Here is a 144,179-nt window from a genome sequence, read left to right on the forward strand (position 1 = left end):
GTTCCGAAGCCGCACCAACATAATAGAGATACAGAAACACCGTGGCCCCTTTCTTTGAGATAACTCTGCACTATTGCGCGCTGCAAATGCCACTTCCAGCTTAGCTGTGCAGAGGAAGAACAACAAGAAGAAGAAATATCTCGAAATATGTCCGTCAGGCCAGTTCCTTTGAGCTGAATCTGCAAATATCTCGGAAACGAAGCGAGCTATGGCAAAATGTTAAGAGACGTTTTTTGTAGAGAATTATATTTCCTACAATTTATGTTCTATGATATTTTTTGATCAGAAGCGTAGTTCTCGAGATAGATCAAGATACTTAAAAGTTCCGAAGCCGCACCAAACATAATAGAGATACAGAAACACCGTGGCCCCTCTCTTTGAGATAACTCTGCACTATTGCGAGCTGCAAATGCCACTTCCAGCTTAGCTGTGCAGAAGAAGAACAACAAGAAGAAGAAATATCTCGAAATATGTCCGTCAGGCCCCTTCCCTTGAGATAAATCTGCAAATATCTCGGAAACGAAGCGAGCTATGGCAAAATGTTAAGAGACCTTTTTTGTAGATAATTAAGTTTCCTACTTTTTATGTTCTATGATATTTTTCGATCAGAGGCGGAGTTCTCGAGATATATCAAGATATTTAAAAGTTGCGAAGCCGCACCAACATAATAGAGATACAGAAACACCGTGGCCCCTTTCTTTGAGATAACTCTGCACGATTGCGAGCTGCAAATGCCACTTCCAGTTTAGCTGTGCAGAAGAAGAACAACAAGAAGAAGAAATATCTCGAAATATGTCCGTCAGGCCCCTTCCCTTGAGATATATCTGCAAATATCTCGGAAAGGAAGCGAGCTATGGCAAAATGTTAAGAGACCTTTTTTGTAGAGAATTATGTTTCCTACAATTTATGTTGTATGATATTTTTTGATCAGAAGCGTAGTTTTCGAGATATATCGAGATATTTAAAAGTTCCGAAGCCGCACCAACATAATAGAGATACAGAAACACCGTGGCCCCTTTCTTTGAGATAACTCTGCACTAGTGCGAGCCGCAGATGCCACTTCCAGCTTAGCTGTGCAGAAGAAGAACAACAAGAAGAAGAAATATCTCGAAATATGTCCGTCAGGCCCCTTCCCTTGAGATAAATCTGCAAATATCTCGGAAACGAAGCGAGCTATGGCAAAATGTTAAGAGACCTTTTTTGTAGATAATTAAGTTTCCTACTTTTTATGTTCTATGATATTTTTCGATCAGAGGCGTAGTTCTCGAGATATATCAAGATATTTAAAAGTTGCGAAGCCGCACCAACATAATAGAGATACAGAAACACCGTGGCCCCTTTCTTTGAGATAACTCTGCACTATTGCGAGCTGGAAATGCCACTTCCAGTTTAGCTGTGCAGAAGAAGAACAACAAGAAGAAGAAATATCTCGAAATATGTCCGTTAGGCCCCTTCCCTTGAGATAAATCTGCAAATATCTCGGAAACGAAGCGAGCTATGGCAAAATGTTAAGAGACCTTTTTTGTAGAGAATTATGTTTCCTACTTTTTATGTTCTATGAAATTTTTTGATCAGAAGCGTAGTTTTCGAGATATATCGAGATATTTAAAAGTTCCGAAGCCGCACCAACAAAATAGAGATACAGAAACACCGTGGCCCCTTTCTTTGAGATAACTCTGCACTAGTGCGAGCCGCAGATGCCACTTCCAGCTTAGCTGTGCAGAAGAAGAGCAACAAGAAGAAGAAATATCTCGAAATATTTCCGTCAGGCCCCTTCCCTTGAGATAAATCTGCAAATATCTCGGAAACGAAGCGAGCTATGGCAAAATGTTAAGAGACCTTTTTTGTAGAGAATTAAGTTTCCTACTTTTTATGTTCTATGATATTTTTTGATCAGATGCGTAGTTCTCGAGATATATCAAGATATTTAAAAGTTCCGAAGCCGCACCAACATAATAGAGATACAGAAACACCGTGGCCCCTTTCTTTGAGATAACTCTGCACTAGTGCGAGCCGCAAATGCCACTTCCAGCTTAGCTGTGCAGAAGAAGAACAACAAGAAGAAGAAATATCTCGAAATATGTCCGTCAGGCCCCTTCCCTTGAGATAAATCTGCAAATATCTCGGAAACGAAGCGAGCTATGGCAAAATGTTAAGAGACCTTTCTTGTAGAGAATTAAGTTTCCTACTTTTTATGTAGTATGATATTTTTTGATCAGATGCGTAGTTCTCGAGATATATCAAGATATTTAAAAGTTCCGAAGCCGCACCAACATAACAGAGATACAGAAACACCGTGGCCCCTTTCTTTGAGATAACTCTGCACTATTGCGCGCTGCAAATGCCACTTCCAGCTTAGCTGTGCAGAAGAAGAACAACAAGAAGAAGAAATATCTCGAAATATGTCCGTCAGGCCCCTTCCCTTGAGATAAATCTGCAAATATCTCGGAAACGAAGAGAGCTATGGCAAAATGTTAAGAGACCTTTTTTGTAGAGAATTAAGTTTCCTACTTTTTATGTTCTATGATATTTTTTGATCAGATGCGTAGTTCTCGAGATATATCAAGATATTTAAAAGTTCCGAAGCCGCACCAACATAATAGAGATACAGAAACTCCGTGGCCCCTTTCTTTGAGATAACTCTGCACTAGTGCGAGCCGCAAATGCCACTTCCAGCTTAGCTGTGCAGAAGAAGAACAACAAGAAGAAGAAATATCTCGAAATATGTCCGTTAGGCCCCTTCCCTTGAGATAAACCTGCAAATATCTCGGAAACGAAGCGAGCTATGGCAAAATGTTAAGAGACCTTTTTTGTAGAGAATTAAGTTTCCTACTTTTTATGTTCTATGATATTTTTTGATCAGATGCGTAGTTCTCGAGATATATCAAGATATTTAAAAGTTCCGAAGCCGCACAAACAAAATAGAGATACAGAAACACCGTGGCCCCTTTCTTTGAGATAACTCTGCACTATTGCGAGCTGCAAATGCCACTTCCAGCTTAGCTGTGCAGAAGAAGAACAACAAGAAGAAGAAATATCTCGAAATATGTCCGTCAGGCCCCTTCCCTTGAGATAAATCTGCAAATATCTCGGAAACGAAGAGAGCTGTGGCAAAATGTTAAGAGACCTTTTTTGTAGAGAATTAAGTTTCCTACAATTTATGTTCTATGATATTTTTTGATCAGAAGCGTAGTTTTCGAGATATATCGAGATATTTAAAAGTTCCGAAGCCGCACCAACATAATAGAGATACAGAAACACCGTGGCCCCGTTCTTTGAGATAACTTTGCACTATTGCGAGCTGTAAATGCCACTTTCAGCTTAGCTGTGCAGAAGAAGAACAACAAGAAGAAGAAATATCTCGAAATATGTCCGTCAGGCCCCTTCCCTTGAGATATATCTGCAAATATCTCGGAAACGAAGCGAGCTATGGCAAAATGTTAAGAGACCTTTTTTGTAGAGAATTATGTTTCCTACAATTTATGTTCTATGATATTTTTTGATCAGAAGCGTAGTTTTCGAGATATATCGAGATATTTAAAAGTTCCGAAGCCGCACCAACATAATAGAGATACAGAAACACCGTGGCCCCTTTCTTTGAGATAACTCTGCACTAGTGCGAGCCGCAAATGCCACTTCCAGCTTAGCTGTGCAGAAGAAGAACAACAAGAAGAAGAAATATCTCGAAATATGTCCGTCATGCCCCTTCCCTTGAGATAAATCTGCAAATATCTCGGAAACGAAGCGAGCTATGGCAAAATGTTAGGAGACCTTTTTTGTAGAGAATTAAGTTTCCTACTTTTTATGTTCTATGATATTTTTTGATCAGATGCGTAGTTCTCGAGATATATCAAAATATTTAAAAGTTCCGAAGCCGCACCAACATAATAGAGATACAGAAACACCGTGGCCCCTTTCTTTGAGATAACTCTGCACTAGTGCGAGCCGCAAATGCCACTTCCAGCTTAGCTGTGCAGAAGAAGAACAGCAAGAAGAAGATATATCTCGAAATATGTCCGTTAGGCCCCTTCCCTTGAGATAAACCTGCAAATATCTCGGAAACGAAGCGAGCTATGGCAAAATGTTAAGAGACCTTTTTTGTAGAGAATTGAGTTTCCTACTTTTTATGTTCTATGATATTTTTTGATCAGATGCGTAGTTCTCGAGATATATCAAGATATTTAAAAGTTCCGAAGCCGCACAAACATAATAGAGATACAGAAACACCGTGGCCCCTTTCTTTGAGATAACTCTGCACTATTGCGAGCTGCAAATGCCACTTCCAGCTTAGCTGTGCAGAAGAAGAACAACAAGAAGAAGAAATATCTCGAAATATGTCCGTCAGGCCAGTTCCTTTGAGATATATCTGCAAATATCTCGGAAACGAAGCGAGCTATGGCAAAATGTTATGAGACCTTTTTTGTAGAGAATTATGTTTGCTACAATTTATGTTCTATGATATTTTTTGATCAGAAGCGTAGTTTTCGAGATATATCAAGATATTTAAAAGTTCCGAAGCCGCACCAACATAATAGAGATACAGAAACACCGTGGCCCCTCTCTTTGAGATAACTCTGCACTATTGCGAGCTGAAATGCCACTTCCAGCTTAGCTGTGCAGAAGAAGAACAACAAGAAGAAGAAATATCTCGAAATATGTCCGTTAGGCCCTTCCCTTGAGATATATGTGCAAATATCTCGGAAACGAAGCAAGCTATGGCAAAATGTTAAGAAACCTTTTTTGTAGAGAATTAAGTTTCCTACTTTTTATGTTCTATGATATTTTTTGATCAGATGCGTAGTTCTCGAGATATATCAAGATATTTAAAAGTTCCGAAGCCGCACCAACATAATAGAGATACAGAAACACCGCGGCCCCTTTCTTTGAGATAACTCTGCACTATTGCGAGCTGCAAATGCCACTTCCAGCTTAGCTGTGCAGAAGAAGAACAACAAGAAGAAGAAATATCTCGAAATATGTCCGTCAGGCCCCTTCCCTTGAGATAAATCTGCAAATATCTCGGAAACGAAGTGACCTATGGCAAAATGTTAAGAGACCTTTTTTGTAGAGAATTACGTTTCCTACAATTTAGGTTCTATGATATTTTTTGATCAGAAGCGTAGTTTTCGAGATATATCGAGATATTTAAAAGTTCCGAAGCCGCACCAACATAATAGGGATACAGAAACACCGTGGCCCCTTTCTTTGAGATAACTCTGCACTAGTGCGAGCTGTGAATGCCACTTCCAGTTTAGCTGTGCAGAAGAAGAACAACAAGAAGAAGAAATATCTCGAAATATGTCCGTCAGGCCCCTTCCCTTGAGATGTATCTGCAAATATCTCGGAAACGAAGCGAGCTATGGCAAAATGTTAAGAGACCTTTTTTGTAGAGAATTAAGTTTCCTACTTTTTATGTTCTATGATATTTTTCGATCAGAGGCGTAGTTTTCGAGATATATCGAGATATTTAAAAGTTCCGAAGCCGCACCAACATAATAGGGATACAGAAACACCGTGGCCCCTTTCTTTGAGATAACTCTGCACTATTGCGAGCTGTAAATGCCACTTCCAGTTTAGCTGTGCAGAAGAAGAACAACAAGAAGAAGAAATATCTCGAAATATGTCCGTCAGGCCACTTCCCTTGAGATAAATCTGCAAATATCTCGGAAACGAAGCGAGCTATGGCAAAATGTTAGGAGACCTTTTTTGTAGAGAATTAAGTTTCCTACTTTTTATGTTGTATGATATTTTTCGATCAGAGGCGTAGTTCTCGAGATATATCAAGATATTTAAAAGTTCCGAAGCCGCACCAACATAATAGAGATACAGAAACACCGTGGCCCCATTCTTTGAGATTACTCTGCACGATTGCGAGCTGGAAATGCCACTTCCAGTTTAGCTGTGCAGAAGAAGAACAACAAGAAGAAGAAATATCTCGAAATATGTCCATCAGGACCCTTCCCTTGAGATAAATCTGCAAATATCTCGGAAACGAAGCGAGCGATGGCAAAATGTTAAGAGACCTTTTTTGTAGAGAATTATGTTTCCTACAATTTATGTTCTATGATATTTTTTGATCAGAAGCGTAGTTCTCGAGATATATCAAGATATTTAAAAGTTCCGAAGCCGCACCAACATAATAGAGATACAGAAACACCGTGGCCCCTTTCTTTGAGATAACTCTGCACTATTGCGAGCTGGAAATGCCACTTCCAGCATAGCTGTGCGGAAGAAGAACAACAAGAAGAAGAAATATCTCGAAATATGTCCGTCAGGCCCCTTCGCTTGAGATATATCTGCAAATATCTCGGAAATGAAGCGAGCTATGGCAGAATGTTAAGCGACCTTTTTTGTAGAGAATTAAGTTTCCTACTTTTTATGTTCTATGATATTTTTTGATCAGATGCGTAGTTCTCGAGATATATCAAGATATTTAAAAGTTCCGAAGCCGCACCAACATAATAGAGATACAGAAACACCGTGGCCCCTTTCTTTGAGATAACTCTGCACTATTGCCAGCTGCAAATGCCACTTTCAGCTTAGCTGTGCAGAAGAAGAACAACAAGAAGAAGAAATATCTCGAAATATGTCCGTCAGGCCCCTTCCCTTGAGATAAATCTGCAAATATCTCGGAAACGAAGAGAGCTATGGCAAAATGTTAAGCGACCTTTTTTGTAGAGAATTAGGTTTCCTACTTTTTATGTTCTATGATATTTTTTGATCAGATGCGTAGTTCTCGAGATATATCAAGATATTTAAAAGTTCCGAAGCCGCACCAACATAATAGAAATACAGAAACACCGTGGCCCCTTTCTTTGAGATAACTCTGCACTATTGCGAGCTGCAAATGCCACTTCCAGCTTAGCTGTGCAGAGGAAGAACAACAAGAAGAAGAAATATCTCGAAATATGTCCGTCAGGCCAGTTCCTTTGAGCTGAATCTGCAAATATCTCGGAAACGAAGCGAGCTATGGCAAAATGTTAAGAGACCTTTTTTGTAGAGAATTATGTTTCCTACAATTTATGTTCTATGATATTTTTTGATCAGAAGCGTAGTTTTCGAGATATATCGAGATATTAAAAAGTTCCGAAGCCGCACCAACATAATAGAGATACAGAAACACCGTGGCCCCTTTCTTTGAGATAACTCTGCACTAGTGCGAGCCGCAAATGCCACTTCCAGCTTAGCTGTGCAGAAGAAGAACAACAAGAAGAAGAAATATCTCGAAATATGTCCGTCAGGCCCCTTCCCTTGAGATAAATATGCAAATATCTCGGAAATGAAGCGAGCTATGGCAAAATGTTAAGCGACCTTTTTTGTAGAGAATTAAGTTTCCTACTTTTTATGTTCTATGATATTTTTTGATCAGATGCGTAGTTCTCGAGATATATCAAGATATCTAAAAGTTCCGAAGCCGCACCAACATAATAGAGATACAGAAACACCGTGGCCCCTTTCTTTGAGATAACTCTGCACTATTGCGAGCTGCAAATGCCACTTTCAGCTTAGCTGTGCAGAAGAAGAACAACAAGAAGAAGAAATATCTCGAAATATGTCCGTCAGGCCCCTTCCCTTGAGATAAATCTGCAAATATCTCGGAAACGAAGAGAGCTATGGCAAAATGTTAAGCGACCTTTTTTGTAGAGAATTAGGTTTCCTACTTTTTATGTTCTATGATATTTTTTGATCAGATGCGTAGTTCTCGAGATATATCAAGATATTTAAAAGTTCCGAAGCCGCACCAACATAATAGAAATACAGAAACACCGTGGCCCCTTTCTTTGAGATAACTCTGCACTATTGCGAGCTGCAAATGCCACTTCCAGCTTAGCTGTGCAGAGGAAGAACAACAAGAAGAAGAAATATCTCGAAATATGTCCGTCAGGCCAGTTCCTTTGAGCTGAATCTGCAAATATCTCGGAAACGAAGCGAGCTATGGCAAAATGTTAAGAGACCTTTTTTGTAGAGAATTATGTTTCCTACAATTTATGTTCTATGATATTTTTTGATCAGAAGCGTAGTTTTCGAGATATATCGAGATATTAAAAAGTTCCGAAGCCGCACCAACATAATAGAGATACAGAAACACCGTGGCCCCTTTCTTTGAGATAACTCTGCACTAGTGCGAGCCGCAAATGCCACTTCCAGCTTAGCTGTGCAGAAGAAGAACAACAAGAAGAAGAAATATCTCGAAATATGTCCGTCAGGCCCCTTCCCTTGAGATAAATATGCAAATATCTCGGAAATGAAGCGAGCTATGGCAAAATGTTAAGCGACCTTTTTTGTAGAGAATTAAGTTTCCTACTTTTTATGTTCTATGATATTTTTTGATCAGATGCGTAGTTCTCGAGATATATCAAGATATCTAAAAGTTCCGAAGCCGCACCAACATAATAGAGATACAGAAACACCGTGGCCCCTTTCTTTGAGATAACTCTGCACTATTGCGAGCTGCAAATGCCACTTTCAGCTTAGCTGTGCAGAAGAACAACAACAAGAAGAAGAAATATCTCGAAATATGTCCGTCAGGCCCCTTCCCTTGAGATAAATCTGCAAATATCTCGGAAACGAAGAGAGCTATGGCAAAATGTTAAGCGACCTTTTTTGTAGAGAATTAGGTTTCCTACTTTTTATGTTCTATGATATTTTTTGATCAGATGCGTAGTTCTCGAGATATATCAAGATATTTAAAAGTTCCGAAGCCGCACCAACATAATAGAAATACAGAAACACCGTGGCCCCTTTCTTTGAGATCACTCTGCACTATTGCGAGCTGCAAATGCCACTTCCAGCTTAGCTGTGCAGAAGAAGAACAACAAGAAGAAGAAATATCTCGAAATATGTCCGTCAGGCCCCTTCCCTTGAGATAAATATGCAAATATCTCGGAAATGAAGCGAGCTATGGCAAAATGTTAAGCGACCTTTTTTGTAGAGAATTAAGTTTCCTACTTTTTATGTTCTATGATATTTTTTGATCAGATGCGTAGTTCTCGAGATATATCAAGATATCTAAAAGTTCCGAAGCCGCACCAACATAATAGAGATACAGAAACACCGTGGCCCCTCTCGTTGAGATAACTCTGCACTATTGCGAGCTGGAAATGCCACTTCCAGTTTAGCTGTGCAGAAGAAGAACAACAAGAAGAAGAAATATCTCGAAATATGTCCGTTAGGCCCCTTCCCTTGAGATAAATCTGCAAATATCTCGGAAACGAAGCGAGCTATGGCAAAATGTAAAGAGACCTTTTTTGTAGAGAATTATGTTTCCTACTTTTTATGTTCTATGATATTTTTTGATCAGATGCGTAGTTCTCGAGATATATCAAGATATTTAAAAGTTCCGAAGCCGCACCAACATAATAGAGATACAGAAACACCGTGGCCCCTTTCTTTGAGATAACTCTGCACTATTGCGAGCTGTAAATGCCACTTCCAGCTTAGCTGTGCAGAAGAAGAACAACAAGAAGAAGAAATATCTCGAAATATGTCCGTCAGGCCCCTTCCCTTGAGATATATCTGCAAATATCTCGGAAACGAAGCGAGCTATGGCAAAATGTTAAGAGACCTTTTTTGTAGAGAATTATGTTTCCTACAATTTATGTTGTACGATATTTTTTGATCAGAAGCGTAGTTTTCGAGATATATCGAGATATTTAAAAGTTCCGAAGCCGCACCAACATAATAGAGATACAGAAACACCGTGGCCCCTTTCTTTGAGATAACTCTGCACTAGTGCGAGCTGCAAATGCCACTTCCAGCTTAGCTGTGCAGAAGAAGAACAACAAGAAGAAGAAATATCTCGAAATATGTCCGTCAGGCCCCTTCCCTTGAGATATATCTGCAAATATCTCGGAAAGGAAGCGAGCTATGGCAAAATGTTAAGAGACCTTTTTTATAGAGAATTATGTTTCCTACAATTTATGTTCTATGATATTTTTTGATCAGAAGCGTAGTTTTCGAGATATATCGAGATATTTAAAAGTTCCGAAGCCGCACCAACAAAATAGAGATACAGAAACACCGTGGCCCCTTTCTTTGAGATAACTCTGCACTAGTGCGAGCTGCAAATGCCACTTCCAGCTTAGCTGTGCAGAAGAAGAACAACAAGAAGAAGAAATATCTCGAAATATGTCCGTCAGGCCCCTTCCCTTGAGATAAATCTGCAAATATCTCGGAAACGAAGCGAACTATGGCAAAATGTTAAGAGACCTTTTTTGTAGAGAATTAAGTTTCCTACTTTTTATGTTCTATGATATTTTTTGATCAGATGCGTAGTTCTCGAGATATATCAAGATATTTAAAAGTTCCGAAGCCGCACCAACATAATAGAGATACAGAAACACCGTGGCCCCTTTCTTTGAGATAACTCTGCACTATTGCGAGCTGTAAATGCCACTTCCAGCTTAGCTGTGCAGAAGAAGAACAACAAGAAGAAGAAATATCTCGAAATATGTCCGTCAGGCCCCTTCCCTTGAGATATATCTGCAAATATCTCGGAAAGGAAGCGAGCTATGGCAAAATGTTAAGAGACCTTTTTTGTAGAGAATTATGTTTCCTACAATTTATGTTCTACGATATTTTTTGATCAGAAGCGTAGTTTTCGAGATATATCGAGATATTTAAAAGTTCCGAAGCCGCACCAACATAATAGAGATACAGAAACACCGTGGCCCCTTTCTTTGAGATAACTCTGCACTATTGCGAGCTGGAAATGCCACTTCCAGCATAGCTGTGCGGAAGAAGAACAACAAGAAGAAGAAATATCTCGAAATATGTCCGTCAGGCCCCTTCGCTTGAGATATATCTGCAAATATCTCGGAAATGAAGCGAGCTATGGCAGAATGTTAAGCGACCTTTTTTGTAGAGAATTAAGTTTCCTACTTTTTATGTTCTATGATATTTTTTGATCAGATGCGTAGTTCTCGAGATATATCAAGATATTTAAAAGTTCCGAAGCCGCACCAACATAATAGAGATACAGAAACACCGTGGCCCCTTTCTTTGAGATAACTCTGCACTATTGCCAGCTGCAAATGCCACTTTCAGCTTAGCTGTGCAGAAGAAGAACAACAAGAAGAAGAAATATCTCGAAATATGTCCGTCAGGCCCCTTCCCTTGAGATAAATCTGCAAATATCTCGGAAACGAAGAGAGCTATGGCAAAATGTTAAGCGACCTTTTTTGTAGAGAATTAGGTTTCCTACTTTTTATGTTCTATGATATTTTTTGATCAGATGCGTAGTTCTCGAGATATATCAAGATATTTAAAAGTTCCGAAGCCGCACCAACATAATAGAAATACAGAAACACCGTGGCCCCTTTCTTTGAGATAACTCTGCACTATTGCGAGCTGCAAATGCCACTTCCAGCTTAGCTGTGCAGAGGAAGAACAACAAGAAGAAGAAATATCTCGAAATATGTCCGTCAGGCCAGTTCCTTTGAGCTGAATCTGCAAATATCTCGGAAACGAAGCGAGCTATGGCAAAATGTTAAGAGACCTTTTTTGTAGAGAATTATGTTTCCTACAATTTATGTTCTATGATATTTTTTGATCAGAAGCGTAGTTTTCGAGATATATCGAGATATTAAAAAGTTCCGAAGCCGCACCAACATAATAGAGATACAGAAACACCGTGGCCCCTTTCTTTGAGATAACTCTGCACTAGTGCGAGCCGCAAATGCCACTTCCAGCTTAGCTGTGCAGAAGAAGAACAACAAGAAGAAGAAATATCTCGAAATATGTCCGTCAGGCCCCTTCCCTTGAGATAAATATGCAAATATCTCGGAAATGAAGCGAGCTATGGCAAAATGTTAAGCGACCTTTTTTGTAGAGAATTAAGTTTCCTACTTTTTATGTTCTATGATATTTTTTGATCAGATGCGTAGTTCTCGAGATATATCAAGATATCTAAAAGTTCCGAAGCCGCACCAACATAATAGAGATACAGAAACACCGTGGCCCCTTTCTTTGAGATAACTCTGCACTATTGCGAGCTGCAAATGCCACTTTCAGCTTAGCTGTGCAGAAGAAGAACAACAAGAAGAAGAAATATCTCGAAATATGTCCGTCAGGCCCCTTCCCTTGAGATAAATCTGCAAATATCTCGGAAACGAAGAGAGCTATGGCAAAATGTTAAGCGACCTTTTTTGTAGAGAATTAGGTTTCCTACTTTTTATGTTCTATGATATTTTTTGATCAGATGCGTAGTTCTCGAGATATATCAAGATATTTAAAAGTTCCGAAGCCGCACCAACATAATAGAAATACAGAAACACCGTGGCCCCTTTCTTTGAGATAACTCTGCACTATTGCGAGCTGCAAATGCCACTTCCAGCTTAGCTGTGCAGAGGAAGAACAACAAGAAGAAGAAATATCTCGAAATATGTCCGTCAGGCCAGTTCCTTTGAGCTGAATCTGCAAATATCTCGGAAACGAAGCGAGCTATGGCAAAATGTTAAGAGACCTTTTTTGTAGAGAATTATGTTTCCTACAATTTATGTTCTATGATATTTTTTGATCAGAAGCGTAGTTTTCGAGATATATCGAGATATTAAAAAGTTCCGAAGCCGCACCAACATAATAGAGATACAGAAACACCGTGGCCCCTTTCTTTGAGATAACTCTGCACTAGTGCGAGCCGCAAATGCCACTTCCAGCTTAGCTGTGCAGAAGAAGAACAACAAGAAGAAGAAATATCTCGAAATATGTCCGTCAGGCCCCTTCCCTTGAGATAAATATGCAAATATCTCGGAAATGAAGCGAGCTATGGCAAAATGTTAAGCGACCTTTTTTGTAGAGAATTAAGTTTCCTACTTTTTATGTTCTATGATATTTTTTGATCAGATGCGTAGTTCTCGAGATATATCAAGATATCTAAAAGTTCCGAAGCCGCACCAACATAATAGAGATACAGAAACACCGTGGCCCCTTTCTTTGAGATAACTCTGCACTATTGCGAGCTGCAAATGCCACTTTCAGCTTAGCTGTGCAGAAGAACAACAACAAGAAGAAGAAATATCTCGAAATATGTCCGTCAGGCCCCTTCCCTTGAGATAAATCTGCAAATATCTCGGAAACGAAGAGAGCTATGGCAAAATGTTAAGCGACCTTTTTTGTAGAGAATTAGGTTTCCTACTTTTTATGTTCTATGATATTTTTTGATCAGATGCGTAGTTCTCGAGATATATCAAGATATTTAAAAGTTCCGAAGCCGCACCAACATAATAGAAATACAGAAACACCGTGGCCCCTTTCTTTGAGATCACTCTGCACTATTGCGAGCTGCAAATGCCACTTCCAGCTTAGCTGTGCAGAAGAAGAACAACAAGAAGAAGAAATATCTCGAAATATGTCCGTCAGGCCCCTTCCCTTGAGATAAATATGCAAATATCTCGGAAATGAAGCGAGCTATGGCAAAATGTTAAGCGACCTTTTTTGTAGAGAATTAAGTTTCCTACTTTTTATGTTCTATGATATTTTTTGATCAGATGCGTAGTTCTCGAGATATATCAAGATATCTAAAAGTTCCGAAGCCGCACCAACATAATAGAGATACAGAAACACCGTGGCCCCTCTCGTTGAGATAACTCTGCACTATTGCGAGCTGGAAATGCCACTTCCAGTTTAGCTGTGCAGAAGAAGAACAACAAGAAGAAGAAATATCTCGAAATATGTCCGTTAGGCCCCTTCCCTTGAGATAAATCTGCAAATATCTCGGAAACGAAGCGAGCTATGGCAAAATGTAAAGAGACCTTTTTTGTAGAGAATTATGTTTCCTACTTTTTATGTTCTATGATATTTTTTGATCAGATGCGTAGTTCTCGAGATATATCAAGATATTTAAAAGTTCCGAAGCCGCACCAACATAATAGAGATACAGAAACACCGTGGCCCCTTTCTTTGAGATAACTCTGCACTATTGCGAGCTGTAAATGCCACTTCCAGCTTAGCTGTGCAGAAGAAGAACAACAAGAAGAAGAAATATCTCGAAATATGTCCGTCAGGCCCCTTCCCTTGAGATATATCTGCAAATATCTCGGAAACGAAGCGAGCTATGGCAAAATGTTAAGAGACCTTTTTTGTAGAGAATTATGTTTCCTACAATTTATGTTGTACGATATTTTTTGATCAGAAGCGTAGTTTTCGAGATATATCGAGATATTTAAAAGTTCCGAAGCCGCACCAACATAATAGAGATACAGAAACACCGTGGCCCCTTTCTTTGAGATAACTCTGCACTAGTGCGAGCTGCAAATGCCACTTCCAGCTTAGCTGTGCAGAAGAAGAACAACAAGAAGAAGAAATATCTCGAAATATGTCCGTCAGGCCCCTTCCCTTGAGATATATCTGCAAATATCTCGGAAAGGAAGCGAGCTATGGCAAAATGTTAAGAGACCTTTTTTATAGAGAATTATGTTTCCTACAATTTATGTTCTATGATATTTTTTGATCAGAAGCGTAGTTTTCGAGATATATCGAGATATTTAAAAGTTCCGAAGCCGCACCAACAAAATAGAGATACAGAAACACCGTGGCCCCTTTCTTTGAGATAACTCTGCACTAGTGCGAGCTGCAAATGCCACTTCCAGCTTAGCTGTGCAGAAGAAGAACAACAAGAAGAAGAAATATCTCGAAATATGTCCGTCAGGCCCCTTCCCTTGAGATAAATCTGCAAATATCTCGGAAACGAAGCGAACTATGGCAAAATGTTAAGAGACCTTTTTTGTAGAGAATTAAGTTTCCTACTTTTTATGTTCTATGATATTTTTTGATCAGATGCGTAGTTCTCGAGATATATCAAGATATTTAAAAGTTCCGAAGCCGCACCAACATAATAGAGATACAGAAACACCGTGGCCCCTTTCTTTGAGATAACTCTGCACTATTGCGAGCTGTAAATGCCACTTCCAGCTTAGCTGTGCAGAAGAAGAACAACAAGAAGAAGAAATATCTCGAAATATGTCCGTCAGGCCCCTTCCCTTGAGATATATCTGCAAATATCTCGGAAAGGAAGCGAGCTATGGCAAAATGTTAAGAGACCTTTTTTGTAGAGAATTATGTTTCCTACAATTTATGTTCTACGATATTTTTTGATCAGAAGCGTAGTTTTCGAGATATATCGAGATATTTAAAAGTTCCGAAGCCGCACCAACATAATAGAGATACAGAAACACCGTGGCCCCTTTCTTTGAGATAACTCTGCACTAGTGCGAGCTGCAAATGCCACTTCCAGCTTAGCTGTGCAGAAGAAGAACAACAAGAAGAAGAAATATCTCGAAATATGTCCGTCAGGCCCCTTCCCTTGAGATAAATCTGCACATATCTCGGAAACGAAGTGAGCTATGGCAAAATGTTAAGAGACCTTTTTTGTAGAGAATTAAGTTTCCTACTTTTTATGTTCTATGATATTTTTTGATCAGATGCGTAGTTCTCGAGATATATCAAGATATTTAAAAGTTCCGAAGCCGCACCAACATAATAGAGATACAGAAACACCGTGGCCCCTTTCTTTGAGATAACTCTGCACTATTGCGAGCTGCAAATGCCACTTCCAGCTTTGCTGTGCAGAAGAAGAACAACAAGAAGAAGAAATATCTCGAAATATGTCCGTCAGGCCCCTTCCCTTGAGATAAATCTGCAAATATCTCGGAAACGAAGCGAGCTATGGCAAAATGGTAAGAGACCTTTTTTGTAGGGAATTAAGTTTCCTACTTTTTATCTTCTATGATATTTTTCGATCAGAGGCGTAGTTCTCGAGATATATCAAGATATTTAAAAGTTCCGAAGCCGCACCAACATAATAGAGATACAGAAACACCGTGGCCCCTTTCTTTGAGATAACTCTGCACTATTGCGAGCTGGAAATGCCACTTCCAGTTTAGCTGTGCAGAAGAAGAACAACAAGAAGAAGAAATATCTCGAAATATGTCCGTCAGGCCAGTTCCTTTGAGCTGAATCTGCAAATATCTCGGAAACGAAGCGAGCTATGGCAAAATGTTAAGAGACGTTTTTTGTAGAGAATTATGTTTCCTACAATTTATGTTCTATGATATTTTTTGATCAGAAGCGTAGTTTTCGAGATATATCGAGATATTTAAAAGTTCCGAAGCCGCACCAACATAATAGGGATACAGAAACACCGTGGCCCCTTTCTTTGAGATAACTCTGCACTAGTGCGAGCCGCAAATGCCACTTCCAGCTTAGCTGTGCAGAAGAAGAACAACAAGAAGAAGAAATATCTCGAAATATGTCCGTCAGGCCCCTTCCCTTGAGATATATTTGCAAATATCTCGGAAACGAAGCGAGCTATGGCAAAATGATAAGAGACCTTTTTTGTAGAGAATTATGTGTCCTACAATTTATGTTCTATGATCTTTTTTGATCAGAAGCGTAGTTTTCGAGATATATCGAGATATTTAAAAGTTCCGAAGCCGCACCAACATAATAGAGATACAGAAACACCGTGGCCCCTTTCTTTGAGATAACTCTGCACTAGTGCGAGCCGCAAATGCCACTTCCAGCTTAGCTGTGCAGAAGAAGAACAACAAGAAGAAGAAATATCTCGAAATATGTCCGTCAGGCCCCTTCCCTTGAGATATATCTGCAAATATCTCGGAAACGAAGCGAGCTATGGCAAAATGTTAAGAGACCTTTTTTGTAGAGAATTATGTTTCCTACCTTTTATGTAGTATGATATTTTTTGATCAGATGCGTAGTTCTCGAGATATATCAAGATATTTAAAAGTTCCGAAGCCGCACCAACATAATAGAGATACAGAAACACCGTGGCCCCTTTCTTTGAGATAACTCTGCACTATTGCGAGCTGCAAATGCCACTTCCAGCTTTGCTGTGCAGAAGAAGAACAACAAGAAGAAGAAATATCTCGAAATATGTCCGTCAGGCCCCTTCCCTTGAGATAAATCTGCAAATATCTCGGAAACGAAGCGAGCTATGGCAAAATGTTAAGAGACCTTTTTTGTAGGGAATTAAGTTTCCTACTTTTTATCTTCTATGATATTTTTCGATCAGAGGCGTAGTTCTCGAGATATATCAAGATATTTAAAAGTTCCGAAGCCGCACCAACATAATAGAGATACAGAAACACCGTGGCCCCTTTCTTTGAGATAACTCTGCACTATTGCGAGCTGGAAATGCCACTTCCAGTTTAGCTGTGCAGAAGAAGAACAACAAGAAGAAGAAATATCTCGAAATATGTCCGTTAGGCCCCTTCCCTTGAGATAAATCTGCAAATATCTCGGAAACGAAGCGAGCTATGGCAAAATGTTAAGAGACCTTTTTTGTAGAGAATTAAGTTTCCTACTTTTTATGTTCTATGATATTTTTTGATCAGATGCGTAGTTCTCGAGATATATCAAGATATTTAAAAGTTCCGAAGCCGCACCAACATAATAGAGATACAGAAACACCGTGGCCCCTTTCTTTGAGATAACTCTGCACTATTGCGAGCTGTAAATGCCACTTCCAGCTTAGCTGTGCAGAAGAAGAACAACAAGAAGAAGAAATATCTCGAAATATGTCCGTCAGGCCCCTTCCCTTGAGATATATCTGCAAATATCTCGGAAACGAAGCGAGCTATGGCAAAATGTTAAGAGACCTTTTTTGTAGAGAATTATGTTTCCTACAATTTATGTTCTACGATATTTTTTGATCAGAAGCGTAGTTTTCGAGATATATGGAGATATTTAAAAGTTCCGAAGCCGCACCAACATAATAGAGATACAGAAACACCGTGGCCCCTTTCTTTGAGATAACTCTGCACTATTGCGAGCTGGAAATGCCACTTCCAGTTTAGCTGTGCAGAAGAAGAACAACAAGAAGAAGAAATATCTCGAAATATGTCCGTCAGGCCAGTTCCTTTGAGCTGAATCTGCAAATATCTCGGAAACGAAGCGAGCTATGGCAAAATGTTAAGAGACGTTTTTTGTAGAGAATTATGTTTCCTACAATTTATGTTCTATGATATTTTTTGATCAGAAGCGTAGTTTTCGAGATATATCGAGATATTTAAAAGTTCCGAAGCCGCACCAACATAATAGGGATACAGAAACACCGTGGCCCCTTTCTTTGAGATAACTCTGCACTAGTGCGAGCCGCAAATGCCACTTCCAGCTTAGCTGTGCAGAAGAAGAACAACAAGAAGAAGAAATATCTCGAAATATGTCCGTCAGGCCCCTTCCCTTGAGATATATCTGCAAATATCTCGGAAACGAAGCGAGCTATGGCAAAATGATAAGAGACCTTTTTTGTAGAGAATTATGTGTCCTACAATTTATGTTCTATGATCTTTTTTGATCAGAAGCGTAGTTTTCGAGATATATCGAGATATTTAAAAGTTCCGAAGCCGCACCAACATAATAGAGATACAGAAACACCGTGGCCCCTTTCTTTGAGATAACTCTGCACTAGTGCGAGCTGCAAATGCCACTTCCAGCTTAGCTGTGCAGAAGAAGAACAACAAGAAGAAGAAATATCTCGAAATATGTCCGTCAGGCCCCTTCCCTTGAGATAAATCTGCACATATCTCGGAAACGAAGTGAGCTATGGCAAAATGTTAAGAGACCTTTTTTGTAGAGAATTAAGTTTCCTACTTTTTATGTTCTATGATATTTTTTGATCAGATGCGTAGTTCTCGAGATATATCAAGATATTTAAAAGTTCCGAAGCCGCACCAACATAATAGAGATACAGAAACACCGTGGCCCCTTTCTTTGAGATAACTCTGCACTATTGCGAGCTGCAAATGCCACTTCCAGCTTTGCTGTGCAGAAGAAGAACAACAAGAAGAAGAAATATCTCGAAATATGTCCGTCAGGCCCCTTCCCTTGAGATAAATCTGCAAATATCTCGGAAACGAAGCGAGCTATGGCAAAATGGTAAGAGACCTTTTTTGTAGGGAATTAAGTTTCCTACTTTTTATCTTCTATGATATTTTTCGATCAGAGGCGTAGTTCTCGAGATATATCAAGATATTTAAAAGTTCCGAAGCCGCACCAACATAATAGAGATACAGAAACACCGTGGCCCCTTTCTTTGAGATAACTCTGCACTATTGCGAGCTGGAAATGCCACTTCCAGTTTAGCTGTGCAGAAGAAGAACAACAAGAAGAAGAAATATCTCGAAATATGTCCGTCAGGCCAGTTCCTTTGAGCTGAATCTGCAAATATCTCGGAAACGAAGCGAGCTATGGCAAAATGTTAAGAGACGTTTTTTGTAGAGAATTATGTTTCCTACAATTTATGTTCTATGATATTTTTTGATCAGAAGCGTAGTTTTCGAGATATATCGAGATATTTAAAAGTTCCGAAGCCGCACCAACATAATAGGGATACAGAAACACCGTGGCCCCTTTCTTTGAGATAACTCTGCACTAGTGCGAGCCGCAAATGCCACTTCCAGCTTAGCTGTGCAGAAGAAGAACAACAAGAAGAAGAAATATCTCGAAATATGTCCGTCAGGCCCCTTCCCTTGAGATATATCTGCAAATATCTCGGAAACGAAGCGAGCTATGGCAAAATGATAAGAGACCTTTTTTGTAGAGAATTATGTGTCCTACAATTTATGTTCTATGATCTTTTTTGATCAGAAGCGTAGTTTTCGAGATATATCGAGATATTTAAAAGTTCCGAAGCCGCACCAACATAATAGAGATACAGAAACACCGTGGCCCCTTTCTTTGAGATAACTCTGCACTAGTGCGAGCCGCAAATGCCACTTCCAGCTTAGCTGTGCAGAAGAAGAACAACAAGAAGAAGAAATATCTCGAAATATGTCCGTCAGGCCCCTTCCCTTGAGATATATCTGCAAATATCTCGGAAACGAAGCGAGCTATGGCAAAATGATAAGAGACCTTTTTTGTAGAGAATTATGTGTCCTACAATTTATGTTCTATGATCTTTTTTGATCAGAAGCGTAGTTTTCGAGATATATCGAGATATTTAAAAGTTCCGAAGCCGCACCAACATAATAGAGATACAGAAACACCGTGGCCCCTTTCTTTGAGATAACTCTGCACTAGTGCGAGCCGCAAATGCCACTTCCAGCTTAGCTGTGCAGAAGAAGAACAACAAGAAGAAGAAATATCTCGAAATATGTCCGTCAGGCCCCTTCCCTTGAGATATATCTGCAAATATCTCGGAAACGAAGCGAGCTATGGCAAAATGTTAAGAGACCTTTTTTGTAGAGAATTATGTTTCCTACCTTTTATGTAGTATGATATTTTTTGATCAGATGCGTAGTTCTCGAGATATATCAAGATATTTAAAAGTTCCGAAGCCGCACCAACATAATAGAGATACAGAAACACCGTGGCCCCTTTCTTTGAGATAACTCTGCACTATTGCGAGCTGCAAATGCCACTTCCAGCTTTGCTGTGCAGAAGAAGAACAACAAGAAGAAGAAATATCTCGAAATATGTCCGTCAGGCCCCTTCCCTTGAGATAAATCTGCAAATATCTCGGAAACGAAGCGAGCTATGGCAAAATGTTAAGAGACCTTTTTTGTAGGGAATTAAGTTTCCTACTTTTTATCTTCTATGATATTTTTCGATCAGAGGCGTAGTTCTCGAGATATATCAAGATATTTAAAAGTTCCGAAGCCGCACCAACATAATAGAGATACAGAAACACCGTGGCCCCTTTCTTTGAGATAACTCTGCACTATTGCGAGCTGGAAATGCCACTTCCAGTTTAGCTGTGCAGAAGAAGAACAACAAGAAGAAGAAATATCTCGAAATATGTCCGTTAGGCCCCTTCCCTTGAGATAAATCTGCAAATATCTCGGAAACGAAGCGAGCTATGGCAAAATGTTAAGAGACCTTTTTTGTAGAGAATTAAGTTTCCTACTTTTTATGTTCTATGATATTTTTTGATCAGATGCGTAGTTCTCGAGATATATCAAGATATTTAAAAGTTCCGAAGCCGCACCAACATAATAGAGATACAGAAACACCGTGGCCCCTTTCTTTGAGATAACTCTGCACTATTGCGAGCTGTAAATGCCACTTCCAGCTTAGCTGTGCAGAAGAAGAACAACAAGAAGAAGAAATATCTCGAAATATGTCCGTCAGGCCCCTTCCCTTGAGATATATCTGCAAATATCTCGGAAACGAAGCGAGCTATGGCAAAATGTTAAGAGACCTTTTTTGTAGAGAATTATGTTTCCTACAATTTATGTTCTACGATATTTTTTGATCAGAAGCGTAGTTTTCGAGATATATGGAGATATTTAAAAGTTCCGAAGCCGCACCAACATAATAGAGATACAGAAACACCGTGGCCCCTTTCTTTGAGATAACTCTGCACTATTGCGAGCTGCAAATGCCCCTTCCAGCTTAGCTGTGCATAAGAAGAACAACAAGAAGAAGAAATATCTCGAAATATGTCCGTCAGGCCCCTTCCCTTGAGATAAATCTGCAAATATCTCGGAAACGAAGCGAGGTATGGCAAAATGTTTAGAGACCTTTCTTGTAGAGAATTAAGTTTCCTACCTTTTATGTAGTATGATATTTTTTGATCAGATGCGTAGTTCTCGAGATATATCAAGATATTTAAAAGTTCCGAAGCCGCACCAACATAATAGAGATACAGAAACACCGTGGCCCCTTTCTTTGAGATAACTCTGCACTATTGCGCGCTGCAAATGCCACTTCCAGCTTAGCTGTGCAGAGGAAGAACAACAAGAAGAAGAAATATCTCGAAATATGTCCGTCAGGCCAGTTCCTTTGAGCTGAATCTGCAAATATCTCGGAAACGAAGCGAGCTATGGCAAAATGTTAAGAGACGTTTTTTGTAGAGAATTATATTTCCTACAATTTATGTTCTATGATATTTTTTGATCAGAAGCGTAGTTCTCGAGATAGATCAAGATACTTAAAAGTTCCGAAGCCGCACCAAACATAATAGAGATACAGAAACACCGTGGCCCCTCTCTTTGAGATAACTCTGCACTATTGCGAGCTGCAAATGCCACTTCCAGCTTAGCTGTGCAGAAGAAGAACAACAAGAAGAAGAAATATCTCGAAATATGTCCGTCAGGCCCCTTCCCTTGAGATAAATCTGCAAATATCTCGGAAACGAAGCGAGCTATGGCAAAATGTTAAGAGACCTTTTTTGTAGATAATTAAGTTTCCTACTTTTTATGTTCTATGATATTTTTCGATCAGAGGCGGAGTTCTCGAGATATATCAAGATATTTAAAAGTTGCGAAGCCGCACCAACATAATAGAGATACAGAAACACCGTGGCCCCTTTCTTTGAGATAACTCTGCACGATTGCGAGCTGCAAATGCCACTTCCAGTTTAGCTGTGCAGAAGAAGAACAACAAGAAGAAGAAATATCTCGAAATATGTCCGTCAGGCCCCTTCCCTTGAGATATATCTGCAAATATCTCGGAAAGGAAGCGAGCTATGGCAAAATGTTAAGAGACCTTTTTTGTAGAGAATTATGTTTCCTACAATTTATGTTGTATGATATTTTTTGATCAGAAGCGTAGTTTTCGAGATATATCGAGATATTTAAAAGTTCCGAAGCCGCACCAACATAATAGAGATACAGAAACACCGTGGCCCCTTTCTTTGAGATAACTCTGCACTAGTGCGAGCCGCAGATGCCACTTCCAGCTTAGCTGTGCAGAAGAAGAACAACAAGAAGAAGAAATATCTCGAAATATGTCCGTCAGGCCCCTTCCCTTGAGATAAATCTGCAAATATCTCGGAAACGAAGCGAGCTATGGCAAAATGTTAAGAGACCTTTTTTGTAGATAATTAAGTTTCCTACTTTTTATGTTCTATGATATTTTTCGATCAGAGGCGTAGTTCTCGAGATATATCAAGATATTTAAAAGTTGCGAAGCCGCACCAACATAATAGAGATACAGAAACACCGTGGCCCCTTTCTTTGAGATAACTCTGCACTATTGCGAGCTGGAAATGCCACTTCCAGTTTAGCTGTGCAGAAGAAGAACAACAAGAAGAAGAAATATCTCGAAATATGTCCGTTAGGCCCCTTCCCTTGAGATAAATCTGCAAATATCTCGGAAACGAAGCGAGCTATGGCAAAATGTTAAGAGACCTTTTTTGTAGAGAATTATGTTTCCTACTTTTTATGTTCTATGAAATTTTTTGATCAGAAGCGTAGTTTTCGAGATATATCGAGATATTTAAAAGTTCCGAAGCCGCACCAACAAAATAGAGATACAGAAACACCGTGGCCCCTTTCTTTGAGATAACTCTGCACTAGTGCGAGCCGCAAATGCCACTTCCAGCTTAGCTGTGCAGAAGAAGAACAACAAGAAGAAGAAATATCTCGAAATATGTCCGTCATGCCCCTTCCCTTGAGATAAATCTGCAAATATCTCGGAAACGAAGCGAGCTATGGCAAAATGTTAGGAGACCTTTTTTGTAGAGAATTAAGTTTCCTACTTTTTATGTTCTATGATATTTTTTGATCAGATGCGTAGTTCTCGAGATATATCAAAATATTTAAAAGTTCCGAAGCCGCACCAACATAATAGAGATACAGAAACACCGTGGCCCCTTTCTTTGAGATAACTCTGCACTAGTGCGAGCCGCAAATGCCACTTCCAGCTTAGCTGTGCAGAAGAAGAACAACAAGAAGAAGATATATCTCGAAATATGTCCGTTAGGCCCCTTCCCTTGAGATAAACCTGCAAATATCTCGGAAACGAAGCGAGCTATGGCAAAATGTTAAGAGACCTTTTTTGTAGAGAATTGAGTTTCCTACTTTTTATGTTCTATGATATTTTTTGATCAGATGCGTAGTTCTCGAGATATATCAAGATATTTAAAAGTTCCGAAGCCGCACAAACATAATAGAGATACAGAAACACCGTGGCCCCTTTCTTTGAGATAACTCTGCACTATTGCGAGCTGCAAATGCCACTTCCAGCTTAGCTGTGCAGAAGAAGAACAACAAGAAGAAGAAATATCTCGAAATATGTCCGTCAGGCCAGTTCCTTTGAGATATATCTGCAAATATCTCGGAAACGAAGCGAGCTATGGCAAAATGTTATGAGACCTTTTTTGTAGAGAATTATGTTTGCTACAATTTATGTTCTATGATATTTTTTGATCAGAAGCGTAGTTTTCGAGATATATCGAGATATTTAAAAGTTCCGAAGCCGCACCAACATAATAGAGATACAGAAACACCGTGGCCCCTCTCTTTGAGATAACTCTGCACTATTGCGAGCTGAAATGCCACTTCCAGCTTAGCTGTGCAGAAGAAGAACAACAAGAAGAAGAAATATCTCGAAATATGTCCGTTAGGCCCTTCCCTTGAGATATATGTGCAAATATCTCGGAAACGAAGCAAGCTATGGCAAAATGTTAAGAAACCTTTTTTGTAGAGAATTAAGTTTCCTACTTTTTATGTTCTATGATATTTTTTGATCAGATGCGTAGTTCTCGAGATATATCAAGATATTTAAAAGTTCCGAAGCCGCACCAACATAATAGAGATACAGAAACACCGCGGCCCCTTTCTTTGAGATAACTCTGCACTATTGCGAGCTGCAAATGCCACTTCCAGCTTAGCTGTGCAGAAGAAGAACAACAAGAAGAAGAAATATCTCGAAATATGTCCGTCAGGCCCCTTCCCTTGAGATAAATCTGCAAATATCTCGGAAACGAAGTGACCTATGGCAAAATGTTAAGAGACCTTTTTTGTAGAGAATTACGTTTCCTACAATTTAGGTTCTATGATATTTTTTGATCAGAAGCGTAGTTTTCGAGATATATCGAGATATTTAAAAGTTCCGAAGCCGCACCAACATAATAGGGATACAGAAACACCGTGGCCCCTTTCTTTGAGATAACTCTGCACTATTGCGAGCTGTGAATGCCACTTCCAGTTTAGCTGTGCAGAAGAAGAACAACAAGAAGAAGAAATATCTCGAAATATGTCCGTCAGGCCCCTTCCCTTGAGATGTATCTGCAAATATCTCGGAAACGAAGCGAGCTATGGCAAAATGTTAAGAGACCTTTTTTGTAGAGAATTAAGTTTCCTACTTTTTATGTTCTATGATATTTTTCGATCAGAGGCGTAGTTTTCGAGATATATCGAGATATTTAAAAGTTCCGAAGCCGCACCAACATAATAGGGATACAGAAACACCGTGGCCCCTTTCTTTGAGATAACTCTGCACTATTGCGAGCTGTAAATGCCACTTCCAGTTTAGCTGTGCAGAAGAAGAACAACAAGAAGAAGAAATATCTCGAAATATGTCCGTCAGGCCCCTTCCCTTGAGATAAATCTGCAAATATCTCGGAAACGAAGCGAGCTATGGCAAAATCTTAAGAGACGTTTTTTGTAGAGAATTAAGTTTCCTACTTTTTATCTTCTATGATATTTTTTGATCAGATGCGTAGTTCTCGAGATATATCAAGATATTTAAAAGTTCCGAAGCCGCACCAACATAATAGAGATACAGAAACACCGTGGCCCCTCTCTTTGAGATAACTCTGCACTATTGCGAGCTGGAAATGCCACTTCCAGCTTAGCTGTGCAGAAGAAGAACAACAAGAAGAAGAAATAGCTCGAAATATGTCCGACAGGCCCCTTCGCTTGAGATAAATCTGCAAATATCTCGGAAACGAAGCGAGCTATGGCGAAATGTTAAGAGACCTTTTTTGTAGAGAATTAAGTTTCCTACTTTTTATCTTCTATGATATTTTTTGATCAGATGCGTAGTTCTCGAGATATATCAAGATATCTAAAAGTTCCGAAGCCGCACCAACATAATAGAGATACAGAAACACCGTGGCCCCTCTCTTTGAGATAACTCTGCACTATTGCGAGCTGTAAATGCCACTTCCAGTTTAGCTGTGCAGAAGAAGAACAACAAGAAGAAGAAATATCTCGAAATATGTCCGTCAGGCCCCTTCCCTTGAGATGTATCTGCAAATATCTCGGAAACGAAGCGAGCTATGGCAAAATGTTAAGAGACCTTTTTTGTAGAGAACTAAGTTTCCTACTTTTTATGTTCTATGATATTTTTCGATCAGAGGAGTAGTTCTCGAGATATATCAAGATATTTAAAAGTTCCGAAGCCGCACCAACATAATAGAGATACAGAAACACCGTGGCCCCTTTCTTTGAGATAACTCTGCACTATTGCGAGCTGTAAATGCCACTTCCAGTTTAGCTGTGCAGAAGAAGAACAACAAGAAGAAGAAATATCTCGAAATATGTCCGTCAGGCCCCTTCCCTTGAGATAAATCTGCAAATATCTCGGAAACGAAGCGAGCTATGGCAAAATGTTTAGAGACCTCTCTTGTAGAGAATTAAGTTTCCTACTTTTTATGTAGTATGATATTTTTTCATCAGATGCGTAGTTCTCGAGATATATCAAGATATTTAAAAGTTCCGAAGCCGCACCAACATAATAGAGATACAGAAACACCGTGGCCCCTTTCTTTGAGATAACTCTGCACTATTGCGAGCTGTAAATGCCCCTTCCAGTTTAGCTGTGCAGAAGAAGAACAACGAGAAGAAGAAATATCTCGAAATATGTCCGTCAGGCCCCTTCCCTTGAGATAAATCTGCAAATATCTCGGAAACGAAGCGAGCTATGGCAAAATGTTAAGAGACCTTTTTTGTAGAGAATTAAGTTTCCCACTTTTTATGTTCTATGATATTTTTTGATCAGATGCGTAGTTCTCGAGATATATCAAGATATTTAAAAGTTCCGAAGCCGCACCAACATAATAGAGATACAGAAACACCGTGGCCCCTTTCTTTGAGATAACTCTGCACTATTGCGAGCTGTAAATGCCACTTCCAGTTTAGCTGTGCAGAAGAAGAACAACGAGAAGAAGAAATATCTCGAAATATGTCCGTCAGGCCCCTTCCCTTGAGATAAATCTGCAAATATCTCGGAAACGAAGCGAGCTATGGCAAAATGTTAAGAGACCTTTTTTGTAGAGAATTAAGTTTCCCACTTTTTATGTTCTATGATATTTTTTGATCAGATGCGTAGTTCTCGAGATATATCAAGATATTTAAAAGTTCCGAAGCCGCGCCAACATAATAGAGATACAGAAACACCGTGGCCCCTTTCTTTGAGATAACTCTGCACTATTGCGAGCTGTAAATGCCACTTCCAGTTTAGCTGTGCAGAAGAAGAACAACAAGAAGAAGAAATATCTCGAAATATGTCCGTCAGGCCCCTTCCCTTGAGATGTATCTGCAAATATCTCGGAAACGAAGCGAGCTATGGCAAAATGTTAAGAGACCTTTTTTGTAGAGAATTAAGTTTCCTACTTTTTATGTTCTATGATATTTTTCGATCAGAAGCGTAGTTTTCGAGATATATCGAGATATTTAAAAGTTCCGAAGCCGCACCAACATAATAGAGATACAGAAACACCGTGGCCCCTTTCTTCGAGATAACTCTGCACTACTGCGAGCCACAAATGCCACTTCCAGCTTAGCTGTGCAGAAGAAGAACAACAAGAAGAAGAAATATCTCGAAATATGTCCGACAGGCCCCTTCCCTTGAGATAAATCTGCAAATATCTCGGAAACGAAGCGAGCTATGGCGAAATGTTAAGAGACCTTTTTTGTAGAGAATTAAGTTTCCTACTTTTTATCTTCTATGATATTTTTTGATCAGATGCGTAGTTCTCGAGATATATCAAGATATCTAAAAGTTCCGAAGCCGCACCAACATAATAGAGATACAGAAACACCGTGGTCCCTCCCTTTGAGATAACTCTGCACTATTGCGAGCTGCAAATGCCACTTCCAGCTTAGCTGTGCAGAAGAAGAACAACAAGAAGAAGAAATATCTCGAAATATGTCCGTCAGGCCCCTTCCCTTGAGATAAATCTGCAAATATCTCGGAAACGAAGCGAGCTATGGCAAAATGTTTAGAGACCTCTCTTGTAGAGAATTAAGTTTCCTACTTTTTATGTAGTATGATATTTTTTGATCAGATGCGTAGTTCTCGAGATATATCAAGATATTTAAAAGTTCCGAAGCCGCACCAACATAACAGAGATACAGAAACACCGTGGCCCCTTTCTTTGAGATAACTCTGCACTATTGCGAGCTGCAAATGCCACTTCCAGCTTAGCTGTGCAGAAGAAGAACAACAAGAAGAAGAAATATCTCGAAATATGTCCCTCAGGCCCCTTCCCTTGAGATAAATCTGCAAATATCTCGGAAACGAAGCGAGCTATGGCAAAATGTTTAGAGACCTCTCTTGTAGAGAATTAAGTTTCCTACTTTTTATGTAGTATGATATTTTTTGATCAGATGCGTAGTTCTCGAGATATATCAAGATATTTAAAAGTTCCGAAGCCGCACCAACATAATAGAGATACAGAAACACCGTGGCCCCTCTCTTTGAGATAACTCTGCACTATTGCGAGCTGCAAATGCCACTTCCAGCTTAGCTGTGCAGAAGAAGAACAACAAGAAGAAGAAATATCTCGAAATATGTCCGTCAGGCCCCTTCCCTTGAGATAAATCTGCAAATATCTCGGAAACGAAGCGAGCTATGGCAAAATGTTTAGAGACCTTTCTTGTAGAGAATTAAGTTTCCTACTTTTTATGTAGTATGATATTTTTTGATCAGATGCGTAGTTCTCGAGATATATCAAGATATTTAAAAGTTCGGAAGCCGCACCAACATAACAGAGATACAGAAACACCGTGGCCCCTTTCTTTGAGATAACTCTGCACTATTGCGCGCTGCAAATGCCACTTCCAGCTTAGCTGTGCAGAAGAAGAACAACAAGAAGAAGAAATATCTCGAAATATGTCCGTCAGGCCCCTTCCCTTGAGATAAATCTGCAAATATCTCGGAAACGAAGCGAGCTATGGCAAAATGTTAAGAGACCTTTTTTGTAGAGAATTAAGTTTCCTACTTTTTATGTTCTATGATATTTTTCGATCAGAGGCGTAGTTCTCGAGATATATCAAGATATTTAAAAGTTCCGAAGCCGCACCAACATAATAGAGATACAGAAACACCGTGGCCCCTTTCTTTGAGATAACTCTGCACTATTGCGAGCTGTAAATGCCACTTCCAGTTTAGCTGTGCAGAAGAAGAACAACAAGAAGAAGAAATATCTCGAAATATGTCCGTCAGGCCCCTTCCCTTGAGATAAATCTGCAAATATCTCGGAAACGAAGCGAGCTATGGCAAAATGTTTAGAGACCTCTCTTGTAGAGAATTAAGTTTCCTACTTTTTATGTAGTATGATATTTTTTGATCAGATGCGTAGTTCTCGAGATATATCAAGATATTTGAAAGTTCCGAAGCCGCACCAACATAATAGAGATACAGAAACACCGTGGCCCCTCTCTTTGAGATAACTCTGCACTATTGCGAGCTGCAAATGCCACTTCCAGCTTAGCTGTGCAGAAGAAGAACAACAAGAAGAAGAAATATCTCGAAATATGTCCGTCAGGCCCCTTCCCTTGAGATAAATCTGCAAATATCTCGGAAACGAAGCGAGCTATGGCAAAATGTTGAGAGACCTTTTTTGTAGAGAATTAAGTTTCCTACTTTTTATGTTCTATGATATTTTTCGATCAGAGGCGTAGTTCTCGAGATATATCAAGATATTTAAAAGTTCCGAAGCCGCACCAACATAATAGAGATACAGAAACACCGTGGCCCCTTTCTTTGAGATAACTCTGCACTATTGCGACCTGCAAATGCCACTTCCAGCTTAGCTGTGCAGAAGAAGAACAACAAGAAGAAGAAATATCTCGAAATATGTCCGTCAGGCCCCTTCCCTTGGGATATATCTGCAAATATCTCGGAAACGAAGCGAGCTATGGCAAAATGTTAAGAGACGTTTTTTATAGAGAATTATGTTTCCTACAATTTATGTTCTATGATATTCTTTGATCAGAAGCGTAGTTTTCGAGATATATCGAGATATTTAAAAGTTCCGAAGCCGCACCAACATAATAGAGATACAGAAACACCGTGGCCCCTTTCTTTGAGATAACTCTGCACTATTGCGAGCTGTAAATGCCACTTCCAGTTTAGCTGTGCAGAAGAAGAACAACAAGAAGAAGAAATATCTCGAAATATGTCCGACAGGCCCCTTCCCTTGAGATAAATCTGCAAATATCTCGGAAACGAAGCGAGCTATGGCGAAATGTTAAGAGACCTTTTTTGTAGAGAATTAAGTTTCCTACTTTTTATCTTCTATGATAGTTTTTGATCAGATGCGTAGTTCTCGAGATATATCAAGATATCTAAAAGTTCCGAAGCCGCACCAACATAATAGAGATACAGAAACACCGTGGCCCCTCTCTTTGAGATAACTCTGCACTATTGCGAGCTGCAAATGCCACTTCCAGCTTAGCTGTGCAGAAGAAGAACAACAAGAAGAAGAAATATCTCGAAATATGTCCGTCAGGCCCCTTCCCTTGAGATAAATCTGCAAATATCTCGGAAACGAAGCGAGCTATGGCAAAATGTTTAGAGACCTCTCTTGTAGAGAATTAAGTTTCCTACTTTTTATGTAGTATGATATTTTTTGATCAGATGCGTAGTTCTCGAGATATATCAAGATATTTAAAAGTTCCGAAGCCGCACCAACATAATAGAGATACAGAAACACCGTGGCCCCTCTCTTTGAGATAACTCTGCACTATTGCGAGCTGCAAATGCCACTTCCAGCTTAGCTGTGCAGAAGAAGAACAACAAGAAGAAGAAATATCTCGAAATATGTCCGTCAGGCCCCTTCCCTTGAGATAAATCTGCAAATATCTCGGAAACGAAGCGAGCCATGGCAAAATGTTTAGAGACCTTTCTTGTAGAGAATTAAGTTTCCTACTTTTTATGTAGTATGATATTTTTTGATCAGATGCGTAGTTCTCGAGATATATCAAGATATTTAAAAGTTCCGAAGCCGCACCAACATTAACAGAGATACAGAAACACCGTGGCCCCTTTCTTTGAGATAACTCTGCACTATTGCGCGCTGCAAATGCCACTTCCAGCTTAGCTGTGCAGAAGAAGAACAACAAGAAGAAGATATATCTCGAAATATGTCCGTCAGGCCGCTTCCCTTGAGATAAATCTGCAAATATCTCGGAAACGAAGCGAGCTATGGCAAAATGTTAAGAGACCTTTTTTGTAGAGAATTAAGTTTCGTACTTTTTATGTTCTATGATATTTTTCGATCAGAGGCGTAGTTCTCGAGATATATCAAGATATTTAAAAGTTCCGAAGCCGCACCAACATAATAGAGATACAGAAACACCGTGGCCCCTTTCTTTGAGATAACTCTGCACGATTGCGAGCTGGAAATGCCATTTCCAGTTTAGCTGTGCAGAAGAAGAACAACAAGAAGAAGAAATATCTCGAAATATGTCCATCAGGACCCTTCCCTTGAGATAAATCTGCAAATATCTCGGAAACGAAGCGAGCTATGGCAAAATGTTAAGAGACCTTTTTTGTAGAGAATAATGTTTCCTACAATTTACGTTCTATGATATTTTTTGATCAGAAGCGTAGTTTTCGAGATATATCGAGATATTTAAAAGTTCCGAAGCCGCACCAACATAATAGAGATACAGAAACACCGTGGCCCCTTTCTTTGAGATAACTCTGCACTATTGCGACCTGCAAATGCCACTTCCAGCTTAGCTGTGCAGAAGAAGAACAACAAGAAGAAGAAATATCTCGAAATATGTCCGTCAGGCCCCTTCCCTTGGGATATATCTGCAAATATCTCGGAAACGAAGCGAGCTATGGCAAAATGTTAAGAGACGTTTTTCGTAGGGAATTATGTTTCCTACAATTTATCTTCTATGATATTTTTTGATCAGAAGCGTAGTTTTCGAGATATATCGAGATATTTGAAAGTTCCGAAGCCGCACCAACATAATAGAGATACAGAAACACCGTGGTCCCTTTCTTTGAGATAACTGTGTACTAGTGCGAGCCGCAAATGCCACTTCCAGCTTAGCTGTGCAGAAGAAGAACAACAAGAAGAAGAAATATCTCGAAATATGTCCGTCAGGCCCCTTCCCTTGAGATAAATCTGCAAATATCTCGGAAACGAAGCGAGCTATGGCAAAATGTTAAGAGACCTTTTTTGTAGAGAATTAAGTTTCCTACTTTTTATGTTCTATGATATTTTTTGATCAGATGCGTAATTCTCGAGATATATCAAGATATTTAAAAGTTCCGAAGCCGCACCAACATAATAGAGATACAGAAACACCGTGGCCCCTCTCTTTGAGATAACTCTGCACTATTGCGAGCTGCAAATGCCACTTCCAGCTTAGCTGTGCAGAAGAAGAACAACAAGAAGAAGAAATATCTCGAAATATGTCCGTCAGGCCCCTTCCCTTGAGATAAATCTGCAAATATCTCGGAAACGAAGCGAGCTATGGCAAAATGTTTAGAGACCTCTCTTGTAGAGAATTAAGTTTCCTACTTTTTATGTAGTATGATATTTTTTGATCAGATGCGTAGTTCTCGAGATATATCAAGATATTTAAAAGTTCCGAAGCCGCACCAACATAATAGAGATACAGAAACACCGTGGCCCCTCTCTTTGAGATAACTCTGCACTATTGCGAGCTGCAAATGCCACTTCCAGCTTAGCTGTGCAGAAGAAGAACAACAAGAAGAAGAAATATCTCGAAATATGTCCGTCAGGCCCCTTCCCTTGAGATAAATCTGCAAATATCTCGGAAACGAAGCGAGCTATGGCAAAATGATTAGAGACCTTTCTTGTAGAGAATTAAGTTTCCTACTTTTTATGTAGTATGATATTTTTTGATCAGATGCGTAGTTCTCGAGATATATCAAGATATTTAAAAGTTCCGAAGCCGCACCAACATTAACAGAGATACAGAAACACCGTGGCCCCTTTCTTTGAGATAACTCTGCACTATTGCGCGCTGCAAATGCCACTTCCAGCTTAGCTGTGCAGAAGAAGAACAACAAGAAGAAGAAATATCTCGAAATATGTCCGTCAGGCCGCTTCCCTTGAGATAAATCTGCAAATATCTCGGAAACGAAGCGAGCTATGGCAAAATGTTAAGAGACCTTTTTTGTAGAGAATTAAGTTTCGTACTTTTTATGTTCTATGATATTTTTCGATCAGAGGCGTAGTTCTCGAGATATATCAAGATATTTAAAAGTTCCGAAGCCGCACCAACATAATAGAGATACAGAAACACCGTGGCCCCTTTCTTTGAGATAACTCTGCACGATTGCGAGCTGGAAATGCCATTTCCAGTTTAGCTGTGCAGACGAAGAACAACAAGAAGAAGAAATATCTCGAAATATGTCCATCAGGACCCTTCCCTTGAGATAAATCTGCAAATATCTCGGAAACGAAGCGAGCTATGGCAAAATGTTAAGAGACCTTTTTTGTAGAGAATAATGTTTCCTACAATTTACGTTCTATGATATTTTTTGATCAGAAGCGTAGTTTTCGAGATATATCGAGATATTTAAAAGTTCCGAAGCCGCACCAACATAATAGAGATACAGAAACACCGTGGCCCCTTTCTTTGAGATAACTCTGCACTATTGCGACCTGCAAATGCCACTTCCAGCTTAGCTGTGCAGAAGAAGAACAACAAGAAGAAGAAATATCTCGAAATATGTCCGTCAGGCCCCTTCCCTTGGGATATATCTGCAAATATCTCGGAAACGAAGCGAGCTATGGCAAAATGTTAAGAGACGTTTTTCGTAGGGAATTATGTTTCCTACAATTTATCTTCTATGATATTTTTTGATCAGAAGCGTAGTTTTCGAGATATATCGAGATATTTGAAAGTTCCGAAGCCGCACCAACATAATAGAGATACAGAAACACCGTGGTCCCTATCTTTGAGATAACTGTGTACTAGTGCGAGCCGCAAATGCCACTTCCAGCTTAGCTGTGCAGAAGAAGAACAACAAGAAGAAGAAATATCTCGAAATATGTCCGTCAGGCCCCTTCCCTTGAGATAAATCTGCAAATATCTCGGAAACGAAGCGAGCTATGGCAAAATGTTAAGAGACCTTTTTTGTAGAGAATTAAGTTTCCTACTTTTTATGTTCTATGATATTTTTTGATCAGATGCGTAATTCTCGAGATATATCAAGATATTTAAAAGTTCCGAAGCCGCACCAACATAATAGAGATACAGAAACACCGTGGCCCCTCTCTTTGAGATAACTCTGCACTATTGCGAGCTGCAAATGCCACTTCCAGCTTAGCTGTGCAGAAGAAGAACAACAAGAAGAAGAAATATCTCGAAATATGTCCGTCAGGCCCCTTCCCTTGAGATAAATCTGCAAATATCTCGGAAACGAAGCGAGCTATGGCAAAATGTTTAGAGACCTCTCTTGTAGAGAATTAAGTTTCCTACTTTTTATGTAGTATGATATTTTTTGATCAGATGCGTAGTTCTCGAGATATATCAAGATATTTAAAAGTTCCGAAGCCGCACCAACATAATAGAGATACAGAAACACCGTGGCCCCTCTCTTTGAGATAACTCTGCACTATTGCGAGCTGCAAATGCCACTTCCAGCTTAGCTGTGCAGAAGAAGAACAACAAGAAGAAGAAATATCTCGAAATATGTCCGTCAGGCCCCTTCCCTTGAGATAAATCTGCAAATATCTCGGAAACGAAGCGAGCTATGGCAAAATGATTAGAGACCTTTCTTGTAGAGAATTAAGTTTCCTACTTTTTATGTAGTATGATATTTTTTGATCAGATGCGTAGTTCTCGAGATATATCAAGATATTTAAAAGTTCCGAAGCCGCACCAACATAACAGAGATACAGAAACACCGTGGCCCCTTTCTTTGAGATAACGCTGCACTAGTGCCAGCCGCAAATGCCACTTCCAGCTTAGCTGTGCAGAAGAAGAACAACAAGAAGAAGAAATATCTCGAAATATGTCCGTCAGGCCCCTTCCCTTGAGATAAATCTGCAAATATCTCGGAAACGAAGCGAGCTATGGCAAAATGTTAAGAGACCTTTTTTGTAGAGAATTAAGTTTCCTACTTTTTATGTTCTATGATATTTTTTGATCAGATGCGTAGTTCTCGCGATATATCAAGATATTTAAAAGTTCCGAAGCCGCACCAACATAATAGAGATACAGAAACACCGTGGCCCCTTTCTTTGAGATAACTCTGCACTAGTGCGAGCCGCAAATGCCACTTCCAGCTTAGCTGTGCAGAAGAAGAACAACAAGAAGAAGAAATATCTCGAAATATGTCCGTTAGGCCCCTTCCCTTGAGATAAACCTGCAAATATCTCGGAAACGAAGCGAGCTATGGCAAAATGTTAAGAGACCTTTTTTGTAGAGAATTAAGTTTCCTACTTTTTATGTTCTATGATATTTTTTGATCAGATGCGTAGTTCTCGAGATATATCAAGATATTTAAAAGTTCCGAAGCCGCACAAACATAATAGAGATACAGAAACACCGTGGCCCCTTTCTTTGAGATCACTCTGCACTATTGCGAGCTGCAAATGCCACTTCCAGCTTAGCTGTGCAGAAGAAGAACAACAAGAAGAAGAAATATCTCGAAATATGTCCGTCAGGCCCCGTCCCTTGAGATAAATCTGCAAATATCTCGGAAACGAAGCGAGCTATGGCAAAATGTTAAGAGACCTTTTTTGTAGAGAATTAAGTTTCCTACTTTTTATGTTCTATGATATTTTTTGATCAGATGCGTAGTTCTCGAGATATATCAAGATATTTAAAAGTTCCGAAGCCGCACCAACATAACAGAGATACAGAAACACCGTGGCCCCTTTCTTTGAGATAACTCTGCACTATTGCGCGCTGCAAATGCCACTTCCAGCTTAGCTGTGCAGAAGAAGAACAACATGAAGAAGAAATATCTCGAAATATGTCCGTCAGGCCCCTTCCCTTGAGATATATCTGCAAATATCTCGGAAAGGAAGCGAGCTATGGCAAAATGTTAAGAGACCTTTTTTGTAGAGAATTATGTTTCCTACAATTTATGCTCTATGATATTTTTTGATCAGATGCGTAGTTTTCGAGATATATCGAGATATTTAAAAGTTCCGAAGCCGCACCAACATAATAGAGATACAGAAACACCGTGGCCCCTTTCTTTGAGATAACTCTGCACTAGTGCGAGCCGCAAATGCCACTTCCAGCTTAGCTGTGCAGAAGAAGAACAACAAGAAGAAGAAATATCTCGAAATATGTCCGTCATGCCCCTTCCCTTGAGATAAATCTGCAAATATCTCGGAAACGAAGCGAGCTATGGCAAAATGTTAAGAGACCTTTTTTGTAGAGAATTAAGTTTCCTACTTTTTATGTTCTATGATATTTTTTGATCAGATGCGTAGTTCTCGAGATATATCAAGATATTTAAAAGTTCCGAAGCCGCACCAACATAATAGAGATACAGAAACACCGTGGCCCCTTTCTTTGAGATAACGCTGCACTAGTGCCAGCCGCAAATGCCGCTTCCAGCTTAGCTGTGCAGAAGAAGAACAACAAGAAGAAGAAATATCTCGAAATATGTCCGTCAGACCCCTTCCCTTGAGATAAATCTGCAAATATCTCGGAAACGAAGCGAGCTATGGCAAAATGTTAAGAGACCTTTTTTGTAGAGAATTATGTTTCCTACAATTTATGTTCTATGATATTTTTTGATCAGATGCGTAGTTCTCGCGATATATCAAGATATTTAAAAGTTCCGAAGCCGCACCAACATAATAGAGATACAGAAACACCGTGGCCCCTTTCTTTGAGATAACTCTGCACTAGTGCGAGCCGCAAATGCCACTTCCAGCTTAGCTGTGCAGAAGAAGAACAACAAGAAGAAGAAATATCTCGAAATATGTCCGTTAGGCCCCTTCCCTTGAGATAAACCTGCAAATATCTCGGAAACGAAGCGAGCTATGGCAAAATGTTAAGAGACCTTTTTTGTAGAGAATTAAGTTTCCTACTTTTTATGTTCTATGATATTTTTTGATCAGATGCGTAGTTCTCGAGATATATCAAGATATTTAAAAGTTCCGAAGCCGCACAAACATAATAGAGATACAGAAACACCGTGGCCCCTTTCTTTGAGATAACTCTGCACTATTGCGAGCTGCAAATGCCACTTCCAGCTTAGCTGTGCAGAAGAAGAACAACAAGAAGAAGAAATATCTCGAAATATGTCCGTCAGGCCCCGTCCCTTGAGATAAATCTGCAAATATCTCGGAAACGAAGCGAGCTATGGCAAAATGTTAAGAGACCTTTTTTGTAGAGAATTAAGTTTCCTACTTTTTATGTTCTATGATATTTTTTGATCAGATGCGTAGTTCTCGAGATATATCAAGATATTTAAAAGTTCCGAAGCCGCACCAACATAATAGAGATACAGAAACACCGTGGCCCCTTTCTTTGAGATAACTCTGCACTAGTGCGAGCCGCAAATGCCACTTCCAGCTTAGCTGTGCAGAAGAAGAACAACAAGAAGAAGAAATATCTCGAAATATGTCCGTCAGGCCCCTTCCCTTGAGATAAATCTGCAAATATCTCGGAAACGAAGCGAGCTATGGCAAAATGTTAAGAGACCTTTCTTGTAGAGAATTAAGTTTTCTACTTTTTATGTAGTATGATATTTTTTGATAAGATGCGTAGTTCTCGAGATATATCAAGATATTTAAAAGTTCCGAAGCCGCACCAACATAACAGAGATACAGAAACACCGTGGCCCCTTTCTTTGAGATAACTCTGCACTATTGCGCGCTGCAAATGCCACTTCCAGCTTAGCTGTGCAGAAGAAGAACAACATGAAGAAGAAATATCTCGAAATATGTCCGTCAGGCCCCTTCCCTTGAGATAAATCTGCAAATATCTCGGAAACGAAGCGAGCTATGGCAAAATGTTAAGAGACCTTTTTTGTAGAGAATAATGTTTCCTACAATTTACGTTCTATGATATTTTTTGATCAGAAGCGTAGTTTTCGAGATATATCGAGATATTTAAAAGTTCCGAAGGCGCACCAACATAATAGAGATACAGAAACACCGTGGCCCCTTTCTTTGAGATAACTCTGCACTATTGCGACCTACAAATGCCACTTCCAGCTTAGCTGTGCAGAAGAAGAACAACAAGAAGAAGAAATATCTCGTAATATGTCCGTCATGCCCCTTCCCTTGAGATAAATCTGCAAATATCTCGGAAACGAAGCGAGCTATGGCAAAATGTTAAGAGACCTTTTTTGTAGAGAATTAAGTTTCCTACTTTTTATGTTCTATGATATTTTTTGATAAGATGTGTAGTTCTCGAGATATATCAAGATATTTAAAAGTTCCGAAGCCGCACCAACATAACAGAGATACAGAAACACCGTGGCCCCTTTCTTTGAGATAACTCTGCACTATTGCGCGCTGCAAATGCCACTTCCAGCTTAGCTGTGCAGAAGAAGAACAACATGAAGAAGAAATATCTCGAAATATGTCCGTCAGGCCCCTTCCCTTGAGATAAATCTGCAAATATCTCGGAAACGAAGCGAGCTATGGCAAAATGTTAAGAGACCTTTTTTGTAGAGAATAATGTTTCCTACAATTTACGTTCTATGATATTTTTTGATCAGAAGCGTAGTTTTCGAGATATATCGAGATATTTAAAAGTTCCGAAGGCGCACCAACATAATAGAGATACAGAAACACCGTGGCCCCTTTCTTTGAGATAACTCTGCACTATTGCGACCTACAAATGCCACTTCCAGCTTAGCTGTGCAGAAGAAGAACAACAAGAAGAAGAAATATCTCGAAATATGTCCGTCATGCCCCTTCCCTTGAGATAAATCTGCAAATATCTCGGAAACGAAGCGAGCTATGGCAAAATGTTAAGAGACCTTTTTTGTAGAGAATTAAGTTTCCTACTTTTTATGTTCTATGATATTTTTTGATAAGATGTGTAGTTCTCGAGATATATCAAGATATTTAAAAGTTCCGAAGCCGCACCAACATAACAGAGATACAGAAACACCGTGGCCCCTTTCTTTGAGATAACTCTGCACTATTGCGCGCTGCAAATGCCACTTCCAGCTTAGCTGTGCAGAAGAAGAACAACATGAAGAAGAAATATCTCGAAATATGTCCGTCAGGCCCCTTCCCTTGAGATAAATCTGCAAATATCTCGGAAACGAAGCGAGCTATGGCAAAATGTTAAGAGACCTTTTTTGTAGAGAATAATGTTTCCTACAATTTACGTTCTATGATATTTTTTGATCAGAAGCGTAGTTTTCGAGATATATCGAGATATTTAAAAGTTCCGAAGGCGCACCAACATAATAGAGATACAGAAACACCGTGGCCCCTTTCTTTGAGATAACGCTGCACTAGTGCCAGCCGCAAATGCCACTTCCAGCTTAGCTGTGCAGAAGAAGAACAACAAGAAGAAGAAATATCTCGAAATATGTCCGTCAGGCCCCTTCCCTTGAGATAAATCTGCAAATATCTCGGAAACGAAGCGAGCTATGGCAAAATGTTAAGAGACCTTTTTTGTAGAGAATTAAGCTTCCTACTTTTTATGTTCTATGATATTTTTTGATCAGATGCGTAGTTCTCGCGATATATCAAGATATTTAAAAGTTCCGAAGCCGCACCAACATAATAGAGATACAGAAACACCGTGGCCCCTTTCTTTGAGATAACTCTGCACTAGTGCGAGCCGCAAATGCCACTTCCAGCTTAGCTGTGCAGAAGAAGAACAACAAGAAGAAGAAATATCTCGAAATATGTCCGTTAGGCCCCTTCCCTTGAGATAAACCTGCAAATATCTCGGAAACGAAGCGAGCTATGGCAAAATGTTAAGAGACCTTTTTTGTAGAGAATTAAGTTTCCTACTTTTTATGTTCTATGATATTTTTTGATCAGATGCGTAGTTCTCGAGATATATCAAGATATTTAAAAGTTCCGAAGCCGCACAAACATAATAGAGATACAGAAACACCGTGGCCCCTTTCTTTGAGATCACTCTGCACTATTGCGAGCTGCAAATGCCACTTCCAGCTTAGCTGTGCAGAAGAAGAACAACAAGAAGAAGAAATATCTCGAAATATGTCCGTCAGGCCCCGTCCCTTGAGATAAATCTGCAAATATCTCGGAAACGAAGCGAGCTATGGCAAAATGTTAAGAGACCTTTTTTGTAGAGAATTAAGTTTCCTACTTTTTATGTTCTATGATATTTTTTGATCAGATGCGTAGTTCTCGAGATATATCAAGATATTTAAAAGTTCCGAAGCCGCACCAACATAACAGAGATACAGAAACACCGTGGCCCCTTTCTTTGAGATAACTCTGCACTATTGCGCGCTGCAAATGCCACTTCCAGCTTAGCTGTGCAGAAGAAGAACAACATGAAGAAGAAATATCTCGAAATATGTCCGTCAGGCCCCTTCCCTTGAGATATATCTGCAAATATCTCGGAAAGGAAGCGAGCTATGGCAAAATGTTAAGAGACCTTTTTTGTAGAGAATTATGTTTCCTACAATTTATGCTCTATGATATTTTTTGATCAGAAGCGTAGTTTTCGAGATATATCGAGATATTTAAAAGTTCCGAAGCCCCACCAACATAATAGAGATACAGAAACACCGTGGCCCCTTTCTTTGAGATAACTCTGCACTAGTGCGAGCCGCAAATGCCACTTCCAGCTTAGCTGTGCAGAAGAAGAACAACAAGAAGAAGAAATATCTCGAAATATGTCCGTCATGCCCCTTCCCTTGAGATAAATCTGCAAATATCTCGGAAACGAAGCGAGCTATGGCAAAATGTTAAGAGACCTTTTTTGTAGAGAATTAAGTTTCCTACTTTTTATGTTCTATGATATTTTTTGATCAGATGCGTAGTTCTCGAGATATATCAAGATATTTAAAAGTTCCGAAGCCGCACCAACATAATAGAGATACAGAAACACCGTGGCCCCTTTCTTTGAGATAACGCTGCACTAGTGCCAGCCGCAAATGCCACTTCCAGCTTAGCTGTGCAGAAGAAGAACAACAAGAAGAAGAAATATCTCGAAATATGTCCGTCAGACCCCTTCCCTTGAGATAAATCTGCAAATATCTCGGAAACGAAGCGAGCTATGGCAAAATGTTAAGAGACCTTTTTTGTAGAGAATTATGTTTCCTACAATTTATGTTCTATGATATTTTTTGATCAGATGCGTAGTTCTCGCGATATATCAAGATATTTAAAAGTTCCGAAGCCGCACCAACATAATAGAGATACAGAAACACCGTGGCCCCTTTCTTTGAGATAACTCTGCACTAGTGCGAGCCGCAAATGCCACTTCCAGCTTAGCTGTGCAGAAGAAGAACAACAAGAAGAAGAAATATCTCGAAATATGTCCGTTAGGCCCCTTCCCTTGAGATAAACCTGCAAATATCTCGGAAACGAAGCGAGCTATGGCAAAATGTTAAGAGACCTTTTTTGTAGAGAATTAAGTTTCCTACGTTTTATGTTCTATGATATTTTTTGATCAGATGCGTAGTTCTCGAGATATATCAAGATATTTAAAAGTTCCGAAGCCGCACAAACATAATAGAGATACAGAAACACCGTGGCCCCTTTCTTTGAGATAACTCTGCACTATTGCGAGCTGCAAATGCCACTTCCAGCTTAGCTGTGCAGAAGAAGAACAACAAGAAGAAGAAATATCTCGAAATATGTCCGTCAGGCCCCGTCCCTTGAGATAAATCTGCAAATATCTCGGAAACGAAGCGAGCTATGGCAAAATGTTAAGAGACCTTTTTTGTAGAGAATAATGTTTCCTACAATTTACGTTCTATGATATTTTTTGATCAGAAGCGTAGTTTTCGAGATATATCGAGATATTTAAAAGTTCCGAAGGCGCACCAACATAATAGAGATACAGAAACACCGTGGCCCCTTTCTTTGAGATAACTCTGCACTATTGCGACCTACAAATGCCACTTCCAGCTTAGCTGTGCAGAAGAAGAACAACAAGAAGAAGAAATATCTCGAAATATGTCCGTCATGCCCCTTCCCTTGAGATAAATCTGCAAATATCTCGGAAACGAAGCGAGCTATGGCAAAATGTTAAGAGACCTTTTTTGTAGAGAATTAAGTTTCCTACTTTTTATGTTCTATGATATTTTTTGATAAGATGTGTAGTTCTCGAGATATATCAAGATATTTAAAAGTTCCGAAGCCGCACCAACATAACAGAGATACAGAAACACCGTGGCCCCTTTCTTTGAGATAACTCTGCACTATTGCGCGCTGCAAATGCCACTTCCAGCTTAGCTGTGCAGAAGAAGAACAACATGAAGAAGAAATATCTCGAAATATGTCCGTCAGGCCCCTTCCCTTGAGATAAATCTGCAAATATCTCGGAAACGAAGCGAGCTATGGCAAAATGTTAAGAGACCTTTTTTGTAGAGAATAATGTTTCCTACAATTTACGTTCTATGATATTTTTTGATCAGAAGCGTAGTTTTCGAGATATATCGAGATATTTAAAAGTTCCGAAGGCGCACCAACATAATAGAGATACAGAAACACCGTGGCCCCTTTCTTTGAGATAACTCTGCACTATTGCGACCTACAAATGCCACTTCCAGCTTAGCTGTGCAGAAGAAGAACAACAAGAAGAAGAAATATCTCGAAATATGTCCGTCATGCCCCTTCCCTTGAGATAAATCTGCAAATATCTCGGAAACGAAGCGAGCTATGGCAAAATGTTAAGAGACCTTTTTTGTAGAGAATTAAGTTTCCTACTTTTTATGTTCTATGATATTTTTTGATAAGATGTGTAGTTCTCGAGATATATCAAGATATTTAAAAGTTCCGAAGCCGCACCAACATAACAGAGATACAGAAACACCGTGGCCCCTTTCTTTGAGATAACTCTGCACTATTGCGCGCTGCAAATGCCACTTCCAGCTTAGCTGTGCAGAAGAAGAACAACATGAAGAAGAAATATCTCGAAATATGTCCGTCAGGCCCCTTCCCTTGAGATAAATCTGCAAATATCTCGGAAACGAAGCGAGCTATGGCAAAATGTTAAGAGACCTTTTTTGTAGAGAATAATGTTTCCTACAATTTACGTTCTATGATATTTTTTGATCAGAAGCGTAGTTTTCGAGATATATCGAGATATTTAAAAGTTCCGAAGGCGCACCAACATAATAGAGATACAGAAACACCGTGGCCCCTTTCTTTGAGATAACTCTGCACTATTGCGACCTACAAATGCCACTTCCAGCTTAGCTGTGCAGAAGAAGAACAACAAGAAGAAGAAATATCTCGAAATATGTCCGTCATGCCCCTTCCCTTGAGATAAATCTGCAAATATCTCGGAAACGAAGCGAGCTATGGCAAAATGTTAAGAGACCTTTTTTGTAGAGAATTAAGTTTCCTACTTTTTATGTTCTATGATATTTTTTGATAAGATGTGTAGTTCTCGAGATATATCAAGATATTTAAAAGTTCCGAAGCCGCACCAACATAACAGAGATACAGAAACACCGTGGCCCCTTTCTTTGAGATAACTCTGCACTATTGCGCGCTGCAAATGCCACTTCCAGCTTAGCTGTGCAGAAGAAGAACAACATGAAGAAGAAATATCTCGAAATATGTCCGTCAGGCCCCTTCCCTTGAGATAAATCTGCAAATATCTCGGAAACGAAGCGAGCTATGGCAAAATGTTAAGAGACCTTTTTTGTAGAGAATAATGTTTCCTACAATTTACGTTCTATGATATTTTTTGATCAGAAGCGTAGTTTTCGAGATATATCGAGATATTTAAAAGTTCCGAAGGCGCACCAACATAATAGAGATACAGAAACACCGTGGCCCCTTTCTTTGAGATAACTCTGCACTATTGCGACCTACAAATGCCACTTCCAGCTTAGCTGTGCAGAAGAAGAACAACAAGAAGAAGAAATATCTCGAAATATGTCCGTCATGCCCCTTCCCTTGAGATAAATCTGCAAATATCTCGGAAACGAAGCGAGCTATGGCAAAATGTTAAGAGACCTTTTTTGTAGAGAATTAAGTTTCCTACTTTTTATGTTCTATGATATTTTTTGATAAGATGTGTAGTTCTCGAGATATATCAAGATATTTAAAAGTTCCGAAGCCGCACCAACATAACAGAGATACAGAAACACCGTGGCCCCTTTCTTTGAGATAACTCTGCACTATTGCGCGCTGCAAATGCCACTTCCAGCTTAGCTGTGCAGAAGAAGAACAACATGAAGAAGAAATATCTCGAAATATGTCCGTCAGGCCCCTTCCCTTGAGATAAATCTGCAAATATCTCGGAAACGAAGCGAGCTATGGCAAAATGTTAAGAGACCTTTTTTGTAGAGAATAATGTTTCCTACAATTTACGTTCTATGATATTTTTTGATCAGAAGCGTAGTTTTCGAGATATATCGAGATATTTAAAAGTTCCGAAGGCGCACCAACATAATAGAGATACAGAAACACCGTGGCCCCTTTCTTTGAGATAACTCTGCACTATTGCGACCTACAAACGCCACTTCCAGCTTAGCTGTGCAGAAGAAGAACAACAAGAAGAAGAAATATCTCGAAATATGTCCGTCAGGCCCCTTCCCTTGAGATATATCTGCAAATATCTCGGAAAGGAAGCGAGCTATGGCAAAATGTTAAGAGACCTTTTTTGTAGAGAATTATGTTTCCTACAATTTATGCTCTATGATATTTTTTGATCAGAAGCGTAGTTTTCGAGATATATCGAGATATTTAAAAGTTCCGAAGCCGCACCAACATAATAGAGATACAGAAACACCGAGGCCCCTTTCTTTGAGATAACTCTGCACTAGTGCGAGCCGCAAATGCCACTTCCAGCTTAGCTGTGCAGAAGAAGAACAACAAGAAGAAGAAATATCTCGAAATATGTCCGTCATGCCCCTTCCCTTGAGATAAATCTGCAAATATCTCGGAAACGAAGCGAGCTATGGCAAAATGTTAAGAGACCTTTTTTGTAGAGAATTAAGTTTCCTACTTTTTATGTTCTATGATATTTTTTGATCAGATGCGTAGTTCTCGAGATATATCAAGATATTTAAAAGTTCCGAAGCCGCACCAACATAATAGAGATACAGAAACACCGTGGCCCCTTTCTTTGAGATAACGCTGCACTAGTGCCAGCCGCAAATGCCACTTCCAGCTTAGCTGTGCAGAAGAAGAACAACAAGAAGAAGAAATATCTCGAAATATGTCCGTCAGGCCCCTTCCCTTGAGATAAATCTGCAAATATCTCGGAAACGAAGCGAGCTATGGCAAAATGTTAAGAGACCTTTTTTGTAGAGAATTAAGTTTCCTACTTTTTATGTTCTATGATATTTTTTGATCAGATGCGTAGTTCTCGAGATATATCAAGATATTTAAAAGTTCCGAAGCCGCACCAACATAATAGAGATACAGAAACACCGTGGCCCCTTTCTTTGAGATAACTCTGCACTAGTGCGAGCCGCAAATGCCACTTCCAGCTTAGCTGTGCAGAAGAAGAACAACAAGAAGAAGAAATATCTCGAAATATGTCCGTCAGGCCCCTTCCCTTGAGATAAATCTGCAAATATCTCGGAAACGAAGCGAGCTATGGCAAAATGTTAAGAGACCTTTCTTGTAGAGAATTAAGTTTCCTACTTTTTATGTAGTATGATATTTTTTGATAAGATGCGTAGTTCTCGAGATATATCAAGATATTTAAAAGTTCCGAAGCCGCACCAACATAACAGAGATACAGAAACACCGTGGCCCCTTTCTTTGAGATAACTCTGCACTATTGCGCGCTGCAAATGCCACTTCCAGCTTAGCTGTGCAGAAGAAGAACAACATGAAGAAGAAATATCTCGAAATATGTCCGTCAGGCCCCTTCCCTTGAGATAAATCTGCAAATATCTCGGAAACGAAGCGAGCTATGGCAAAATGTTAAGAGACCTTTTTTGTAGAGAATTAAGTTTCCTACTTTTTATGTTCTATGATATTTTTTGATCAGATGCGTAGTTCTCGCGATATATCAAGATATTTAAAAGTTCCGAAGCCGCACAAACATAATAGAGATACAGAAACACCGTGGCCCCTTTCTTTGAGATCACTCTGCACTATTGCGAGCTGCAAATGCCACTTCCAGCTTAGCTGTGCAGAAGAAGAACAACAAGAAGAAGAAATATCTCGAAATATGTCCGTCAGGCCCCGTCCCTTGAGATAAATCTGCAAATATCTCGGAAACGAAGCGAGCTATGGCAAAATGTTAAGAGACCTTTTTTGTAGAGAATTAAGTTTCCTACTTTTTATGTTCTATGATATTTTTTGATCAGATGCGTAGTTCTCGAGATATATCAAGATATTTAAAAGTTCCGAAGCCGCACAAACATAATAGAGATACAGAAACACCGTGGCCCCTTTCTTTGAGATCACTCTGCACTATTGCGAGCTGCAAATGCCACTTCCAGCTTAGCTGTGCAGAAGAAGAACAACAAGAAGAAGAAATATCTCGAAATATGTCCGCCAGGCCCCGTCCCTTGAGATAAATCTGCAAATATCTCGGAAACGAAGCGAGCTATGGCAAAATGTTAAGAGACCTTTTTTGTAGAGAATTAAGTTTCCTACTTTTTATGTTCTATGATATTTTTTGATCAGATGCGTAGTTCTCGAGATATATCAAGATATTTAAAAGTTCCGAAGCCGCACCAACATAATAGAGATACAGAAACACCGTGGCCCCTTTCTTTGAGATAACTCTGCACTAGTGCGAGCCGCAAATGCCACTTCCAGCTTAGCTGTGCAGAAGAAGAACAACAAGAAGAAGAAATATCTCGAAATATGTCCGTCAGGCCCCTTCCCTTGAGATAAATCTGCAAATATCTCGGAAACGAAGCGAGCTATGGCAAAATGTTAAGAGACCTTTCTTGTAGAGAATTAAGTTTCCTACTTTTTATGTAGTATGATATTTTTTGATAAGATGCGTAGTTCTCGAGATATATCAAGATATTTAAAAGTTCCGAAGCCGCACCAACATAACAGAGATACAGAAACACCGTGGCCCCTTTCTTTGAGATAACTCTGCACTATTGCGCGCTGCAAATGCCACTTCCAGCTTAGCTGTGCAGAAGAAGAACAACATGAAGAAGAAATATCTCGAAATATGTCCGTCAGGCCCCTTCCCTTGAGATAAATCTGCAAATATCTCGGAAACGAAGCGAGCTATGGCAAAATGTTAAGAGACCTTTTTTGTAGAGAATAATGTTTCCTACAATTTACGTTCTATGATATTTTTTGATCAGAAGCGTAGTTTTCGAGATATATCGAGATATTTAAAAGTTCCGAAGGCGCACCAACATAATAGAGATACAGAAACACCGTGGCCCCTTTCTTTGAGATAACTCTGCACTATTGCGACCTACAAATGCCACTTCCAGCTTAGCTGTGCAGAAGAAGAGCAACTAGAAGAAGAAATATCTCGAAATATGTCCGTCAGGCCCCTTCCCTTGAGATATATCTGCAAATATCTCGGAAAGGAAGCGAGCTATGGCAAAATGTTAAGAGACCTTTTTTGTAGAGAATTATGTTTCCTACAATTTATGCTCTATGATATTTTTTGATCAGAAGCGTAGTTTTCGAGATATATCGAGATATTTAAAAGTTCCGAAGCCGCACCAACATAATAGAGATACAGAAACACCGTGGCCCCTTTCTTTGAGATAACTCTGCACTAGTGCGAGCCGCAAATGCCACTTCCAGCTTAGCTGTGCAGAAGAAGAACAACAAGAAGAAGAAATATCTCGAAATATGTCCGTCATGCCCCTTCCCTTGAGATAAATCTGCAAATATCTCGGAAACGAAGCGAGCTATGGCAAAACGTTAAGAGACCTTTTTTGTAGAGAATTAAGTTTCCTACTTTTTATGTTCTATGATATTTTTTGATCAGATGCGTAGTTCTCGAGATATATCAAGATATTTAAAAGTTCCGAAGCCGCACCAACATAATAGAGATACAGAAACACCGTGGCCCCTTTCTTTGAGATAACTCTGCACTAGTGCGAGCCGCAAATGCCACTTCCAGCTTAGCTGTGCAGAAGAAGAACAACAAGAAGAAGAAATATCTCGAAATATGTCCGTCAGGCCCCTTCCCTTGAGATAAATCTGCAAATATCTCGGAAACGAAGCGAGCTATGGCAAAATGTTAAGAGACCTTTCTTGTAGGGAATTAAGTTTCCTACTTTTTATGTAGTATGATATTTTTTGATAAGATGCGTAGTTCTCGAGATATATCAAGATATTTAAAAGTTCCGAAGCCGCACCAACATAACAGAGATACAGAAACACCGTGGCCCCTTTCTTTGAGATAACTCTGCACTATTGCGCGCTGCAAATGCCACTTCCAGCTTAGCTGTGCAGAAGAAGAACAACAAGAAGAAGAAATATCTCGAAATATGTCCGTCAGGCCCCTTCCCTTGAGATATATCTGCAAATATCTCGGAAACGAAGCGAGCTATGGCAAAATGTTAAGAGACCTTTTTTGTAGAGAATTATGTTTTCTACAATTTATGCTCTATGATATTTTTTGATCAGAAGCGTAGTTTTCGAGATATATCGAGATATTTAAAAGTTCCGAAGCCGCACCAACATAATAGAGATACAGAAACACCGTGGCCCCTTTCTTTGAGATAACGCTGCACTAGTGCCAGCCGCAAATGCCACTTCCAGCTTAGCTGTGCAGAAGAAGAACAACAAGAAGAAGAAATATCTCGAAATATGTCCGTCAGGCCCCTTCCCTTGGTATATATCTGCAAATATCTCGGAAACGAAGCGAGCTATGGCAAAATGTTAAGAGACGTTTTTTGTAGAGAATTATGTTTCCTACAATTTATGTTCTATGATATTTTTTGATCAGAAGCGTAGTTTTCGAGATATATCGAGATATTTAAAAGTTCCGAAGCCGCACCAACATAATAGAGATACAGAAACACCGTGGCCCCTTTCTTTGAGATAACTGTGTACTAGTGCGAGCCGCAAATGCCACTTCCAGCTTAGCTGTGCAGAAGAAGAACAACAAGAAGAAGAAATATCTCGAAATATGTCCGTTAGGCCCCTTCCCTTGAGATAAACCTGCAAATATCTCGGAAACGAAGCGAGCTATGGCAAAATGTTAAGAGACCTTTTTTGTAGAGAATTAAGTTTCCTACTTTTTATGTTCTATGATATTTTTTGATCAGATGCGTAGTTCTCGAGATATATCAAGATATTTAAAAGTTCCGAAGCCGCACCAGCATAATAGAGATACAGAAACACCGTGGCCCCTTTCTTTGAGATAACTCTGCACTATTGGGAGCTGCAAATGCCACTTCCAGCTTAGCTGTGCAGAAGAAGAACAACAAGAAGAAGAAATATCTCGAAATATGTCCGTCAGGCCCCTTCCCTTGAGATAAATCTGCAAATATCTCGGAAACGAAGCGAGCTATGGCAAAATGTTAAGAGACCTTTTTTGTAGAGAATAATGTTTCCTACAATTTACGTTCTATGATGTTTTTTGATCAGAAGCGTAGTTTTCGAGATATATCGAGATATTTAAAAGCTCCGAAGGCGCACCAACATAATAGAGATACAGAAACACCGTGGCCCCTTTCTTTGAGATAACTCTGCACTATTGCGACCTACAAATGCCACTTCCAGCTTAGCTGTGCAGAAGAAGAACAACAAGAAGAAGAAATATCTCGAAATATGTCCGTTAGGCCCCTTCCCTTGAGATAAATCTGCAAATATCTCGGAAACGAAGCGAGCTATGGCAAAATGTTAAGAGACCTTTTTTGTAGAGAATTAAGTTTCCTACTTTTTATGTTCTATGATATTTTTTGATCAGATGCGTAGTTCTCGAGATATATCAAGATATTTAAAAGTTCCGAAGCCGCACCAACATAATAGAGATACAGAAACACCGTGGCCCCTTTCTTTGAGATAACTCTGCACTATTGGGAGCTGCAAATGCCACTTCCAGCTTAGCTGTGCAGAAGAAGAACAACAAGAAGAAGAAATATCTCGAAATATGTCCGTCAGGCCCCTTCCCTTGAGATAAATCTGCAAATATCTCGGAAACGAAGCGAGCTATGGCAAAATGTTAAGAGACCTTTTTTGTAGAGAATAATGTTTCCTACAATTTACGTTCTATGATGTTTTTTGATCAGAAGCGTAGTTTTCGAGATATATCGAGATATTTAAAAGCTCCGAAGGCGCACCAACATAATAGAGATACAGAAACACCGTGGCCCCTTTCTTTGAGATAACTCTGCACTATTGCGACCTACAAATGCCACTTCCAGCTTAGCTGTGCAGAAGAAGAACAACAAGAAGAAGAAATATCTCGAAATATGTCCGTTAGGCCCCTTCCCTTGAGATAAATCTGCAAATATCTCGGAAACGAAGCGAGCTATGGCAAAATGTTAAGAGACCTTTTTTGTAGAGAATTAAGTTTCCTACTTTTTATGTTCTATGATATTTTTTGATCAGATGCGTAGTTCTCGAGATATATCAAGATATTTAAAAGTTCCGAAGCCGCACCAACATAATAGAGATACAGAAACACCGTGGCCCCTTTCTTTGAGATAACTCTGCACTATTGGGAGCTGCAAATGCCACTTCCAGCTTAGCTGTGCAGAAGAAGAACAACAAGAAGAAGAAATATCTCGAAATATGTCCGTCAGGCCCCTTCCCTTGAGATAAATCTGCAAATATCTCGGAAACGAAGAGAGCTATGGCAAAATGTTAAGAGACCTTTTTTGTAGAGAATTAAGTTTCCTACAATTTATGTTCTATGATATTTTTTGATCAGAAGCGTAGTTTTCGAGATATATCGAGATATTTAAAAGTTCCGAAGGCGCACCAACATAATAGAGATACAGAAACACCGTGGCCCCTTTCTTTGAGATAACTCTGCACTATTGCGACCTACAAATGCCACTTCCAGCTTAGCTGTGCAGAAGAAGAACAACAAGAAGAAGAAATATCTCGAAATATGTCCGTCAGGCCCCTTCCCTTGGTATATATCTGCAAATATCTCGGAAACGAAGCGAGCTATGGCAAAATGTTAAGAGACGTTTTTTGTAGAGAATTATGTTTCCTACAATTTATGTTCTATGATATTTTTTGATCAGAAGCGTAGTTTTCGAGATATATCGAGATATTTAAAAGTTCCGAAGCCGCACCAACATAATAGAGATACAGAAACACCGTGGCCCCTTTCTTTGAGATAACTGTGTACTAGTGCGAGCCGCAAATGCCACTTCCAGCTTAGCTGTGCAGAAGAAGAACAACAAGAAGAAGAAATATCTCGAAATATGTCCGTTAGGCCCCTTCCCTTGAGATAAACCTGCAAATATCTCGGAAACGAAGCGAGCTATGGCAAAATGTTAAGAGACCTTTTTTGTAGAGAATTAAGTTTCCTACTTTTTATGTTCTATGATATTTTTTGATCAGATGCGCAGTTCTCGAGATATATCAAGATATTTAAAAGTTCCGAAGCCGCACCAGCATAATAGAGATACAGAAACACCGTGGCCCCTTTCTTTGAGATAACTCTGCACTATTGGGAGCTGCAAATGCCACTTCCAGCTTAGCTGTGCAGAAGAAGAACAACAAGAAGAAGAAATATCTCGAAATATGTCCGTCAGGCCCCTTCCCTTGAGATAAATCTGCAAATATCTCGGAAACGAAGCGAGCTATGGCAAAATGTTAAGAGACCTTTTTTGTAGAGAATAATGTTTCCTACAATTTACGTTCTATGATGTTTTTTGATCAGAAGCGTAGTTTTCGAGATATATCGAGATATTTAAAAGCTCCGAAGGCGCACCAACATAATAGAGATACAGAAACACCGTGGCCCCTTTCTTTGAGATAACTCTGCACTATTGCGACCTACAAATGCCACTTCCAGCTTAGCTGTGCAGAAGAAGAACAACAAGAAGAAGAAATATCTCGAAATATGTCCGTCAGGCCCCTTCCCTTGGGATATATCTGCAAATATCTCGGAAACGAAGCGAGCTATGGCAAAATGTTAAGAGACGTTTTTTGTAGAGAATTATGTTTCCTACAATTTATGTTCTATGATATTTTTTGATCACAAGCGTAGTTTTCGAGATATATCGCGATATTTAAAAGTTCCGAAGCCGCACCAACATAATAGAGATACAGAAACACCGTGGCCCCTTTCTTTGAGATAACTGTGTACTAGTGCGAGCCGCAAATGCCACTTCCAGCTTAGCTGTGCAGAAGAAGAACAACAAGAAGAAGAAATATCTCGAAATATGTCCGTCAGGCCCCGTCCCTTGAGATAAATCTGCAAATATCTCGGAAACGAAGCGAGCTATGGCAAAATGTTAAGAGACCTTTTTTGTAGAGAATTAAGTTTCCTACTTTTTATGTTCTACGATATTTTTTGATCAGATGCGTAGTTCTCGAGATATATCAAGATATTTAAAAGTTCCGAAGCCGCACCAACATAATAGAGATACAGAAACACCGTGGCCCCTTTCTTTGAGATAACGCTGCACTAGTGCGAGCCGCAAATGCCACTTCCAGCTTAGCTGTGCAGAAGAAGAACAACAAGAAGAAGAAATATCTCGAAATATTTCCGTCAGGCCCCGTCCCTTGAGATAAATCTGCAAATATCTCGGAAACGAAGCGAGCTATGGCAAAATGTTAAGAGACCTTTTTTGTAGAGAATTAAGTTTCCTACTTTTTATGTTCTATGATATTTTTTGATCAGATGCGTAGTTCTCGAGATATATCAAGATATTTAAAAGTTCCGAAGCCGCACCAACATAATAGAGATACAGAAACACCGTGGCCCCTTTCTTTGAGATAACTCTGCACTATTGCGAGCTGCAAATGCCACTTCCAGCTTAGCTGTGCAGAAGAAGAACAACAAGAAGAAGAAATATCTCGAAATATGTCCGTCAGGCCCCTTCCCTTGAGATAAATCTGCAAATATCTCGGAAACGAAGCGAGCTATGGCAAAATGTTAAGAGACCTTTCTTGTAGAGAATTAAGTTTCCTACTTTTTATGTAGTATGATACTTTTTGATAAGATGCGTAGTTCTCGAGATATATCAAGATATTTAAAAGTTCCGAAGCCGCACCAACATAACAGAGATACAGAAACACCGTGGCCCCTTTCTTTGAGATAACTCTGCACTATTGCGCGCTGCAAATGCCACTTCCAGGTTAGCTGTGCATAAGAAGAACAACATGAAGAAGAAATATCTCGAAATATGTCCGTCAGGCCCCTTCCCTTGAGATAAATCTGCAAATATCTCGGAAACGAAGCGAGCTATGGCAAAATGTTAAGAGACCTTTTTTGTAGAGAATAATGTTTCCTACAATTTACGTTCTATGATATTTTTTGATCAGAAGCGTAGTTTTCGAGATATATCGAGATATTTAAAAGTTCCGAAGGCGCACCAACATAATAGAGATACAGAAACACCGTGGCCCCTTTCTTTGAGATAACTCTGCACGATTGCGAGCTGGAAATGCCACTTCCAGTTTAGCTGTGCAGAAGAAGAACAACAAGAAGAAGAAATATCTCGAAATATGTCCATCAGGACCCTTCCCTTGAGATATATCTGCAAATATCTCGGAAACGAAGCGAGCTATGGCAAAATGTTAAGAGACGTTTTTTGTAGAGAATTATGTTTCCTACAATTTATGTTCTATGATATTTTTTGATCAGAAGCGTAGTTTTCGAGATATATCGAGATATTTAAAAGTTCCGAAGCCGCACCAACATAATAGAGATACAGAAACACCGTGGCCCCTTTCTTTGAGATAACTGTGTACTAGTGCGAGCCGCAAATGCCACTTCCAGCTTAGCTGTGCAGAAGAAGAACAACAAGAAGAAGAAATATCTCGAAATATGTCCGTCAGGCCCCTTTCCTTGAGATAAATCTGCAAATATCTCGGAAACGAAGCGAGCTATGGCAAAATGTTGAGAGGTTTTTTGTAGAGAATTATGTTTCCTACAATTTATGTTCTATGATATTTTTTTATCAGAAGCGTAGTTTTCGAGATATATCGAGATATTTAAAAGTTCCGAAGCCGCACCAACATAATAGAGATACAGAAACACCGTGGCCCCTTTCTTTGAGATAACTGTGTACTAGTGCGAGCCGCAAATGCCACTTCCAGCTTAGCTGTGCAGAAGAAGAACAACAAGAAGAAGAAATATCTCGAAATATGTCCATTAGGCCCCTTCCCTTGAGATAAACCTGCAAATATCTCGGAAACGAAGCGAGCTATGGCAAAATGTTAAGAGACCTTTTTTGTAGAGAATTAAGTTTCCTACTTTTTATGTTCTATGATATTTTTTGATCAGATGCGTAGTTCTCGAGATATATCAAGATATTTAAAAGTTCCGAAGCCGCACCAACATAATAGAGATACAGAAACACCGTGGCCCCTTTCTTTGAGATAACTCTGCACTATTGCGACCTACAAATGCCACTTCCAGCTTAGCTGTGCAGAAGAAGAACAACAAGAAGAAGAAATATCTCGAAATATGTCCGTCAGGCCCCTTCCCTTGAGATAAATCTGCAAATATCTCGGAAACGAAGAGAGCTATGGCAAAATGTTAAGAGACCTTTTTTGTAGAGAATTAAGTTTCCTACAATTTATGTTCTATGATATTTTTTGATCAGAAGCGTAGTTTTCGAGATATATCGAGATATTTAAAAGTTCCGAAGCCGCACCAACATAATAGAGATACAGAAACACCGTGGCCCCTTTCTTTGAGATAACTTTGCACTATTGCGAGCTGTAAATGCCACTTTCAGCTTAGCTGTGCAGAAGAAGAACAACAAGAAGAAGAAATATCTCGAAATATGTCCGTCAGGCCCCTTCCCTTGAGATATATCTGCAAATATCTCGGAAACGAAGCGAGCTATGGCAAAATCTTAAGAGACCTTTTTTGTAGAGAATTATGTTTCCTACAATTTATGTTCCATGATATTTTTTGATCAGAAGCGTAGTTTTCGAGGTATATCGAGATATTTAAAAGTTCCGAAGCCGCACCAACATAATAGAGATACAGAAACACCGTGGCCCCTTTCTTTGAGATAACTCTGCACTAGTGCGAGCCGCAAATGCCACTTCCAGCTTAGCTGTGCAGAAGAAGAACAACAAGAAGAAGAAATATCTCGAAATATGTCCGTCATGCCCCTTCCCTTGAGATAAATCTGCAAATATCTCGGAAACGAAGCGAGCTATGGCAAAATGTTAAGAGACCTTTTTTGTAGAGAATTAAGTTTCCTACTTTTTATGTTCTATGATATTTTTTGATCAGATGCGTAGTTCTCGAGATATATCAAGATATTTAAAAGTTCCGAAGCCGCACCAACATAATAGAGATACAGAAACACCGTGGCCCCTTTCTTTGAGATAACTCTGCACTAGTGCGAGCCGCAAATGCCACTTCCAGCTTAGCTGTGCAGAAGAAGAACAACAAGAAGAAGAAATATCTCGAAATGTGTCCGTTAGGCCCCTTCCCTTGAGATAAACCTGCAAATATCTCGGAAACGAAGCGAGCTATGGCAAAATGTTTAGAGACCTTTTTTGTAGAGAATTAAGTTTCCTACTTTTTATGCTCTATGATATTTTTTGATCAGATGCGTAGTTCTCGAGATATATCAAGATATTTAAAAGTTCCGAAGCCGCACAAACATAATAGAGATACAGAAACACCGTGGCCCCTTTCTTTGAGATAACGCTGCACTATTGCGAGCTGCAAATGCCACTTCCAGCTTAGCTGTGCAGAAGAAGAACAACAAGAAGAAGAAATATCTCGAAATATGTCCGTCAGGCCCCTTCCCTTGGGATATATCTGCAAATATCTCGGAAACGAAGCGAGCTATGGCAAAATGTTAAGAGACGTTTTTTGTAGAGAATTATGTTTCCTACAATTTACGTTCTATGATGTTTTTTGATCAGAAGCGTAGTTTTCGAGATATATCGAGATATTTAAAAGTTCCGAAGGCGCACCAACATAATAGAGATACAGAAACACCGTGGCCCCTTTCTTTGAGATGACTCTGCACTATTGCGACCTACAAATGCCACTTCCAGCTTAGCTGTGCAGAAGAAGAACAACAAGAAGAAGAAATATCTCGAAATATGTCCGTCAGGCCCCTTCCCTTGGGATATATCTGCAAATATCTCGGAAACGAAGCGAGCTATGGCAAAATGTTAAGAGACGTTTTTTGTAGAGAATTATGTTTCCTACAATTTATGTTCTATGATATTTTTTGATCAGAAGCGTAGTTTTCGAGATATATCGCGATATTTAAAAGTTCCGAAGCCGCACCAACATAATAGAGATACAGAAACACCGTGGCCCCTTTCTTTGAGATAACTGTGTACTAGTGCGAGCCGCAAATGCCACTTCCAGCTTAGCTGTGCAGAAGAAGAACAACAAGAAGAAGAAATATCTCGAAATATGTCCGTTAGGCCCCTTCCCTTGAGATAAACCTGCAAATATCTCGGAAACGAAGCGAGCTATGGCAAAATGTTAAGAGACCTTTTTTGTAGAGAATTAAGTTTCCTACTTTTTATGTGCTATGATATTTTTTGATCAGATGCGTAGTTCTCGAGATATATCAAGATATTTAAAAGTTCCGAAGCCGCACCAACATAATAGAGATACAGAAACACCGTGGCCCCTTTCTTTGAGATAACTTTGCACTATTGCGAGCCGCAAATGCCACTTCCAGCTTAGCTGTGCAGAAGAAGAACAACAAGAAGAAGAAATATCTCGAAATATGTCCGTCATGCCCCTTCCCTTGAGATAAATCTGCAAATATCTCGGAAACGAAGCGAGCTATGGCAAAATGTTAAGAGACGTTTTTTGTAGAGAATTATGTTTCCTACAATTTATGTTCTATGATATTTTTTGATCAGAAGCGTAGTTTTCGAGATATATCGAGATATTTAAAAGTTCCGAAGCCGCACCAACATAATAGAGATACAGAAACACCGTGGCCCCTTTCTTTGAGATAACTGTGTACTAGTGCGAGCCGCAAATGCCACTTCCAGCTTAGCTGTGCAGAAGAAGAACAACAAGAAGAAGAAATATCTCGAAATATGTCCGTCAGGCCCCTTTCCTTGAGATAAATCTGCAAATATCTCGGAAACGAAGCGAGCTATGGCAAAATGTTGAGAGGTTTTTTGTAGAGAATTATGTTTCCTACAATTTATGTTCTATGATATTTTTTTATCAGAAGCGTAGTTTTCGAGATATATCGAGATATTTAAAAGTTCCGAAGCCGCACCAACATAATAGAGATACAGAAACACCGTGGCCCCTTTCTTTGAGATAACTGTGTACTAGTGCGAGCCGCAAATGCCACTTCCAGCTTAGCTGTGCAGAAGAAGAACAACAAGAAGAAGAAATATCTCGAAATATGTCCATTAGGCCCCTTCCCTTGAGATAAACCTGCAAATATCTCGGAAACGAAGCGAGCTATGGCAAAATGTTAAGAGACCTTTTTTGTAGAGAATTAAGTTTCCTACTTTTTATGTTCTATGATATTTTTTGATCAGATGCGTAGTTCTCGAGATATATCAAGATATTTAAAAGTTCCGAAGCCGCACCAACATAATAGAGATACAGAAACACCGTGGCCCCTTTCTTTGAGATAACTCTGCACTATTGCGACCTACAAATGCCACTTCCAGCTTAGCTGTGCAGAAGAAGAACAACAAGAAGAAGAAATATCTCGAAATATGTCCGTCAGGCCCCTTCCCTTGAGATAAATCTGCAAATATCTCGGAAACGAAGAGAGCTATGGCAAAATGTTAAGAGACCTTTTTTGTAGAGAATTAAGTTTCCTACAATTTATGTTCTATGATATTTTTTGATCAGAAGCGTAGTTTTCGAGATATATCGAGATATTTAAAAGTTCCGAAGCCGCACCAACATAATAGAGATACAGAAACACCGTGGCCCCTTTCTTTGAGATAACTTTGCACTATTGCGCGCTGTAAATGCCACTTTCAGCTTAGCTGTGCAGAAGAAGAACAACAAGAAGAAGAAATATCTCGAAATATGTCCGTCAGGCCCCTTCCCTTGAGATATATCTGCAAATATCTCGGAAACGAAGCGAGCTATGGCAAAATGTTAAGAGACCTTTTTTGTAGAGAATTATGTTTCCTACAATTTATGTTCCATCATATTTTTTGATCAGAAGCGTAGTTTTCGAGGTATATCGAGATATTTAAAAGTTCCGAAGCCGCACCAACATAATAGAGATACAGAAACACCGTGGCCCCTTTCTTTGAGATAACTCTGCACTAGTGCGAGCCGCAAATGCCACTTCCAGCTTAGCTGTGCAGAAGAAGAACAACAAGAAGAAGAAATATCTCGAAATATGTCCGTCATGCCCCTTCCCTTGAGATAAATCTGCAAATATCTCGGAAACGAAGCGAGCTATGGCAAAATGTTAAGAGACCTTTTTTGTAGAGAATTAAGTTTCCTACTTTTTATGTTCTATGATATTTTTTGATCAGATGCGTAGTTCTCGAGATATATCAAGATATTTAAAAGTTCCGAAGCCGCACCAACATAATAGAGATACAGAAACACCGTGGCCCCTTTCTTTGAGATAACTCTGCACTAGTGCGAGCCGCAAATGCCACTTCCAGCTTAGCTGTGCAGAAGAAGAACAACAAGAAGAAGAAATATCTCGAAATATGTCCGTTAGGCCCCTTCCCTTGAGATAAACCTGCAAATATCTCGGAAACGAAGCGAGCTATGGCAAAATGTTTAGAGACCTTTTTTGTAGAGAATTAAGTTTCCTACTTTTTATGCTCTATGATATTTTTTGATCAGATGCGTAGTTCTCGAGATATATCAAGATATTTAAAAGTTCCGAAGCCGCACAAACATAATAGAGATACAGAAACACCGTGGCCCCTTTCTTTGAGATAACTCTGCACTATTGCGAGCTGCAAATGCCACTTCCAGCTTAGCTGTGCAGAAGAAGAACAACAAGAAGAAGAAATATCTCGAAATATGTCCGTCAGGCCCCTTCCCTTGAGATAAATCTGCAAATATCTCGGAAACGAAGAGAGCTATGGCAAAATGTTAAGAGACCTTTTTTGTAGAGAATTAAGTTTCCTACAATTTATGTTCTATGATATTTTTTGATCAGAAGCGTAGTTTTCGAGATATATCGAGATATTTAAAAGTTCCGAAGGCGCACCAACATAATAGAGATACAGAAACACCGTGGCCCCTTTCTTTGAGATAACTCTGCACTATTGCGACCTACAAATGCCACTTCCAGCTTAGCTGTGCAGAAGAAGAACAACAAGAAGAAGAAATATCTCGAAATATGTCCGTCAGGCCCCTTCCCTTGGGATATATCTGCAAATATCTCGGAAACGAAGCGAGCTATGGCAAAATGTTAAGAGACGTTTTTTGTAGAGAATTATGTTTCCTACAATTTACGTTCTATGATGTTTTTTGATCAGAAGCGTAGTTTTCGAGATATATCGAGATATTTAAAAGTTCCGAAGGCGCACCAACATAATAGAGATACAGAAACACCGTGGCCCCTTTCTTTGAGATGACTCTGCACTATTGCGACCTACAAATGCCACTTCCAGCTTAGCTGTGCAGAAGAAGAACAACAAGAAGAAGAAATATCTCGAAATATGTCCGTCAGGCCCCTTCCCTTGGGATATATCTGCAAATATCTCGGAAACGAAGCGAGCTATGGCAAAATGTTAAGAGACGTTTTTTGTAGAGAATTATGTTTCCTACAATTTATGTTCTATGATATTTTTTGATCAGAAGCGTAGTTTTCGAGATATATCGCGATATTTAAAAGTTCCGAAGCCGCACCAACATAATAGAGATACAGAAACACCGTGGCCCCTTTCTTTGAGATAACTGTGTACTAGTGCGAGCCGCAAATGCCACTTCCAGCTTAGCTGTGCAGAAGAAGAACAACAAGAAGAAGAAATATCTCGAAATATGTCCGTTAGGCCCCTTCCCTTGAGATAAACCTGCAAATATCTCGGAAACGAAGCGAGCTATGGCAAAATGTTAAGAGACCTTTTTTGTAGAGAATTAAGTTTCCTACTTTTTATGTGCTATGATATTTTTTGATCAGATGCGTAGTTCTCGAGATATATCAAGATATTTAAAAGTTCCGAAGCCGCACCAACATAATAGAGATACAGAAACACCGTGGCCCCTTTCTTTGAGATAACTTTGCACTATTGCGAGCCGCAAATGCCACTTCCAGCTTAGCTGTGCAGAAGAAGAACAACAAGAAGAAGAAATATCTCGAAATATGTCCGTCATGCCCCTTCCCTTGAGATAAATCTGCAAATATCTCGGAAACGAAGCGAGCTATGGCAAAATGTTAAGAGACGTTTTTTGTAGAGAATTATGTTTCCTACAATTTATGTTCTATGATATTTTTTGATCAGAAGCGTAGTTTTCGAGATATATCGAGATATTTAAAAGTTCCGAAGCCGCACCAACATAATAGAGATACAGAAACACCGTGGCCCCTTTCTTTGAGATAACTGTGTACTAGTGCGAGCCGCAAATGCCACTTCCAGCTTAGCTGTGCAGAAGAAGAACAACAAGAAGAAGAAATATCTCGAAATATGTCCGTCAGGCCCCTTTCCTTGAGATAAATCTGCAAATATCTCGGAAACGAAGCGAGCTATGGCAAAATGTTGAGAGGTTTTTTGTAGAGAATTATGTTTCCTACAATTTATGTTCTATGATATTTTTTTATCAGAAGCGTAGTTTTCGAGATATATCGAGATATTTAAAAGTTCCGAAGCCGCACCAACATAATAGAGATACAGAAACACCGTGGCCCCTTTCTTTGAGATAACTGTGTACTAGTGCGAGCCGCAAATGCCACTTCCAGCTTAGCTGTGCAGAAGAAGAACAACAAGAAGAAGAAATATCTCGAAATATGTCCATTAGGCCCCTTCCCTTGAGATAAACCTGCAAATATCTCGGAAACGAAGCGAGCTATGGCAAAATGTTAAGAGACCTTTTTTGTAGAGAATTAAGTTTCCTACTTTTTATGTTCTATGATATTTTTTGATCAGATGCGTAGTTCTCGAGATATATCAAGATATTTAAAAGTTCCGAAGCCGCACCAACATAATAGAGATACAGAAACACCGTGGCCCCTTTCTTTGAGATAACTCTGCACTATTGCGACCTACAAATGCCACTTCCAGCTTAGCTGTGCAGAAGAAGAACAACAAGAAGAAGAAATATCTCGAAATATGTCCGTCAGGCCCCTTCCCTTGAGATAAATCTGCAAATATCTCGGAAACGAAGAGAGCTATGGCAAAATGTTAAGAGACCTTTTTTGTAGAGAATTAAGTTTCCTACAATTTATGTTCTATGATATTTTTTGATCAGAAGCGTAGTTTTCGAGATATATCGAGATATTTAAAAGTTCCGAAGCCGCACCAACATAATAGAGATACAGAAACACCGTGGCCCCTTTCTTTGAGATAACTTTGCACTATTGCGAGCTGTAAATGCCACTTTCAGCTTAGCTGTGCAGAAGAAGAACAACAAGAAGAAGAAATATCTCGAAATATGTCCGTCAGGCCCCTTCCCTTGAGATATATCTGCAAATATCTCGGAAACGAAGCGAGCTATGGCAAAATGTTAAGAGACCTTTTTTGTAGAGAATTATGTTTCCTACAATTTATGTTCCATGATATTTTTTGATCAGAAGCGTAGTTTTCGAGGTATATCGAGATATTTAAAAGTTCCGAAGCCGCACCAACATAATAGAGATACAGAAACACCGTGGCCCCTTTCTTTGAGATAACTCTGCACTAGTGCGAGCCGCAAATGCCACTTCCAGCTTAGCTGTGCAGAAGAAGAACAACAAGAAGAAGAAATATCTCGAAATATGTCCGTCATGCCCCTTCCCTTGAGATAAATCTGCAAATATCTCGGAAACGAAGCGAGCTATGGCAAAATGTTAAGAGACCTTTTTTGTAGAGAATTAAGTTTCCTACTTTTTATGTTCTATGATATTTTTTGATCAGATGCGTAGTTCTCGAGATATATCAAGATATTTAAAAGTTCCGAAGCCGCACCAACATAATAGAGATACAGAAACACCGTGGCCCCTTTCTTTGAGATAACTCTGCACTATTGGGAGCTGCAAATGCCACTTCCAGCTTAGCTGTGCAGAAGAAGAACAACAAGAAGAAGAAATATCTCGAAATATGTCCGTCAGGCCCCTTCCCTTGAGATAAATCTGCAAATATCTCGGAAACGAAGCGAGCTATGGCAAAATGTTAAGAGACCTTTTTTGTAGAGAATAATGTTTCCTACAATTTACGTTCTATGATATTTTTTGATCAGAAGCGTAGTTTTCGGGATATATCGAGATATTTAAAAGTTCCGAAGGCGCACCAACATAATAGAGATACAGAAACACCGTGGCGACTTTCTTTGAGATAACTGTGTACTAGTGCGAGCCGCAAATGCCACTTCCAGCTTAGCTGTGCAGAAGAAGAACAACAAGAAGAAGAAATATCTCGAAATATGTCCGTTAGGCCCCTTCCCTTGAGATAAACCTGCAAATATCTCGGAAACGAAGCGAGCTATGGCAAAATGTTAAGAGACCTTTTTTGTAGAGAATTAAGTTTCCTACTTTTTATGTTCTATGATATTTTTTGATCAGAAGCGTAGTTTTCGAGATATATCGAGATATTTAAAAGTTCCGAAGGCGCACCAACATAATAGAGATACAGAAACACCGTGGCCCCTTTCTTTGAGATAACTCTGCACTATTGCGACCTACAAATGCCACTTCCAGCTTAGCTGTGCAGAAGAAGAACAATAAGAAGAAGAAATATCTCGAAATATGTCCGTCAGGCCCCTTCCCTTGAGATAAATCTGCAAATATCTCGGAAACGAAGAGAGCTATGGCAAAATGCTAAGAGACCTTTTTTGTAGAGAATTAAGTTTCCTACAATTTATGTTCTATGATATTTTTTGATCAGAAGCGTAGTTTTCGAGATATATCGAGATATTTAAAAGTTCCGAAGCCGCACCAACATAATAGAGATACAGAAACACCGTGGCCCCTTTCTTTGAGATAACTCTGCACTATTGCGACCTACAAATGCCACTTCCAGCTTAGCTGTGCAGAAGAAGAACAACAAGAAGAAAAAATATCTCGAAATATGTCCGTCAGGCCCCTTCCCTTGGGATATATCTGCAAATATCTCGGAAACGAAGCGAGCTATGGCAAAATGTTAAGAGACCTTTTTTGTAGAGAATTAAGTTTCCTACTTTTTATGTTCTATGATATTTTTTGATCAGATGCGTAGTTCTCGAGATATATCAAGATATTTAAAAGTTCCGAAGCCGCACCAACATAATAGAGATACAGAAACACCGTGGCCCCTTTCTTTGAGATAACTCTGCACTAGTGCGAGCCGCAAATGCCACTTCCAGCTTAGCTGTGCAGAAGAAGAACAACAAGAAGAAGAAATATCTCGAAATATGTCCGTTAGGCCCCTTCCCTTGAGATAAACCTGCAAATATCTCGGAAACGAAGCGAGCTATGGCAAAATGTTAAGAGACCTTTTTTGTAGAGAATTAAGTTTCCTACTTTTTATGTTCTATGATATTTTTTGATCAGATGCGTAGTTCTCGAGATATATCAAGATATTTAAAAGTTCCGAAGCCGCACAAACATAATAGAGATACAGAAACACCGTGGCCCCTTTCTTTGAGATAACTCTGCACTATTGCGAGCTGCAAATGCCACTTCCAGCTTAGCTGTGCAGAAGAAGAACAACAAGAAGAAGAAATATCTCGAAATATGTCCGTCAGGCCCCTTCCCTTGAGATAAATCTGCAAATATCTCGGAAACGAAGAGAGCTATGGCAAAATGTTAAGAGACCTTTTTTGTAGAGAATTATGTTTCCTACAATTTATGTTCTATGATATTTTTTGATCAGAAGCGTAGTTTTCGAGATATATCGAGATATTTAAAAGTTCCGAAGCCGCACCAACATAATATAGATACAGAAACACCGTGGCCCCTTTCTTTGAGATAACTGTGTACTAGTGCGAGCCGCAAATGCCACTTCCAGCTTAGCTGTGCAAAAGAAGAACAACAAGAAGAAGAAATATCTCGAAATATGTCCGTTAGGCCCCTTCCCTTGAGATAAACCTGCAAATATCTCGGAAACGAAGCGAGCTATGGCAAAATGTTAAGAGACCTTTTTTGTAGAGAATTAAGTTTCCTACAATTTACGTTCTATGATATTTTTTGATCAGAAGCGTAGTTTTCGAGATATATCGAGATATTTAAAAGTTCCGAAGGCGCACCAACATAATAGAGATACAGAAACACCGTGGCCCCTTTCTTTGAGATAACTCTGCACTATTGCGACCTACAAATGCCACTTCCAGCTTAGCTGTGCAGAAGAAGAACAACAAGAAGAAGAAATATCTCGAAATATGTCCGTCAGGCCCCTTCCTTTGGGATATATCTGCAAATATCTCGGAAACGAAGCGAGCTATGGCAAAATGTTAAGAGACGTTTTTTGTAGAGAATTATGTTTCCTACAATTTATGTTCTATGATATTTTTTGATCAGAAGCGTAGTTTTCGAGATATATCGAGATATTTAAAAGTTCCGAAGCCGCACCAACATAATAGAGACACAGAAACACCGTGGCCCCTTTCTTTGAGATAACTGTGTACAAGTGCGAGCCGCAAATGCCACTTCCAGCTTAGCTGTGCAGAAGAAGAACAACAAGAAGAAGAAATATCTCGAAATATGTCCGTTAGGCCCCTTCCCTTGAGATAAACATGCAAATATCTCGGAAACGAAGCGAGCTATGGCAAAATCTTAAGAGACCTTTTTTGTAGAGAATTAAGTTTCCTACTTTTTATGTTCTATGATATTTTTTGATCAGATGCGTAGTTCTTGAGATATATCAAGATATTTAAAAGTTCCGAAGCCGCACCAACATAATAGAGATACAGAAACACCGTGGCCCCTTTCTTTGAGATAACTCTGCACTATTGGGAGCTGCAAATGCCACTTCCAGCTTAGCTGTGCAGAAGAAGAACAACAAGAAGAAGAAATATCTCGAAATATGTCCGTCAGGCCCCTTCCCTTGAGATAAATCTGCAAATATCTCGGAAACGAAGAGAGCTATGGCAAAATGTTAAGAGACCTTTTTTGTAGAGAATTAAGTTTCCTACAATTTATGTTCTATGATATTTTTTGATCAGAAGCGTAGTTTTCGAGATATATCGAGATATTTAAAAGTTCCGAAGCCGCACCAACATAATAGAGATACAGAAACACCGTGGCCCCTTTCTTTGAGATAACTTTGCACTATTGCGAGCTGTAAATGCCACTTTCAGCTTAGCTGTGCAGAAGAAGAACAACAAGAAGAAGAAATATCTCGAAATATGTCCGTCAGGCCCCGTCCCTTGAGATATATCTGCAAATATCTCGGAAACGAAGCGAGCTATGGCAAAATGTTAAGAGACCTTTTTTGTAGAGAATTATGTTTCCTACAATTTATGTTCTATGATATTTTTTGATCAGAAGCGTAGTTTTCGAGATATATCGAGATATTTAAAAGTTCCGAAGCCGCACCAACATAATAGAGATACAGAAACACCGTGGCCCCTTTCTTTGAGATAACTCTGCACTAGTGCGAGCCGCAAATGCCACTTCCAGCTTAGCTGTGCAGAAGAAGAACAACAAGAAGAAGAAAAATCTCGAAATATGTCCGTTAGGCCCCTTCCCTTGAGATAAACCTGCAAATATCTCGGAAACGAAGCGAGCTATGGCAAAATGTTAAGAGACCTTTTTTGTAGAGAATTAAGTTTCCTACTTTTTATGTTCTATGATATTTTTTGATCAGATGCGTAGTTCTCGAGATATATCAAGATATTTAAAAGTTCCGAAGCCGCACCAACATAATAGAGATACAGAAACACCGTGGCCACTTTCTTTGAGATAACTCTGCACTATTGGGAGCTGCAAATGCCACTTCCAGCTTAGCTGTGCAGAAGAAGAACAACAAGAAGAAGAAATATCTCGAAATGTGTCCGTCAGGCCCCTTCCCTTGAGATAAATCTGCAAATATCTCGGAAACGAAGAGAGCTATGGCAAAATGTTAAGAGACCTTTTTTGTAGAGAATTAAGTTTCCTACTTTTTATGTTCTATGATATTTTTTGATCAGATGCGTAGTTCTCGAGATATATCAAGATATTTAAAAGTTCCGAAGCCGCACCAACATAATAGAGATACAGAAACACCGTGGCCCCTTTCTTTGAGATAACTCTGCACTAGTGCGAGCCGCAAATGCCACTTCCAGCTTAGCTGTGCAGAAGAAGAACAACAAGAAGAAGAAATATCTCGAAATATGTCCGTTAGGCCCCTTCCCTTGAGATAAACCTGCAAATATCTCGGAAACGAAGCGAGCTATGGCAAAATGTTAAGAGACCTTTTTTGTAGAGAATTAAGTTTCCTACTTTTTATGTTCTATGATATTTTTTGATCAGATGCGTAGTTCTCGAGATATATCAAGATATTTAAAAGTTCCGAAGCCGCACAAACATAATAGAGATACAGAAACACCGTGGCCCCTTTCTTTGAGATAACTTTGCACTATTGCGAGCTGTAAATGCCACTTTCAGCTTAGCTGTGCAGAAGAAGAACAACAAGAAGAAGAAATATCTCGAAATATGTCCGTCAGGCCCCGTCCCTTGAGATATATCTGCAAATATCTCGGAAACGAAGCGAGCTATGGCAAAATGTTAAGAGACCTTTTTTGTAGAGAATTATGTTTCCTACAATTTATGTTCTATGATATTTTTTGATCAGAAGCGTAGTTTTCGAGATATATCGAGATATTTAAAAGTTCCGAAGCCGCACCAACATAATAGAGATACAGAAACACCGTGGCCCCTTTCTTTGAGATAACTCTGCACTAGTGCGAGCAGCAAATGCCACTTCCAGCTTAGCTGTGCAGAAGAAGAACAACAAGAAGAAGAAAAATCTCGAAATATGTCCGTCATGCCCCTTCCCTTGAGATAAATCTGCAAATATCTCGGAAACGAAGCGAGCTATGGCAAAATGTTAAGAGACCTTTTTTGTAGAGAATTACGTTTCCTACTTTTTATGTTCTATGATATTTTTTGATCAGATGCGTAGTTCTCGAGATATATCAAGATATTTAAAAGTTCCGAAGCCGCACCAACATAATAGAGATACAGAAACACCGTGGCCCCTTTCTTTGAGATAACGCTGCACTAGTGCGAGCCGCAAATGCCACTTCCAGCTTAGCTGTGCAGAAGAAGAACAACAAGAAGAAGAAATATCTCGAAATATGTCCGTCAGGCCCCTTCCCTTGAGATAAATCTGCAAATATCTCGGAAACGAAGCGAGCTATGGCAAAATGTTAAGAGACCTTTTTTGTAGAGAATTAAGTTTCCTACTTTTTATGTTCTATAATATTTTTTGATCAGATGCGTAGTTCTCGAGATATATCAAGATATTTAAAAGTTCCGAAGCCGCACCAACATAATAGAGATACAGAAACACCGTGGCCCCTTTCTTTGAGATAACTCTGCACTAGTGCGAGCCGCGAATGCCACTTCCAGCTTAGCTGTGCAGAAGAAGAACAACAAGAAGAAGAAATATCTCGAAATATGTCCGTTAGGCCCCTTCCCTTGAGATAAACCTGCAAATATCTCGGAAACGAAGCGAGCTATGGCAAAATGTTAAGAGACGTTTTTTGTAGAGAATTATGTTTCCTACAATTTATGTTCTATGATATTTTTTGATCAGAAGCGTAGTTTTCGAGATATATCGAGATATTTAAAAGTTCCGAAGCCGCACCAACATAATAGAGACACAGAAACACCGTGGCCCCTTTCTTTGAGATAACTGTGCACTAGTGCGAGCCGCAAATGCCACTTCCAGCTTAGCTGTGCAGAAGAAGAACAACAAGAAGAAGAAATATCTCGAAATATGTCCGTCAGGCCCCTTCCCTTGAGATAAATCTGCAAATATCTCGGAAACGAAGCGAGCTATGGCAAAATGTTAAGAGACCGTTTTTGTAGAGAATTAAGTTTCCTACTTTTTATGTTCTATGATATTTTTTGATCAGATGCGTAGTTCTCGAGATATATCAAGATATTTAAAAGTTCCGAAGCCGCACCAACATAATAGAGATACAGAAACACCGTGGCCCCTTTCTTTGAGATAACTCTGCACTATTGCGAGCTGCAAATGCCACTTCCAGCTTAGCTGTGCAGAAGAAGAACAACAAGAATAAGAAATATCTCGAGATATGTCCGTCAGGCCCCTTCCCTTGAGATAAATCTGCAAATATCTCGGAAACGAAGCGAGCTATGGCAAAATGTTAAGAGACCGTTTTTGTAGAGAATTAAGTTTCCTACTTTTTATGTTCTATGATATTTTTTGATCAGATGCGTAGTTCTCGAGATATATCAAGATATTTAAAAGTTCCGAAGCCGCACCAACATAATAGAGATACAGAAACACCGTGGCCCCTTTCTTTGAGATAACTGTGCACTAGTGCGAGCCGCAAATGCCACTTCCAGCTTAGCTGTGCAGAAGAAGAACAACAAGAAGAAGAAATATCTCGAAATATGTCCGTCAGGCCCCTTCCCTTGAGATAAATCTGCAAATATCTCGGAAACGAAGCGAGCTATGGCAAAATGTTAAGAGACCGTTTTTGTAGAGAATTAAGTTTCCTACTTTTTATGTTCTATGATATTTTTTGATCAGATGCGTAGTTCTCGAGATATATCAAGATATTTAAAAGTTCCGAAGCCGCACCAACATAATAGAGATACAGAAACACCGTGGCCCCCTTCTTTGAGATAACTCTGCACTATTGCGAGCTGCAAATGCCACTTCCAGCTTAGCTGTGCAGAAGAAGAGCAACAAGAAGAAGAAATATCTCGAGACATGTCCGTCAGGCCCCTTGCCTTGAGATAAATCTGCAAATATCTCGGAAACGAAGCGAGCTATGGCAAAATGTTAAGAGACCTTTTTTGTAGAGAATTATGTTTCCTACTTTTTATGTTCTATGACATTTTTTGATCAGACGCGTAGTTCTCGAGATATATCAAGATATTTAAAAGTTCCGAAGCCGCACCAACATAATAGAGATACAGAAACACCGTGGCCCCTTTCTTGGAGATAACTCTGCACTAGTGCGAGCCGCAAATGCCACTTCCAGCTTAGCGGTGCAGAAGAAGAACAACAAGAAGAAGAAATATCTCGAAATATGTCCGTCAGGCCCCTTGCCTTGAGATAAATCTGCAAATATCTCGGAAACGAAGCGAGCTATGGCAAAATGTTAAGAGACCTTTTTTGTAGAGAATTAAGTTTCCTACTTTTTATGTTCTATGATATTTTTTGATCAGATGCGTAGTTCTCGAGATATATCAAGATATTTAAAAGTTCCGAAGCCGCACCAACATAATAGAGATACAGAAACACCGTGGCCCCTTTCTTTGAGATAACTTTGCACTATTGCGAGCTGTAAATGCCACTTCCAGCTTAGCTGTGCAGAAGAAGAACAACAAGAAGAAGAAATATCTCGAAATATGTCCGTCAGGCCCCTTTCCTTGAGATATGTCTGCAAATATCTCGGAAACGAAGCGAGCTATGGCAAAATGTTAAGAGACCTTTTTTGTAGAGAATTAAGTTTCGTACTTTTTATGTTCTATGATATTTTTTGATCAGATGCGTAGTTCTCGAGATATATCAAGATATTTAAAAGTTCCGAAGCCGCACCAACATAATAGAGATACAGAAACACCGTGGCCCCTTTCTTTGAGATAACTCTGCACTAGTGCGAGCCGCAAATGCCACTTCCAGCTTAGCTGTGCAGAAGAAGAACAACAAGAAGAAGAAATATCTCGAAATATGTCCGTTAGGCCCCTTCCCTTGAGATAAACCTGCAAATATCTCGGAAACGAAGCGAGCTATGGCAAAATGTTAAGAGACCTTTTTTGTAGAGAATTAAGGTTCCTACTTTTTATGTTCTATGATATTTTTTGATCAGATGCGTAGTTCTCGAGATATATCAAGATATTTAAAAGTTCCGAAGCCGCACCAACATAATAGAGATACAGAAACACCGTGGCCCCTTTCTTTGAGATAACTCTGCACTATTGCGAGCTGCAAATGCCACTTCCAGCTTAGCTGTGCAGAAGAAGAACAACAAGAAGAAGAAATATCTCGAAATATGTCCGTCAGGCCCCTTCCCTTGAGATAAATCTGCAAATATCTCGGAAACGAAGAGAGCTATTGCAAAATGTTAAGAGACCTTTTTTGTAGAGAATTAAGTTTCCTACTTTTTATGTTCTATGATATTTTTTGATCAGATGCGCAGTTCTCGAGATATATCAAGATATTTAAAAGTTCCGAAGCCGCACCAACATAATAGAGATACAGAAACACCGTGGCCCCTTTCTTTGAGATAACTTTGCACTATTGCGAGCTGTAAATGCCACTTCCAGCTTAGCTGTGCAGAAGAAGAACAACAAGAAGAAGAAATATCTCGAAATATGTCCGTCAGGCCCCTTCCCTTGAGATATATCTGCAAATATCTCGGAAACGAAGCGAGCTATGGCAAAATGTTAAGAGACCTTTTTTGTAGAGAATTATGTTTCCTACAATTTATGTTCTATGATATTTTTTGATGAGAAGCGTAGTTTTCGAGATATATCGAGATATTTAAAAGTTCCGAAGCCGCACCAACATAATAGAGATACAGAAACACCGTGGCCCCTTTCTTTGAGATAACTCTGCACTAGTGCGAGCCGCAAATGCCACTTCCAGCTTAGCTGTGCAGAAGAAGAACAACAAGAAGAAGAAATATCTCGAAATATGTCCGTCAGGCCCCTTCCCTTGAGATACATCTGCAAATATCTCGGAAACGAAGCGAGCTATGGCAAAATGCTAAGAGACCTTTTTTGTAGAGAATTATGTTTCCTACAATTTATGTTCTATGATATTTTTTGATCAGATGCGTAGTTCTCGAGATATATCAAGATATTTAAAAGTTCCGAAGCAGCACCAACATAATAGAGATACAGAAACACCGTGGCCCCTTTCTTTGAAATAACTTTGCACTATTGCGAGCTGTAAATGCCACTTCCAGCTTAGCTGTGCAGAAGAAGAACAACAAGAAGAAGAAATATCTCGAAATATGTCCGTCAGGCCCCTTCCCTTGAGATATATCTGCAAATATCTCGGAAACGAAGCGAGCTATGGCAAAATGCTAAGAGACCTTTTTTGTAGAGAATTATGTTTCCTACAATTTATGTTCTATGATATTTTTTGATCAGAAGCGTAGTTTTCGAGATATATCGAGATATTTAAAAGTTCCGAAGCCGCACCAACATAATAGAGATACAGAAACACCGTGGCCCCTTTCTTTGAGATAACTCTGCACTAGTGCGAGCCGCAAATGCCACTTCCAGCTTAGCTGTGCAGAAGAAGAACAACAAGAAGAAGAAATATCTCGAAATATGTCCGTCAGGCCCCTTCCCTTGAGATAAATCTGCAAATATCTCGGAAACGAAGCGAGCTATGGCAAAATGTTAAGAGACCGTTTTTGTAGAGAATTAAGTTTCCTACTTTTTATGTTCTATGATATTTTTTGATCAGATGCGTAGTTCTCGAGATATATCAAGATATTTAAAAGTTCCGAAGCCGCACCAACATAATAGAGATACAGAAACACCGTGGCCCCTTTCTTTGAGATAACTCTGCACTAGTGCGAGCTGTAAATGCCACTTCCAGCTTAGCTGTGCAGAGGAAGAACAACAAGAAGAAGAAATATCTCGAAATATGTCCGTTAGGCCCCTTCCCTTCAGATAAATCTGCAAATACCTCGGAAACGAAGCGAGCTATGGCAAAATGTTAAGAGACCTTTTTTGTAGAGAATTAAGTTTCCTACTTTTTATGTTCTATGATATTTTTTGATCAGATGCGCAGTTCTCGAGATATATCAAGATATTTAAAAGTTCCGAAGCCGCACCAACATAATAGAGATACAGAAACACAGTGGCCCCTTTCTTTGAGATAACTCTGCACTATTGCGAGCTGCAAATGCCACTTCCAGCTTAGCTGTGCAGAAGAAGAACAACAAGAAGAAGAAATATCTCGAAATATGTCCGTTAGGCCCCTTCCCTTCAGATAAATCTGCAAATATCTCGGAAACGAAGCGAGCTATGGCAAAATGTTAAGAGACCTTTTTTGTAGAGAATTAAGTTTCCTACTTTTTATGTTCTATGATATTTTTTGATCAGATGCGCAGTTCTCGAGATATATCAAGATATTTAAAAGTTCCGAAGCCGCACCAACATAATAGAGATACAGAAACACAGTGGCCCCTTTCTTTGAGATAACTCTGTACTATTGCGAGCTGCAAATGCCACTTCCAGCTTAGCTGTGCAGAAGAAGAACAACAAGAAGAAGAAATATCTCGAAATATGTCCGTCAGGCCCTTTCCCTTCAGATAAATCTGCAAATATCTCGGAAACGAAGCGAGCTATGGCAAAATGCTGAGAGACCTTTTTTGTAGAGAATTATGTTTCCTACAATTTCTGTTCTATGATATTTTTTGATCAGAAGCGTAGTTTTCGAGATATATCGAGATATTTAAAAGTTCCGAAGGCGCACCAACATAATAGAGATACAGAAACACCGTGGCCCCTTTCTTTGAGATAACTCTGCACTATTGCGACCTACAAATGCCACTTCCAGCTTAGCTGTGCAGAAGAAGAACAACAAGAAGAAGAAATATCTCGAAATATGTCCGTCAGGCCCCTTCCCTTGGGATATATCTGCAAATATCTCGGAAACGAAGCGAGCTATGGCAAAATGTTAAGAGACGTTTTTTGTAGAGAATTATGTTTCCTACAATTTATGTTCTATGATATTTTTTGATCAGAAGCGTAGTTTTCGAGATATATCGAGATATTTAAAAGTTCCGAAGCCGCACCAACATAATAGAGATACAGAAACACCGTGGCCCCTTTCTTTGAGATAACTGTGTACTAGTGCGAGCCGCAAATGCCACTTCCAGCTTAGCTGTGCAGAAGAAGAACAACAAGAAGAAGAAATATCTCGAAATATGTCCGTTAGGCCCCTTCCCTTGAGATAAACCTGCAAATATCTCGGAAACGAAGCGAGCTATGGCAAAATGTTAAGAGACCTTTTTTGTAGAGAATTAAGTTTCCTACTTTTTATGTTCTATGATATTTTTTGATCAGATGCGTAGTTCTCGAGATATATCAAGATATTTAAAAGTTCCGAAGCCGCACAAACATAATAGAGATACAGAAACACCGTGGCCCCTTTCTTTGAGATAACTCTGCACTATTGCGAGCTGCAAATGCCACTTCCAGCTTAGCTGTGCAGAAGAAGAACAACAAGAATAAGAAATATCTCGAGATATGTCCGTCAGGCCCCTTCCCTTGAGATAAATCTGCAAATATCTCGGAAACGAAGCGAGCTATGGCAAAATGTTAAGAGACCGTTTTTGTAGAGAATTAAGTTTCCTACTTTTTATGTTCTATGATATTTTTTGATCAGATGCGTAGTTCTCGAGATATATCAAGATATTTAAAAGTTCCGAAGCCGCACCAACATAATAGAGATACAGAAACACCGTGGCCCCTTTCTTTGAGATAACTGTGCACTAGTGCGAGCCGCAAATGCCACTTCCAGCTTAGCTGTGCAGAAGAAGAACAACAAGAAGAAGAAATATCTCGAAATATGTCCGTCAGGCCCCTTCCCTTGAGATAAATCTGCAAATATCTCGGAAACGAAGCGAGCTATGGCAAAATGTTAAGAGACCGTTTTTGTAGAGAATTAAGTTTCCTACTTTTTATGTTCTATGATATTTTTTGATCAGATGCGTAGTTCTCGAGATATATCAAGATATTTAAAAGTTCCGAAGCCGCACCAACATAATAGAGATACAGAAACACCGTGGCCCCCTTCTTTGAGATAACTCTGCACTATTGCGAGCTGCAAATGCCACTTCCAGCTTAGCTGTGCAGAAGAAGAGCAACAAGAAGAAGAAATATCTCGAGACATGTCCGTCAGGCCCCTTGCCTTGAGATAAATCTGCAAATATCTCGGAAACGAAGCGAGCTATGGCAAAATGTTAAGAGACCTTTTTTGTAGAGAATTATGTTTCCTACTTTTTATGTTCTATGACATTTTTTGATCAGACGCGTAGTTCTCGAGATATATCAAGATATTTAAAAGTTCCGAAGCCGCACCAACATAATAGAGATACAGAAACACCGTGGCCCCTTTCTTGGAGATAACTCTGCACTAGTGCGAGCCGCAAATGCCACTTCCAGCTTAGCGGTGCAGAAGAAGAACAACAAGAAGAAGAAATATCTCGAAATATGTCCGTCAGGCCCCTTGCCTTGAGATAAATCTGCAAATATCTCGGAAACGAAGCGAGCTATGGCAAAATGTTAAGAGACCTTTTTTGTAGAGAATTAAGTTTCCTACTTTTTATGTTCTATGATATTTTTTGATCAGATGCGTAGTTCTCGAGATATATCAAGATATTTAAAAGTTCCGAAGCCGCACCAACATAATAGAGATACAGAAACACCGTGGCCCCTTTCTTTGAGATAACTTTGCACTATTGCGAGCTGTAAATGCCACTTCCAGCTTAGCTGTGCAGAAGAAGAACAACAAGAAGAAGAAATATCTCGAAATATGTCCGTCAGGCCCCTTTCCTTGAGATATGTCTGCAAATATCTCGGAAACGAAGCGAGCTATGGCAAAATGTTAAGAGACCTTTTTTGTAGAGAATTAAGTTTCGTACTTTTTATGTTCTATGATATTTTTTGATCAGATGCGTAGTTCTCGAGATATATCAAGATATTTAAAAGTTCCGAAGCCGCACCAACATAATAGAGATACAGAAACACCGTGGCCCCTTTCTTTGAGATAACTCTGCACTAGTGCGAGCCGCAAATGCCACTTCCAGCTTAGCTGTGCAGAAGAAGAACAACAAGAAGAAGAAATATCTCGAAATATGTCCGTTAGGCCCCTTCCCTTGAGATAAACCTGCAAATATCTCGGAAACGAAGCGAGCTATGGCAAAATGTTAAGAGACCTTTTTTGTAGAGAATTAAGGTTCCTACTTTTTATGTTCTATGATATTTTTTGATCAGATGCGTAGTTCTCGAGATATATCAAGATATTTAAAAGTTCCGAAGCCGCACCAACATAATAGAGATACAGAAACACCGTGGCCCCTTTCTTTGAGATAACTCTGCACTATTGCGAGCTGCAAATGCCACTTCCAGCTTAGCTGTGCAGAAGAAGAACAACAAGAAGAAGAAATATCTCGAAATATGTCCGTCAGGCCCCTTCCCTTGAGATAAATCTGCAAATATCTCGGAAACGAAGCGAGCTATGGCAAAATGTTAAGAGACCTTTTTTGTAGAGAATTATGTTTCCTACAATTTATGTTCTATGATATTTTTTGATGAGAAGCGTAGTTTTCGAGATATATCGAGATATTTAAAAGTTCCGAAGCCGCACCAACATAATAGAGATACAGAAACACCGTGGCCCCTTTCTTTGAGATAACTCTGCACTAGTGCGAGCCGCAAATGCCACTTCCAGCTTAGCTGTGCAGAAGAAGAACAACAAGAAGAAGAAATATCTCGAAATATGTCCGTCAGGCCCCTTCCCTTGAGATACATCTGCAAATATCTCGGAAACGAAGCGAGCTATGGCAAAATGCTAAGAGACCTTTTTTGTAGAGAATTATGTTTCCTACAATTTATGTTCTATGATATTTTTTGATCAGATGCGTAGTTCTCGAGATATATCAAGATATTTAAAAGTTCCGAAGCAGCACCAACATAATAGAGATACAGAAACACCGTGGCCCCTTTCTTTGAAATAACTTTGCACTATTGCGAGCTGTAAATGCCACTTCCAGCTTAGCTGTGCAGAAGAAGAACAACAAGAAGAAGAAATATCTCGAAATATGTCCGTCAGGCCCCTTCCCTTGAGATATATCTGCAAATATCTCGGAAACGAAGCGAGCTATGGCAAAATGCTAAGAGACCTTTTTTGTAGAGAATTATGTTTCCTACAATTTATGTTCTATGATATTTTTTGATCAGAAGCGTAGTTTTCGAGATATATCGAGATATTTAAAAGTTCCGAAGCCGCACCAACATAATAGAGATACAGAAACACCGTGGCCCCTTTCTTTGAGATAACTCTGCACTAGTGCGAGCCGCAAATGCCACTTCCAGCTTAGCTGTGCAGAAGAAGAACAACAAGAAGAAGAAATATCTCGAAATATGTCCGTCAGGCCCCTTCCCTTGAGATAAATCTGCAAATATCTCGGAAACGAAGCGAGCTATGGCAAAATGTTAAGAGACCGTTTTTGTAGAGAATTAAGTTTCCTACTTTTTATGTTCTATGATATTTTTTGATCAGATGCGTAGTTCTCGAGATATATCAAGATATTTAAAAGTTCCGAAGCCGCACCAACATAATAGAGATACAGAAACACCGTGGCCCCTTTCTTTGAGATAACTCTGCACTAGTGCGAGCTGTAAATGCCACTTCCAGCTTAGCTGTGCAGAGGAAGAACAACAAGAAGAAGAAATATCTCGAAATATGTCCGTTAGGCCCCTTCCCTTCAGATAAATCTGCAAATACCTCGGAAACGAAGCGAGCTATGGCAAAATGTTAAGAGACCTTTTTTGTAGAGAATTAAGTTTCCTACTTTTTATGTTCTATGATATTTTTTGATCAGATGCGCAGTTCTCGAGATATATCAAGATATTTAAAAGTTCCGAAGCCGCACCAACATAATAGAGATACAGAAACACAGTGGCCCCTTTCTTTGAGATAACTCTGCACTATTGCGAGCTGCAAATGCCACTTCCAGCTTAGCTGTGCAGAAGAAGAACAACAAGAAGAAGAAATATCTCGAAATATGTCCGTTAGGCCCCTTCCCTTCAGATAAATCTGCAAATATCTCGGAAACGAAGCGAGCTATGGCAAAATGTTAAGAGACCTTTTTTGTAGAGAATTAAGTTTCCTACTTTTTATGTTCTATGATATTTTTTGATCAGATGCGCAGTTCTCGAGATATATCAAGATATTTAAAAGTTCCGAAGCCGCACCAACATAATAGAGATACAGAAACACAGTGGCCCCTTTCTTTGAGATAACTCTGCACTATTGCGAGCTGCAAATGCCACTTCCAGCTTAGCTGTGCAGAAGAAGAACAACAAGAAGAAGAAATATCTCGAAATATGTCCGTCAGGCCCTTTCCCTTCAGATAAATCTGCAAATATCTCGGAAACGAAGCGAGCTATGGCAAAATGCCGAGAGACCTTTTTTGTAGAGAATTATGTTTCCTACAATTTCTGTTCTATGATATTTTTTGATCAGAAGCGTAGTTTTCGAGATATATCGAGATATTTAAAAGTTCCGAAGGCGCACCAACATAATAGAGATACAGAAACACCGTGGCCCCTTTCTTTGAGATAACTCTGCACTATTGCGACCTACAAATGCCACTTCCAGCTTAGCTGTGCAGAAGAAGAACAACAAGAAGAAGAAATATCTCGAAATATGTCCGTCAGGCCCCTTCCCTTGGGATATATCTGCAAATATCTCGGAAACGAAGCGAGCTATGGCAAAATGTTAAGAGACGTTTTTTGTAGAGAATTATGTTTCCTACAATTTATGTTCTATGATATTTTTTGATCAGAAGCGTAGTTTTCGAGATATATCGAGATATTTAAAAGTTCCGAAGCCGCACCAACATAATAGAGATACAGAAACACCGTGGCCCCTTTCTTTGAGATAACTGTGTACTAGTGCGAGCCGCAAATGCCACTTCCAGCTTAGCTGTGCAGAAGAAGAACAACAAGAAGAAGAAATATCTCGAAATATGTCCGTTAGGCCCCTTCCCTTGAGATAAACCTGCAAATATCTCGGAAACGAAGCGAGCTATGGCAAAATGTTAAGAGACCTTTTTTGTAGAGAATTAAGTTTCCTACTTTTTATGTTCTATGATATTTTTTGATCAGATGCGTAGTTCTCGAGATATATCAAGATATTTAAAAGTTCCGAAGCCGCACAAACATAATAGAGATACAGAAACACCGTGGCCCCTTTCTTTAAGATAACTCTGCACTATTGCGAGCTGCAAATGCCACTTCCAGCTTAGCTGTGCAGAAGAAGAACAACAAGAAGAAGAAATATCTCGAAATATGTCCGTCAGGCCCCTTCCCTTGAGATAAATCTGCAAATATCTCGGAAACGAAGAGAGCTATGGCAAAATGTTAAGAGACCTTTTTTGTAGAGAATTAAGTTTCCTACAATTTATGTTCTATGATATTTTTTGATCAGAAGCGTAGTTTTCGAGATATATCGAGATATTTAAAAGTTCCGAAGGCGCACCAACATAATAGAGATACAGAAACACCGTGGCCCCTTTCTTTGAGATAACTCTGCACTAGTGCGAGCCGCAAATGCCACTTCCAGCTTAGCTGTGCAGAAGAAGAACAACAAGAAGAAGAAATATCTCGAAATATGTCCGTCAGGCCCCTTCCCTTGAGATAAATCTGCAAATATCTCGGAAACGAAGCGAGGTATGGCAAAATCTTAAGAGACCTTTTTTGTAGAGAATTATGTTTCCTACAATTTATGTTCTACGATATTTTTTGATCAGAAGCGTAGTTTTCGAGATATATCGAGATATTTAAAAGTTCCGAAGCCGCACCAACATAATAGAGATACAGAAACACCGTGGCCCCTTTCTTTGAGATAACTGTGTACTAGTGCGAGCCGCAAATGCCACTTCCAGCTTAGCTGTGCAGAAGAAGAACAACAAGAAGAAGAAATATCTCGAAATATGTCCGTCAGGCCCCTTTCCTTGAGATAAATCTGCAAATATCTCGGAAACGAAGCGAGCTATGGCAAAATGTTAAGAGACCTTTTTTGTAGAGAATTAAGTTTCCTACAATTTATGTTCTATGATATTTTTTGATCAGAAGCGTAGTTTTCGAGATATATCGAGATATTTAAAAGTTCCGAAGCCGCACCAACATAATAGAGATACAGAAACACCGTGGCCCCTTTCTTTGAGATAACTTTGCACTATTGCGAGCTGTAAATGCCACTTTCAGCTTAGCTGTGCAGAAGAAGAACAACAAGAAGAAGAAATATCTCGAAATATGTTCGTCAGGCCCCTTCCCTTGAGATATATCTGCAAATATCTCGGAAACGAAGCGAGCTATGGCAAAATGTTAAGAGACCTTTTTTGTAGAGAATCATGTTTCCTACAATTTATGTTCCATGATATTTTTTGATCAGAAGCGTAGTTTTCGAGGTATATCGAGATATTTAAAAGTTCCGAAGCCGCACCAACATAATAGAGATACAGAAACACCGTGGCCCCTTTCTTTGAGATAACTCTGCACTAGTGCGAGCCGCAAATGCCACTTCCAGCTTAGCTGTGCAGAAGAAGAACAACAAGAAGAAGAAATATCTCGAAATATGTCCGTTAGGCCCCTTCCCTTGAGATAAACCTGCAAATATCTCGGAAACGAAGCGAGCTATGGCAAAATGTTAAGAGACCTTTTTTGTAGAGAATTAAGTTTCCTACTTTTTATGTTCTATGATATTTTTTGATCAGATGCGTAGTTCTCGAGATATATCAAGATATTTAAAAGTTCCGAAGCCGCACAAACATAATAGAGATACAGAAACACCGTGGCCCCTTTCTTTGAGATAACTCTGCACTATTGCGAGCTGCAAATGCCACTTCCAGCTTAGCTGTGCAGAAGAAGAACAACAAGAAGAAGAAATATCTCGAAATATGTCCGTCAGGCCCCTTCCCTTGAGATAAATCTGCAAATATCTCGGAAACGAAGAGAGCTATGGCAAAATGTTAAGAGACCTTTTTTGTAGAGAATTAAGTTTCCTACAATTTATGTTCTATGATATTTTTTGATCAGAAGCGTAGTTTTCGAGATATATCGAGATATTTAAAAGTTCCGAAGGCGCACCAACATAATAGAGATACAGAAACACCGTGGCCCCTTTCTTTGAGATAACTCTGCACTATTGCGACCTACAAATGCCACTTCCAGCTTAGCTGTGCAGAAGAAGAACAACAAGAAGAAGAAATATCTCGAAATATGTCCGTCAGGCCCCTTCCCTTGGGATATATCTGCAAATATCTCGGAAACGAAGCGAGCTATGGCAAAATGTTAAGAGACGTTTTTTGTAGAGAATTATGTTTCCTACAATTTATGTTCTATGATATTTTTTGATCAGAAGCGTAGTTTTCGAGATATATCGAGATATTTAAAAGTTCCGAAGCCGCACCAACATAATAGAGATAGAGAAACACCGTGGCCCCTTTCTTTGAGATAACTGTGTACTAGTGCGAGCCGCAAATGCCACTTCCAGCTTAGCTGTGCAGAAGAAGAACAACAAGAAGAAGAAATATCTCGAAATATGTCCGTTAGGCCCCTTCCCTTGAGATAAACCTGCAAATATCTCGGAAACGAAGCGAGCTATGGCAAAATGTTAAGAGACCTTTTTTGTAGAGAATTAAGTTTCCTACTTTTTATGTTCTATGATATTTTTTGATCAGATGCGTAGTTCTCGAGATATATCAAGATATTTAAAAATTCCGAAGCCGCACCAGCATAATAGAGATACAGAAACACCGTGGCCCCTTTCTTTGAGATAACTCTGCACTATTGGGAGCTGCAAATGCCACTTCCAGCTTAGCTGTGCAGAAGAAGAACAACAAGAAGAATAAATATCTCGAAATATGTCCGTCAGGCCCCTTCCCTTGAGATAAATCTGCAAATATCTCGGAAACGAAGCGAGCTATGGCAAAATGTTAAGAGACCTTTTTTGTAGAGAATAATGTTTCCTACAATTTACGTTCTATGATATTTTTTGATCAGAAGCGTAGTTTTCGAGATATATCGAGATATTTAAAAGTTCCGAAGGCGCACCAACATAATAGAGATACAGAAACACCGTGGCCCCTTTCTTGGAGATAACTCTGCACTATTGCGACCTACAAATGCCACTTCCAGCTTAGCTGTGCAGAAGAAGAACAACAAGAAGAAGAAATATCTCGAAATATGTCCGTCAGGCCCCTTCCCTTGGGATATATCTGCAAATATCTCGGAAACGAAGCGAGCTATGGCAAAATGTTAAGAGACCTTTTTTGTAGAGAATTAAGTTTCCTACTTTTTATGTTCTATGATATTTTTTGATCAGATGCGTAGTTCTCGAGATATATCAAGATATTTAAAAGCTCGGAAGCCGCACAAACATAATAGAGATACAGAAACACCGTGGCCCCTTTCTTTGAGATAACTCTGCACGATTGCGAGCTGGAAATGCCACTTCCAGTTTAGCTGTGCAGAAGAAGAACAACAAGAAGAAGAAATATCTCGAAATATGTCCATCAGGACCCTTCCCTTGAGATATATCTGCAAATATCTCGGAAACGAAGCGAGCTATGGCAAAATGTTAAGAGACGTTTTTTGTAGAGAATTATGTTTCCTACAATTTATGTTCTATGATATTTTTTGATCAGAAGCGTAGTTTTCGAGATATATCGAGATATTTAAAAGTTCCGAAGCCGCACCAACATAATAGAGATGCAGAAACACCGTGGCCCCTTTCTTTGAGATAACTCTGCACTAGTGCGAGCCGCAAATGCCACTTCCAGCTTAGCTGTGCAGAAGAAGAACAACAAGAAGAAGAAATATCTCGAAATATGTCCGTCATGCCCCGTCCCATGAGATAAATCTGCAAATATCTCGGAAACGAAGCGAGCTATGGCAAAATGTTAAGAGACCTTTTTTGTAGAGAATTAAGTTTCCTACTTTTTATGTTCTATGATATTTTTTGATCAGATGCGTAGTTCTCGAGATATATCAAGATATTTAAAAGTTCCGAAGCCGCACAAACATAATAGAGATACAGAAACACCGTGGCCCCTTTCTTTGAGATAACTCTGCACTAGTGCGAGCCGCAAATGCCACTTCCAGCTTAGCTGTGCAGAAGAAGAACAACAAGAAGAAGAAATATCTCGAAATATGTCCGTCATGCCCCGTCCCATGAGATAAATCTGCAAATATCTCGGAAACGAAGCGAGCTATGGCAAAATGTTAAGAGACCTTTTTTGTAGAGAATTAAGTTTCCTACTTTTTATGTTCTATGATATTTTTTGATCAGATGCGTAGTTCTCGAGATATATCAAGATATTTAAAAGTTCCGAAGCCGCACAAACATAATAGAGATACAGAAACACCGTGGCCCCTTTCTTTGAGATAACTCTGCACTATTGCGAGCTGCAAATGCCACTTCCAGCTTAGCTGTGCAGAAGAAGAACAACAAGAAGAAGAAATATCTCGGAATATGTCCGTCAGGCCCCTTCCCTTGAGATAAATCTGCAAATATCTCGGAAACGAAGAGAGCTATGGCAAAATGTTAAGAGACCTTTTTTGTAGAGAATTAAGTTTCCTACAATTTATGTTCTATGATATTTTTTGATCAGAAGCGTAGTTTTCGAGATATATCGAGATATTTAAAAGTTCCGAAGGCGCACCAACATAATAGAGATACAGAAACACCGTGGCCCCTTTCTTTGAGATAACTCTGCACTATTGCGACCTACAAATGCCACTTCCAGCTTAGCTGTGCAGAAGAAGAACAACAAGAAGAAGAAATATCTCGAAATATGTCCGTCAGGCCCCTTCCCTTGGGATATATCTGCAAATATCTCGGAAACGAAGCGAGCTATGGCAAAATGTTAAGAGACGTTTTTTGTAGAGAATTATGTTTCCTACAATTTATGTTCTATGATATTTTTTGATCAGAAGCGTAGTTTTCGAGATATATCGAGATATTTAAAAGTTCCGAAGCCGCACCAACATAATAGAGATACAGAAACACCGTGGCCCCTTTCTTTGAGATAACTGTGTACTAGTGCGAGCCGCAAATGCCACTTCCAGCTTAGCTGTGCAGAAGAAGAACAACAAGAAGAAGAAATATCTCGAAATATGTCCGTTAGGCCCCTTCCCTTGAGATAAACCTGCAAATATCTCGGAAACGAAGCGAGCTATGGCAAAATGTTAAGAGACCTTTTTTGTAGAGAATTAAGTTTCCTACTTTTTATGTTCTATGATATTTTTTGATCAGATGCGTAGTTCTCGAGATATATCAAGATATTTAAAAGTTCCGAAGCCGCACCAGCATAATAGAGATACAGAAACACCGTGGCCCCTTTCTTTGAGATAACTCTGCACTATTGGGAGCTGCAAATGCCACTTCCAGCTTAGCTGTGCAGAAGAAGAACAACAAGAAGAATAAATATCTCGAAATATGTCCGTCAGGCCCCTTCCCTTGAGATAAATCTGCAAATATCTCGGAAACGAAGCGAGCTATGGCAAAATGTTAAGAGACCTTTTTTGTAGAGAATAATGTTTCCTACAATTTACGTTCTATGATATTTTTTGATCAGAAGCGTAGTTTTCGAGATATATCGAGATATTTAAAAGTTCCGAAGGCGCACCAACATAATAGAGATACAGAAACACCGTGGCCCCTTTCTTGGAGATAACTCTGCACTATTGCGACCTACAAATGCCACTTCCAGCTTAGCTGTGCAGAAGAAGAACAACAAGAAGAAGAAATATCTCGAAATATGTCCGTCAGGCCCCTTCCCTTGGGATATATCTGCAAATATCTCGGAAACGAAGCGAGCTATGGCAAAATGTTAAGAGACCTTTTTTGTAGAGAATTAAGTTTCCTACTTTTTATGTTCTATGATATTTTTTGATCAGATGCGTAGTTCTCGAGATATATCAAGATATTTAAAAGCTCGGAAGCCGCACAAACATAATAGAGATACAGAAACACCGTGGCCCCTTTCTTTGAGATAACTCTGCACGATTGCGAGCTGGAAATGCCACTTCCAGTTTAGCTGTGCAGAAGAAGAACAACAAGAAGAAGAAATATCTCGAAATATGTCCATCAGGACCCTTCCCTTGAGATATATCTGCAAATATCTCGGAAACGAAGCGAGCTATGGCAAAATGTTAAGAGACGTTTTTTGTAGAGAATTATGTTTCCTACAATTTATGTTCTATGATATTTTTTGATCAGAAGCGTAGTTTTCGAGATATATCGAGATATTTAAAAGTTCCGAAGCCGCACCAACATAATAGAGATACAGAAACACCGTGGCCCCTTTCTTTGAGATAACTGTGTACTAGTGCGAGCCGCAAATGCCACTTCCAGCTTAGCTGTGCAGAAGAAGAACAACAAGAAGAAGAAATATCTCGAAATATGTCCGTTAGGCCCCTTCCCTTGAGATAAACCTGCAAATATCTCGGAAACGAAGCGAGCTATGGCAAAATGTTAAGAGACCTTTTTTGTAGAGAATTAAGTTTCCTACTTTTTATGTTCTATGATATTTTTTGATCAGATGCGTAGTTCTCGAGATATATCAAGATATTTAAAAGTTCCGAAGCCGCACCAGCATAATAGAGATACAGAAACACCGTGGCCCCTTTCTTTGAGATAACTCTGCACTATTGGGAGCTGCAAATGCCACTTCCAGCTTAGCTGTGCAGAAGAAGAACAACAAGAAGAATAAATATCTCGAAATATGTCCGTCAGGCCCCTTCCCTTGAGATAAATCTGCAAATATCTCGGAAACGAAGCGAGCTATGGCAAAATGTTAAGAGACCTTTTTTGTAGAGAATAATGTTTCCTACAATTTACGTTCTATGATATTTTTTGATCAGAAGCGTAGTTTTCGAGATATATCGAGATATTTAAAAGTTCCGAAGGCGCACCAACATAATAGAGATACAGAAACACCGTGGCCCCTTTCTTGGAGATAACTCTGCACTATTGCGACCTACAAATGCCACTTCCAGCTTAGCTGTGCAGAAGAAGAACAACAAGAAGAAGAAATATCTCGAAATATGTCCGTCAGGCCCCTTCCCTTGGGATATATCTGCAAATATCTCGGAAACGAAGCGAGCTATGGCAAAATGTTAAGAGACCTTTTTTGTAGAGAATTAAGTTTCCTACTTTTTATGTTCTATGATATTTTTTGATCAGATGCGTAGTTCTCGAGATATATCAAGATATTTAAAAGCTCGGAAGCCGCACAAACATAATAGAGATACAGAAACACCGTGGCCCCTTTCTTTGAGATAACTCTGCACGATTGCGAGCTGGAAATGCCACTTCCAGTTTAGCTGTGCAGAAGAAGAACAACAAGAAGAAGAAATATCTCGAAATATGTCCATCAGGACCCTTCCCTTGAGATATATCTGCAAATATCTCGGAAACGAAGCGAGCTATGGCAAAATGTTAAGAGACGTTTTTTGTAGAGAATTATGTTTCCTACAATTTATGTTCTATGATATTTTTTGATCAGAAGCGTAGTTTTCGAGATATATCGAGATATTTAAAAGTTCCGAAGCCGCACCAACATAATAGAGATACAGAAACACCGTGGCCCCTTTCTTGGAGATAACTCTGCACTATTGCGACCTACAAATGCCACTTCCAGCTTAGCTGTGCAGAAGAAGAACAACAAGAAGAAGAAATATCTCGAAATATGTCCGTCAGGCCCCTTCCCTTGGGATATATCTGCAAATATCTCGGAAACGAAGCGAGCTATGGCAAAATGTTAAGAGACCTTTTTTGTAGAGAATTAAGTTTCCTACTTTTTATGTTCTATGATATTTTTTGATCAGATGCGTAGTTCTCGAGATATATCAAGATATTTAAAAGCTCGGAAGCCGCACAAACATAATAGAGATACAGAAACACCGTGGCCCCTTTCTTTGAGATAACTCTGCACGATTGCGAGCTGGAAATGCCACTTCCAGTTTAGCTGTGCAGAAGAAGAACAACAAGAAGAAGAAATATCTCGAAATATGTCCATCAGGACCCTTCCCTTGAGATATATCTGCAAATATCTCGGAAACGAAGCGAGCTATGGCAAAATGTTAAGAGACGTTTTTTGTAGAGAATTATGTTTCCTACAATTTATGTTCTATGATATTTTTTGATCAGAAGCGTAGTTTTCGAGATATATCGAGATATTTAAAAGTTCCGAAGCCGCACCAACATAATAGAGATACAGAAACACCGTGGCCCCTTTCTTTGAGATAACTGTGTACTAGTGCGAGCCGCAAATGCCACTTCCAGCTTAGCTGTGCAGAAGAAGAACAACAAGAAGTAGAAATATCTCGAAATATGTCCGTCAGGCCCCTTCCCTTGAGATAAATCTGCAAATATCTCGGAAACGAAGCGAGCTATGGCAAAATGTTAAGAGACGTTTTTTGTAGAGAATTATGTTTCCTACAATTTATGTTCTATGATATTTTTTGATCAGAAGCGTAGTTTTCGAGATATATCGAGATATTTAAAAGTTCCGAAGCCGCACCAACATAATAGAGATACAGAAACACCGTGGCCCCTTTCTTGGAGATAACTCTGCACTATTGCGACCTACAAATGCCACTTCCAGCTTAGCTGTGCAGAAGAAGAACAACAAGAAGAAGAAATATCTCGAAATATGTCCGTCAGGCCCCTTCCCTTGGGATATATCTGCAAATATCTCGGAAACGAAGCGAGCTATGGCAAAATGTTAAGAGACCTTTTTTGTAGAGAATTAAGTTTCCTACTTTTTATGTTCTATGATATTTTTTGATCAGATGCGTAGTTCTCGAGATATATCAAGATATTTAAAAGCTCGGAAGCCGCACAAACATAATAGAGATACAGAAACACCGTGGCCCCTTTCTTTGAGATAACTCTGCACGATTGCGAGCTGGAAATGCCACTTCCAGTTTAGCTGTGCAGAAGAAGAACAACAAGAAGAAGAAATATCTCGAAATATGTCCATCAGGACCCTTCCCTTGAGATATATCTGCAAATATCTCCGAAACGAAGCGAGCTATGGCAAAATGTTAAGAGACGTTTTTTGTAGAGAATTATGTTTCCTACAATTTATGTTCTATGATATTTTTTGATCAGAAGCGTAGTTTTCGAGATATATCGAGATATTTAAAAGTTCCGAAGCCGCACCAACATAATAGAGATACAGAAACACCGTGGCCCCTTTCTTTGAGATAACTGTGTACTAGTGCGAGCCGCAAATGCCACTTCCAGCTTAGCTGTGCAGAAGAAGAACAACAAGAAGTAGAAATATCTCGAAATATGTCCGTCAGGCCCCTTCCCTTGAGATAAATCTGCAAATATCTCGGAAACGAAGCGAGCTATGGCAAAATGTTAAGAGACGTTTTTTGTAGAGAATTATGTTTCCTACAATTTATGTTCTATGATATTTTTTGATCAGAAGCGTAGTTTTCGAGATATATCGAGATATTTAAAAGTTCCGAAGCCGCACCAACATAATAGAGATACAGAACACCGTGGCCCCTTCCTTTGAGATAACTGTGTACTAGTGCGAGCCGCAAATGCCACTTCCAGCTTAGCTGTGCAGAAGAAGAACAACAAGAAGAAGAAATATCTCGAAATATGTCCGTTAGGCCCCTTCCCTTGAGATAAACCTGCAAATATCTCGGAAACGAAGAGAGCTATGGCAAAATGTTAAGAGACCTTTTTTGTAGAGAATTAAGTTTCCTACTTTTTACGTTCTATGATATTTTTTGATCAGATGCGTAGTTCTCGAGATATATCAAGATATTTAAAAGTTCCGAAGCCGCACCAACATAATAGAGATACAGAAACACCGTGGCCCCTTTCTTTGAGATAACTCTGCACTATTGGGAGCTGCAAATGCCACTTCCAGCTTAGCTGTGCAGAAGAAGAACAACAAGAAGAAGAAATATCTCGAAATATGTCCGTCAGGCCCCTTCCCTTGAGATAAATCTGCAAATATCTCGGAAACGAAGCGAGCTATGGCAAAATGTTAAGAGACCTTTTTTGTAGAGAATAATGTTTCCTACAATTTACGTTCTATGATATTTTTTGATCAGAAGCGTAGTTTTCGAGATATATCGAGATATTTAAAAGTTCCGAAGGCGCACCAACATAATAGAGATACAGAAACACCGTGGCCCCTTTCTTGGAGATAACTCTGCACTATTGCGACCTACAAATGCCACTTCCAGCTTAGCTGTGCAGAAGAAGAACAACAAGAAGAAGAAATATCTCGAAATATGTCCGTCAGGCCCCTTCCCTTGAGATAAATCTGCAAATATCTCGGAAACGAAGAGAGCTATGGCAAAACGTTAAGAGACCTTTTTTGTAGAGAATTAAGTTTCCTACAATTTATGTTCTATGATATTTTTTGATCAGAAGCGTAGTTTTCGAGATATATCGAGATATTTAAAAGCTCCGAAGCCGCACCAACATAATAGAGATACAGAAACACCGTGGCCCCTTTCTTTGAGATAACTTTGCACTATTGCGAGCTGTAAATGCCACTTTCAGCTTAGCTGTGCAGAAGAAGAACAACAAGAAGAAGAAATATCTCGAAATATGTCCGTCAGGCCCCTTCCCTTGAGATATATCTGCAAATATCTCGGAAACGAAGCGAGCTATGGCAAAATGTTAAGAGACCTTTTTTGTAGAGAATTATGTTTCCTACAATTTATGTTCCATGATATTTTTTGATCAGAAGCGTAGTTTTCGAGGTATATCGAGATATTTAAAAGTTCCGAAGCCGCACCAACATAATAGAGATGCAGAAACACCGTGGCCCCTTTCTTTGAGATAACTCTGCACTAGTGCGAGCCGCAAATGCCACTTCCAGCTTAGCTGTGCAGAAGAAGAACAACAAGAAGAAGAAATATCTCGAAATATGTCCGTCATGCCCCTTCCCATGAGATAAATCTGCAAATATCTCGGAAACGAAGCGAGCTATGGCAAAATGTTAAGAGACCTTTTTTGTAGAGAATTAAGTTTCCTACTTTTTATGTTCTATGATATTTTTTGATCAGATGCGTAGTTCTCGAGATATATCAAGATATTTAAAAGTTCCGAAGCCGCACCAACATAATAGAGATACAGAAACACCGTGGCCCCTTTCTTTGAGATAACTCTGCTCTAGTGCGAGCCGCAAATGCCACTTCCAGCTTAGCTGTGCAGAAGAAGAACAACAAGAAGAAGAAATATCTCGAAATATGTCCGTTAGGCCCCTTCCCTTGAGATAAACCTGCAAATATCTCGGAAACGAAGCGAGCTATGGCAAAATGTTAAGAGACCTTTTTTGTAGAGAATTAAGTTTCCTACTTTTTATGTTCTATGATATTTTTTGATCAGATGCGTAGTTCTCGAGATATATCAAGATATTTAAAAGTTCCGAAGCCGCACAAACATAATAGAGATACAGAAACACCGTGGCCCCTTTCTTTGAGATAACTCTGCACTATTGCGAGCTGCAAATGCCACTTCCAGCTTAGCTGTGCAGAAGAAGAACAACAAGAAGAAGAAATATCTCGAAATATGTCCGTCAGGCCCCTTCCCTTGAGATAAATCTGCAAATATCTCGGAAACGAAGAGAGCTATGGCAAAATGTTAAGAGACCTTTTTTGTAGAGAATTAAGTTTCCTACAATTTATTTTCTATGATATTTTTTGATCAGAAGCGTAGTTTTCGAGATATATCGAGATATTTAAAAGTTCCGAAGGCGCACCAACATAATAGAGATACAGAAACACCGTGGCCCCTTTCTTTGAGATAACTCTGCACTATTGCGCCCTACAAATGCCACTTCCAGCTTAGCTGTGCAGAAGAAGAACAACAAGAAGACGAAATATCTCGAAATATGTCCGTCAGGCCCCTTCCCTTGGGATATATCTGCAAATATCTCGGAAACGAAGCGAGCTATGGCAAAATGTTAAGAGACGTTTTTTGTAGAGAATTATGTTTCCTACAATTTACGTTCTATGATATTTTTTGATCAGAAGCGTAGTTTTCGAGATATATCGAGATATTTAAAAGTTCCGAAGGCGCACCAACATAATAGAGATACAGAAACACCGTGGCCCCTTTCTTTGAGATAACTCTGCACTATTACGACCTACAAATGCCACTTCCAGCTTAGCTGTGCAGAAGAAGAACAACAAGAAGAAGAAATATCTCGAAATATGTCCGTCAGGCCCCTTCCCTTGGGATATATCTGCAAATATCTCGGAAACGAAGCGAGCTATGGCAAAATGTTAAGAGACCTTTTTTGTAGAGAATTAAGTTTCCTACTTTTTACGTTCTATGATATTTTTTGATCAGATGCGTAGTTCTCGAGATATATCAAGATATTTAAAAGTTCGGAAGCCCCACAAACATAATAGAGATACAGAAACACCGTGGCCCCTTTCTTTGAGATAACTCTGCACTATTGCGAGCTGCAAATGCCACTTCCAGCTTAGCTGTGCAGAAGAAGAACAACAAGAAGAAGAAATATCTCGAAATATGTCCGTCAGGCCCCTTCCCTTGAGATAAATCTGCAAATATCTCGGAAACGAAGAGAGCTATGGCCAAATGTTAAGAGACCTTTTTTGTAGAGAATTAAGTTTCCTACAATTTATGTTCTATGATATTTTTTGATCAGAAGCGTAGTTTTCGAGATATATCGAGATATTTAAAAGTTCCGAAGCCGCACCAACATAATAGAGATACAGAAACACCGTGGCCCCTTTCTTTGAGATAACTCTGCACGATTGCGAGCTGGAAATGCCACTTCCAGTTTAGCTGTGCAGAAGAAGAACAACAAGAAGAAGAAATATCTCGAAATATGTCCATCAGGACCCTTCCCTTGAGATATATCTGCAAATATCTCGGAAACGAAGCGAGCTATGGCAAAATGTTAAGAGACGTTTTTTGTAGAGAATTATGTTTCCTACAATTTATGTTCTATGATATTTTTTGATCAGAAGCGTAGTTTTCGAGATATATCGAGATATTTAAAAGTTCCGAAGCCGCACCAACATAATAGAGATACAGAAACACCGTGGCCCCTTTCTTTGAGATAACTGTGTACTAGTGCGAGCCGCAAATGCCACTTCCAGCTTAGGTGTGCAGAAGAAGAACAACAAGAAGAAGAAATATCTCGAAATATGTCCGTCAGGCCCCTTCCCTTGGGATATATCTGCAAATATCTCGGAAACGAAGCGAGCTATGGCAAAATGTTAAGAGACCTTTTTTGTAGAGAATAATGTTTCCTACAATTTACGTTCTATGATATTTTTTGATCAGAAGCGTAGTTTTCGAGATATATCGAGATATTTAAAAGTTCCGAAGGCGCACCAACATAATAGAGATACAGAAACACCGTGGCCCCTTTCTTTGAGATAACTCTGCACTATTGCGACCTACAAATGCCACTTCCAGCTTAGCTGTGCAGAAGAAGAACAACAAGAAGAAGAAATATCTCGAAATATATCCGTCAGGCCCCTTCCCTTGGGATATATCTGCAAATATCTCGGAAACGAAGCGAGCTATGGCAAAATGTTAAGAGACCTTTTTTGTAGAGAATAATGTTTCCTACAATTTACGTTCTATGATATTTTTTGATCAGAAGCGTAGTTTTCGAGATATATCGAGATATTTAAAAGTTCCGAAGCCGCACCAACATAATAGAGATACAGAAACACCGTGGCCCCTTTCTTTGAGATAACTCTGCACTATTGCGAGCTGCAAATGCCACTTCCAGGTTAGCTGTGCAGAAGAAGAACAACAAGAAGAAGAAATATCTCGAAATATGTCCGTCAGGCCCCTTCCCTTGAGATATATCTGCAAATATCTCGGAAACGAAGCGAGCTATGGCAAAATGTTAAGAGAACTTTTTTGTAGAGAATTATGTTTCCTACAATTTATGTTCTATGATATTTTTTGATCAGATGCGTAGTTTTCGAGATATATCGAGATATTTAAAAGTTCCGAAGCCGCACCAACATAATAGAGATACAGAAACACCGTGGCCCCTTTCTTTGAGATAACTCTGCACTATTGCGAGCTGCAAATGCCACTTCCAGCTTAGCTGTGCAGAAGAAGAACAACAAGAATAAGAAATATCTCGAAATATGTCCGTCAGGCCCCTTCCCTTGAGATAAATCTGCAAATATCTCGGAAACGAAGAGAGCTATGGCAAAATGTTGAGAGACCTTTTTTGTAGAGAATTAAGTTTCCTACTATTTATGTTCTATGATATTTTTTGATCAGATGCGTAGTTCTCGAGATATATCAAGATATTTAAAAGTTCCGAAGCCGCACCAAGATAATAGAGATACAGAAACACCGTGGCCCCTTTCTTTGAGATAACTCTGCACTAGTGCGAGCCGCAAATGCCACTTCCAGCTTAGCTGTGCAGAAGAAGAACAACAAGAAGAAGAAATATCTCGAAATATGTCCGTCAGGCCCCTTCCCTTGAGATAAATCTGCAAATATCTCGGAAACGAAGAGAGCTATGGCAAAATGTTGAGAGACCTTTTTTGTAGAGAATTAAGTTTCCTACTATTTATGTTCTATGATATTTTTTGATCAGAAGCGTAGTTTTCGAGATATATCGAGATATTTAAAAGTTCCGAAGCCGCACCAACATAATAGAGATACAGAAACACCGTGGCCCCTTTCTTTGAGATAACTGTGCACTAGTGCGAGCCGCAAATGCCACTTCCAGCTTAGCTGTGCAGAAGAAGAACAACAAGAAGAAGAAATATCTCGAAATATGTCCGTCAGGCCCCTTCCCTTGAGATAAATCTGCAAATATCTCGGAAACGAAGCGAGCTATGGCAAAATGTTAAGAGACCGTTTTTGTAGAGAATTAAGTTTCCTACTTTTTATGTTCTATGATATTTTTTGATCAGATGCGTAGTTCTCGAGATATATCAAGATATTTAAAAGTTCCGAAGCCGCACCAACATAATAGAGATACAGAAACACCGTGGCCCCTTTCTTTGAGATAACTCTGCACTATTGCGAGCTGCAAATGCCACTTCCAGCTTAGCTGTGCAGAAGAAGAACAACAAGAATAAGAAATATCTCGAAATATGTCCGTCAGGCCCCTTCCCTTGAGATAAATCTGCAAATATCTCGGAAACGAAGAGAGCTATGGCAAAATGTTAAGAGACCTTTTCTGTAGAGAATTAAGTTTCCTACTTTTTATGTTCTATGATATTTTTTGATCAGATGCGTAGTTCTCGAGATATATCAAGATATTTAAAAGTTCCGAAGCCGCACCAACATAATAGAGATACAGAAACACCGTGGCCCCCTTCTTTGAGATAACTCTGCACTATTGCGAGCTGAAAATGCCACTTCCAGCTTAGCTGTGCAGAAGAAGAACAACAAGAAGAAGAAATATCCCGAAATAAGTCCGTCAGGCCCCTTCCCTTGAGATATATCTGCAAATATCTCGGAAACGAAGCGAGCTATGGCAAAATGTTAAGAGACCTTTTTTGTAGAGAATTAAGTTTCCTACTTTCTATGTTCTATGATATTTTTTGATCAGATGCGTAGTTCTCGAGATATATCAAGATATTTAAAAGTTCCGAAGCCGCACCAACATAATAGAGATACAGAAACACCGTGGCCCCTTTCTTTGAGATAACTCTGCACTAGTGCGAGCCGCAAATGCCACTTCCAGCTTAGCTGTGCAGAAGAAGAACAACAAGAAGAAGAAATATCTCGAAATATGTCCGTTAGGCCCCTTCCCTTGAGATAAACCTGCAAATATCTCGGAAACGAAGCGAGCTATGGCAAAATGTTAAGACACCTTTTTTGTAGAGAATTAAGTTTCCTACTTTTTATGTTCTATCATATTTTTTGATCAGATGCGTAGTTCTCGAGATATATCAAGATATTTAAAAGTTCCGAAGCCGCACCAACATAATAGAGATACAGAAACACCGTGGCCCCTTTCTTTGAGATAACGCTGCACTAGTGCGAGCCGCAAATGCCACTTCCAGCTTAGCTGTGCAGAAGAAGAACAACAAGAAGAAGAAATATCCCGAAATAAGTCCGTCAGGCCCCTTCCCTTGAGATAAATCTGCAAATATCTCGGAAACGAAGCGAGCTATGGCAAAATGTTAAGAGACCTTTTTTGTAGAGAATTAAGTTTCCTACTTTTTATGTTCTATGATATTTTTTGATCAGATGCGTAGTTCTCGAGATATATCAAGATATTTAAAAGTTCCGAAGCCGCACCAACATAATAGAGATACAGAAACACCGTGGCCCCTTTCTTTGAGATAACTCTGCACTAGTGCGAGCCGCAAATGCCACTTCCAGCTTAGCTGTGCAGAAGAAGAACAACAAGAAGAAGAAATATCTCGAAATATGTCCGTTAGGCCCCTTCCCTTGAGATAAACCTGCAAATATCTCGGAAACGAAGCGAGCTATGGCAAAATGTTAAGAGACCTTTTTTGTAGAGAATTAAGTTTCCTACTTTTTATGTTCTATGATATTTTTTGATCAGATGCGTAGTTCTCGAGATATATCAAGATATTTAAAAGTTCCGAAGCCGCACCAATATAATAGAGATACAGAAACACCGTGGCCCCTTTCTTTGAGATAACTTTGCACTATTGCGAGCTGTAAATGCCACTTTCAGCTTAGCTGTGCAGAAGAAGAGCAACAAGAAGAAGAAATATCTCGAGATATGTCCGTCAGGCCCCTTGCCCTGAGATAAATCTGCAAATATCTCGGAAACGAAGCGAGCTATGGCAAAATGTTAAGAGACCTTTTTTGTAGAAAATTATGTTTCCTACAATTTATGTTCTATGATATTTTTTGATCAGAAGCGTAGTTTTCGAGATATATCGAGATATTTAAAAGTTCCGAAGCCGCACCAACATGATAGAGATACAGAAACACCGTGGCCCCTTTCTTTGAGATAACTCTGCACTAGTGCGAGCCGCAAATGCCACTTCCAGCTTAGCTGTGCAGAAGAAGAACAACAAGAAGAAGAAATATCTCGAAATATGTCCGTCATGCCCCTTCCCTTGAGATAAATCTGCAAATATCTCGGAAACGAAGCGAGCTATGGCAAAATGTTAAGAGACCTTTTTTGTAGAGAATTAAGTTTCCTACTTTTTATGTTCTATGATATTTTTTGATCAGATGCGTAGTTCTCGAGATATATCAAGATATTTAAAAGTTCCGAAGCCGCACCAACATAATAGAGATACAGAAACACCGTGGCCCCTTTCTTTGAGATAACGCTGCACTAGTGCGAGCCGCAAATGCCACTTCCAGCTTAGCTGTGCAGAAGAAGAACCACAAGAAGAAGAAATATCTCGAAATATGTCCGTCAGGCCCCTTCCCTTGAGATAAATCTGCAAATATCTCGGAAACGAAGCGAGCTATGGCAAAATGTTAAGAGACCTTTTTTGTAGAGAATTAAGTTTCGTACTTTTTATGTTCTATGATATTTTTTGATCAGATGCGTAGTTCTCGAGATATATCAAGATATTTAAAAGTTCCGAAGCCGCACCAACATAATAGAGATACAGAAACACCGTGGCCCCTTTCTTTGTGATAACTCTGCACTAGTGCGAGCCGCAAATGCCACTTCCAGCTTAGCGGTGCAGAAGAAGAACAACAAGAAGAAGAAATATCTCGAAATATGTCCGTCAGGCCCCTTGCCTTGAGATAAATCTGCAAATATCTCGGAAACGAAGCGAGCTATGGCAAAATGTTAAGAGACCTTTTTTGTAGAGAATTATGTTTCCTACTTTTTATGTTCTATGATATTTTTTGATCAGACGCGTAGTTCTCGAGATATATCAAGATATGTAAAAGTTCCGAAGCCGCACCAACATAATAGAGATACAGAAACACCGTCGCCCCTTTCTTTGAGATAACTTTGCACTATTGCGAGCTGTAAATGCCACTTCCAGCTTAGCTGTGCAGAAGAAGTACAACAAGAAGAAGAAATATCTCGAAATATGTCCGTCAGGCCCCTTCCCTTGAGATAAATCTGCAAATATCTCGGAAACGAAGAGAGCTATGGCAAAATGTTAAGAGACCTTTTTTGTAGAGAATTAAGTTTCCTACAATTTATGTTCTATGATATTTTTTGATCAGAAGCGTAGTTTTCGAGATATATCGAGATATTTAAAAGTTCCGAAGCCGCACCAACATAATAGAGATACAGAAACACCGTGGCCCCTTTCTTTGAGATAACTATGCACTATTGCGAGCTGTAAATGCCACTTTCAGCTTAGCTGTGCAGAAGAAGAACAACAAGAAGAAGAAATATCTCGAAATATGTCCGTCAGGCCCCTTCCCTTGAGATAAACCTGCAAATATCTCGGAAACGAAGCGAGCTATGGCAAAATGTTAAGAGACCTTTTTTGTAGAGAATTAAGTTTCCTACTTTTTATGTTCTATGATATTTTTTGATCAGATGCGTAGTTCTCGAGATATATCAAGATATTTAAAAGTTCCGAAGCCGCACCAACATAATAGAGATACAGAAACACCGTGGCCCCTTTCTTTGAGATAACTCTGCACTAGTGCGAGCCGCAAATGCCACTTCCAGCTTAGCTGTGCAGAAGAAGAACAACAAGAAGAAGAAATATCTCGAAATATGTCCGTCATGCCCCTTCCCTTGAGATAAATCTGCAAATATCTCGGAAACGAAGCGAGCTATGGCAAAATGTTAAGAGACCTTTTTTGTAGAGAATTAAGTTTCCTACTTTTTATGTTCTATGATATTTTTTGATCAGATGCGTAGTTCTCGAGATATATCAAGATATTTAAAAGTTCCGAAGCCGCACCAACATAATAGAGATACAGAAACACCGTGGCCCCTTTCTTTGAGATAACGCTGCACTAGTGCGAGCCGCAAATGCCACTTCCAGCTTAGCTGTGCAGAAGAAGAACCACAAGAAGAAGAAATATCTCGAAATATGTCCGTCAGGCCCCTTCCCTTGAGATAAATCTGCAAATATCTCGGAAACGAAGCGAGCTATGGCAAAATGTTAAGAGACCTTTTTTGTAGAGAATTAAGTTTCCTACTTATTATGTTCTATGATATTTTTTGATCAGATGCGTAGTTCTCGAGATATATCAAGATATTTAAAAGTTCCGAAGCCGCACCAACATAATAGAGATACAGAAACACCGTGGCCCCTTTCTTTGAGATAACGCTGCAGTAGTGCGAGCCGCAAATGCCACTTCCAGCTTAGCTGTGCAGAAGAAGAACAACAAGAAGAAGAAATATCTCGAAATATGTCCGTCATGCCCCTTCCCTTGAGATAAATCTGCAAATATCTCGGAAACGAAGCGAGCTATGGCAAAATGTTAAGAGACCTTTTTTGTAGAGAATTAAGTTTCCTACTTTTTATGTTCTATGATATTTTTTGATCAGATGCGTAGTTCTCGAGATATATCAAGATATTTAAAAGTTTCGAAGCCGCACCAACATAATAGAGATACAGAAACACCGTGGCCCCTTTCTTTGAGATAACGCTGCACTAGTGCGAGCCGCAAATGCCACTTCCAGCTTAGCTGTGCAGAAGAAGTACAACAAGAAGAAGAAATATCTCGAAATATGTCCGTCAGGCCCCTTCCCTTGAGATATATCTGCAAATATCTCGGAAACGAAGCGAGCTATGGCAAAATGTTAAGAGACCTTTTTTGTAGAGAATTATGTTTCCTACAATTTATGTTCTATGATATTTTTTGATCAGAAGCGTAGTTTTCGAGATATATCGAGATATTTAAAAGTTCCGAAGCCGCACCAACATAATAGAGATACAGAAACACCGTGGCCCCTTTCTTTGAGATAACTCTGCACTAGTGCGAGCCGCAAATGCCACTTCCAGCTTAGCTGTGCAGAAGAAGAACAACAAGAAGAAGAAATATCTCGAAATATGTCCGTCAGGCCCCTTCCCTTGAGATAAATCTGCAAATATCTCGGAAACGAAGCGAGCTATGGCAAAATGTTAAGAGACCTTTTTTGTAGAGAATTAAGTTTCCTACAATTTATGTTGTATGATATTTTTTGATCAGAAGCGTAGTTTTCGAGATATATCGAGATATTTAAAAGTTCCGAAGCCGCACCAACATAATAGAGATACAGAAACACCGTGGCCCCTTTCTTTGAGATAACTTTGCACTATTGCGAGCTGTAAATGCCACTTTCAGCTTAGCTGTGCAGAAGAAGAACAACAAGAAGAAGAAATATCTCGAAATATGTCCGTCAGGCCCCTTCCCTTGAGATATATCTGCAAATATCTCGGAAACGAAGCGAGCTATGGCAAAATGTTAAGAGACCTTTTTTGTACAGAATTATGTTTCCTACAATTTATGTTCTATGATATTTTTTGATCAGAAGCGTAGTTTTCGAGATATATCGAGATATTTAAAAGTTCCGAAGCCGCACCAACATAATAGAGATACAGAAACACCGTGGCCCCTTTCTTTGAGATAACTCTGCACTAGTGCGAGCCGCAAATGCCACTTCCAGCTTAGCTGTGCAGAAGAAGAACAACAAGAAGAAGAAATATCTCGAAATATGTCAGTCATGCCCCTTCCCTTGAGATACATCTGCAAATATCTCGGAAACGAAGCGAGCTATGGCAAAATGTTAAGAGACCTTTTTTGTAGAGAATTAAGTTTCCTACTTTTTATGTTCTATGATATTTTTTGATCAGATGCGTAGTTCTCGAGATATATCAAGATATTTAAAAGTTCCGAAGCCGCACCAACAGAATAGAGATACAGAAACACCGTGGCTCCTTTCTTTGAGATAACTCTGCACTATTGCGAGCTGGAAATGCCACTTCCAGTTTAGCTGTGCAGAAGAAGAACAACAAGAAGAAGAAATATCTCGAAATATGTCCGTTAGGCCCCTTCCCTTGAGATAAACCTGCAAATATCTCGGAAAGGAAGCGAGCTATGGCAAAATGTTAAGAGACCTTTTTTGTAGAGAATTAAGTTTCCTACTTTTTATGTTCTATGATATTTTTTGATCAGATGCGTAGTTCTCGAGATATATCAAGATATTTAAAAGTTCCGAAGCCGCACCAACATAATAGAGATACAGAAACACCGTGGCCCCTTTCTTTGAGATAACTGTGCACTAGTGCGAGCCGCAAATGCCACTTCCAGCTTAGCTGTGCAGAAGAAGAACAACAAGACGAAGAAATATCTCGAAATATGTCCGTCAGGCCCCTTCCCTTGAGATAAATCTGCAAATATCTCGGAAACGAAGCGAGCTATGGCAAAATGTTAAGAGACCTTTTTTGTAGAGAATTAAGTTTCCCACTTTTTATGTTCTATGATATTTTTTGATCAGATGCGTAGTTCTCGAGATATATCAAGATATTTAAAAGTTCCGAAGCCGCACCAACATAATGGAGATACAGAAACACCGTGGCCCCTTTCTTTGAGATAACTCTGCACTATTGCGAGCTGCAAATGCCACTTCCAGGTTAGCTGTGCAGAAGAAGAACAACAAGAAGAAGAAATATCTCGAAATATGTCCGTCAGGCCCCTTCCCTTGAGATATATCTGCAAATATCTCGGAAACGAAGCGAGCTATGGCAAAATGTTAAGAGACCTTTTTTGTAGAGAATTAAGTTTCCTACTTTTTATGTTCTATGATATTTTTTGATCAGATGCGTAGTTCTCGAGATATATCAAGATATTTAAAAGTTCCGAAGCCGCACCAACATAATAGAGATACAGAAACACCGTGGCCCCTTTCTTTGAGATAACTCTGCACTAGTGCGAGCCGCAAATGCCACTTCCAGCTTAGCTGTGCAGAAGAAGAACAACACGAACAAGAAATATCTCGAAATATGTCCGTCAGGCCCCTTCCCTTGAGATAAATCTGCAAATATCTCGGAAACGAAGCGAGCTATGGCAAAATGTTAAGAGACCTTTTTTGTAGAGAATTAAGTTTCCCACTTTTTATGTTCTATGATATTTTTTGATCAGATGCGTAGTTCTCGAGATATATCAAGATATTTAAAAGTTCCGAAGCCGCACCAACATAATGGAGATACAGAAACACCGTGGCCCCTTTCTTTGAGATAACTCTGCACTATTGCGAGCTGCAAATGCCACTTCCAGGTTAGCTGTGCAGAAGAAGAACAACAAGAAGAAGAAATATCTCGAAATATGTCCGTCAGGCCCCTTCCCTTGAGATATATCTGCAAATATCTCGGAAACGAAGCGAGCTATGGCAAAATGTTAAGAGACCTTTTTTGTAGAGAATTAAGTTTCCTACTTTTTATGTTCTATGATATTTTTTGATCAGATGCGTAGTTCTCGAGATATATCAAGATATTTAAAAGTTCCGAAGCCGCACCAACATAATAGAGATACAGAAACACCGTGGCCCCTTTCTTTGAGATAACTCTGCACTAGTGCGAGCCGCAAATGCCACTTCCAGCTTAGCTGTGCAGAAGAAGAACAACAAGAACAAGAAATATCTCGAAATATGTCCGTCAGGCCCCTTCCCTTGAGATAAATCTGCAAATATCTCGGAAACGAAGAGAGCTATGGCAAAATGTTAAGAGACCTTTTTTGTAGAGAATTAAGTTTCCTACTTTTTATGTTCTATGATATTTTTTGATCAGATGCGTAGTTCTCGAGATATATCAAGATATTTAGAAGTTCCGAAGCCGCACCAACATAATAGAGATACAGAAACACCGTGGCCCCTTTCTTTGAGATAACTCTGCACTATTGCGAGCTGCAAATGCCACTTCCAGCTTAGCTGTGCAGAAGAAGAACAACAAGAAGAAGAAATATCTCGAAATATGTCCGTCAGGCCCCTTCCCTTGAGATAAATCTGCAAATATCTCGGAAACGAAGAGAGCTATGGCAAAATGTTAAGAGACCTTTTTTGTAGAGAATTAAGTTTCCTACAATTTATGTTCTATGATATTTTTTGATCAGAAGCGTAGTTTTCGAGATATATCGAGATATTTAAAAGTTCCGAAGCCGCAACAACATAATAGAGAAACAGAAACACCGTGGCCCCTTTCTTTGAGATAACTTTGCACTATTGCGAGCTGTAAATGCCACTTTCAGCTTAGCTGTGCAGAAGAAGAACAACAAGAAGAAGAAATATCTCAAAATATGTCCGTCAGGCCCCTTCCCTTGAGATATATCTGCAAATATCTCGGAAACGAAGCGAGCTATGGCAAAATGTTAAGAGACCTTTTTTGTAGAGAATTATGTTTCCTACAATTTATGCTCTATGATATTTTTTGATCAGAAGCGTAGTTTTCGAGATATATCGAGATATTTAAAAGTTCCGAAGCCGCACCAACATAATAGAGATACAGAAACACCGTGGCCCCTTTCTTTGAGATAACTCTGCACTAGTGCGAGCCGCAAATGCCACTTCCAGCTTAGCTGTGCAGAAGAAGAACAACAAGAAGAAGAAATATCTCGAAATATGTCAGTCATGCCCCTTCCCTTGAGATAAATCTGCAAATATCTCGGAGACGAAGCGAGCTATGGCAAAATGTTAAGAGACCTTTTTTGTAGAGAATTAAGTTTCCTACTTTTTATGTTCTATGATATTTTTTGATCAGATGCGTAGTTCTCGAGATATATCAAGATATTTAAAAGTTCCGAAGCCGCACCAACAGAATAGAGATACAGAAACACCGTGGCTCCTTTCTTTGAGATAACTCTGCACTATTGCGAGCTGGAAATGCCACTTCCTGTTTAGCTGTGCAGAAGAAGAACAACAAGAAGAAGAAATATCTCGAAATATGTCCGTCAGGCCCCTTCCCTTGAGATAAATCTGCAAATATCTCGGAAACGAAGCGAGCTATGGCAAAATGTTAGGAGACCTTTTTTGTAGAGAATTAAGTTTCCTACTTTTTATGTTCTATGAAATTTTTTGATCAGATGCTCAGTTCTCGAGATATATCAAGATATTTAAAAGTTCCGAAGCCGCACCAACATAATAGAGATACAGAAACACCGTGGCCCCTTTCTTTGAGATAACTCTGCACTATTGCGAGCTGCAAATGCCACTTCCAGCTTAGCTGTGCAGAAGAAGAACAACAAGAAGAAGAAATATCTCGAAATATGTCCGTCAGGCCCCTTCCCTTGAGATAAATCTGCAAATATCTCGGAAACGAAGCGAGCTATGGCAAAATGTTAAGAGACCTTTTTTGTAGAGAATTAAGTTTCCTACTTTTTATGTTCTATGATATTTTTTGATCAGATGCGTAGTTCTCGAGATATATCAAGATATTTAAAAGTTCCGAAGCCGCACCAACATAATAGAGGTACAGAAACACCGTCGCCCCTTTCTTTGAGATAACTTTGCACTATTGCGAGCTGTAAATGCCACTTCCAGCTTAGCTGTGCAGAAGAAGTACAACAAGAAGCAGAAATATCTCGAAATATGTCCGTCAGGCCCCTTCCCTTGAGATAGATCTCCAAATATCTCGGAAAGGTGGCGAGCTATGGCAAAATGTTAAGAGACCTTTTTTGTAGAGAATTAAGTTTCCTACTTTTTATGTTCTATGATATTTTTTGATCAGATGCGTAGTTCTCGAGATATATCAAGATATTTAAAAGTTCCGAAGCCGCACCAACAGAATAGAGATACAGAAACACCGTGGCTCCTTTCTTTGAGATAACTCTGCACTATTGCGAGCTGGAAATGCCACTTCCTGTTTAGCTGTGCAGAAGAAGAACAACAAGAAGAAGAAATATCTCGAAATATGTCCGTTAGGCCCCTTCCCTTGAGATAAACCTGCAAATATCTCGGAAACGAAGCGAGCTATGGCAAAATGTTAAGAGACCTTTTTTGTAGAGAATTAAGTTTCCTACTTTTTATGTTCTATGATATTTTTTGATCAGATGCGTAGTTCTCGAGATATATCAAGATATATAAAAGTTCCGAAGCCGCACCAACATAATAGAGATACAGAAACACCGTGGCCCCTTTCTTTGAGATAACTCTGCACTAGTGCGAGCCGCAAATGCCACTTCCAGCTTAGCTGTGCAGAGGAAGGACAACAAGAAGAAGAAGTATCTCGAAATATGTCCGTCAGGCCCCTTCCCTTGAGATAAATCTGCAAATATCTCGGAAACGAAGCGAGCTATGGCAAAATGTTAAGAGACCTTTTTTGTAGAGAATTAAGTTTCCTACTTTTTATGTTCTATGATATTTTTTGATCAGATGCGTAGTTCTCGAGATATATCAAGATATTTAAAAGTTCCGAAGCCGCACCAACAGAATAGAGATACAGAAACACCGTGGCTCCTTTCTTTGAGATAACTCTGCACTATTGCGAGCTGGAAATGCCACTTCCAGTTTAGCTGTGCAGAAGAAGAACAACAAGAAGAAGAAATATCTCGAAATATGTCCGTTAGGCCCCTTCCCTTGAGATAAACCTGCAAATATCTCGGAAACGAAGCGAGCTATGGCAAAATGTTAAGAGACCTTTTTTGTAGAGAATTAAGTTTCCTACTTTTTATGTTCTATGATATTTTTTGATCAGATGCGTAGTTCTCGAGATATATCAAGATATTTAAAAGTTCCGAAGCCGCACCAACATAATAGAGATACAGAAACACAGTGGCCCCTTTCTTTGAGATAACTCTGCACTATTGCGAGCTGCAAATGCCACTTCCAGCTTAGCTGTGCAGAAGAAGAAATATCTCGAAATATGTCCGTCAGGCCCCTTCCCTTGAGATAAATCTGCAAATATCTCGGAAACGAAGCGAGCTATGGCAAAATGTTAAGAGACCTTTTTTGTAGAGAATTAAGTTTCCTACTTTTTATGTTCTATGATATTTTTCGATCAGAGGCGTAGTTCTCGAGATATATCAAGATATTTAAAAGTTCCGAAGCCGCACCAACATAATAGAGATACAGAAACACCGTGGCCCCTTTCTTTGAGATAACTCTGCACGATTGCGAGCTGGAAATGCCACTTCCAGTTTAGCTGTGCAGAAGAAGAACAACAAGAAGAAGAAATATCTCGAAATATGTCCATCAGGGCCCTTCCCTTGAGATAAATCTGCAAATATCTCGGAAACGAAGCGAGCTATGGCAAAATGTTAAGAGACCTTTCTTGTAGAGAATTAAGTTTCCTACTTTTTATGTAGTATGATATTTTTTGATCAGATGCGTAGTTCTCGAGATATATCAAGATATTTAAAAGTTCCGAAGCCGCACCAACATAACAGAGATACAGAAACACCGTGGCCCCTTTCTTTGAGATAACTCTGCACTATTGCGCGCTGCAAATGCCACTTCCAGCTTAGCTGTGCAGAAGAAGAACAACATGAAGAAGAAATATCTCGAAATATGTCCGTCAGGCCCCTTCCCTTGAGATAAATCTGCAAATATCTCGGAAACGAAGCGAGCTATGGCAAAATGTTAAGAGACCTTTTTTGTAGAGAATTAAGTTTCCTACTTTTTATGTTCTATGATATTTTTCGATCAGAGGCGTAGTTCTCGAGATATATCAAGATATTTAAAAGTTCCGAAGCCGCACCAACATAATAGAGATACAGAAACACCGTGGCCCCTTTCTTTGAGATAACTCTGCACGATTGCGAGCTGGAAATGCCACTTCCAGTTTAGCTGTGCAGAAGAAGAACAACATGAAGAAGAAATATCTCGAAATATGTCCTTCAGGACCCTTCCCTTGAGATAAATCTGCAAATATCTCGGAAACGAAGCGAGCTATGGCAAAATGTTAAGAGACCTTTTTTGTAGAGAATTAAGTTTCCTACTTTTTATGTTCTATGATATTTTTTGATCAGATGCGTAGTTCTCGAGATATATCAAGATATTTAAAAGTTCCGAAGCCGCACCAACATAATAGAGATACAGAAACACCGTGGCCCCTTTCTTTGAGATAACTCTGCACTATTGGGAGCTGCAAATGCCACTTCCAGCTTAGCTGTGCAGAAGAAGAACAACAAGAAGAAGAAATATCTCGAAATATGTCCGTCAGGCCCCTTCCCTTGAGATATATCTGCAAATATCTCGGAAACGAAGCGAGGTATGGCAAAATGTTAAGAGACCTTTTTTGTAGAGAATTATGTTTCCTACAATTTATGTTCTACGATATTTTTTGATCAGAAGCGTAGTTTTCGAGATATATCGAGATATTTAAAAGTTCCGAAGCCGCACCAACATAATAGAGATACAGAAACACCGTGGCCCCTTTCTTTGAGATAACTCTGCACTAGTGCGAGCCGCAAATGCCACTTCCAGCTTAGCTGTGCAGAAGAAGAACAACAAGAAGAAGAAATATCTCGAAATATGTCCGTCAGGCCCCTTCCCTTGAGATAAATCTGCAAATATCTCGGAAACGAAGCGAGCTATGGCAAAATGTTAAGAGACCTTTCTTGTAGAGAATTAAGTTTCCTACTTTTTATGTAGTATGATATTTTTTGATAAGATGCGTAGTTCTCGAGATATATCAAGATATTTAAAAGTTCCGAAGCCGCACCAACATAATAGAGATACAGAAACACCGTGGCCCCTCTCTTTGAGATAACTCTGCACTATTGCGAGCTGCAAATGCCACTTCCAGCTTAGCTGTGCAGAAGAAGAACAACAAGAAGAAGAAATATCTCGAAATATGTCCGTCAGGCCCCTTCCCTTGAGATAAATCTGCAAATATCTCGGAAACGAAGAGAGCCATGGCAAAATGTTTAGAGACCTTTCTTGTAGAGAATTAAGTTTCCTACTTTTTATGTAGTATGATATTTTTTGATCAGATGCGTAGTTCTCGAGATATATCAAGATATTTAAAAGTTCCGAAGCCGCACCAACATTAACAGAGATACAGAAACACCGTGGCCCCTTTCTTTGAGATAACTCTGCACTATTGCGCGCTGCAAATGCCACTTCCAGCTTAGCTGTGCAGAGGAAGAACAACAAGAAGAAGAAATATCTCGAAATATGTCCGTTAGGCCCCTTCCCTTCAGATAAATCTGCAAATATCTCGGAAACGAAGCGAGCTATGGCAAAATATTAAGAGACCTTTTTTGTAGAGAATTAAGTTTCCTACTTTTTATGTTCTATGATATTTTTTGATCAGATGCGCAGTTCTCGAGATATATCAAGATAATTAAAAGTTCCGAAGCCGCACCAACATAATAGAGATACAGAAACACAGTGGCCCCTTTCTTTGAGATAACTCTGCACTATTGCGAGCTGCAAATGCCACTTCCAGCTTAGCTGTGCAGAAGAAGAAATATCTCGAAATATGTCCGTCAGGCCCCTTCCCTTGAGATAAATCTGCAAATATCTCGGAAACGAAGCGAGCTATGGCAAAATGTTAAGAGACCTTTTTTGTAGAGAATTAAGTTTCCTACTTTTTATGTTCTATGATATTTTTCGATCAGAGGCGTAGTTCTCGAGATATATCAAGATATTTAAAAGTTCCGAAGCCGCACCAACATAATAGAGATACAGAAACACCGTGGCCCCTTTCTTTGAGATAACTCTGCACGATTGCGAGCTGGAAATGCCACTTCCAGTTTAGCTGTGCAGAAGAAGAACAACAAGAAGAAGAAATATCTCGAAATATGTCCATCAGGGCCCTTCCCTTGAGATATATCTGCAAATATCTCGGAAACGAAGCGAGCTATGGCAAAATGTTAAGAGACGTTTTTTGTAGAGAATTATGTTTCCTACAATTTATGTTCTATGATATTTTTTGATCAGAAGCGTAGTTTTCGAGATATATCGAGATATTTAAAAGTTCCGAAGCCGCACCAACATAATAGAGATACAGAAACACCGTGGCCCCTTTCTTTGAGATAACTGTGTACTAGTGCGAGCCGCAAATGCCACTTCCTGCTTAGCTGTGCAGAAGAAGAACAACAAGAAGAAGAAATATCTCGAAATATGTCCGTCAGGCCCCTTCCCTTGAGATAAATCTGCAAATATCTCGGAAACGAAGCGAGCTATGGCAATATGTTAAGAGACCTTTCTTGTAGAGAATTAAGTTTCCTACTTTTTATGTAGTATGATATTTTTTGATCAGATGCGTAGTTCTCGAGATATATCAAGATATTTAAAAGTTCCGAAGCCGCACCAACATAATAGAGATACAGAAACACCGTGGCCCCCTTCTTTGAGATAACGCTGCACTAGTGCGAGCCGCAAATGCCACTTCCAGCTTAGCTGTGTAGAAGAAGAACAACAAGAAGAAGAAATATCTCGAAATATGTCCGTCATGCCCCTTCCCTTGAGATAAATCTGCAAATATCTCGGAAACGAAGCGAGCTATGGCAAAATGTTAAGAGACCTTTTTTGTAGAGAATTAAGTTTCCTACTTTTTATGTTCTATGATATTTTTTGATCAGATGCGTAGTTCTCGAGATATATCAAGATATTTAAAAGTTCCGAAGCCACACCAACAGAATAGAGATACAGAAACACCGTGGCTCCTTTCTTTGAGATAACTCTGCACTATTGCGAGCTGGAAATGCCACTTCCAGTTTAGCTGTGCAGAAGAAGAACAACAAGAAGAAGAAATATCTCGAAATATGTCCGTCAGGCCCCTTGCCTTGAGATAAATCTGCAAATATCTCGGAAACGAAGCGAGCTATGGCAAAATGTTAAGAGACCTTTTTTGTAGAGAATTATGTTTCCTACAATTTATGTTCTATGATATTTTTTGATCAGAAGCGTAGTTTTCGAGATATATCGAGATATTTAAAAGTTCCGAAGCCGCACCAACATAATAGAGATACAGAAACACCGTGGCCCCTTTCTTTGAGATAACTCTGCACTATTGCGAGCTGCAAATGCCACTTCCAGCTTAGCTGTGCAGAAGAAGAACAACAAGAAGAAGAAATATCTCGAAATATGTCCGTCAGGCCCCTTCCCTTGAGATAAATCTGCAAATATCTCGGAAACGAAGAGAGCTATGGCAAAATGTTAAGAGACCTTTTTTGTAGAGAATTAAGTTTCCTACTTTTTATGTTCTATGATATTTTTTGATCAGATGCGCAGTTCTCGAGATATATCAAGATATTTAAAAGTTCCGAAGCCGCACCAACATAATAGAGATACAGAAACACCGTGGCCCCTTTCTTTGAGATAACTGTGTACTAGTGCGAGCCGCAAATGCCACTTCCAGCTTAGCTGTGCAGAAGAAGAACAACAAGAAGAAGAAATATCTCGAAATATGTCCGTCAGGCCCCTTCCCTTGAGATAAATCTGCAAATATCTCGGAAACGAAGCGAGCTATGGCAAAATGTTAAGAGACCTTTCTTGTAGAGAATTAAGTTTCCTACTTTTTATGTAGTATGATATTTTTTGATCAGATGCGTAGTTCTCGAGATATATCAAGATATTTAAAAGTTCCGAAGCCGCACCAACATAACAGAGATACAGAAACGCCGTGGCCCCTTTCTTTGAGATAACTCTGCACTATTGCGCGCTGCAAATGCCACTTCCAGCTTAGCTGTGCAGAAGAAGAAATATCTCGAAATATGTCCGTCAGGCCCCTTCCCTTGAGATAAATCTGCAAATATCTCGGAAACGAAGCGAGCTATGGCAAAATGTTAAGAGACCTTTTTTGTAGAGAATTAAGTTTCCTACTTTTTATGTTCTATGATATTTTTCGATCAGAGGCGTAGTTCTCGAGATATATCAAGATATTTAAAAGTTCCGAAGCCGCACCAACATAATAGAGATACAGAAACACCGTGGCCCCTTTCTTTGAGATAACTCTGCACGATTGCGAGCTGGAAATGCCACTTCCAGTTTAGCTGTGCAGAAGAAGAACAACAAGAAGAAGAAATATCTCGAAATATGTCCATCAGGGCCCTTCCCTTGAGATAAATCTGCAAATATCTCGGAAACGAAGCGAGCTATGGCAAAATGTTAAGAGACCTTTCTTGTAGAGAATTAAGTTTCCTACTTTTTATGTAGTATGATATTTTTTGATCAGATGCGTAGTTCTCGAGATATATCAAGATATTTAAAAGTTCCGAAGCCGCACCAACATAACAGAGATACAGAAACACCGTGGCCCCTTTCTTTGAGATAACTCTGCACTATTGCGCGCTGCAAATGCCACTTCCAGCTTAGCTGTGCAGAAGAAGAACAACATGAAGAAGAAATATCTCGAAATATGTCCGTCAGGCCCCTTCCCTTGAGATAAATCTGCAAATATCTCGGAAACGAAGCGAGCTATGGCAAAATGTTAAGAGACCTTTTTTGTAGAGAATTAAGTTTCCTACTTTTTATGTTCTATGATATTTTTCGATCAGAGGCGTAGTTCTCGAGATATATCAAGATATTTAAAAGTTCCGAAGCCGCACCAACATAATAGAGATACAGAAACACCGTGGCCCCTTTCTTTGAGATAACTCTGCACGATTGCGAGCTGGAAATGCCACTTCCAGTTTAGCTGTGCAGAAGAAGAACAACATGAAGAAGAAATATCTCGAAATATGTCCTTCAGGACCCTTCCCTTGAGATAAATCTGCAAATATCTCGGAAACGAAGCGAGCTATGGCAAAATGTTAAGAGACCTTTTTTGTAGAGAATTAAGTTTCCTACTTTTTATGTTCTATGATATTTTTTGATCAGATGCGTAGTTCTCGAGATATATCAAGATATTTAAAAGTTCCGAAGCCGCACCAACATAATAGAGATACAGAAACACCGTGGCCCCTTTCTTTGAGATAACTCTGCACTATTGGGAGCTGCAAATGCCACTTCCAGCTTAGCTGTGCAGAAGAAGAACAACAAGAAGAAGAAATATCTCGAAATATGTCCGTCAGGCCCCTTCCCTTGAGATAAATCTGCAAATATCTCGGAAACGAAGCGAGCTATGGCAATATGTTAAGAGACCTTTCTTGTAGAGAATTAAGTTTCCTACTTTTTATGTTCTATGATATTTTTTGATCAGATGCGTAGTTCTCGAGATATATCAAGATATTTAAAAGTTCCGAAGCCGCACCAACATAACAGAGATACAGAAACACCGTGGCCCCTTTCTTTGAGATAACTCTGCACTATTGCGCGCTGCAAATGCCACTTCCAGCTTAGCTGTGCAGAAGAAGAACAACATGAAGAAGAAATATCTCGAAATATGTCGGTCAGGCCCCTTCCCTTGAGATAAATCTGCAAATATCTCGGAAACGAAGCGAGCTATGGCAAAATGTTAAGAGACCTTTTTTGTAGAGAATTAAGTTTCCTACTTTTTATGTTCTATGATATTTTTTGATCAGATGCGTAGTTCTCGAGATATATCAAGATATTTAAAAGTTCCGAAGCCGCACCAACATAATAGAGATACAGAAACACCGTGGCCCCCTTCTTTGAGATAACGCTGCACTAGTGCGAGCCGCAAATGCCACTTCCAGCTTAGCTGTGCAGAAGAAGAACAACAAGAAGAAGAAATATCTCGAAATATGTCCGTCAGGCCCCTTCCCTTGAGATAAATCTGCAAATATCTCGGAAACGAAGCGAGCTATGGCAAAATGTTAAGAGACCTTTCTTGTAGAGAATTAAGTTTCCTACTTTTTATGTAGTATGATATTTTTTGATCAGATGCGTAGTTCTCGAGATATATCAAGATATTTAAAAGTTCCGAAGCCGCACCAACATAACAGAGATACAGAAACGCCGTGGCCCCTTTCTTTGAGATAACTCTGCACTATTGCGCGCTGCAAATGCCACTTCCAGCTTAGCTGTGCAGAAGAAGAAATATCTCGAAATATGTCCGTCAGGCCCCTTCCCTTGAGATAAATCTGCAAATATCTCGGAAACGAAGCGAGCTATGGCAAAATGTTAAGAGACCTTTTTTGTAGAGAATTAAGTTTCCTACTTTTTATGTTCTATGATATTTTTCGATCAGAGGCGTAGTTCTCGAGATATATCAAGATATTTAAAAGTTCCGAAGCCGCACCAACATAATAGAGATACAGAAACACCGTGGCCCCTTTCTTTGAGATAACTCTGCACGATTGCGAGCTGGAAATGCCACTTCCAGTTTAGCTGTGCAGAAGAAGAACAACAAGAAGAAGAAATATCTCGAAATATGTCCATCAGGGCCCTTCCCTTGAGATAAATCTGCAAATATCTCGGAAACGAAGCGAGCTATGGCAAAATGTTAAGAGACCTTTCTTGTAGAGAATTAAGTTTCCTACTTTTTATGTTCTATGATATTTTTCGATCAGAGGCGTAGTTCTCGAGATATATCAAGATATTTAAAAGTTCCGAAGCCGCACCAACATAATAGAGATACAGAAACACCGTGGCCCCTTTCTTTGAGATAACTCTGCACGATTGCGAGCTGGAAATGCCACTTCCAGTTTAGCTGTGCAGAAGAAGAACAACATGAAGAAGAAATATCTCGAAATATGTCCTTCAGGACCCTTCCCTTGAGATAAATCTGCAAATATCTCGGAAACGAAGCGAGCTATGGCAAAATGTTAAGAGACCTTTTTTGTAGAGAATTAAGTTTCCTACTTTTTATGTTCTATGATATTTTTTGATCAGATGCGTAGTTCTCGAGATATATCAAGATATTTAAAAGTTCCGAAGCCGCACCAACATAATAGAGATACAGAAACACCGTGGCCCCTTTCTTTGAGATAACTCTGCACTATTGGGAGCTGCAAATGCCACTTCCAGCTTAGCTGTGCAGAAGAAGAACAACAAGAAGAAGAAATATCTCGAAATATGTCCGTCAGGCCCCTTCCCTTGAGATATATCTGCAAATATCTCGGAAACGAAGCGAGGTATGGCAAAATGTTAAGAGACCTTTTTTGTAGAGAATTATGTTTCCTACAATTTATGTTCTACGATATTTTTTGATCAGAAGCGTAGTTTTCGAGATATATCGAGATATTTAAAAGTTCCGAAGCCGCACCAACATAATAGAGATACAGAAACACCGTGGCCCCTTTCTTTGAGATAACTCTGCACTAGTGCGAGCCGCAAATGCCACTTCCAGCTTAGCTGTGCAGAAGAAGAACAACAAGAAGAAGAAATATCTCGAAATATGTCCGTCAGGCCCCTTCCCTTGAGATAAATCTGCAAATATCTCGGAAACGAAGCGAGCTATGGCAAAATGTTAAGAGACCTTTCTTGTAGAGAATTAAGTTTCCTACTTTTTATGTAGTATGATATTTTTTGATAAGATGCGTAGTTCTCGAGATATATCAAGATATTTAAAAGTTCCGAAGCCGCACCAACATAACAGAGATACAGAAACACCGTGGCCCCTTTCTTTGAGATAACTCTGCACTATTGCGCGCTGCAAATGCCACTTCCAGCTTAGCTGTGCAGAAGAAGAACAACAAGAAGAAGAAATATCTCGAAATATGTCCGTCAGGCCCCTTCCCTTGAGATATATCTGCAAATATCTCGGAAACGAAGCGAGCTATGGCAAAATGTTAAGAGACCTTTTTTGTAGAGAATTATGTTCCCTACAATTTATGTTCTATGATATTTTTTGATCAGAAGCGTAGTTTTCGAGATATATCGAGATATTTAAAAGTTCCGAAGCCGCACCAACATAATAGAGATACAGAAACACCGTGGCCCCTTTCTTTGAGATAACTCTGCACTAGTGCGAGCCGCAAATGCCACTTCCAGCTTAGCTGTGCAGAAGAAGAACAACAAGAAGAAGAAATATCTCGAAATATGTCCGTCTGGCCCCTTCCCTTGAGATAAATCTGCAAATATCTCGGAAACGAAGAGAGCTATGGCAAAATGTTAAGAGACCTTTTTTGTAGAGAATTACGTTTCCTATAATTTATGTTCTATGATATTTTTTGATCAGAAGCGTAGTTTTCCAGATATATCGAGATATTTAAAAGTTCCGAAGCCGCACCAACATAATAGAGATACAGAAACACCGTGGCCCCTTTCTTTGAGATAACTCTGCACGATGGCGAGCTGGAAATGCCACTTCCAGTTTAGCTGTGCAGAAGAAGAACAACAAGAAGAAGAAATATCTCGAAATATGTCCATCAGGGCCCTTCCCTTGAGATATATCTGCAAATATCTCGGAAACGAAGCGAGCTATGGCAAAATGTTAAGAGACGTTTTTTGTAGAGAATTATGTTTCCTACAATTTATGTTCTATGATATTTTTTGATCAGAAGCGTAGTTTTCGAGATATATCGAGATATTTAAAAGTTCCGAAGCCGCACCAACATAATAGAGATACAGAAACACCGTGGCCCCTTTCTTTGAGATAACTGTGTACTAGTGCGAGCCGCAAATGCCACTTCCAGCTTAGCTGTGCAGAAGAAGAACAACAAGAAGAAGAAATATCTCGAAATATGTCCGTCAGGCCCCTTCCCTTGAGATAAATCTGCAAATATCTCGGAAACGAAGCGAGCTATGGCAAAATGTTAAGAGACCTTTTTTGTAGAGAATTAAGTTTCCTACTTTTTATGTTCTATGATATTTTTCGATCAGAGGCGTAGTTCTCGAGATATATCAAGATATTTAAAAGTTCCGAAGCCGCACCAACATAATAGAGATACAGAAACACCGTGGCCCCTTTCTTTGAGATAACTCTGCACGATTGCGAGCTGGAAATGCCACTTCCAGTTTAGCTGTGCAGAAGAAGAACAACATGAAGAAGAAATATCTCGAAATATGTCCATCAGGACCCTTCCCTTGAGATAAATCTGCAAATATCTCGGAAACGAAGCGAGCTATGGCAAAATGTTAAGAGACCTTTTTTGTAGAGAATTAAGTTTCCTACTTTTTATGTTCTATGATATTTTTTGATCAGATGCGTAGTTCTCGAGATATATCAAGATATTTAAAAGTTCCGAAGCCGCACCAACATAATAGAGATACAGAAACACCGTGGCCCCTTTCTTTGAGATAACTCTGCACTATTGGGAGCTGCAAATGCCACTTCCAGCTTAGCTGTGCAGAAGAAGAACAACAAGAAGAAGAAATATCTCGAAATATGTCCGTCAGGCCCCTTCCCTTGAGATATATCTGCAAATATCTCGGAAACGAAGCGAGGTATGGCAAAATGTTAAGAGACCTTTTTTGTAGAGAATTATGTTTCCTACAATTTATGTTCTACGATATTTTTTGATCAGAAGCGTAGTTTTCGAGATATATCGAGATATTTAAAAGTTCCGAAGCCGCACCAACATAATAGAGATACAGAAACACCGTGGCCCCTTTCTTTGAGATAACTCTGCACTAGTGCGAGCCGCAAATGCCACTTCCAGCTTAGCTGTGCAGAAGAAGAACAACAAGAAGAAGAAATATCTCGAAATATGTCCGTCAGGCCCCTTCCCTTGAGATAAATCTGCAAATATCTCGGAAACGAAGCGAGCTATGGCAAAATGTTAAGAGACCTTTCTTGTAGAGAATTAAGTTTCCTACTTTTTATGTAGTATGATATTTTTTGATAAGATGCGTAGTTCTCGAGATATATCAAGATATTTAAAAGTTCCGAAGCCGCACCAACATAACAGAGATACAGAAACACCGTGGCCCCTTTCTTTGAGATAACTCTGCACTATTGCGCGCTGCAAATGCCACTTCCAGCTTAGCTGTGCAGAAGAAGAACAACAAGAAGAAGAAATATCTCGAAATATGTCCGTCAGGCCCCTTCCCTTGAGATATATCTGCAAATATCTCGGAAACGAAGCGAGCTATGGCAAAATGTTAAGAGACCTTTTTTGTAGAGAATTATGTTTCCTACAATTTATGTTCTATGATATTTTTTGATCAGAAGCGTAGTTTTCGAGATATATCGAGATATTTAAAAGTTCCGAAGCCGCACCAACATAATAGAGATACAGAAACACCGTGGCCCCTTTCTTTGAGATAACTCTGCACTAGTGCGAGCCGCAAATGCCACTTCCAGCTTAGCTGTGCAGAAGAAGAACAACAAGAAGAAGAAATATCTCGAAATATGTCCGTCATGCCCCTTCCCTTGAGATAAATCTGCAAAGATCTCGGAAACGAAGCGAGCTATGGCAAAATGTTAAGAGACCTTTTTTGTAGAGAATTAAGTTTCCTACTTTTTATGTTCTATGATATTTTTTGATCAGATGCGTAGTTCTCGAGATATATCAAGATATTTAAAAGTTCCGAAGCCGCACCAACATAATAGAGATACAGAAACACCGTGGCCCCTCTCTTTGAGATAACTCTGCACTATTGCGAGCTGCAAATGCCACTTCCAGCTTAGCTGTGCAGAAGAAGAACAACAAGAAGAAGAAATATCTCGAAATATGTCCGTCAGGCCCCTTCCCTTGAGATAAATCTGCAAATATCTCGGAAACGAAGCGAGCCATGGCAAAATGTTTAGAGACCTTTCTTGTAGAGAATTAAGTTTCCTACTTTTTATGTAGTATGATATTTTTTGATCAGATGCGTAGTTCTCGAGATATATCAAGATATTTAAAAGTTCCGAAGCCGCACCAACATTAACAGAGATACAGAAACACCGTGGCCCCTTTCTTTGAGATAACTCTGCACTATTGCGCGCTGCAAATGCCACTTCCAGCTTAGCTGTGCAGAAGAAGAACAACAAGAAGAAGAAATATCTCGAAATATGTCCGTCAGGCCCCTTCCCTTGAGATAAATCTGCAAATATCTCGGAAACGAAGCGAGCTATGGCAAAATGTTAAGAGACCTTTCTTGTAGAGAATTAAGTTTCCTACTTTTTATGTAGTATGATATTTTTTGATCAGATGCGTAGTTCTCGAGATATATCAAGATATTTAAAAGTTCCGAAGCCGCACCAACATAACAGAGATACAGAAACGCCGTGGCCCCTTTCTTTGAGATAACTCTGCACTATTGCGCGCTGCAAATGCCACTTCCAGCTTAGCTGTGCAGAAGAAGAAATATCTCGAAATATGTCCGTCAGGCCCCTTCCCTTGAGATAAATCTGCAAATATCTCGGAAACGAAGAGAGCTATGGCAAAATGTTAAGAGACCTTTTTTGTAGAGAATTAAGTTTCCTACAATTTATGTTCTATGATATTTTTTGATCAGATGCGTAGTTCTCGAGATATATCAAGATATTTAAAAGTTCCGAAGCCGCACCAACATAATAGAGATACAGAAACACCGTGGCCCCTTTCTTTGAGATAACTCTGCACTAGTGCGAGCCGCAAATGCCACTTCCAGCTTAGCTGTGCAGAAGAAGAACAACAAGAAGAAGAAATATCTCGAAATATGTCCGTCAGGCCCCTTCCCTTGAGATAAATCTGCAAATATCTCGGAAACGAAGAGAGCTATGGCAAAATGTTAAGAGACCTTTTTTGTAGAGAATTAAGTTTCCTACAATTTATGTTCTATGATATTTTTTGATCAGATGCGTAGTTCTCGAGATATATCAAGATATTTAAAAGTTCCGAAGCCGCACCAACATAATAGAGATACAGAAACACCGTGGCCCCTTTCATTGAGATAACTCTGCACTAGTGCGACCTACAAATGCCACTTCCAGCTTAGCTGTGCAGAAGAAGAACAACAAGAAGAAGAAATATCTCGAAATATGTCCGTCAGGCCCCTTCCCTTGAGATAAATCTGCAAATATCTCGGAAACGAAGCGAGCTATGGCAAAATGTTAAGAGACCTTTTTTGTAGAGAATTAAGTTTCCTACTTTTTATGTTCTATGATATTTTTTGATCAGATGCGTAGTTCTCGAGATATATCAAGATATTTAAAAGTTCCGAAGCCGCACCAACATAATAGAGATACAGAAACACCGTGGCCCCTTTCTTTGAGATAACTCTGCACTAGTGCGAGCCGCAAATGCCACTTCCAGCTTAGCTGTGCAGAAGAAGAACAACAAGAAGAAGAAATATCTCGAAATATGTCCGTCAGGCCCCTTGCCTTGAGATAAATCTGCAAATATCTCGGAAACGAAGCGAGCTATGGCAAAATGTTAAGAGACCTTTTTTGTAGAGAATTATGTTTCCTACAATTTATGTTCTATGATATTTTTTGATCAGAAGCGTAGTTTTCGAGATATATCGAGATATTTAAAAGTTCCGAAGCCGCACCAACATAATAGAGATACAGAAACACCGTGGCCCCTTTCTTTGAGATAACTCTGCACTATTGCGAGCTGCAAATGCCACTTCCAGCTTAGCTGTGCAGAAGAAGAACAACAAGAAGAAGAAATATCTCGAAATATGTCCGTCAGGCCCCTTCCCTTGAGATAAATCTGCAAATATCTCGGAAACGAAGAGAGCTATGGCAAAATGTTAAGAGACCTTTTTTGTAGAGAATTAAGTTTCCTACTTTTTATGTTCTATGATATTTTTTGATCAGATGCGCAGTTCTCGAGATATATCAAGATATTTAAAAGTTCCGAAGCCGCACCAACATAATAGAGATACAGAAACACCGTGTCCCCTTTCTTTGAGATAACTGTGTACTAGTGCGAGCCGCAAATGCCACTTCCAGCTTAGCTGTGCAGAAGAAGAACAACAAGAAGAAGAAATATCTCGAAATATGTCCGTCAGGCCCCTTCCCTTGAGATAAATCTGCAAATATCTCGGAAACGAAGCGAGCTATGGCAAAATGTTAAGAGACCTTTCTTGTAGAGAATTAAGTTTCCTACTTTTTATGTAGTATGATATTTTTTGATCAGATGCGTAGTTCTCGAGATATATCAAGATATTTAAAAGTTCCGAAGCCGCACCAACATAACAGAGATACAGAAACGCCGTGGCCCCTTTCTTTGAGATAACTCTGCACTATTGCGCGCTGCAAATGCCACTTCCAGCTTAGCTGTGCAGAAGAAGAAATATCTCGAAATATGTCCGTCAGGCCCCTTCCCTTGAGATAAATCTGCAAATATCTCGGAAACGAAGCGAGCTATGGCAAAATGTTAAGAGACCTTTTTTGTAGAGAATTAAGTTTCCTACTTTTTATGTTCTATGATATTTTTCGATCAGAGGCGTAGTTCTCGAGATATATCAAGATATTTAAAAGTTCCGAAGCCGCACCAACATAATAGAGATACAGAAACACCGTGGCCCCTTTCTTTGAGATAACTCTGCACGATTGCGAGCTGGAAATGCCACTTCCAGTTTAGCTGTGCAGAAGAAGAACAACAAGAAGAAGAAATATCTCGAAATATGTCCATCAGGGCCCTTCCCTTGAGATAAATCTGCAAATATCTCGGAAACGAAGCGAGCTATGGCAAAATGTTAAGAGACCTTTCTTGTAGAGAATTAAGTTTCCTACTTTTTATGTAGTATGATATTTTTTGATCAGATGCGTAGTTCTCGAGATATATCAAGATATTTAAAAGTTCCGAAGCCGCACCAACATAACAGAGATACAGAAACACCGTGGCCCCTTTCTTTGAGATAACTCTGCACTATTGCGCGCTGCAAATGCCACTTCCAGCTTAGCTGTGCAGAAGAAGAACAACATGAAGAAGAAATATCTCGAAATATGTCCGTCAGGCCCCTTCCCTTGAGATAAATCTGCAAATATCTCGGAAACGAAGCGAGCTATGGCAAAATGTTAAGAGACCTTTTTTGTAGAGAATTAAGTTTCCTACTTTTTATGTTCTATGATATTTTTCGATCAGAGGCGTAGTTCTCGAGATATATCAAGATATTTAAAAGTTCCGAAGCCGCACCAACATAATAGAGATACAGAAACACCGTGGCCCCTTTCTTTGAGATAACTCTGCACGATTGCGAGCTGGAAATGCCACTTCCAGTTTAGCTGTGCAGAAGAAGAACAACATGAAGAAGAAATATCTCGAAATATGTCCTTCAGGACCCTTCCCTTGAGATAAATCTGCAAATATCTCGGAAACGAAGCGAGCTATGGCAAAATGTTAAGAGACCTTTTTTGTAGAGAATTAAGTTTCCTACTTTTTATGTTCTATGATATTTTTTGATCAGATGCGTAGTTCTCGAGATATATCAAGATATTTAAAAGTTCCGAAGCCGCACCAACATAATAGAGATACAGAAACACCGTGGCCCCTTTCTTTGAGATAACTCTGCACTATTGGGAGCTGCAAATGCCACTTCCAGCTTAGCTGTGCAGAAGAAGAACAACAAGAAGAAGAAATATCTCGAAATATGTCCGTCAGGCCCCTTCCCTTGAGATATATCTGCAAATATCTCGGAAACGAAGCGAGGTATGGCAAAATGTTAAGAGACCTTTTTTGTAGAGAATTATGTTTCCTACAATTTATGTTCTACGATATTTTTTGATCAGAAGCGTAGTTTTCGAGATATATCGAGATATTTAAAAGTTCCGAAGCCGCACCAACATAATAGAGATACAGAAACACCGTGGCCCCTTTCTTTGAGATAACTCTGCACTAGTGCGAGCCGCAAATGCCACTTCCAGCTTAGCTGTGCAGAAGAAGAACAACAAGAAGAAGAAATATCTCGAAATATGTCCGTCAGGCCCCTTCCCTTGAGATAAATCTGCAAATATCTCGGAAACGAAGCGAGCTATGGCAAAATGTTAAGAGACCTTTCTTGTAGAGAATTAAGTTTCCTACTTTTTATGTAGTATGATATTTTTTGATAAGATGCGTAGTTCTCGAGATATATCAAGATATTTAAAAGTTCCGAAGCCGCACCAACATAACAGAGATACAGAAACACCGTGGCCCCTTTCTTTGAGATAACTCTGCACTATTGCGCGCTGCAAATGCCACTTCCAGCTTAGCTGTGCAGAAGAAGAACAACAAGAAGAAGAAATATCTCGAAATATGTCCGTCAGGCCCCTTCCCTTGAGATATATCTGCAAATATCTCGGAAACGAAGCGAGCTATGGCAAAATGTTAAGAGACCTTTTTTGTAGAGAATTATGTTCCCTACAATTTATGTTCTATGATATTTTTTGATCAGAAGCGTAGTTTTCGAGATATATCGAGATATTTAAAAGTTCCGAAGCCGCACCAACATAATAGAGATACAGAAACACCGTGGCCCCTTTCTTTGAGATAACTCTGCACTAGTGCGAGCCGCAAATGCCACTTCCAGCTTAGCTGTGCAGAAGAAGAACAACAAGAAGAAGAAATATCTCGAAATATGTCCGTCTGGCCCCTTCCCTTGAGATAAATCTGCAAATATCTCGGAAACGAAGAGAGCTATGGCAAAATGTTAAGAGACCTTTTTTGTAGAGAATTACGTTTCCTATAATTTATGTTCTATGATATTTTTTGATCAGAAGCGTAGTTTTCCAGATATATCGAGATATTTAAAAGTTCCGAAGCCGCACCAACATAATAGAGATACAGAAACACCGTGGCCCCTTTCTTTGAGATAACTCTGCACGATGGCGAGCTGGAAATGCCACTTCCAGTTTAGCTGTGCAGAAGAAGAACAACAAGAAGAAGAAATATCTCGAAATATGTCCATCAGGGCCCTTCCCTTGAGATATATCTGCAAATATCTCGGAAACGAAGCGAGCTATGGCAAAATGTTAAGAGACGTTTTTTGTAGAGAATTATGTTTCCTACAATTTATGTTCTATGATATTTTTTGATCAGAAGCGTAGTTTTCGAGATATATCGAGATATTTAAAAGTTCCGAAGCCGCACCAACATAATAGAGATACAGAAACACCGTGGCCCCTTTCTTTGAGATAACTGTGTACTAGTGCGAGCCGCAAATGCCACTTCCAGCTTAGCTGTGCAGAAGAAGAACAACAAGAAGAAGAAATATCTCGAAATATGTCCGTCAGGCCCCTTCCCTTGAGATAAATCTGCAAATATCTCGGAAACGAAGCGAGCTATGGCAAAATGTTAAGAGACCTTTTTTGTAGAGAATTAAGTTTCCCTACTTTTTATGTTCTATGATATTTTTCGATCAGAGGCGTAGTTCTCGAGATATATCAAGATATTTAAAAGTTCCGAAGCCGCACCAACATAATAGAGATACAGAAACACCGTGGCCCCTTTCTTTGAGATAACTCTGCACGATTGCGAGCTGGAAATGCCACTTCCAGTTTAGCTGTGCAGAAGAAGAACAACATGAAGAAGAAATATCTCGAAATATGTCCATCAGGACCCTTCCCTTGAGATAAATCTGCAAATATCTCGGAAACGAAGCGAGCTATGGCAAAATGTTAAGAGACCTTTTTTGTAGAGAATTAAGTTTCCTACTTTTTATGTTCTATGATATTTTTTGATCAGATGCGTAGTTCTCGAGATATATCAAGATATTTAAAAGTTCCGAAGCCGCACCAACATAATAGAGATACAGAAACACCGTGGCCCCTTTCTTTGAGATAACTCTGCACTATTGGGAGCTGCAAATGCCACTTCCAGCTTAGCTGTGCAGAAGAAGAACAACAAGAAGAAGAAATATCTCGAAATATGTCCGTCAGGCCCCTTCCCTTGAGATATATCTGCAAATATCTCGGAAACGAAGCGAGGTATGGCAAAATGTTAAGAGACCTTTTTTGTAGAGAATTATGTTTCCTACAATTTATGTTCTACGATATTTTTTGATCAGAAGCGTAGTTTTCGAGATATATCGAGATATTTAAAAGTTCCGAAGCCGCACCAACATAATAGAGATACAGAAACACCGTGGCCCCTTTCTTTGAGATAACTCTGCACTAGTGCGAGCCGCAAATGCCACTTCCAGCTTAGCTGTGCAGAAGAAGAACAACAAGAAGAAGAAATATCTCGAAATATGTCCGTCATGCCCCTTCCCTTGAGATAAATCTGCAAAGATCTCGGAAACGAAGCGAGCTATGGCAAAATGTTAAGAGACCTTTTTTGTAGAGAATTAAGTTTCCTACTTTTTATGTTCTATGATATTTTTTGATCAGATGCGTAGTTCTCGAGATATATCAAGATATTTAAAAGTTCCGAAGCCGCACCAACATAATAGAGATACAGAAACACCGTGGCCCCTCTCTTTGAGATAACTCTGCACTATTGCGAGCTGCAAATGCCACTTCCAGCTTAGCTGTGCAGAAGAAGAACAACAAGAAGAAGAAATATCTCGAAATATGTCCGTCAGGCCCCTTCCCTTGAGATAAATCTGCAAATATCTCGGAAACGAAGCGAGCCATGGCAAAATGTTTAGAGACCTTTCTTGTAGAGAATTAAGTTTCCTACTTTTTATGTAGTATGATATTTTTTGATCAGATGCGTAGTTCTCGAGATATATCAAGATATTTAAAAGTTCCGAAGCCGCACCAACATTAACAGAGATACAGAAACACCGTGGCCCCTTTCTTTGAGATAACTCTGCACTATTGCGCGCTGCAAATGCCACTTCCAGCTTAGCTGTGCAGAAGAAGAACAACAAGAAGAAGAAATATCTCGAAATATGTCCGTCAGGCCCCTTCCCTTGAGATAAATCTGCAAATATCTCGGAAACGAAGCGAGCTATGGCAAAATGTTAAGAGACCTTTCTTGTAGAGAATTAAGTTTCCTACTTTTTATGTAGTATGATATTTTTTGATCAGATGCGTAGTTCTCGAGATATATCAAGATATTTAAAAGTTCCGAAGCCGCACCAACATAACAGAGATACAGAAACGCCGTGGCCCCTTTCTTTGAGATAACTCTGCACTATTGCGCGCTGCAAATGCCACTTCCAGCTTAGCTGTGCAGAAGAAGAAATATCTCGAAATATGTCCGTCAGGCCCCTTCCCTTGAGATAAATCTGCAAATATCTCGGAAACGAAGAGAGCTATGGCAAAATGTTAAGAGACCTTTTTTGTAGAGAATTAAGTTTCCTACAATTTATGTTCTATGATATTTTTTGATCAGATGCGTAGTTCTCGAGATATATCAAGATATTTAAAAGTTCCGAAGCCGCACCAACATAATAGAGATACAGAAACACCGTGGCCCCTTTCTTTGAGATAACTCTGCACTAGTGCGAGCCGCAAATGCCACTTCCAGCTTAGCTGTGCAGAAGAAGAACAACAAGAAGAAGAAATATCTCGAAATATGTCCGTCAGGCCCCTTCCCTTGAGATAAATCTGCAAATATCTCGGAAACGAAGAGAGCTATGGCAAAATGTTAAGAGACCTTTTTTGTAGAGAATTAAGTTTCCTACAATTTATGTTCTATGATATTTTTTGATCAGATGCGTAGTTCTCGAGATATATCAAGATATTTAAAAGTTCCGAAGCCGCACCAACATAATAGAGATACAGAAACACCGTGGCCCCTTTCATTGAGATAACTCTGCACTAGTGCGACCTACAAATGCCACTTCCAGCTTAGCTGTGCAGAAGAAGAACAACAAGAAGAAGAAATATCTCGAAATATGTCCGTCAGGCCCCTTCCCTTGAGATAAATCTGCAAATATCTCGGAAACGAAGCGAGCTATGGCAAAATGTTAAGAGACCTTTTTTGTAGAGAATTAAGTTTCCTACTTTTTATGTTCTATGATATTTTTTGATCAGATGCGTAGTTCTCGAGATATATCAAGATATTTAAAAGTTCCGAAGCCGCACCAACATAATAGAGATACAGAAACACCGTGGCCCCTTTCTTTGAGATAACTCTGCACTAGTGCGAGCCGCAAATGCCACTTCCAGCTTAGCTGTGCAGAAGAAGAACAACAAGAAGAAGAAATATCTCGAAATATGTCCGTCAGGCCCCTTCCGTTGAGATATATCTGCAAATATCTCGGAAACGAAGCGAGCTATGGCAAAATGTTAAGAGACCTTTTTTGTAGAGAATTATGTTTCCTACAATTTATGTTCTATGATATTTTTTGATCAGAAGCGTAGTTTTCGAGATATATCGAGATATTTAAAAGTTCCGAAGCCGCACCAACATAATAGAGATACAGAAACACCGTGGCCCCTTTCTTTGAGATAACTCTGCACTAGTGCGAGCCGCAAATGCCACTTCCAGCTTAGCTGTGCAGAAGAAGAACAACAAGAAGAAGAAATATCTCGAAATATGTCCGTCAGGCCCCTTCCCTTGAGATATATCTGCAAATATCTCGGAAACGAAGCGAGCTATGGCAAAATGTTAAGAGACCTTTTTTGTAGAGAATTATGTTTCCTACAATTTATGTTCTATGATATTTTTTGATCAGAAGCGTAGTTTTCGAGATATATCGAGATATTTAAAAGTTCCGAAGGCGCACCAACATAATAGAGATACAGAAACACCGTGGCCCCTTTCTTTGAGATAACTCTGCACTATTGCGACCTACAAATGCCACTTCCAGCTTAGCTGTGCAGAAGAAGAACAACAAGAAGAAGAAATATCTCGAAATATGTCCGTCAGGCCCCTTCCCTTGAGATATATCTGCAAATATCTCGGAAAGGAAGCGAGCTATGGCAAAATGTTAAGAGACCTTTTTTGTAGAGAATTATGTTTCCTACAATTTATGCTCTATGATATTTTTTGATCAGAAGCGTAGTTTTCGAGATATATCGAGATATTTAAAAGTTCCGAAGCCGCACCAACATAATAGAGATACAGAAACACCGTGGCCCCTTTCTTTGAGATAACTCTGCACTAGTGCGAGCCGCAAATGCCACTTCCAGCTTAGCTGTGCAGAAGAAGAACAACAAGAAGAAGAAATATCTCGAAATATGTCCGTCATGCCCCTTCCCTTGAGATAAATCTGCAAATATCTCGGAAACGAAGCGAGCTATGGCAAAATGTTAAGAGACCTTTTTTGTAGAGAATTATGTTTCCTACAATTTATGTTCTATGATATTTTTTGATCAGAAGCGTAGTTTTCGAGATATATCGAGATATTTAAAAGTTCCGAAGGCGCACCAACATAATAGAGATACAGAAACACCGTGGCCCCTTTCTTTGAGATAACTCTGCACTATTGCGACCTACAAATGCCACTTCCAGCTTAGCTGTGCAGAAGAAGAACAACAAGAAGAAGAAATATCTCGAAATATGTCCGTCAGGCCCCTTCCCTTGAGATAAATCTGCAAATATCTCGGAAACGAAGAGAGCTATGGCAAAATGTTAAGAGACCTTTTTTGTAGAGAATTAAGTTTCCTACAATTTATGTTCTATGATATTTTTTGATCAGATGCGTAGTTCTCGAGATATATCAAGATATTTAAAAGTTCCGAAGCCGCACCAACATAATAGAGATACAGAAACACCGTGGCCCCTTTCATTGAGATAACTCTGCACTAGTGCGACCTACAAATGCCACTTCCAGCTTAGCTGTGCAGAAGAAGAACAACAAGAAGAAGAAATATCTCGAAATATGTCCGTCAGGCCCCTTCCCTTGAGATAAATCTGCAAATATCTCGGAAACGAAGCGAGCTATGGCAAAATGTTAAGAGACCTTTTTTGTAGAGAATTAAGTTTCCTACTTTTTATGTTCTATGATATTTTTTGATCAGATGCGTAGTTCTCGAGATATATCAAGATATTTAAAAGTTCCGAAGCCGCACCAACATAATAGAGATACAGAAACACCGTGGCCCCTTTCTTTGAGATAACTCTGCACTAGTGCGAGCCGCAAATGCCACTTCCAGCTTAGCTGTGCAGAAGAAGAACAACAAGAAGAAGAAATATCTCGAAATATGTCCGTCAGGCCCCTTCCGTTGAGATATATCTGCAAATATCTCGGAAACGAAGCGAGCTATGGCAAAATGTTAAGAGACCTTTTTTGTAGAGAATTATGTTTCCTACAATTTATGTTCTATGATATTTTTTGATCAGAAGCGTAGTTTTCGAGATATATCGAGATATTTAAAAGTTCCGAAGCCGCACCAACATAATAGAGATACAGAAACACCGTGGCCCCTTTCTTTGAGATAACTCTGCACTAGTGCGAGCCGCAAATGCCACTTCCAGCTTAGCTGTGCAGAAGAAGAACAACAAGAAGAAGAAATATCTCGAAATATGTCCGTCAGGCCCCTTCCCTTGAGATATATCTGCAAATATCTCGGAAACGAAGCGAGCTATGGCAAAATGTTAAGAGACCTTTTTTGTAGAGAATTATGTTTCCTACAATTTATGTTCTACGATATTTTTTGATCAGAAGCGTAGTTTTCGAGATATATCGAGATATTTAAAAGTTCCGAAGCCGCACCAACATAATAGAGATACAGAAACACCGTGGCCCCTTTCTTTGAGATAACTCTGCACTAGTGCGAGCCGCAAATGCCACTTCCAGCTTAGCTGTGCAGAAGAAGAACAACAAGAAGAAGAAATATCTCGAAATATGTCCGTCAGGCCCCTTCCCTTGAGATAAATCTGCAAATATCTCGGAAACGAAGCGAGCTATGGCAAAATGTTAAGAGACCTTTCTTGTAGAGAATTAAGTTTCCTACTTTTTATGTAGTATGATATTTTTTGATAAGATGCGTAGTTCTCGAGATATATCAAGATATTTAAAAGTTCCGAAGCCGCACCAACATAACAGAGATACAGAAACACCGTGGCCCCTTTCTTTGAGATAACTCTGCACTATTGCGCGCTGCAAATGCCACTTCCAGCTTAGCTGTGCAGAAGAAGAACAACAAGAAGAAGAAATATCTCGAAATATGTCCGTCAGGCCCCTTCCCTTGAGATATATCTGCAAATATCTCGGAAACGAAGCGAGCTATGGCAAAATGTTAAGAGACCTTTTTTGTAGAGAATTATGTTTCCTACAATTTATGTTCTATGATATTTTTTGATCAGAAGCGTAGTTTTCGAGATATATCGAGATATTTAAAAGTTCCGAAGCCGCACCAACATAATAGAGATACAGAAACACCGTGGCCCCTTTCTTTGAGATAACTCTGCACTAGTGCGAGCCGCAAATGCCACTTCCAGCTTAGCTGTGCAGAAGAAGAACAACAAGAAGAAGAAATATCTCGAAATATGTCCGTCATGCCCCTTCCCTTGAGATAAATCTGCAAAGATCTCGGAAACGAAGCGAGCTATGGCAAAATGTTAAGAGACCTTTTTTGTAGAGAATTAAGTTTCCTACTTTTTATGTTCTATGATATTTTTTGATCAGATGCGTAGTTCTCGAGATATATCAAGATATTTAAAAGTTCCGAAGCCGCACCAACATAATAGAGATACAGAAACACCGTGGCCCCTCTCTTTGAGATAACTCTGCACTATTGCGAGCTGCAAATGCCACTTCCAGCTTAGCTGTGCAGAAGAAGAACAACAAGAAGAAGAAATATCTCGAAATATGTCCGTCAGGCCCCTTCCCTTGAGATAAATCTGCAAATATCTCGGAAACGAAGCGAGCCATGGCAAAATGTTTAGAGACCTTTCTTGTAGAGAATTAAGTTTCCTACTTTTTATGTAGTATGATATTTTTTGATCAGATGCGTAGTTCTCGAGATATATCAAGATATTTAAAAGTTCCGAAGCCGCACCAACATTAACAGAGATACAGAAACACCGTGGCCCCTTTCTTTGAGATAACTCTGCACTATTGCGCGCTGCAAATGCCACTTCCAGCTTAGCTGTGCAGAAGAAGAACAACAAGAAGAAGAAATATCTCGAAATATGTCCGTCAGGCCCCTTCCCTTGAGATAAATCTGCAAATATCTCGGAAACGAAGCGAGCTATGGCAAAATGTTAAGAGACCTTTCTTGTAGAGAATTAAGTTTCCTACTTTTTATGTAGTATGATATTTTTTGATCAGATGCGTAGTTCTCGAGATATATCAAGATATTTAAAAGTTCCGAAGCCGCACCAACATAACAGAGATACAGAAACGCCGTGGCCCCTTTCTTTGAGATAACTCTGCACTATTGCGCGCTGCAAATGCCACTTCCAGCTTAGCTGTGCAGAAGAAGAAATATCTCGAAATATGTCCGTCAGGCCCCTTCCCTTGAGATAAATCTGCAAATATCTCGGAAACGAAGAGAGCTATGGCAAAATGTTAAGAGACCTTTTTTGTAGAGAATTAAGTTTCCTACAATTTATGTTCTATGATATTTTTTGATCAGATGCGTAGTTCTCGAGATATATCAAGATATTTAAAAGTTCCGAAGCCGCACCAACATAATAGAGATACAGAAACACCGTGGCCCCTTTCTTTGAGATAACTCTGCACTAGTGCGAGCCGCAAATGCCACTTCCAGCTTAGCTGTGCAGAAGAAGAACAACAAGAAGAAGAAATATCTCGAAATATGTCCGTCAGGCCCCTTCCCTTGAGATAAATCTGCAAATATCTCGGAAACGAAGAGAGCTATGGCAAAATGTTAAGAGACCTTTTTTGTAGAGAATTAAGTTTCCTACAATTTATGTTCTATGATATTTTTTGATCAGATGCGTAGTTCTCGAGATATATCAAGATATTTAAAAGTTCCGAAGCCGCACCAACATAATAGAGATACAGAAACACCGTGGCCCCTTTCATTGAGATAACTCTGCACTAGTGCGACCTACAAATGCCACTTCCAGCTTAGCTGTGCAGAAGAAGAACAACAAGAAGAAGAAATATCTCGAAATATGTCCGTCAGGCCCCTTCCCTTGAGATAAATCTGCAAATATCTCGGAAACGAAGCGAGCTATGGCAAAATGTTAAGAGACCTTTTTTGTAGAGAATTAAGTTTCCTACTTTTTATGTTCTATGATATTTTTTGATCAGATGCGTAGTTCTCGAGATATATCAAGATATTTAAAAGTTCCGAAGCCGCACCAACATAATAGAGATACAGAAACACCGTGGCCCCTTTCTTTGAGATAACTCTGCACTAGTGCGAGCCGCAAATGCCACTTCCAGCTTAGCTGTGCAGAAGAAGAACAACAAGAAGAAGAAATATCTCGAAATATGTCCGTCAGGCCCCTTGCCTTGAGATAAATCTGCAAATATCTCGGAAACGAAGCGAGCTATGGCAAAATGTTAAGAGACCTTTTTTGTAGAGAATTATGTTTCCTACAATTTATGTTCTATGATATTTTTTGATCAGAAGCGTAGTTTTCGAGATATATCGAGATATTTAAAAGTTCCGAAGCCGCACCAACATAATAGAGATACAGAAACACCGTGGCCCCTTTCTTTGAGATAACTCTGCACTATTGCGAGCTGCAAATGCCACTTCCAGCTTAGCTGTGCAGAAGAAGAACAACAAGAAGAAGAAATATCTCGAAATATGTCCGTCAGGCCCCTTCCCTTGAGATAAATCTGCAAATATCTCGGAAACGAAGAGAGCTATGGCAAAATGTTAAGAGACCTTTTTTGTAGAGAATTAAGTTTCCTACTTTTTATGTTCTATGATATTTTTTGATCAGATGCGCAGTTCTCGAGATATATCAAGATATTTAAAAGTTCCGAAGCCGCACCAACATAATAGAGATACAGAAACACCGTGTCCCCTTTCTTTGAGATAACTGTGTACTAGTGCGAGCCGCAAATGCCACTTCCAGCTTAGCTGTGCAGAAGAAGAACAACAAGAAGAAGAAATATCTCGAAATATGTCCGTCAGGCCCCTTCCCTTGAGATAAATCTGCAAATATCTCGGAAACGAAGCGAGCTATGGCAAAATGTTAAGAGACCTTTCTTGTAGAGAATTAAGTTTCCTACTTTTTATGTAGTATGATATTTTTTGATCAGATGCGTAGTTCTCGAGATATATCAAGATATTTAAAAGTTCCGAAGCCGCACCAACATAACAGAGATACAGAAACGCCGTGGCCCCTTTCTTTGAGATAACTCTGCACTATTGCGCGCTGCAAATGCCACTTCCAGCTTAGCTGTGCAGAAGAAGAAATATCTCGAAATATGTCCGTCAGGCCCCTTCCCTTGAGATAAATCTGCAAATATCTCGGAAACGAAGCGAGCTATGGCAAAATGTTAAGAGACCTTTTTTGTAGAGAATTAAGTTTCCTACTTTTTATGTTCTATGATATTTTTCGATCAGAGGCGTAGTTCTCGAGATATATCAAGATATTTAAAAGTTCCGAAGCCGCACCAACATAATAGAGATACAGAAACACCGTGGCCCCTTTCTTTGAGATAACTCTGCACGATTGCGAGCTGGAAATGCCACTTCCAGTTTAGCTGTGCAGAAGAAGAACAACAAGAAGAAGAAATATCTCGAAATATGTCCATCAGGGCCCTTCCCTTGAGATAAATCTGCAAATATCTCGGAAACGAAGCGAGCTATGGCAAAATGTTAAGAGACCTTTCTTGTAGAGAATTAAGTTTCCTACTTTTTATGTAGTATGATATTTTTTGATCAGATGCGTAGTTCTCGAGATATATCAAGATATTTAAAAGTTCCGAAGCCGCACCAACATAACAGAGATACAGAAACACCGTGGCCCCTTTCTTTGAGATAACTCTGCACTATTGCGCGCTGCAAATGCCACTTCCAGCTTAGCTGTGCAGAAGAAGAACAACATGAAGAAGAAATATCTCGAAATATGTCCGTCAGGCCCCTTCCCTTGAGATAAATCTGCAAATATCTCGGAAACGAAGCGAGCTATGGCAAAATGTTAAGAGACCTTTTTTGTAGAGAATTAAGTTTCCTACTTTTTATGTTCTATGATATTTTTCGATCAGAGGCGTAGTTCTCGAGATATATCAAGATATTTAAAAGTTCCGAAGCCGCACCAACATAATAGAGATACAGAAACACCGTGGCCCCTTTCTTTGAGATAACTCTGCACGATTGCGAGCTGGAAATGCCACTTCCAGTTTAGCTGTGCAGAAGAAGAACAACATGAAGAAGAAATATCTCGAAATATGTCCTTCAGGACCCTTCCCTTGAGATAAATCTGCAAATATCTCGGAAACGAAGCGAGCTATGGCAAAATGTTAAGAGACCTTTTTTGTAGAGAATTAAGTTTCCTACTTTTTATGTTCTATGATATTTTTTGATCAGATGCGTAGTTCTCGAGATATATCAAGATATTTAAAAGTTCCGAAGCCGCACCAACATAATAGAGATACAGAAACACCGTGGCCCCTTTCTTTGAGATAACTCTGCACTATTGGGAGCTGCAAATGCCACTTCCAGCTTAGCTGTGCAGAAGAAGAACAACAAGAAGAAGAAATATCTCGAAATATGTCCGTCAGGCCCCTTCCCTTGAGATATATCTGCAAATATCTCGGAAACGAAGCGAGGTATGGCAAAATGTTAAGAGACCTTTTTTGTAGAGAATTATGTTTCCTACAATTTATGTTCTACGATATTTTTTGATCAGAAGCGTAGTTTTCGAGATATATCGAGATATTTAAAAGTTCCGAAGCCGCACCAACATAATAGAGATACAGAAACACCGTGGCCCCTTTCTTTGAGATAACTCTGCACTAGTGCGAGCCGCAAATGCCACTTCCAGCTTAGCTGTGCAGAAGAAGAACAACAAGAAGAAGAAATATCTCGAAATATGTCCGTCAGGCCCCTTCCCTTGAGATAAATCTGCAAATATCTCGGAAACGAAGCGAGCTATGGCAAAATGTTAAGAGACCTTTCTTGTAGAGAATTAAGTTTCCTACTTTTTATGTAGTATGATATTTTTTGATAAGATGCGTAGTTCTCGAGATATATCAAGATATTTAAAAGTTCCGAAGCCGCACCAACATAACAGAGATACAGAAACACCGTGGCCCCTTTCTTTGAGATAACTCTGCACTATTGCGCGCTGCAAATGCCACTTCCAGCTTAGCTGTGCAGAAGAAGAACAACAAGAAGAAGAAATATCTCGAAATATGTCCGTCAGGCCCCTTCCCTTGAGATATATCTGCAAATATCTCGGAAACGAAGCGAGCTATGGCAAAATGTTAAGAGACCTTTTTTGTAGAGAATTATGTTCCCTACAATTTATGTTCTATGATATTTTTTGATCAGAAGCGTAGTTTTCGAGATATATCGAGATATTTAAAAGTTCCGAAGCCGCACCAACATAATAGAGATACAGAAACACCGTGGCCCCTTTCTTTGAGATAACTCTGCACTAGTGCGAGCCGCAAATGCCACTTCCAGCTTAGCTGTGCAGAAGAAGAACAACAAGAAGAAGAAATATCTCGAAATATGTCCGTCTGGCCCCTTCCCTTGAGATAAATCTGCAAATATCTCGGAAACGAAGAGAGCTATGGCAAAATGTTAAGAGACCTTTTTTGTAGAGAATTACGTTTCCTATAATTTATGTTCTATGATATTTTTTGATCAGAAGCGTAGTTTTCCAGATATATCGAGATATTTAAAAGTTCCGAAGCCGCACCAACATAATAGAGATACAGAAACACCGTGGCCCCTTTCTTTGAGATAACTCTGCACGATGGCGAGCTGGAAATGCCACTTCCAGTTTAGCTGTGCAGAAGAAGAACAACAAGAAGAAGAAATATCTCGAAATATGTCCATCAGGGCCCTTCCCTTGAGATATATCTGCAAATATCTCGGAAACGAAGCGAGCTATGGCAAAATGTTAAGAGACGTTTTTTGTAGAGAATTATGTTTCCTACAATTTATGTTCTATGATATTTTTTGATCAGAAGCGTAGTTTTCGAGATATATCGAGATATTTAAAAGTTCCGAAGCCGCACCAACATAATAGAGATACAGAAACACCGTGGCCCCTTTCTTTGAGATAACTGTGTACTAGTGCGAGCCGCAAATGCCACTTCCAGCTTAGCTGTGCAGAAGAAGAACAACAAGAAGAAGAAATATCTCGAAATATGTCCGTCAGGCCCCTTCCCTTGAGATAAATCTGCAAATATCTCGGAAACGAAGCGAGCTATGGCAAAATGTTAAGAGACCTTTTTTGTAGAGAATTAAGTTTCCTACTTTTTATGTTCTATGATATTTTTCGATCAGAGGCGTAGTTTTCGAGATATATCGAGATATTTAAAAGTTCCGAAGCCGCACCAACATAATAGAGATACAGAAACACCGTGGCCCCTTTCTTTGAGATAACTCTGCACGATTGCGAGCTGGAAATGCCACTTCCAGTTTAGCTGTGCAGAAGAAGAACAACATGAAGAAGAAATATCTCGAAATATGTCCATCAGGACCCTTCCCTTGAGATAAATCTGCAAATATCTCGGAAACGAAGCGAGCTATGGCAAAATGTTAAGAGACCTTTTTTGTAGAGAATTAAGTTTCCTACTTTTTATGTTCTATGATATTTTTTGATCAGATGCGTAGTTCTCGAGATATATCAAGATATTTAAAAGTTCCGAAGCCGCACCAACATAACAGAGATACAGAAACACCGTGGCCCCTTTCTTTGAGATAACTCTGCACTATTGGGAGCTGCAAATGCCACTTCCAGCTTAGCTGTGCAGAAGAAGAACAACAAGAAGAAGAAATATCTCGAAATATGTCCGTCAGGCCCCTTCCCTTGAGATATATCTGCAAATATCTCGGAAACGAAGCGAGGTATGGCAAAATGTTAAGAGACCTTTTTTGTAGAGAATTATGTTTCCTACAATTTATGTTCTACGATATTTTTTGATCAGAAGCGTAGTTTTCGAGATATATCGAGATATTTAAAAGTTCCGAAGCCGCACCAACATAATAGAGATACAGAAACACCGTGGCCCCTTTCTTTGAGATAACTCTGCACTAGTGCGAGCCGCAAATGCCACTTCCAGCTTAGCTGTGCAGAAGAAGAACAACAAGAAGAAGAAATATCTCGAAATATGTCCGTCTGGCCCCTTCCCTTGAGATAAATCTGCAAATATCTCGGAAACGAAGCGAGCTATGGCAAAATGTTAAGAGACCTTTCTTGTAGAGAATTAAGTTTCCTACTTTTTATGTAGTATGATATTTTTTGATAAGATGCGTAGTTCTCGAGATATATCAAGATATTTAAAAGTTCCGAAGCCGCACCAACATAACAGAGATACAGAAACACCGTGGCCCCTTTCTTTGAGATAACTCTGCACTATTGCGCGCTGCAAATGCCACTTCCAGCTTAGCTGTGCAGAAGAAGAACAACAAGAAGAAGAAATATCTCGAAATATGTCCGTCAGGCCCCTTCCCTTGAGATATATCTGCAAATATCTCGGAAACGAAGCGAGCTATGGCAAAATGTTAAGAGACGTTTTTTGTAGAGAATTATGTTTCCTACAATTTATGTTCTATGATATTTTTTGATCAGAAGCGTAGTTTTCGAGATATATCGAGATATTTAAAAGTTCCGAAGCCGCACCAACATAATAGAGATACAGAAACACCGTGGCCCCTTTCTTTGAGATAACTGTGTACTAGTGCGAGCCGCAAATGCCACTTCCAGCTTAGCTGTGCAGAAGAAGAACAACAAGAAGAAGAAATATCTCGAAATATGTCCGTCAGGCCCCTTCCCTTGAGATAAATCTGCAAATATCTCGGAAACGAAGCGAGCTATGGCAAAATGTTAAGAGACCTTTTTTGTAGAGAATTAAGTTTCCTACTTTTTATGTTCTATGATATTTTTTGATCAGATGCGTAGTTCTCGAGATATATCAAGATATTTAAAAGTTCCGAAGCCGCACCAACATAATAGAGATACAGAAACACCGTGGCCCCTCTCTTTGAGATAACTCTGCACTATTGCGAGCTGCAAATGCCACTTCCAGCTTAGCTGTGCAGAAGAAGAACAACAAGAAGAAGAAATATCTCGAAATATGTCCGTCAGGCCCCTTCCCTTGAGATAAATCTGCAAATATCTCGGAAACGAAGCGAGCCATGGCAAAATGTTTAGAGACCTTTCTTGTAGAGAATTAAGTTTCCTACTTTTTATGTAGTATGATATTTTTTGATCAGATGCGTAGTTCTCGAGATATATCAAGATATTTAAAAGTTCCGAAGCCGCACCAACATTAACAGAGATACAGAAACACCGTGGCCCCTTTCTTTGAGATAACTCTGCACTATTGGGAGCTGCAAATGCCACTTCCAGCTTAGCTGTGCAGAAGAAGAACAACAAGAAGAAGAAATATCTCGAAATATGTCCGTCAGGCCCCTTCCCTTGAGATATATCTGCAAATATCTCGGAAACGAAGCGAGGTATGGCAAAATGTTAAGAGACCTTTTTTGTAGAGAATTATGTTTCCTACAATTTATGTTCTACGATATTTTTTGATCAGAAGCGTAGTTTTCGAGATATATCGAGATATTTAAAAGTTCCGAAGCCGCACCAACATAATAGAGATACAGAAACACCGTGGCCCCTTTCTTTGAGATAACTCTGCACTAGTGCGAGCCGCAAATGCCACTTCCAGCTTAGCTGTGCAGAAGAAGAACAACAAGAAGAAGAAATATCTCGAAATATGTCCGTCAGGCCCCTTCCCTTGAGATAAATCTGCAAATATCTCGGAAACGAAGCGAGCTATGGCAAAATGTTAAGAGACCTTTCTTGTAGAGAATTAAGTTTCCTACTTTTTATGTAGTATGATATTTTTTGATAAGATGCGTAGTTCTCGAGATATATCAAGATATTTAAAAGTTCCGAAGCCGCACCAACATAACAGAGATACAGAAACACCGTGGCCCCTTTCTTTGAGATAACTCTGCACTATTGCGCGCTGCAAATGCCACTTCCAGCTTAGCTGTGCAGAAGAAGAACAACAAGAAGAAGAAATATCTCGAAATATGTCCGTCAGGCCCCTTCCCTTGAGATATATCTGCAAATATCTCGGAAACGAAGCGAGCTATGGCAAAATGTTAAGAGACCTTTTTTGTAGAGAATTATGTTTCCTACAATTTATGTTCTATGATATTTTTTGATCAGAAGCGTAGTTTTCGAGATATATCGAGATATTTAAAAGTTCCGAAGCCGCACCAACATAATAGAGATACAGAAACACCGTGGCCCCTTTCTTTGAGATAACTCTGCACTAGTGCGAGCCGCAAATGCCACTTCCAGCTTAGCTGTGCAGAAGAAGAACAACAAGAAGAAGAAATATCTCGAAATATGTCCGTCATGCCCCTTCCCTTGAGATAAATCTGCAAAGATCTCGGAAACGAAGCGAGCTATGGCAAAATGTTAAGAGACCTTTTTTGTAGAGAATTAAGTTTCCTACTTTTTATGTTCTATGATATTTTTTGATCAGATGCGTAGTTCTCGAGATATATCAAGATATTTAAAAGTTCCGAAGCCGCACCAACATAATAGAGATACAGAAACACCGTGGCCCCTCTCTTTGAGATAACTCTGCACTATTGCGAGCTGCAAATGCCACTTCCAGCTTAGCTGTGCAGAAGAAGAACAACAAGAAGAAGAAATATCTCGAAATATGTCCGTCAGGCCCCTTCCCTTGAGATAAATCTGCAAATATCTCGGAAACGAAGCGAGCCATGGCAAAATGTTTAGAGACCTTTCTTGTAGAGAATTAAGTTTCCTACTTTTTATGTAGTATGATATTTTTTGATCAGATGCGTAGTTCTCGAGATATATCAAGATATTTAAAAGTTCCGAAGCCGCACCAACATTAACAGAGATACAGAAACACCGTGGCCCCTTTCTTTGAGATAACTCTGCACTATTGCGCGCTGCAAATGCCACTTCCAGCTTAGCTGTGCAGAAGAAGAACAACAAGAAGAAGAAATATCTCGAAATATGTCCGTCAGGCCCCTTCCCTTGAGATAAATCTGCAAATATCTCGGAAACGAAGCGAGCTATGGCAAAATGTTAAGAGACCTTTCTTGTAGAGAATTAAGTTTCCTACTTTTTATGTAGTATGATATTTTTTGATCAGATGCGTAGTTCTCGAGATATATCAAGATATTTAAAAGTTCCGAAGCCGCACCAACATAACAGAGATACAGAAACGCCGTGGCCCCTTTCTTTGAGATAACTCTGCACTATTGCGCGCTGCAAATGCCACTTCCAGCTTAGCTGTGCAGAAGAAGAAATATCTCGAAATATGTCCGTCAGGCCCCTTCCCTTGAGATAAATCTGCAAATATCTCGGAAACGAAGAGAGCTATGGCAAAATGTTAAGAGACCTTTTTTGTAGAGAATTAAGTTTCCTACAATTTATGTTCTATGATATTTTTTGATCAGATGCGTAGTTCTCGAGATATATCAAGATATTTAAAAGTTCCGAAGCCGCACCAACATAATAGAGATACAGAAACACCGTGGCCCCTTTCTTTGAGATAACTCTGCACTAGTGCGAGCCGCAAATGCCACTTCCAGCTTAGCTGTGCAGAAGAAGAACAACAAGAAGAAGAAATATCTCGAAATATGTCCGTCAGGCCCCTTCCCTTGAGATAAATCTGCAAATATCTCGGAAACGAAGAGAGCTATGGCAAAATGTTAAGAGACCTTTTTTGTAGAGAATTAAGTTTCCTACAATTTATGTTCTATGATATTTTTTGATCAGATGCGTAGTTCTCGAGATATATCAAGATATTTAAAAGTTCCGAAGCCGCACCAACATAATAGAGATACAGAAACACCGTGGCCCCTTTCATTGAGATAACTCTGCACTAGTGCGACCTACAAATGCCACTTCCAGCTTAGCTGTGCAGAAGAAGAACAACAAGAAGAAGAAATATCTCGAAATATGTCCGTCAGGCCCCTTCCCTTGAGATAAATCTGCAAATATCTCGGAAACGAAGCGAGCTATGGCAAAATGTTAAGAGACCTTTTTTGTAGAGAATTAAGTTTCCTACTTTTTATGTTCTATGATATTTTTTGATCAGATGCGTAGTTCTCGAGATATATCAAGATATTTAAAAGTTCCGAAGCCGCACCAACATAATAGAGATACAGAAACACCGTGGCCCCTTTCTTTGAGATAACTCTGCACTAGTGCGAGCCGCAAATGCCACTTCCAGCTTAGCTGTGCAGAAGAAGAACAACAAGAAGAAGAAATATCTCGAAATATGTCCGTCAGGCCCCTTCCGTTGAGATATATCTGCAAATATCTCGGAAACGAAGCGAGCTATGGCAAAATGTTAAGAGACCTTTTTTGTAGAGAATTATGTTTCCTACAATTTATGTTCTATGATATTTTTTGATCAGAAGCGTAGTTTTCGAGATATATCGAGATATTTAAAAGTTCCGAAGCCGCACCAACATAATAGAGATACAGAAACACCGTGGCCCCTTTCTTTGAGATAACTCTGCACTAGTGCGAGCCGCAAATGCCACTTCCAGCTTAGCTGTGCAGAAGAAGAACAACAAGAAGAAGAAATATCTCGAAATATGTCCGTCAGGCCCCTTCCCTTGAGATATATCTGCAAATATCTCGGAAACGAAGCGAGCTATGGCAAAATGTTAAGAGACCTTTTTTGTAGAGAATTATGTTTCCTACAATTTATGTTCTATGATATTTTTTGATCAGAAGCGTAGTTTTCGAGATATATCGAGATATTTAAAAGTTCCGAAGGCGCACCAACATAATAGAGATACAGAAACACCGTGGCCCCTTTCTTTGAGATAACTCTGCACTATTGCGACCTACAAATGCCACTTCCAGCTTAGCTGTGCAGAAGAAGAACAACAAGAAGAAGAAATATCTCGAAATATGTCCGTCAGGCCCCTTCCCTTGAGATATATCTGCAAATATCTCGGAAAGGAAGCGAGCTATGGCAAAATGTTAAGAGACCTTTTTTGTAGAGAATTATGTTTCCTACAATTTATGCTCTATGATATTTTTTGATCAGAAGCGTAGTTTTCGAGATATATCGAGATATTTAAAAGTTCCGAAGCCGCACCAACATAATAGAGATACAGAAACACCGTGGCCCCTTTCTTTGAGATAACTCTGCACTAGTGCGAGCCGCAAATGCCACTTCCAGCTTAGCTGTGCAGAAGAAGAACAACAAGAAGAAGAAATATCTCGAAATATGTCCGTCATGCCCCTTCCCTTGAGATAAATCTGCAAATATCTCGGAAACGAAGCGAGCTATGGCAAAATGTTAAGAGACCTTTTTTGTAGAGAATTATGTTTCCTACAATTTATGTTCTATGATATTTTTTGATCAGAAGCGTAGTTTTCGAGATATATCGAGATATTTAAAAGTTCCGAAGGCGCACCAACATAATAGAGATACAGAAACACCGTGGCCCCTTTCTTTGAGATAACTCTGCACTATTGCGACCTACAAATGCCACTTCCAGCTTAGCTGTGCAGAAGAAGAACAACAAGAAGAAGAAATATCTCGAAATATGTCCGTCAGGCCCCTTCCCTTGAGATAAATCTGCAAATATCTCGGAAACGAAGAGAGCTATGGCAAAATGTTAAGAGACCTTTTTTGTAGAGAATTAAGTTTCCTACAATTTATGTTCTATGATATTTTTTGATCAGATGCGTAGTTCTCGAGATATATCAAGATATTTAAAAGTTCCGAAGCCGCACCAACATAATAGAGATACAGAAACACCGTGGCCCCTTTCATTGAGATAACTCTGCACTAGTGCGACCTACAAATGCCACTTCCAGCTTAGCTGTGCAGAAGAAGAACAACAAGAAGAAGAAATATCTCGAAATATGTCCGTCAGGCCCCTTCCCTTGAGATAAATCTGCAAATATCTCGGAAACGAAGCGAGCTATGGCAAAATGTTAAGAGACCTTTTTTGTAGAGAATTAAGTTTCCTACTTTTTATGTTCTATGATATTTTTTGATCAGATGCGTAGTTCTCGAGATATATCAAGATATTTAAAAGTTCCGAAGCCGCACCAACATAATAGAGATACAGAAACACCGTGGCCCCTTTCTTTGAGATAACTCTGCACTAGTGCGAGCCGCAAATGCCACTTCCAGCTTAGCTGTGCAGAAGAAGAACAACAAGAAGAAGAAATATCTCGAAATATGTCCGTCAGGCCCCTTCCGTTGAGATATATCTGCAAATATCTCGGAAACGAAGCGAGCTATGGCAAAATGTTAAGAGACCTTTTTTGTAGAGAATTATGTTTCCTACAATTTATGTTCTATGATATTTTTTGATCAGAAGCGTAGTTTTCGAGATATATCGAGATATTTAAAAGTTCCGAAGCCGCACCAACATAATAGAGATACAGAAACACCGTGGCCCCTTTCTTTGAGATAACTCTGCACTAGTGCGAGCCGCAAATGCCACTTCCAGCTTAGCTGTGCAGAAGAAGAACAACAAGAAGAAGAAATATCTCGAAATATGTCCGTCAGGCCCCTTCCCTTGAGATATATCTGCAAATATCTCGGAAACGAAGCGAGCTATGGCAAAATGTTAAGAGACCTTTTTTGTAGAGAATTATGTTTCCTACAATTTATGTTCTATGATATTTTTTGATCAGAAGCGTAGTTTTCGAGATATATCGAGATATTTAAAAGTTCCGAAGGCGCACCAACATAATAGAGATACAGAAACACCGTGGCCCCTTTCTTTGAGATAACTCTGCACTATTGCGACCTACAAATGCCACTTCCAGCTTAGCTGTGCAGAAGAAGAACAACAAGAAGAAGAAATATCTCGAAATATGTCCGTCAGGCCCCTTCCCTTGAGATATATCTGCAAATATCTCGGAAAGGAAGCGAGCTATGGCAAAATGTTAAGAGACCTTTTTTGTAGAGAATTATGTTTCCTACAATTTATGCTCTATGATATTTTTTGATCAGAAGCGTAGTTTTCGAGATATATCGAGATATTTAAAAGTTCCGAAGCCGCACCAACATAATAGAGATACAGAAACACCGTGGCCCCTTTCTTTGAGATAACTCTGCACTAGTGCGAGCCGCAAATGCCACTTCCAGCTTAGCTGTGCAGAAGAAGAACAACAAGAAGAAGAAATATCTCGAAATATGTCCGTCATGCCCCTTCCCTTGAGATAAATCTGCAAATATCTCGGAAACGAAGCGAGCTATGGCAAAATGTTAAGAGACCTTTTTTGTAGAGAATTATGTTTCCTACAATTTATGTTCTATGATATTTTTTGATCAGAAGCGTAGTTTTCGAGATATATCGAGATATTTAAAAGTTCCGAAGGCGCACCAACATAATAGAGATACAGAAACACCGTGGCCCCTTTCTTTGAGATAACTCTGCACTATTGCGACCTACAAATGCCACTTCCAGCTTAGCTGTGCAGAAGAAGAACAACAAGAAGAAGAAATATCTCGAAATATGTCCGTCAGGCCCCTTCCCTTGAGATATATCTGCAAATATCTCGGAAAGGAAGCGAGCTATGGCAAAATGTTAAGAGACCTTTTTTGTAGAGAATTATGTTTGCTACAATTTATGCTCTATGATATTTTTTGATCAGAAGCGTAGTTTTCGAGATATATCGAGATATTTAAAAGTTCCGAAGCCGCACCAACATAATAGAGATACAGAAACACCGTGGCCCCTTTCTTTGAGATAACTCTGCACTAGTGCGAGCCGCAAATGCCACTTCCAGCTTAGCTGTGCAGAAGAAGAACAACAAGAAGAAGAAATATCTCGAAATATGTCCGTCATGCCCCTTCCCTTGAGATAAATCTGCAAATATCTCGGAAACGAAGCGAGCTATGGCAAAATGTTAAGAGACCTTTTTTGTAGAGAATTATGTTTCCTACAATTTATGTTCTATGATATTTTTTGATCAGAAGCGTAGTTTTCGAGATATATCGAGATATTTAAAAGTTCCGAAGGCGCACCAACATAATAGAGATACAGAAACACCGTGGCCCCTTTCTTTGAGATAACTCTGCACTATTGCGACCTACAAATGCCACTTCCAGCTTAGCTGTGCAGAAGAAGAACAACAAGAAGAAGAAATATCTCGAAATATGTCCGTCAGGCCCCTTCCCTTGAGATATATCTGCAAATATCTCGGAAAGGAAGCGAGCTATGGCAAAATGTTAAGAGACCTTTTTTGTAGAGAATTATGTTTGCTACAATTTATGCTCTATGATATTTTTTGATCAGAAGCGTAGTTTTCGAGATATATCGAGATATTTAAAAGTTCCGAAGCCGCACCAACATAATAGAGATACAGAAACACCGTGGCCCCTTTCTTTGAGATAACTCTGCACTAGTGCGAGCCGCAAATGCCACTTCCAGCTTAGCTGTGCAGAAGAAGAACAACAAGAAGAAGAAATATCTCGAAATATGTCCGTCATGCCCCTTCCCTTGAGATAAATCTGCAAATATCTCGGAAACGAAGCGAGCTATGGCAAAATGTTAAGAGACCTTTTTTGTAGAGAATTAAGTTTCCTACTTTTTATGTTCTATGATATTTTTTGATCAGATGCGTAGTTCTCGAGATATATCAAGATATTTAAAAGTTCCGAAGCCGCACCAACATAATAGAGATACAGAAACACCGTGGCCCCTTTCATTGAGATAACTCTGCACTAGTGCGACCTACAAATGCCACTTCCAGCTTAGCTGTGCAGAAGAAGAACAACAAGAAGAAGAAATATCTCGAAATATGTCCGTCAGGCCCCTTCCCTTGGGATATATCTGCAAATATCTCGGAAACGAAGCGAGCTATGGCAAAATGTTAAGAGACCTTTTTTGTAGAGAATTAAGTTTCCTACAATTTATGTTCTATGATATTTTTTGATCAGATGCGTAGTTCTCGAGATATATCAAGATATTTAAAAGTTCCGAAGCCGCACCAACATAATAGAGATACAGAAACACCGTGGCCCCTTTCTTTGAGATAACTTTGCACTATTGCGAGCTGTAAATGCCACTTTCAGCTTAGCTGTGCAGAAGAAGAACAACAAGAAGAAGAAATATCTCGAAATATGTCCGTCAGGCCCCTTCCCTTGAGATATATCTGCAAATATCTCGGAAACGAAGCGAGCTATGGCAAAATGTTAAGAGACCTTTTTTGTAGAGAATTATGTTTCCTACAATTTATGTTCTATGATATTTTTTGATCAGAAGCGTAGTTTTCGAGATATATCGAGATATTTAAAAGTTCCGAAGGCGCACCAACATAATAGAGATACAGAAACACCGTGGCCCCTTTCTTTGAGATAACTCTGCACTAGTGCGAGCCGCAAATGCCACTTCCAGCTTAGCTGTGCAGAAGAAGAACAACAAGAAGAAGAAATATCTCGAAATATGTCCGTTAGGCCCCTTCCCTTGAGATAAACCTGCAAATATCTCGGAAACGAAGCGAGCTATGGCAAAATGTTAAGAGACCTTTTTTGTAGAGAATTAAGTTTCCTACTTTTTATGTTCTATGATATTTTTTGATCAGATGCGTAGTTCTCGAGATATATCAAGATATTTAAAAGTTCCGAAGCCGCACAAACATAATAGAGATACAGAAACACCGTGGCCCCTTTCTTTGAGATAACTCTGCACTATTGCGAGCTGCAAATGCCACTTCCAGCTTAGCTGTGCAGAAGAAGAACAACAAGAAGAAGAAATATCTCGAAATATGTTCGTCAGGCCCCGTCCCTTGAGATAAATCTGCAAATATCTCGGAAACGAAGCGAGCTATGGCAAAATGTTAAGAGACCTTTTTTGTAGAGAATTAAGTTTCCTACTTTTTATGTTCTATGATATTTTTTGATCAGATGCGTAGTTCTCGAGATATATCAAGATATTTAAAAGTTCCGAAGCCGCACCAACATAATAGAGATACAGAAACACCGTGGCCCCTTTCTTTGAGATAACGCTGCACTAGTGCGAGCCGCAAATGCCACTTCCAGCTTAGCTGTGCAGAAGAAGAACAACAAGAAGAAGAAATATCTCGAAATATGTCCGTCAGGCCCCGTCCCTTGAGATAAATCTGCAAATATGTCGGAAACGAAGCGAGCTATGGCAAAATTTTAAGAGACCTTTTTTGTAGAGAATTAAGTTTCCTACTTTTTATGTTCTATGATATTTTTTGATCAGATGCGTAGTTCTCGAGATATATCAAGATATTTAAAAGTTCCGAAGCCGCACCAACATAATAGAGATACAGAAACACCGTGGCCCCTTTCTTTGAGATAACTCTGCACTATTGCGCGCTGCAAATGCCACTTCCAGCTTAGCTGTGCAGAAGAAGAACAACATGAAGAAGAAATATCTCGAAATATGTCCGTCAGGCCCCTTCCCTTGAGATAAATCTGCAAATATCTCGGAAACGAAGCGAGCTATGGCAAAATGTTAAGAGACCTTTTTTGTAGAGAATAATGTTTCCTACAATTTACGTTCTATGATATTTTTTGATCAGAAGCGTAGTTTTCGAGATATATCGAGATATTTAAAAGTTCCGAAGGCGCACCAACATAATAGAGATACAGAAACACCGTGGCCCCTTTCTTTGAGATAACTCTGCACTA

Source organism: Osmia lignaria, unplaced genomic scaffold, assembly GCF_051020975.1.
Source record: "Osmia lignaria lignaria isolate PbOS001 unplaced genomic scaffold, iyOsmLign1 scaffold0006, whole genome shotgun sequence".
Lineage (NCBI taxonomy): Eukaryota > Metazoa > Arthropoda > Insecta > Hymenoptera > Megachilidae > Osmia > Osmia lignaria.